This window comes from Thalassophryne amazonica, chromosome 5 (assembly GCF_902500255.1).
Source record: "Thalassophryne amazonica chromosome 5, fThaAma1.1, whole genome shotgun sequence".
In the NCBI taxonomy this organism is placed as follows: domain Eukaryota; kingdom Metazoa; phylum Chordata; class Actinopteri; order Batrachoidiformes; family Batrachoididae; genus Thalassophryne; species Thalassophryne amazonica.
The window spans coordinates 82,363,765-82,491,116 of NC_047107.1; the positions used below are offsets into that span (position 1 = coordinate 82,363,765).

At 41.4% G+C, this 127,352-nt stretch overlaps 3 protein-coding genes and 3 long non-coding RNA genes across 8 annotated transcripts in view; 4 read left to right on the forward strand and 2 right to left on the reverse strand.

Annotated features, from left to right (window-relative positions):
• Window positions 1-3,038: 3,038 nt before the first annotated feature.
• Window positions 3,039-17,158, forward strand: LOC117510813. The gene is made up of 3 exons (XR_004560820.1): window positions 3,039-3,738; window positions 14,463-14,466; window positions 17,146-17,158. It is a non-coding gene; the product is annotated as an uncharacterized LOC117510813 (long non-coding RNA).
• Window positions 17,159-27,983: 10,825 nt separating this feature from the next.
• Window positions 27,984-37,105, forward strand: LOC117510814. Its single transcript, XR_004560821.1, has 3 exons — window positions 27,984-28,081; window positions 31,081-31,086; window positions 37,095-37,105. It is a non-coding gene; the product is annotated as an uncharacterized LOC117510814 (long non-coding RNA).
• LOC117510810 lies at window positions 33,798-51,013 on the reverse strand. The gene is made up of 2 exons (XM_034170684.1): window positions 50,926-51,013; window positions 33,798-35,261 (listed from the first exon to the last, which is right to left on the reverse strand). The coding sequence occupies exon 2, from the start codon at window positions 35,252-35,254 to the stop codon at window positions 34,028-34,030; it is 1,227 nt and encodes a 408-aa protein (XP_034026575.1). The 5' UTR covers window positions 35,255-35,261; window positions 50,926-51,013; the 3' UTR covers window positions 33,798-34,027.
• Window positions 51,014-55,072: 4,059 nt separating this feature from the next.
• letm2 (leucine zipper-EF-hand containing transmembrane protein 2) lies at window positions 55,073-93,358 on the reverse strand. Of its 3 annotated transcripts, none has more exons than XM_034170689.1 (11): window positions 93,122-93,358; window positions 92,568-92,636; window positions 69,711-70,239; window positions 67,551-67,694; window positions 66,576-66,713; window positions 66,184-66,387; window positions 65,937-66,056; window positions 65,492-65,611; window positions 65,176-65,272; window positions 62,003-62,071; window positions 55,073-56,969 (listed from the first exon to the last, which is right to left on the reverse strand). In XM_034170689.1, the coding sequence occupies exons 2-10, from the start codon at window positions 92,612-92,614 to the stop codon at window positions 62,052-62,054; spliced, it is 1,419 nt and encodes a 472-aa protein (XP_034026580.1). In that variant the 5' UTR covers window positions 92,615-92,636; window positions 93,122-93,358; the 3' UTR covers window positions 55,073-56,969; window positions 62,003-62,051. The 3 variants fall into 3 exon arrangements, with proteins under 3 accessions (XP_034026580.1, XP_034026578.1, XP_034026579.1); XM_034170687.1 differs by having other exon boundaries at window positions 65,180-65,272; window positions 93,122-93,356; XM_034170688.1 differs by having other exon boundaries at window positions 65,180-65,272; window positions 93,067-93,356.
• LOC117510816 lies at window positions 73,936-79,202 on the forward strand. Its single transcript, XR_004560822.1, has 3 exons — window positions 73,936-74,056; window positions 75,498-75,500; window positions 79,166-79,202. It is a non-coding gene; the product is annotated as an uncharacterized LOC117510816 (long non-coding RNA).
• Window positions 93,359-111,459: 18,101 nt separating the features above from the next.
• The window catches only part of nsd3 (nuclear receptor binding SET domain protein 3), an 80,138-nt gene continuing 64,245 nt past the window's right edge, over window positions 111,460-127,352 (forward strand). Inside the window, 2 exon segments of the mRNA XM_034170691.1 lie at window positions 111,460-111,776; window positions 112,713-113,578. Coding sequence (XP_034026582.1) covers window positions 112,757-113,578 — 822 coding nt within the window. The 5' untranslated portion in view covers window positions 111,460-111,776; window positions 112,713-112,756.

A 127,352-nucleotide genomic window follows, 5' to 3' on the forward strand; every position in this document is an offset into this window, starting at 1 on the left:
TTTTGGATTATTTTTAGAAAATACAAATGACAGCAGCAGACAATTCTTTAAGTACTTAAAGTGGACTCATACGCTTTTAGTAAATGAAATTCTTCACTTCGTGTCGTTTGTTGGAGCTGTAATCTGAGAATCACTGGATTATTCTAAGACTGACTAAATCGTCAGATCAGAGTGAGTACAGATTGTTGTGGACTGACCCAATGACATCACACTTGGCAGTTGGTCATCTATCTATTAAAAATAATTCCAACAGCAATGTAAAAGTCAGTTTGATGGCAGGTTTGATTTAACTGAATTTTCTGTGATAGCAACTGTGTATGATATTTTCCTCATTATTACCGTACTTTCAGATGCTTAAACCTCTTAAAGATTATTACAAGGCCAGATATAGTGTTCATTCAGGTTGTCCCACACAAATTCACTAAAAGTTTCATCTGAGAGATTTTGAAGTGATTAGAAATCTTGCCCAATATTCTGAGGGTTTTGGAGGAGTGTTTAAAAAGAAACTCCTATAATTAGGGAATTGGATGCTCATCTGGATCCAGTAGTTTTATTACATGTACCTAAAGAGGGAGATGGTGCAGATCAATAGTAAACTGAAGGATACAAAACCACAAACTGTACCTCCAGTGACTACAGTTTATCCAATGACTGACTGCAAAAAATGGACACATGGATTGTTCCACTTAAGGTGCTGAACCACGGCTTGTTTAAAGGTTGTCTTAACAGGAATGCATTCTAATGGAATACCACTGAACACCTACACCAGGGAATATTCCAAGTTTAAAAAAATGAAATGAATAAGAATGCAATGCAATCGAATGTCAGTAGTGGTGTCATGTTCCTGAAGCGCTAAATGTGCTTGTGTAAGATATTTGTCAAAGATTAAGAGCTATGACCTCTGCTGCGTTTAATTTGGGAATGAGGTAAATACCACAAGAGGACTAAAGACACAATGAGGACATCAGTGTGAACTGAGCACTGTGTGCTTCTTACGAATGAAACTTCTCCAATCAGATTGAGTATTTAAAGGTGTCATGTACACATACACCCTCCAAATAAGAAAAAGAGATCATCTCAGCATACATTACATATAGATCAAAGCTATATCTCAATTAGTATAATTTACTATTTATAATTTCTCGTGGGACCCAGTGCAAGTCTGGTGAGAGCGGGCTGTCAGAACTTCGCTGCAGCAGGAGTGGGTGGTTAAAAACGACTGCGGGAATGGAAGCGACAGGATTACTCCAACAAAGGAGAACAGTGTAAAGTATGTGGTAGCCACACGCTACTTTCATCTTAAATAATTTACAGGAGCAGAAGATATTACAGGCGCGAACAGAAGAGACACAGACAGACAGAGCGCAGGGAGTCTGTCTCTCTCTGTGTCACACCGCTTCAGTTACTGCATGCCCATAAATTTATGTAAAGCACATTAAGAGGTATAAGCAAAAGGATTTTACTGCAGGATTTTAATAGTGTCTAGTGCGTCCTCACCTGGTTCATTTTTGGAATCATGTTTTCTGGAATTAGGCTACAGAGAGCTGAATGATCCTTTGTTTACAGCCACGGCTCTGTAACCCTTAATGCTTTAAATTCCATGTGTGATTAAATTCTCACTTATGCTCACTGATGTAAAATAGCCCTTAACTGCCATCTAATTGAACATTTTATTTCAATATAATGATTTAGATCCTGCTAAATGTTTGAATTCTATATGCCACGTTTAATACTGCAATTGATTTTGTTCATTATTACTCTGGTTATTTTAGAATTAATTCAGTGTGTAAAATGTAAAAAATTTGCGAAAACTTACATTGACTTTATGATGTTTTGTCCATTAAATGGTCCAAAAATATAAAGAGAATTGAATTGACAATTATCTAAATGGGCAAAAAGCATTTCTTGTCATGTTTGGTGCCATTGCTAAGGCAAAATTATTTATTTGCAGCCGTTTTCAAAACATTAATAAATTCTTATTAAAACAATAACTCAATATTAATTTAATATTGAGTATTGAGAAGTTATTTTGGAAATTAAGACAACCGATGTTAAACATTTCTGGTGCCAGGGCTCTTGTAGCTGATTCTCCAGTAAATTTGAACCATCAAGTCTTGGTGAGCTCGCAAAGGCTGTGAACAGCTGGGGGTGGGGAAAGTTCCAGGATTTTGCGTCATTGGAGCTGAGTTCCTCCAGGCAGGTGGAGATGCTGTTCTCCTGACAATGCAAACAATTTTTTTTTTCAGTCTGGTAGACAGCCTCATAACTATAGATTGGAAGAAAAGACTGGAAAGGGTGATCAGCTGCAACAACTACAGGAGTATCGCACTGCTCTCTGTGCCAGGGAAGGTGTTTGCTTGGATTATTCTTAACAGGATTCCAACTAATTGCTGCTCAGCAACTGGAACAGTCTGGCTTCACGCCCAAGAAGTCAACTATCGGCTACATTTTACTGTACTCAGAGAACACAAGTGTGAGTATTGGCAATGCTTCTTGACAGCCAAAGCTGATTTTCACAAAGCCTTTTATTCAGGGGCTGTGTTTCTCCAGGTAAAACTGGAGTTGTCAGGAAGGGCATCTGGCGTAAAACTTGCGCCAAATACCTATGCAGATCTGGCTGTATCAATGCAGCGATCCCAAACACATGGGAGCAGCCGACAGGACAACAACATTCAGAATACACAAAAGTGACTGATTTGAATTTGTATTTCTGAAAATGCTTTCATTTCTGTACTCAAAATTCAGGAGTGCCAATAGTTATGACTGTGTGCGGGTCTGATGGGCTCAGTGAGCGTCTTACAAAGCAGCAAATATGTTCAGACATGGATTTTCCTCACGTGTGATACTATAAATCAACCTGTAGGCCTAACTTTTACTGCCGCACAGGAAATTCTACATCCACGCAGAACTGTCGGATAGGAAAATGTTTAACGTAAAACTCCATCTACTGTAAACAAGTTTCACAATGACTCCCTTTAAAAATCAAACCAAATGCTGAGTGACTGAGCACCTCCTCTATGTTGCTTTCTTACAGGTGACATAATGTCCAGGCTGCTGCACAAACTCCTCCTCACAGTGGTCCTCTGCCTGCTGCTCCTCATCACACTCCTTCCCAGCTCTGAGGTCGTCGTGGAATGGGGTCGTGGAGGCGGTCGTGGAATGGGTCGTGGAGGCGGCAGTGGCTACAACCGAGGTTGGGGGGGCCAGAGCTATAGGACCAGCCCCTGTCCAGAGCAGCGGCCCCCAGTGCAGGGAAAGTACTGGTGCAGCGGCTGCAGGTGCCATCGGAGGAGCCAATGCTCGGCTCTGCCCTGAGTCGCCCTGGGTATGGGTACGGAGGAGGCTATGGGGGATATGGAGGGTATGAGGGATACGGAGGTGGATATGGATACCCACACTTCGGTGGAGGCAATGGCGGTGGCTACGGTTCGAGGCCTGCCTACGAGTCAGAAGGGTCTGGGGATATGGAGTACTACGCTGCAGCATCCAGTGGACCTGTCTACAACAGCATCATCGTTATCATCGCCTCCATGATGTCCCTCCTGATGGACCACTGGATGGCGATCATGTAACTGATGGCAGCACAAACACAACCCTGTACAAGAATAACCCTCACCTGACAAGAAACAAATATCACCTAAACATGTTCCTTGGATGAACAAATGCTGTGACAGAAAAAATTAACTTTATTTTGACAGCGTGACGCCAGTCTTCAGTGTGAGGAAACATTATCTTTAGGTATTTATTTAGGTACTGAACAGGGACTAGAATGAGAGAGCATATCTCACCAATATTGGCCTCTCTCATTGGCTTCCTGTTAATTCTAGAATAGAATTTAAAATTCTTCCTTCTTACTTATAAGGTCTTGATAATCAGGTCCCATCTTATCTTAGGGACCTCATAGTTACCATATCCACCCCAGTAAAAGCGCTTTGCTCTCAGACTGCAGGCATTACTTGTAGTTCCTAGGGTTTGTAAGAGTAGAATGGGAGGCAGGAGCCTTCAGTTTTCAGGCTCCTCTCCTCTGAACCAGCTCCCAATTCGGATCAGGGAGACAGACACCCTCTCTACTTTTAAGATTAGGCTTAAAACTTCCTTTTTGCTAAAGCTTATAGTTAGGGCTGGATCAGGTGACCCTGAACCATCCCTTAGTTATGCTATTATAGACTTAGACTGCTGGGGGGTTCCCATGATGCACTGAGTGTTTCTTTCTCTTTTGCTCTGTATGCACCACTCTGCATTTAATCATTAGTGATTGATCTCTGCTCCCCTCCACAGCATGTCTTTTTCCTGGTTCTCTCCCTCAGCCCCAACCAGTCCCAGCAGAAGACTGCCCCTCCCTGAGCCTCGTTCTGCTGGAGGTTTCTTCCTGTTAAAAGGGAGTTTTTCCTTCCCACTGTCGCCAAGTGCTTGCTCACAGGGGGTCGTTTTGACCGTTGGGGTTTTTTCCGTAATTATTGTATGGTTTTGCCTTACAATATAAAGCGCCTTGGGGCAACTGTTTGTTGTGATTTGGCGCTATATAAATAAAATTGATTTGATTTATTTGTGTGTCATGTCAGTGAAGATCAAACTTTTTCCACAGTCCCACCTTTTCTGGAAGTCTTAAAATGTAAAGTATCTCAATTACCACACACTAAACAATTTAAAGTTTAACATTGTGGAAGCTATTAACAGGAAAAGACCATTTGAATGTATCACCAATTACATAACATTCTAATTTTAGATTATTTTTGGTTGTTTGATGAGCACCACCTTTTTTTGTTTTCCCCCCTTCCTTCTGCATTAGATGTCATTTTTCTTAATCTTCATTTATAACTTTTCATCATCCAAGTATTGTATTACGCGAGGCCAACATATGGTCACTCGGGTATTGCAAAGACCTGGCGTCCATCCATCTGTCTATCCATCTGTCTGTGCTCAGCAATAAGTCCAGTTCGAGTATTGCCACAGTCTTTACATTCACAAGGAACATTCTTGGGACACAGACTTTGGACAAATTCAAAGATGGCTAACCTTGACATATTTTAAGAGGTTAAAAGGTCACATTCTGTTTGAATCTGTTCTGCTTTGTTTTTGAGTGGCGGGGATGACAGCCAATCAGAGTAGAGCTGCACTGTGATAGTGGCTGGTCTCTTCAAAACCACTTTGCTTTGTGTTTATATGCATGTCTCTCATTTATTATGTAAAAGCTAGCGAGAAATAAACACTTCTAAAACTGAAAACATTATTTTTGGACCCTAATAACACCTCTGAACTTATTTTGTAGATGTTAGCATGGTGGCGTCACAGGCTGGTAGCTAGCTGCAAAACTGTTTCATTTGTGTGTAAATATATTCTCTTTGTCATATATTATGTAAAAGCTAGCGAGAAATAAACACTTCTAAATCCGAAAACGCCGTTTTTGGAACCTAATAACACATCTGAACTTATTTTGCGGACATTAGCATGTTGATGTCACAGGCTGGTAGCTAGCTGAAAAAGTCTTTCGTTTGTGTGTAACTATATCCCCTTTGTCATATATTATGTAAAAGATAGCAATAAATAAGCACTTCTAAAACTGAAAACGCTCTTTTTGTAACCTGATAACACATTTTGCAGCGTTAGCATGCACGCTAATTTCCGCAAACTCAAAGCTAACTTCCTATGGAGTTAAATTTGTTTCATTAATACCAGCAAGTATTCCTTGATTTGCATAACTTCCGCTTCTGTCAAAAGTTTATGTAAACGCACACGCAAAGCCTCCTGCAGGCACTGTTAAAGGGGAACAGAAATGCCCACGGATTATTTATAGCATGAATAAACACACAAAAATTAATTCTTTTGATGGGTCAAGAAACACTAAAGACCATAAAACATCTACAGATAATCTTGTTTTAGTCGTGGTCTGAGAGGCTTTGACATCGACCGGCTGCCGCCATTTATGCAGATCAGGTGGGTGACGTCACTGATGGAGGGGGAAGATGAGCCTCGTTCTGAGATTCCCTGCCAGAGGCACCAACAAAGAGGTTATATATGACTACTAGAGTCTGCACTCCCAATGCTGCCCACTAAACGCGAACATCCCTTCATGGACAGCGACATGACACCTCCTAAAAATATTGACAAGTTCCCGGATATTTTCAATGGGGATTCACAACTGAACACACTCAGATAAACGATCGCAAAATATGTGTTCTGACCTGTATATCGAGCCAGTAAAATTAATTAACATTAAATCATGTCAGGAAAGTATTAAACTTTGACACACACACATTCCGAAATATTAGTGTTGAAAGTTACACAGATCTGCACTGTTAAGCTGTGCTGCTGTGCTGAACCCAGCTGCTGCTGTTTTCACCACAGAGTGGCTCCTAAAACCATTACAATACATACATACATATATATATATATACACACACAGTAGTGTTCAGAATAATAGTAGTGCTATGTGACTAAAAAGATTAATCCAGGTTTTGAGTATATTTCTTATTGTTACATGGGAAACAATGTACCAGTAGATTCAGTACATTCTCACAAATCCAACAAGACCAAGCATTCATGATATGCACACTCTTAAGGCTATGAAATTGGGCTATTAGTAAAAAAAAGTAGAAAAGGGGGTGTTCACAATAATAATAGTGTGGCATTCGGTCAGTGGGTTCGTCAATTTTGTGGAACAAACAGGTGTGAATCAGGTGTGCCCTATTTAAGGATGAAGCCAGCACCTGTTGAACATACTTTTCTCTTTGAAAGCCTGAGGAAAATGGATGTTCAAGACATTGTTCAGAAGAACAGCATAGTTTGATTAAAAAGCTGATTGGAGAGGGGAAAACTTATACGCAGGTGCAAAAAATTATAGGCTGTTCATCTACAATGATCTCCAATGCTTTAAAATGGACAAAAAAAACAGAGAAAACAGAAAACAGAAAACAACCATCAAAATGGATAGAAGAATAACCAGAATGGCAAAGGCTCGCCCATTGATCAGCTCCAGGATGATCAAAGACAATCTGGAGTTACCTGTAAGTGCTGTGACAGTTAGAAGACACCTGTGTGAAGCTAATTTATTTGCAAGAATCCCCCACAAAGTCCCTCTGCTAAATAAAAGACATGTGCAGAAGAGGATACAATTTGACAAAGAACACATCAACTGACCTAAAGAGAAATGGAGGAATATTTTGTGGACTGATGAGAGTAAAATTGCTCTTTTTTGGTCCAAGGGCTGCAGACAGTTTGTGAGACGACCCCCAAACTCTGAATTCAAGCCACAGTTCACAGTGAAGACAGTGAAGCATGGTGGTACAAGCATCATGATATGGGCATGTTTCTCCTACTATGGTGTTGGGCCTATATATCACATACCAGGTATCATGGATCAGTTTGGATATGTTAAAATACTTGAAGACATCATGTTGCCTTATGCTGAAGAGGACATGCCCTTGAAATGGGTGTTTCAACAAGACAATGGCCCCAAGCACACTAGTAAACCAGCAAAATCTTGGTTCCAAACCAACAAAATTAATGCCTCGCAGATGTGAAGAAATCATGAAAAACTCTGGTTACACAACTAAATATTAGTTTAGTGATTCACAGGATTGCTAAAAAAGCAGTTTGAACATAACAGTTTTGAGTTTGTAGCCTCAACAGCAGATGCTACTATTATTGTGAACACCCCCTTTTCTATATATATATATATATATATATATATATATATATATATATATAATTTTATTTTATTTTTTTTACACTATTATCCTTTATTGACCGAGTTTCATTCATGAAGTCAGTGGTGTGTGTGCACGTCTGTGTGTGAGTGGTGTGTGTAAGTGTCGTCCATGTCATCGGACGACACAGGCACTGGCAGGAAACATATACCTGTTTATCAACCAAATGTCACGGACAAAGTGAGAAGAATAACCAAAACCACTTACTTATGGAAGGAAATATTGTCTCCCTTGTTCCTCTGTTTGTGACTTTGCCAACATGCACAGCTTTCTGGCATAGTCCACCTGTTTGTTGACGAGAACAGAACTTCAATGAGCGAACTCAGTAAACTGCACTCGTCCCCAGCAGAGGAGACCCCAACCAGTGACGTCAACCGGACGTGCCCTCCACTGACTTCACCCAATGGCGATTTACATGTCAATTTAGCGGCGAATTTGATTCAAATAATATTATCTACACTGCACTCAAACATTCTGCAACTGTACTTAATTTTTACCAAGGAATACACAAACAAATTCTCAAAAAAGCATTTCTGTTCCCCTTTAAAATTTAAATATTGTTTTTGATTGAGTGATTAATAGAGGGGCTCCAATGAACATGTACAAATTGTATGTAAGAAAACAGGATCTTAATAATTAATTAGACAACTGCAAATTATAAAGAACACAAGGCTCATACGGCCGAGGGTATTTTAGCATTGCATTATACAACCCCTGGCAAAAATTATGGAATCACCGGCCTCGGAGGATGTTCATTCAGTTGTTTAATTTTGTAGAAAAAAAGCAGATCACAGACATGACACAAAACTAAAGTCATTTCAAATGGCAACTTTGTGGCTTTAACAAACACTATAAGAAATCAGGAAAAAAAATTGTGGCAGTCAGTAACTGTTACTTTTTTAGACCAAGCAGAGGGGAAAAAATATGGAATCACTCAATTCTGAGGAAAAAATTATGGAATCATGAAAAACAAAAGAACGCTCCAACACATCACTAGTATTTTGTTGCACCACCTCTGGCTTTTATAACAGCTTGCAGTCTCTGAGGCATGGACTTAATGAGTGACAAACAGTACTCTTCATCAATCTGGCTCCAACTTTCTCTGATTGCTGTTACCAGATCAGCTTTGCAGGTTGGAGCCTTGTCATGGACCATTTTCTTCAACGTCCACCAAAGATTTTCAATTGGATTAAGATCCGGACTATTTGCAGGCCATGACATTGACCCTGTGTAAGACACACAGGGTCAATGTCACAGTTTTTGCTCTATAGCAAGATGCATTATCATCTTGAAAAATGATTTCATCATCCCCAAACATCCTTTCAATTGATGGGATAAGAAAAGTGTCCAAAATATCAACGTAAACTTGTGCATTTATTGATGATGTAATGACAGCCATCTCCCCAGTGCCTTTACCCGACATGCAGCCCCATATCATCAATGACTGTGGAAATTTACATGTTCTCTTCAGGCAGTCATCTTTATAAATCTCATTGGAACGGCACCAAACAAAACTTCCAGCATCATCACCTTGCCCAATGCAGATTCGAGATTCATCACTGAATATGACTTTCATCCAGTCATCCACAGTCCACGAATGCGTTTTCTTAGCCCATTGTAACCTTGTTTTTTTCTGTTTAGGTGTTAATGATGGCTTTCGTTTAGCTTTTCTGTATGTAAATCCCATTTCCTTCGGTCTTTGGTTTCCTTCGGTCACAGACGTTTCCTCCAGTTTCCTCCCATTCGTTCCTCATTTGTTTTGCTGTGCATTTTTGATTTTGAGACATATTGCTTTACGTTTCTGTCTTGACGCTTTGATGTCTTCCTTGGTCTACCAGTATGTTTGCCTTTAACAACCTTCTCATGTTGTTTGTATTTGGTCCAGAGTTTAGACACAGCTGACTGTGAACAACCAACATCTTTTTCAACATTGCGTGATGATTTACCCTCTTTTAAGAGTTTGATAATCCTCTCCTTTGTTTCAATTGACATCTTGCGTGTTGGAGCCATGATTCATGTCAGTCCACTTGGTGCAGCAGCTCTCCAAGGTGTGATCACTCCTTTTTAGATGCAGACTAACGAGCAGATCTGATTTGATGCAGGTGTTAGTTTTCGGGATGAAAATTTACAGGGTGATTCCATAATTTATTCCTCAGAATTGAGTGAGTCCATATTTTTTTCCCTCTGCTTGGTCTAAAAAAGTAACCGTTACTGATTGCCACAATTATTTTTCCTGATTTCTTATAGTGTTTCTTAAAGCCAGAAAGTTGCCATTTGAAATAACTGATCTGCTTTTTTTCTACAAAATTAAACAACTGAATGAACATCTTCCGAGGCCGGTGATTCCATAATTATTGTCAGGGGTTGTATTTATTCTTACATAAACCACCTCCCAGCAGGGTCAGAGTTCACAAATAATATAATTCTTGTTTCTGTCTTGCATGCATTCACTTTTTGACACGTGGTTTTTGCAGTGGAGATGTTTCATGATGATGTATTCAAAAGATTTCTATTTGCTTTAGCTGTGATGGTAGTGTGTGTGTGTGTGTGTGTGTGTGTGTGTGTGTGTGTGTGTGTGTGTGTGTGTGTGTGTTGTGTGTGTGTGTGTGTGTGTGTGTGGTGTGTGTGGTGTGTGTGTGTGGTGTGTGTGTGTATACAGTGAGGAAATAAGTATTTGAACACCCTGCGATTTTGCAAGTTCTCCCACTTAGAAATCATGGAGGGGTCTGAAATTTTCATCTTAGGTGCATGTCCACTGTGAGAGACATAATCTAAAAAAAAAAAAAAAAACAATCCAGAAATCACAATGTATGATTTTTTAATAATGTATTTGTATGCTACTGCTGCAAATAAGTATTTGAACACCTACCAACCAGCAAGAATTCTGGCTCACACAGACCTGTTAATTTTTCTTTAAGAAGCCCTCTTATTCTGCACTCTTTACCTGTATTAATTGCACCTGTTTGAACTGGTTACCTGTATAAAAGACACCTGTTCACACACTCAATCACACACTCCAACCTGTCCACCATAGCCAAGACTAAAGAGCTGTCTAAGGATACCAGGGACAAAACTGTGGACCTGCACAAGGCTGGGATGGACTACAGGACAACAGGCAAGCAGCTTGGTACAAGACAACTGTTATGATTATTTATTAGAAAGTGGAAGAAACACAAAATGACTGTCAATCTCCCTCGGTCTGGGATTCCATGCAAGATCTCACTTTGTGGGGTAAGGATGATTCTGAGAAAGCTCAGAACTACACAGGAGGACCTGGTCAATGACCTGAAGAGAGCTGGGACCACAGTCACAAAGATTACATTAGTGATGCTATCATGGTTTAAAATCCTGCAGGGCAGCCATGTCCCCCTGCTCAAGCCAAACATCATACTCTGGGGGTGCGCTTCTGCAAAGGGGACAGGACGACTGCACCATATTGAAGGGAGGATGGATGGGGTCATGTATTGCGAGATTTTGGCAAACAACCTCCTTCCCTCAGTAAGAGCATTGAAGATGGGTCATGGCTTCCAGCATGACAATGACCCCAAACACACAGCCAGGACAACTAAGGAGGGGTTCCGTAAGAAGCACTTCAAGGTCCTGTAGTGGCCTGGCCAGTCTCCAGATCTGAACTCAATAGAAAATCTTTGGAGGGAGCTGAAACTCCAAACCTGAAAGATCTAGAGAAGATCTGTATGGAGGAGTGGACCAGAATCCCTGCTGCAGTGTGCAAACCTGGTGAAAAACTACAGGAAACGTTTGACCTCTGTAATTGCAAACAAAGGCTACTGCACCAAATATTAACATTGATTTTCACAAGTGTTCAAATACTTATTTGCAGCAGTAACACAGACATAAATTATTTAAAAAATCATACATTATGATTTCAGGATTTTTTTTTTTCAGATTATGTCTCTCACAGTGGACTTGCACCTAAGATGAAATTTCAGACCCCTCCATGATTTCTAAGTGGGAGAACTTGCAAAATTGCAGGGTGTTCAAATACTTATTTTCCTCACTGTATATATATATATATATATATATATATATATATATATATATATATATATATATATATGATTCTTTAACTACGGGCACTATTGGCCTTGTAAATATAATTTCCACCACACCATTGCCTTACAATATAAAGCGCCTTGGGGCAACTGTTTGTTGTGATTTGGCGCTATATACATGTGCTCTGATGTCACTGTTTATCTCCATAGAAACTACCCAAACAATCTTTCATACAAACTGTTTAAAGGGACATTACAGTGTTGTGGTAGAAATTACGGCAATAGTGTGGGACAACTACATTTTGTTTAAAAAAAAATCACAACAGTTGTATGACATTGAATACCCCAATTATGTTTTGATTATTTTACTGATATTTTATCAGAGATATTTTAAAACATTAGAAAAAATGTTTCTTTACCATTCATTTTTATCATTGAAGATCAAAAGTCTGGGTGTGGGACAAGCACAAAACGGCAATATTTGCATATAATGATGCTGAAAAAAGGTGAAAAGTCATCATAGACTACTAGAACAAATTTCTTAACACACTTTTATTGTAAAGATAACTATAAAAGTGTGAAATTTCCCCTTTTTTTGTTTTCCATACAATATTATCAAAGGACATAATAAGTGCTCGTAGTCTAAGAATCACCCATTTATGAGTTCAATGGTACGAATATTTCATGAGGTGAAAGCTGGAACAAACCATTCAAGGAGGCGAAAGAATGCAAAAACATTCATTATTTATTTTATATAACGGCTAAAACAGATCCTTGTCATTTGATATTTTATTAATTTATAAACAATAGAAAAGGGACTTACATTTTGGTATTCCACTGTAACGTGTGGACTATATGTGATGCTGTGCACTGACTTCAGACTTCCATAAAAAAAAAAGACTTTGTGTAATTCCTCAGTCCAGTCAAAAATCACATCAGCTATTCATTTGAACAGCTCTTCATGCATCCAGACGGCTTACAGTGGCATGGATTTTGTGTGTGTGTGTGCGCGCGTGTGTGTGTTACAAGAATTAGCAGCGTCAGTTAGCTCAATCAAATTATCATCTTGGTAGAGTCGTTGTCCCCCACACGTGCGCATGCACACACACACACACGCAACCGGGACGGCGCTTGTGCGCGTGTGTAAAAAAGATGGTGTGCATCCTCAGTGCAGCGAAAAAAAATTACATCAGAAATTAGTCCAGCTTTTCATTCTTTCTTCCTGCTAACAGCCTCCAGACAGCGCACTTGATTTGTTTAGTGTGTGTGCGCACGTGTGCAGAGTGCAATGGTATCAAAAGTATGGAACCAAATTTGCATTCTCAATGGAACCAAGCCACACTCTAAATGCAACACAAATGGGATGAATTAATCCATGTCATGTGACATACAAAGCACCTCCAGTGCTGTGCATAATATTTAGGTATGTGTAATTTGATGAGCAGCATCACTAATTACTTTTTCATCCATTCAAACTAATTAAAAGATGCAAAATATGCAAATTCAAATTGGGTTGAAAATCAAATTCTTTACTTTGACTTTTGCCAAAATGAATTCTCTAAGTGGCAGCACAGCGGGGTAGTGGTTAGCTATGTTGCCTCACAGCAAGAAAGTCCTGGGTTCAATTCCAACCTGGTCCTTTCTGTGTGGAGTTTGTGTGGGTTTCCTCTGGGTGCTCTGGCTTCCTCTCATTTCCAAAGAAATACAGGTTGATGAATTGGAAACTTTAAATTGCCCATAGGTTTGAGTGAGTGTTTGTCAGTGTTTTGGCTCTGCGGGTATAGAAAACTATTGAATGACTTCTTTAAGGGAAATTTTTGGGTCAACCTTCATTGACCGAGGCAGCGGCGGAGGGACGAGGTTGGCCTGTGAGCTAACCAAGACAGCGGCGGAGGAGCGAGGTTGGCCCGTGAGCTAACCGAGGCAGCGGCGGAGGAGCGAGGTTGGCCCGTGAGCTAACCGAGGCAGCGGCGGAGGGACGAGGTTGGCCCGCGAGCTATCCGAGGCAGCGGCGGAGGAGCGAGGTTGGCCCGCGGGCTAACCGAGGTAGCAGTGGACGGCGGAGGAGAGAGGCTGAGGTACAGAGAGAGTGGTTGGTGGGGAAAACTGCCTGAGTGGCTGGTCCGGAGAGAGCTGTCCGGCGGGGAAACGTGGTTGACCGGTGAGGCAACTAAAAGTAGTCGGCTATAAGCAGGTGCGTGCTGGCAGCTAGCAGCTTAGCATAAGTAACAGGACCGAGCTTATTAATCATTATGGGGCCAAAAAAGAGCGGCACAGAGCCATCAGAGTCAAACATAAGATCAGTCCCTTTAAGCATAAGTCCAACCATTGAAAAGGAGCTAGAGGACATTAAGAAGTCTCTGAACTTTATAACACTGGACATGCAAAACATATCGAACCAACAAAAAACAATTATAGACTTAATGGCCCAAGTGAATGAACTGCAACAGCAAAATATGGAGAAAGACGTGAAGATTAAAACTCTTGAAAATAGAGTATCAGAGCTTGAACAATATTCCAGGATAAACGATCTTATGGTTACAGGCCTTGACATCAAACCAAGAACTTATGCAAGAGCAGTAACCAACGAAGAGCAGCCTACTGACAAAGACCTGGAATCAATGGAGCAGCAGGTGGTCACCTTCTTTGCTACCAAAGGAATTACAATGAACACGCAGGATATAGAGGCATGTCATCTGTTGCCCCGAAAAGACAAGCAACAAAAATCAGCAATAATAGTAAGGTTTGTTAATAGGAAACATAAGTTAACCATATTAAAGCAGGGAAAGAAACTTAAAGGGACCAAGGTATACATAAACGATCATCTGACCAAAAAAAATGCAGATATAGCTAGAAAAGCCCATCTACTAAAGAAACAAAACAAAATCCAAGGAACATGGATCTTTAACTGCAGAGTTTACATAAAACTATTAGGTACACCAGAAGAAGCTAAGCAAAGAAGAACATGAACTGAACAAATACAATTGAAAAATGAAATATAAATAAAAAATCTAGATAGTTTTACCTTCAATTCAAAATGACAAATTAAACATTAACAATTCCCTGCCTATAGAGGACAATGAAAGTACAAAACCAAGAAATGCAATTTAAAACTTTTGAATGTAGTGAATCTAAAATGCAACATGTTATAGATGAAGTCGACCCGGATATAAACTTTTATAATGACATAAATGATGACTGCATGTATTATTAAGACCAGCAAATACCAACTCAGAATAAACCTAATGAGATGTTGTCAATTGTCCACTTCAATAGTCGCAGTCTTCATGCAAATTTTGAAAAGATAAAAGATTACTTGAACCAATTGGGTACTTTGTTTAATGTATTAGCAATTTCAGAAACTTGGATAAAAAATGATGAAACAAACAACTGTTAGAAGATGTTAGAAGATTATGAGATGTTTGCACAGAGCAGAAACAAAAAAAATGGAGGTGGTGTGGCATTATATGTGGATAAAAACTTACATGCAAAACAGATTGACAACATGACATTGGCTATTGATGATATTATGGAGTGTATAACAATTGAATTGATAATGGAAAACAGAAAAAATATATTGATTACGTGTGTTTACAGATCTCCTGGATCAAGCATTGAAATGTTTACGGAACTAATGCATAACTTGTATACGAAAATGGAACATAAAGATGTTTTTATATGTGGGGATTTTAACATAGATTTATTAAAAATGAGTACACATAAGCCTACGGAAAATTTTATAGATACTATGTATATTCCACTGTTAAAGGAGATTTTTTTAATGAAAGATGTGCGGACGGGTCCGCGCGTCGGGACGCAGCCGGCGCGGTGCGGTGGCACAGGAAAAACACCTCCGTGTTGATAACCATTTGTAAAATCCAGGCGGCTTTTGATGGCTTTCAGTGGAGTGAGTATATGAAAAATTGTTTAACAGCTGGACATGTTCCAACTTGTCCTTAAGGCTTCCAACGGAGGTGTTTTTCCTGTGGCGGAGCGTCACAGCGGCTGCGAGCCGACGCTGCAATCCGTCCGCACGTCTTGCATTAAAAAAATCTCCTTTAACAGTGGAATATCCGGATAAAATGCTGAAACTGACTTCTTCTGAAACTTCTCTGTTCTCTCACGACGTCCTGGATCAATAGAGCCTGAAATGTGGAGGTTTTCAGCTTGAAACAGGCTGACGACGGCGCCTGAGAGCGCTGCGCGACGTCTCGCACCGTGGGAAGTCCTTAAAGCGACAGTATCACCTCAAAATCTCTCATCAGCTGTTAAAATTTTCACCGAAAACCAGCTTAATTTTTCGAACCGTGTCCACTTCGATGTGTCTCACAGGTTTAGAAAAAATTTTGATCAAACAAAGCGCCAGTCTCTCAGCAACTTCTCAGACAAAGGAATTCCGACAAGGGGCTGGACGACTCCTCCCACAAGGAGTGCTCAAAGGCGAATGACATCACCGACAGGCGTGGAAAAACTCACACATGCGCACGAGGGTTCAAGCATGTCTGACGTAAAAACATATGAATGAAATCCATATAGTTTTTGAAAAAAATAAAAAGGACCTATACTTTATTGACAGACCTCATATGTACAAATAGGAGAATATAAGTCTTTGTTTAAACAGATACATTGTGGAGTTCCACAAGGGTCCGTTTTAGGACCTAAACTTTTTTTAATTTATATTAATGACTTGCAATTCATCTCTGAAAAACCGAAATTTATCCTCTTTGCTGATGACACGATAGTATGTTCTGGGACAAACCTGGAACAACTTGTGATCGAAATGCAAATAGAAATTATTAAATTAAAAAATTGGTTTGATAGTAATAAATTGTCACTTAATATTTCAAAGACAAATTAATGCTCTTTGGAAACCGAGAAATGAAAACAAAAGTAAATCTTAAAATGACATGGTTCCTATTGAAAGGGTAACCAACATAGATTTTTAGGAATAATAATCGATCACAGGATGTGCTGGAAACCCCACATTGCTAGCATACAATCCAAAATGGCCAGAAGTATTTCCATAATGGGGAAAGCCAAACATTTCTTAGATCAGGAGTCCTTATATATTATTTATTGCACATTAATATTACCATATATTAGCTATGGCATTGAGGTATGGGGTAATACATATAAAAGTAATGTAGACACACTTTTTAAGTTACAGAAAAGGGCAATAAGAATCATCCATAATGTAGGCTTCAGAGATCATATGAGTACATTGTTTTTACAATCCAAAATACTAAAATTTAGAGATCTTGCAGAATTTAAAACTTTACAAATTATTTTTAAAGTGTAACAAAACCTACTATCAGATAACCTCCAAAAATTGTTTAGTGAAAGAGAGGGAGATTACAATCTAAGAAGGAAATATAATTTAAAAAACAGTGTGCTCGTACAACAATGAAATAAATGTGCCTTACGAGACATGTGTTGTGTGGGCCGCTGAAGAGGAGGTACTGCTGGCCCACCACCACAAGATGGCGCTCGGAGCGACCGGGAGTGACAGCTGTCACTCATCGTCCGTACCAACTGTCACTCATCCACTACACATCACCACCACCATAAAGGTCGGACTGCAACTTTTTGGCTTATCCATTGTCCGTTCATTAACGCCCCCTGTTGTGGGTCCGTGTCACAACACTTTTACAACAACATGGGGTGGATTTATGGAATAACCTGAGGACATCAAAGTATGTACTACAGTACATCAATTCAAAAGAAATTTAAAACTCAAAATATTAAAAAAAATATGAAACTGAATAACATAGTTCTTAGTATACATACAGGTGTGCATGTTTGTGGATCTAAACTGTTATATTATTTGGGCATGACGAACGTATGGGAAATATGAATGCACACAAGTTGCCCATGATACATGTGTGTGGGGGAAAAAAAAATTAATATATCATCAAGTTTAATCGAATATAGGTAAATGTGCGTGCGTGCATGCATGCATGGGCTGGGTGCCCATGGGTGCATGTATGTGGGTTAAAAGTGTTATACTGTCAAATCTCATTGAATCTAGTGTGTGTATTGGTGTATGCAAGGGTATTTGTGTATAGAGGTAGTGTATTTATGTAAATACGTTGATATATATAATGCAAGGTGTGTGTTTATATAGGTATATATGATCTCAAAATTTTTTTATTTATTCTTGTCTGCGTAGTCAAAAATAAAATGTGAAAGGGGGTAGAAAATATAAGTTTTACTTCATTCTACTCCCTTTGAGTAATGTACGGATTTTCAAAGATGAATGTGCGCAATGTAGAAATTTTTTTAACTTGCTCAATAAAATATTCATCATCATCATGTAATATTTACAATATCAATAAGTAAAGTATGACCACTGTTCATCTTCAATGTGTTTGTATTTGTGTTGTCATGTACCATGCAGTAATTATTATTATTATTTTGTAAATGTAAGAAATAAATCTTTGTGGCTTAATGGTTACTTACTATAATGAAAAACTTAATAGGAATGTTTTGACATTTCAACTTGATTTTCTGCCATCTCATTGAAGGTGAAGGGTGCATTGGGGTGTCTAATATGTTTGCACCTCAGTGTATATCAAAGCCACACTGAGCAAAGTGTACGTTGTATCATGATGCAATTTATCTTCATATTTAATGGCAAGCAGTGAACTTAATTAGTAAATTTTGGATCCACAGGCTCGCTGTAAATTCTAGATTTTACACTTTGTTCATGTCTGAATTATTCAAATAAAACACAGTGTGCTTATTGTTATCCAAGTAAAACTTTAAACACGTTGGATTCTATTTAAATTTTACCACCTAATAGGTGCACACAGGAGATGTAAATACATTATGGATATGGATCCACAATGTATTTACATTATTAATGAATACTTTTTACTCTATAAATGACTGTAATAAATGATGACTCAATAAGTGCTGTGAGCTGAACAAGATTCTGAAATGAAATTAAAAAGGCAGAGCACAAGCAAAAGGCCACACAGAGGATGAAAAGTCTCATTTCATTTCTACCAAGTCTTCGGTTGGAAACGTGCTATAGAAGTGCATTCTTTGTAATATTATAGTACGGTTTTGACACCCCTGATTTTTAAGTACAGAAATTAAATACATTCAGAAATAAATGCAAATGAACCAACTGAACAATATTGAATAAAATGTTCAAAGTTAAACAATAAAATACTTTCATGCAGTTAAGCAAATCATATATATACATCCTGAGGCCCGTTGGTGTTGGTGCTTATCTCCGGATTATGTAGCTGAAAGCAGATGAGAGTCTACGATTCCCCTGGAAGGGACTGCAGTCCAACACAGGCTACTTCCAAGCTAACACTCAAAAAAATATTTTCTTGGATTTAACATAAAAAGTTATGTCAGTTAAGCAGTTCCATGAAACTGTGTTACATAGCTTCTTAGATACTGTATCATTTAATATTGATTCAATGAAATAAGATAAATCAAATAAGAGTAAACTGAGTATATTCAAAATAACTTTGTTAGTTCCTTTTTATTTAGTATTCTTATGTTGAATCAACTAATGCTGTGTGTTCACCCTAATGAACAATGATGTCTTCAATCAAAGACAAGAAGCACACTACCAATTTAGTTCACGTTCAAGTAACACAGTTGTGTGGAACAACACTTGACATAACGTTCTTGTGTAAGTTCCCACTAAGCACAGCATGTTTACGTAAATCCAACTAAATAAACTGCTAAAAGAAACGTACGCCATTTTCAAAACAAATTTAGCAGTATTTGAACCATTCTCAGTCCCATCCTAAACCATCACAGAGGTAACAGTTCAGGGACAAGCAAGTCACATAAATCACAATCAACTTGACAGAACATAAGCCTTTTTTAGCAGGTGTGTTCTTTTGCTTTATTTACAACTGTCTACACATATTACACAAATTATACCAACATGGTGTTTCATTGCTGTACATACGATTGCACGAGTCGTTAAAAGAAGGGCTCCAGAGTATATTTTACAGTTTCCCGCTGATGAAGAGCAGTGCGAAAAGTGACAGTTTTAAAGTTCTCTGTCCCGTCTTTATGCAGTTTTTCTGGATTATGCTTATTCTGGATTAATTTATCCCTCAACAACGTCTTCAAACCTCCAAACCTAAGGTAAAGTGTATAATTTACTCCATGAACTGCAGGTCATTTGAGCATCTGTAGTTTTTTGACCCTGTGTGAAGTTGGTCATATTTGTGGATTTTTGTGCCAGATCCATGATTTAAGAGCTGAAATCTGTAACTTTCAAATGGGTGTGATACATATATCATGTTTCAGTAGGCCACTGAAGTTTTTTTTAGGGAAAGATGTATTGTCTAAACAGACAAAAATTACATTTTTTATCCAAAAATCCCTTCGGGGGGGGGGGGGGGGGGGAATTGCGGCCCTTTTTAGGGTAGGGGTTAAAGGGGCCAAAACAGTGGCATAGTCAAAATGTGGATTTTGACCTTTGAATATCTTTGTGCGCCCTCAGTAAGTCTCATTGATCTTATGGTATATAAATGTATGGATGGAGTTCTCCCATTTAGCATTATATTTTTCAAGGCTAACTGAGGGTGCCGCTTGTAGGTGGTGCTTCAATCACAACTTTCGGCATTTTGGACTACATTTGGGACACTCCCAGGGCCTGCGCCCTGAATAAGCCTTGCTCATTTCTGCATATTTGGACACACTGGGACAAGTTCTTTATAAATTTGCATAAATGGCGGTGGCTTAGTTAGGGCGCTTTTGCATAGGTGGCGCTCTTATGTTAAGAACGCTCCCTATGAATTTCAGTGAAACGTGTTTTATTATGTTCCTTTATATCTCTGCTATTCAGGATAAAGATATCAGGAAGGCTTTTTGCCTTCTGATGAAATTCAAAAGTGTACAGTGTATCTGGGAAGTATTTTAGCACTTCACGTTTTCCACATTTTATGTTGCAGCCTTATTCCAAAATGGATGAAATTCTTTTTTTTTCTCCTTAAGCAGCCTTATTCCAAAATTGATTAAATTATTTTTTTCCCCTTAAAATTCTACACATAATACCCATAATGACAATGTGAAAAATATTTTTGAGATTCCAGGATCCCTCCCGGAGAATTCGCTTGACGACGGAGACAACGCGATCAACGGCGTTTGACACTTTTTAATCGCCGTTTCATCCTGCCCGTCCCTGTAGTGCTGCAGTTTACACCACCGTAATTGGTGGCCGGCGTTGTATCCCTAATCAACGGCGTGTAAAATGGCGACAGAGCCCACATCGGCGTCCTCAAAGGCATTTTAACCGGCGACAGAGGAAGATAAAACGGCGGCGCTAGTGGACATTACGCCGTTCTAAACGCCACCTCCCGGTCAACGGTGTTTCAAACGCCCGATAGGCGGCGGTCAGTATAAAAACGCTAGTGCGCTGCGTGCAGGCCTCTCACTCACGGCCAGCTCCAGATATTTTTGCAGAGAAGCTCCAGTATGCCTCCTAAAAGAAAACTGGCAGCGGCAAGGACTTACCAAGAGGACTGGTTCAGAAGCAGAGGGTAGCCCTGTGGTGGAGGGGGAAAGAAAGGAGAAGAAATGGCTGAGAGATGAGCTCCCTCCCCCTGAAGTGACAGAGGCTTCAGCCTATTATACTCTGGGGGTGGTGCCTATATGTAAAAGTTCCTGGAGTAACGCAGGATTTGCCTGGATAAATCCAGCGGTACACAGGGCATTATTGGCGGCAGCAGAACACCGCCGTTCTCACGCGCATCTTAACCTGCGATTGTAAAGGATAGAACTGGGTATTAACCCCCGTTGCCTGACGTGTGCCGGATGCTACGGCGTCAAAACGCCGCTTTATTCAGCGGATTTAGCGTTTTATCTGCGTATTTGTGGCTAGTACGGCGCTCAAAACGCTGGTGAAATGCTCCGCCCCTTTCCACCACGAAAACAGCCGGAACTACCGCGAACTTCGGTCTACGTATTACCCGCCGACAAAACTGTCTATGTGTAACCTGGGCTTTAGTATTCACAGCCTTTGCCATAAAGCTCAAAATTGAGCTCGACTGCATTCTGTTTCCACTGATCATCCTTGAGATGTTTCTACAGCTGAATTGGAGTCACCCTCAGGTAAAATCAGTTGATTGGACATGATTTGGAAAGACACACACCTGTCTCCATATAAGGTCCTACAGTTGACAGTACATGTCAAAGCACAAAGTCAAAGGAATTGTTGTGTGGGCCGCTGAAGAGGAGGTACTGCTGGCCCACCACCACCAGAGGGCACCCTGCCTGGAGTGCGGGCTCCAGGCACCAGAGGGCGCTGCCGCCTCACAGGAGCAGCCGGGGTGACAGCTGACACTCATCACCTGTGACAGCTGTCACCACTCATCTGATCTGCATCAGTATATCAGCAAGACGTCATCTCCACCTCTTTGCCGAGATATCGTTCTACCTGAAAGGTAATATCCTCAGCCTGACTGCTTAATAGAAAGCCTTTTTTTGTGATTTTTGTGAGTGATAACAGACTTTTTCTCCAACGAGAGGTGGAGGTAGCTTTCCTACCGTTCGGATTCCTGGGTGCAAACGCGCCCTCCTTTAATTGTTCTTTGTTCCTCGCCAGCAGTACCAGGTCCGACACGCGGAGGCAGTGGCCACCTGGGAGTTCGGGACTTGGCGGCTCCAGTATTCCCGGGGTCTGGTGGCGGAGGAAACCGTGTGGTTCCGGTTCTACTTTGGAGAGGCGTCTCCTATCTTCGAGCCTGCCCACACGACACCTTTGTGAATTGACTTTTGTCCATTATTGTAATCTGTTGTATTTGTTGTGCACATTCACAACAGTAAAGTGTTGTTATTTGACCTTTTCCATTGTTCGTTCATTTGCGCCCCCTGTTGTGGGTCCGTGTACTTACACTTTCCCAACAGGATATCTCGGCCAACGTCATGGATCCCGAGGGGCGTCAACCGGCTGTTGAACGGCCAATGGAAGAACAGGGCGCACAGGCGCCCGCAGGAGGAATGATCGGTGAGTTGCAGCGGATCCTCACCGTTTTCACGGCTCGGTTGGATTTAATGACTGAGCAGAACGTCCTCCTTAACCGCAGGGTGGAGGCTCTCGCCGCGCAGGTGGAGGCGCGCCCTCAGGGCGCTGCTGCGGCTCTCCCTCCTGTCGACCCTGTGCGTAACAGTGACGTTCCACTGGTCGTTCAACGACCCCTCCCACCTTCCCCGGAAGCATACATAAGCCCTCCAGAGCCGTACGGAGGTTGTGTGGAGACGTGCGCGGACTTCCTTATGCAGTGTTCGCTCGTCTTCGCACAACGTCCCGTCATGTACGCGACTGATTCTAGCAAGATAGCTTATGTAATTAATCTGCTTCGCGGCAAGGCACGCGCTTGGGCTACAGCGCTTTGGGAGCAAAATTCACGGCTCCTTCTGACATATGATGGGTTTGTGAGGGAGTTCAGAACAGTGTTCGATCACCCAAATAGAGGAGAGACCGCTTCAGCCGTGCTGCTGTCAATGAGACAGGGGCGCCGGAGCGCAGCTGCTTATGCAGTCGACTTCCGCATCGCGGCTGCGAGGTCCGGCTGGAATAACACTGCCCTCCGCGCCGCCTTCGTAAACGGACTGTCGTTGGTCCTGAAGGAGCTCCTGGTGGCTAAGGACGAACCGCGGGATTTAGACGGGCTTATTGATCTCGTTATACGATTAGACAATCGGTTAGAGGAACGCCGTCGGGAGCGAGGCGAAGGACGTGACCGGATACGCGCCGCCCCTCTCCCTTCCGGGTTCGAAAAGGAGCCGCCCTCCCCACGCTCCACAGCCGCAGCGCTTTGTGGGGCAACAGCTCCCCCTGTTGACGTTGTTAGGGAGACGCACAGGGCCAAAATGGGGAGGCTGATCCGTGGAGAGTGTTTTCTCTGCAGCTCAACAGAGCACACACAGAGAGACTGCCCCAAACGGCCAAAACGTCAACACTCGCCCTTAGAGACTGGGCTAAGGGGGGGTCAAGACATTCAAGTGAGACACACACAAATTGCCACACGACTCCCAGTCACAATCCTGAGCGGGGATTTAACCCTTCAAGCCCGAGCACTGGTGGACACGGGGTCAGAAGGGAATCTGCTAGACAGCAGATGGGCAAAGGAGGTAGGGCTCCCTCTGGTGGCGCCATTGCAGGTGCGGGCACTAGATGGCACCCTCCTCCCTTTACTCACACACAAGACACCACCAGTAACTCTGGTGGTGTCTGGAAACCACCGGGAGGAGATTGAGTTTTTTGTAACTCCTGCCACCTCCCGCGTGATTTTGGGCATCCCATGGATGTTAAAGCACAATCCCCGGATCGATTGGCCGTCTGGGGTGGTGGTTCAGTGGAGCGAAACCTGCCATCGGGTGTGTTTAGGATCCTCGGTTCCTCCCGGTTCCCAGGCTAAGGAGGAGGTCAAAGTCCCACCCAATCTGACGGCAGTGCCGGTTGAGTACCACGATCTTGCTGACGTCTTCAGCAAGGATCTGGCACTCACCCTTCCCCCGCACCGTCCGTACGATTGTGCCATTGATTTGGTTCCAGGCGCTGAGTTCCCGTCCAGCAGGCTGTACAACCTCTCACGACCTGAGCGCGAATCAATGGAGACCTACATCCGGGACTCATTAGCTGCCGGGCTGATCCGGAACTCCACCTCCACGATGGGGGCAGGTTTCTTTTTTGTGGGCAAGAAAGATGGCGGACTTCGTCCATGTATTGATTACAGGGGGCTGAATGAGATTACGGTTCGCAACCGATACCCGTTGCCATTATTAGATTCCGTGTTCACCCCCCTGCATGGAGCCAAAATCTTTACTAAACTGGATCTTAGAAATGCGTATCACCTGGTTCGGATCCGGAAGGGAGACGAATGGAAGACGGCATTCAACACCCCATTAGGTCACTTTGAGTACCTGGTCATGCCGTTCGGCCTCACCAACGCCCCCGCGACGTTCCAAGCATTAGTTAATGATGTCTTGCGGGATTTCCTGCACCGATTCGTCTTCGTATATCTAGACGATATACTCATCTTTTCTCCGGATCCTGAGACTCATGTCCGGCATGTACGTCAGGTCCTGCAGCGATTGTTGGAGAACCGGCTGTTTGTGAAGGGCGAGAAGTGTGAGTTCCACCGCACCTCTTTGTCCTTCCTGGGGTTTATCATCTCCCCCAACTCCGTCGCTCCTGATCCAGCCAAGGTTGCGGCGGTGAGAGACTGGCCCCAACCCACTAGCCGTAGGAAGCTGCAACAGTTCCTCGGCTTTGCTAATTTCTACAGGAGGTTCATTAAGGGCTACAGTCAGGTAGTTAGCCCCCTGACAGCCCTGACCTCACCAAAAGTTCCCTTCACCTGGTCGGATCGTTGCGATGCCGCGTTCAAGGAGTTGAAACGGCGCTTCTCGTCTGCACCCGTTCTGGTGCAGCCCGATCCTAGTCGCCAGTTAGTGGTTGAAGTGGACGCCTCGGACTCAGGGATAGGAGCTGTGCTTTCCCAGAGCGGGAAGACCGATAAGGTCCTTCACCCGTGTGCCTATTTTTCCCGCAGGTTGACCCCGGCCGAACGGAACTATGACGTCGGCAATCGAGAACTCCTTGCGGTGAAAGAGGCTCTTGAAGAGTGGAGACATCTGTTGGAGGGAACGTCCGTGCCATTCACGGTTTTCACTGACCACCGGAACCTGGAGTATATCAGGACCGCCAAGCGGCTGAATCCCAGGCAAGCCCGCTGGTCACTGTTCTTCGGCCGTTTTGACTTCCGGATCACCTACCGTCCCGGGACCAAGAACCAGAGATCGGACGCCTTGTCCCGGGTACATGAAGATGAAGTCAAAACGGAGTTGTCGGATCCACCGGAACCCATCATCCCGGAGTCCACTATCGTGGCCACCCTCACCTGGGACGTAGAGAGAACCGTCCGGGAGGCCCTGGCACGAAGCCCGGACCCCGGAACTGGGCCGAAGAACAGACTTTACGTCCCACCAGAAGCTAGGGCTGCAGTCTTGGACTTCTGTCACGGCTCTAAGCTCTCCTGTCATCCAGGGGTGCGAAGAACCGTGGCAGTTGTCCGGCAGCGCTTCTGGTGGGCGTCCCTAGAGGCCGACGTCCGGGATTATATCCAGGCCTGCACCACCTGCGCCAGGGGCAAGGCTGACCATCGTAGGGCTTCGGGTCTGCTCCAGCCGCTGCCCGTGCCCCATCGCCCCTGGTCTCACATCGGCCTGGATTTTGTCACGGGTCTCCCGCCGTCCCAGGGCAACACCACCATCTTCACGATAGTGGACCGATTCTCCAAGGCGGCCCACTTCGTGGCCCTCCCGAAGCTCCCGACGGCCCAGGAGACAGCGGACCTCCTGGTTCACCACGTCGTCCGGCTGCATGGGATCCCAACAGACATTGTCTCAGATCGCGGTCCCCAGTTCTCCTCGCACGTCTGGAGGAGCTTCTGCCGGGAACTGGGGGCCACGGTGAGTCTCTCATCCGGGTACCATCCCCAGACCAACGGGCAAGCAGAACGGGCCAATCAGGAGATGGAGCAGGCCCTGCGTTGCGTGACAGCCGCGCACCCGGCGGCCTGGAGTACCCATCTGGCCTGGATCGAGTATGCCCATAACAGCCAGGTGTCGTCAGCCACCGGCCTCTCCCCTTTCGAGGTATGTCTGGGGTACCAACCGCCTTTGTTTCCAGTGGTTGAGGGAGAGGTCGGTGTGCCCTCGGTCCAGGCCCACCTACGGAAGTGCCGTCGGGTGTGGCGTGCCGCCCGTTCTGCCTTGCTGAGGGCCCGGATGAGGTCAAAGGCCCATGCAGACCGTCGGCGGACCCCGGCCCCTGCGTATCAGCCAGGGCAGGAGGTGTGGTTGTCGACAAAGGACATCCCCCTCAAAGTGGACTCCCCCAAGTTACAGGACCGTTACATCGGTCCCTTCAAAATCCAGAAGGTCATCAGTCCAGCCGCAGTGAGGCTTCAGCTGCCGGCCTCACTGCGGATCCATCCTGTATTTCACGTGTCCCGAATCAAACCACATCACACCTCACCCCTCTGTACTCCGGGTCCGGCACCGCCTCCTGCCCGGATCATGGATGGCGAGCCGGCTTGGACTGTGCGCCGGCTTTTGGATGTCCGTAGGATGGGCCGGGGCTTCCAGTATTTGGTGGACTGGGAGGGGTACGGACCTGAAGAACGCTCCTGGGTGAAGAGGAGCTTCATTCTGGACCCGGCCCTCCTGGCCGATTTCTACCGCCGCCACCCGGACAAGCCTGGTCGGGCGCCAGGAGGCGCCCGTTGAGGGGGGGGTCCTGTTGTGTGGGCCGCTGAAGAGGAGGTACTGCTGGCCCACCACCACCAGAGGGCACCCTGCCTGGAGTGCGGGCTCCAGGCACCAGAGTGCGCTGCCGCCTCACAGGAGCAGCCGGGCTGACAGCTGACACTCATCACCTGTGACAGCTGTCACCACTCATCTGATCTGCATCGGTATATCAGCAAGACGTCATCTCCACCTCTTTGCCGAGATATCGTTCTACCTGAAAGGTAATATCCTCAGCCTGACTGCTTAATAGAAAGCCTTTTTTGTGATTTTTGTGAGTGATAACAGACTTTTTCTCCAACGAGAGGTGGAGGTAGCTTCCCTGCCGTGCAGATTGCTGGGTGCAGACGCACCCACGTTTAATTGTGTTTTTGTTCCTCGCCAGCAGTACCAGGTCCGACACGCGGAGGCAGTGGCCACCTGGGAGTTCGGGACTTGGCGGCTCCAGTATTCCCGGGGTCTGGTGGCGGAGGAAATCGTGTGGTTCCGGTTCTGCTTTGGACAGGCGTCTCCTATCTTCGAGCCTGCCCACACGACACCTTGTAATTTGACCTTTGATCTATTGTGTAATCTGTTGTGTTTGTTGTGCACGTTCGCAACAGTAAAGTGTTGTTATTTGACCTATTCCATTGTCCGTTCATTTGCGCCCCTTGTTGTGGGTCCGTGTACTTACACTTTCCCAACAGGAATTGTCTGTAGACCTCTGAGACAAGATTGCCTCAAGGCACAAATCTGGGGAAGGAAACAGAAACATTTCTGCTGCTTTAAAGATCCCAATGAGCACAGTGACCTCCATCATCTGTTAAACTGAAGACGTTTAGCTCCACCAGGACTCTTCCTAGAGCTGGCTGCTTGTCTAAACTGAGTGATCAGGAGAAGGGCCTTAGTCAGGGAGGTGATCAAGAACCTGATGGTCACTCTGTCAGAGCTCCAGCATTCCTCTGTGGAGAGAGGAGAACCTTCCAGAAGGACAACCATCTCTGCAGCAATCCACCAATCAGGCCTGTATAGTAGAGTGGCCAGACGGAATCCATTCTTTAGTAAAAGGTCCATAGCAGCCCATCTGGAGTTTGCAGCCAAGACATCAAAGGAGCGGCTTCAGGACAACTCTGTGAATGAACTTGAGTGGCCCACCCAGAGTCCAGACCTGAATCTGATTGAACATCTCTAGAGAGAAAATAGCTGTGCACCGACGCTCCCCGGCCAACCTGATGAAGCTTGAGAGATGCTGTAAAGAGAAATGGGCACAACTGCCCAAAGATAGATGCGCCAAGCTTGTGGTTATATTCAAGAAAACTTGAGACTGTAATTGCTGCCAAAGGTGCATCAACAAAAGTACGGAGCAAAGGGTGTGAATATTTATGTCCATGTGATTTCTTATTTTTTTATTTTTAATAAATTTGCAAAAAATTCAAAAAGCTTTTTTCATGTTGTCATTATGGGGTAAAAATGAATTTACTCCATTTTGTAATATGGCTGTAACATAGCAAAATTTGGAAAAAGTGAAGCATCATGAGTAACGTAGGCTATTGATATCCCAATGGGACTTGCTGTGTCATCCACCAGCTGCACCAGAACATCATCAAATTAGCCATTTCCTGTGGCGCATTCAAAGGTGAAGTCATCCTACTCCCTCAAATACCAATGATTCCATTAGATCTACTCTTATCAGTTCAGAAGGCTTCAGTTTGATGTCAAGCTGTGCTTTGCCATGATCATCAACAGGGCTCAAAGAACAGACTCTCAAAACCATTGGCATGGATCTCTGAGCCTTCTTTTTCACATGGCATGTTCTAAGTAGTAGCCTCATGAACTGGAACCCCTGAGACATCTTCTTCTTCACATTAAATGGATGGATAAGGTGGTGTACCATGAGGTGCTGTAAATGAGCCATCTCTTCAGTTTTAGTCACACCCTAACAGTTCTCTGGAATCCAGGATAGGTGGTAGGTGATAGCTTTGTTGGTGAAGATGAAGTTTTCATTTCAGTCTCAGTCTTTATATCGCACCCCTTGGGCACATATTGCGGCGCTTTGGGATTACCTTTCACTGCTATGCTGATGATACTCAGTTATACATGCCGATAAGTGCTGGTAATCTCATTCACATAAAATCATTAGAAGATTGCCTTGCATCAGTGAGAAGGTGGATGTCTAGAAACTTCCTGCTTTTAAAATCTGATAAGACTGAAATGATGGTTCTTGGTCCAGTGAGCCATCGGCATCAATTTGACCAGTTAACGCTCAGCCTAGGCTCGTGTGTCATACATCACACTGACAAAGTGAGGAACCTTGAGGTAATTTTTGATCCTACATTGTCCTTTGACCTCCACATTAGAAATATTGCGAGGACTGCTTTCTTCCACCTGCGAAATATAGCGATTCGTCCCATCCTGTCTATGGCTGATGTTGAGATCCTGATTCATGTGTTTATCTCTTCTAGATTGGACAACTGCAATGTTCTATTTTCTGGTTTACCACAGTCCAGCATTAGGGCTCTCCAATTGGTTCAAAATGCTGCAACCAGACTTTTGACATGAAGCAGAAAGTTTGGCCACATTACACACATTTTGGCATCTCTTCACTTGCTTCCTGTCCCAGTGAGATCAGATTTTAAGGTTCTGCTACTAATCTATAACATTGTTCAGGGACTGGCACCTCCCTACCTAGCTGACCTAATTAAACCTTACGTCCCGGCCCGGGCTTTGCGTTCTCAGGGTGCAAGACTACTTTGTGTCCCTAGGGTGAATAAGAAGTCTGTGGGTCACAGAGTTTTCTCTTATCGTGCCCCTGTTCTGTGGAATGATCTCCCCGCATCAATAAAACAGTCAGATTCTGTGGAGACTTTCAAGTCCAGACTTAAGATGCACTTATTTTCTCTTTCGTATGGCTAGCATACTGGCATAGTGTAGCACTACGCTTTTTATTCTTTTAATTCATTTTATTAGGAAATGGAGTGTGCCACGGCCTCAACTTTACCTAAATTCTGGGTCTTTTAGTGAAGCTTAGAGCTAGTGGCTGGTGATCACCTTAGTATTTCCTGTTTTTCTTGTTGTTTAATGCTGGCAAATTATACTGTATTTCTTGTCTTTCTGATGCTTGATTCTGTTTTTTCCTCTCTGTTTAAGGTGCAGCTCCATCCAGAGATTGATATGGTATTTGTACTGGAGACCCTCCTGTCCTGTGCACCCACAGCATTTCCTGTATATTCGTTTTTGTGATTTGTTCTGTAATTTATGTCTGTAGCATGGCCCAAGCCGTGTCCAAGAGTCTGATCTGCTTGAGGTTTCTTCCTCAGAGGGAGTTTTTCCTTACCACTGCTGCTCTGGGGGTTAGTAAGGTTAGACCTTACTTGTGTGAAGCGCCTTGAGGCAACTCTTTTGTGATTTGGCGCTATATAAATGAAAATAAATTGAAACTGAGTCTCTGAATCAAATCTGGCCTGAGGCAAGTAATAGGCAAGCCATCTCTAAGACAAATTCAGTCACTGTGAGCCAATAAATGTCACGCATACAATTTAGGTCTTTAACCCTATGAAAACATTTTATTGATCGATAGCATTTTAATAAATATTTTGGTTATACAAAATTGTCTCATTTGCATTCATTTCTGAATGTTTTCCATTCTGTCTTTTTAATTCAGGGGTGCCAATAATTATGACTTGGACGGCACCATCAAGTAAGTCCTCTGTGGCCATTTTTGTTCAGTAAAGAATAAATCAATATATGTAAGAGGAAGAAGGATGAATAACTTACCTCTTAGGAGGCATTTAGTCTGCACCCTAGATGCATCTCTCTGCTTCATCAGATTACAACCAATGATGCAATCGATCACACCCCAGCAAGCACAAGCCTCACAACCATTTTTCTTTTTTTTTATTTCCTGAAGTCATGTTTGCCTCAAAATATAATTATCTATTCCCAACCGAATCACTTCTCTTTTTTCTGAGATATGGACAACAGTTTTGGGTTTTTGTTGTGGATTTATTTTTGCTCAAGGTAATCACAACACCATATGAACCATAAGCCTTCTGATTTGGAAATAAATAAACTGAACACATGGCCACCAGGTGTTGGTATTTACATATGCAGAAAGGCAACTGCATGAAGCTGAGGAATTTGTTATAGAAAAGCAAAACATGCACACCTGACCCTCTGTATTCAGTAAGTCCAAATAAAAACATTAATATTGATAGAAACTGTATGAGAACACAACACTGTAAACATATTACTGCGTACATGTTAAATGCTCCAGTCTGTGACCACCAGGGGAGGTGTGGAGCAGCTGTTTGATGAAGTACAAACCAGCAGAAATAATATTCAACTACCCTCAACATTTTTAAATATTGGTGAGGTGCTTACTCTCTGGACATTTTTTTAATAGAAATGAAGCAGTTACTTGGTGTAGCAACCCAAAATTTTCATATGGCTAGGTGTAACGGCAAATTGTTATATGCATTTTGACTGAAATGTATAATTTTGAAAATTAATAAATGACATTTTCCCGAGAAAATCTCTACCCGATATACGCATGAATGTATGTAAACTAAATGCGTTCCAAATGTATCAACACACACACACACACACACACACACTTCTGTGAGGCAGGAAATGTATTCAAAATGTTTTGTCATGTAAACTGTTTTAGTAGTTTTAACTGATTAAAAAAAAACACTTGATGCAACAGTTTTACAATGACTTTCTTTACTAAAGTGTTTTGCGTGTTACAGTTTGTATAATTACTGTACAAACTTTATGTACATGCACTGATATCTGAAATTCAGCTGACAATGAAAAAAAGTGACTGGAGATTCAGTTCAGATTTGAATCACTACAGAAGCCACTTTAAGAGCACTTAAGAGAACAATCTGCAATCAAGGAGCAACCACATAGCAAAAGGAAGCAACCGCAAACAGTGCAAATCAAGGACAGTACTTGCACATATTAAAAATATTCAGGCATGTTATCCCACATAAATATAGAAAAAGAATATAAATGTATTTGAGATTGAAACACTATTTTGAAATTGGACTTTGTTATATGTACCCCTTCCAAAAATAACTAAAGGAGTCTCACACCAGCAAGAGGAAGAGCAAGGAGCAATATTTGGGAAAAGTCTCAAAACTGACTGAAACATTGCCTGTACCATATAAAATGCAGTGAATGAATAAATAGATAAATGGGTCTATGACCTCCAGTTTAACGCACCAATTCAAAAGCAATACACGCTATCATCTTGTACATCTCGAAATTAAAGGACCAAATGACAAACTGAAAATCTACTGAATGTGATGCACCACATCAACCTAAAGTATAACTATATTTAGCTTATTTTATATATATTTATTCATTTATTATAAATAAAATACACACACACCTGCTGGACTGATGGGCTTTGCCTCTGCTGCATGGAATAATCTTACTGCATGCATGATGGAAATTAGGAGCAGGTGCAGTTGATGTTTAAAATAAACAATGCTCATTAATGTTTCAATAAGTATGTATAGACAGTTATAGATTAAAAGCTTGTGAGTGAAAGCATCTTTGACATTGGTATCAGACTCAGATTGCAGTCACTGTCTCAGTTTACTTAACATAATTTTCATTCAGTGTTCAGTTTTTGCACCCGAATGACTGTGTTTTGTTTAGAATCTACAATAAATCAAGACTGAAATTTTACACAGCCTCTCATATCTTCTTTAATGATTACACTGCAGCTAATACAGATTTTCATTTGACCAAAGCAGTTTATTTACACATATCAGGTGCAGGATCATCCTTTCAGCTTCATTTTCTTGAGGCAAATATAAAGAAAAGCATACAAAGACCTAAAAAAAAAAACCAAAAAAAAAATGGAAACCTAATCAGTATACTGCTAATCAAACTTTGCTATGGTGGCTTTCTGTGTACTTTGATTATACAGAGTGAGCCTCGTATAAATAGACCCAGAAAATAATGCCACTCATTTATATTTGATGCAGCAGTTTCTCCAGTGGCACCATGATCAAAATGTTAGAATGCATTTTTCTTCTTCCAGGAACAGAAATCAGCAGTGCAAGCTATCACAAATTTCACATTCTCTTCCCTTGAAAAGCATACAGACGGGTGGCATATTAAAGGAAAAAACAGTATGCTTGAACCCTACAGAGAACAATCTGGTGGCTCTGTTATGCTGTAGGTGGTATTTTACAGATATGGTTTTGAGTCCACTTATTCCCTTTGAGGGAACGGTCTTCTAATCAATATACTGATATAACAGACCGGAGGTATTGTGTTCCATCCCTCCAGTAGATTCCAAAACCTTGCAGAATCAATGGCAAGGAGCACTGAAGCTGTTTTGTGTTCATATTATGGAAGCCTAACACTTTATGATGACTCTCTATGATGGTTTTTCCTTTATAGATGGATCACCAATCCTGCTCCTGGAGATCATCTTCTGCTCCTTTTCTATTACAATGAGCATCACATGGCCATGTCTTGTAGTTCAGTTGATTTATAATCCAATGTAACTCGAAGCAGAAGTCCGACATAGCTGTGGGTCCACACCAATTATCTCAGCTTTTGGCTCTTGCGTTAGCATTTTGTGTGGGAGCATTACAGCACCACATACAGCCCTGGTATACAGCATTTTCAGTCATTTTCAATGGTTTTGTGTGTCCGCAGATATTTCTTGAAGTACTGCCTTGTTTACGGAACACTTTTTGAAAATGACAAAGAAAAAGACTGTATAGGCAAAGTCCAATTTCTGTGTGGACAAGGCCTATGAAGGGGGTGGGTCTCTCGCTCTCTCCCTCTCTCTGTCTCTTTGGTGCTCCCCCCTTGGACCCTAGCTGGGAACCAGTGAGCTACATTGTACAAGTCAAAGATATGCACGTGTAAATAAACCCTGCACATATAAAGAAAGCTTGAAGCACACAAGGGAAGAATTTCACACACAGCAAGGAAAATCCTAAAACAGCGAGATGACACATGATGGTTCGCCCCTCATTTTTAGCCATTCATCCAACACTAACCACTTCAGTGTAGGAACATTACCACATTGCTATTGAGCAGCATCAGTAAGGTGCCAGTGACCACAAGTAAAAGCTCTTGAAAGCCCATGCCCAACCTCTGCACACCTCCTGTGGGTTCTTTCAGTTTCAAGTGCTTTTCAGCATAAACCATATACAGCTCCACACACCTCCTGGCCTTCAGCTGTTCAATGAGCGCCGGGTAGCCAATTTCAACAATGCTGACTGTATCATCATCATCATCAGTGATGGTGATATCCTGTGAAGCTGGAGCCACCGGGTTGGCTTCAGGAGCTATTGGAGACAAAGACGTTTGTGCTTCAGTGGTGTTCCTCTCTGGCGTGTTGTTACTGTTATCAGTGTCTGATACTGAGGTGACAACAGTAGTTGTGGTGGTTGTTGAAATGGTAGTGGGTTTGATGTTTACCTGGCGATTCTTCACAGGCAACAGGTCTTTTCTCTTCATGCAAGAGTCCATGTGTCTTTCATAACTAAGAGGTGTTGGACTGAAGGCATAATCTCTGCTGTAGTCATTTGTATCAGTAGATTTGGTACCATACTTCCTGTACATGTAATTGTTGTAGTAGTACTCCTCCGTAGGGCTGTGGAAATGGAAGTGGGGACGAGGAAACCTTCCTAGTCCATAGCCCAATGCCATACCTGCAACAGCTCCTCCTGCTGCTGCCATTACTGCACTGCGCCCAAAGCCTCTAGATTTATCAGAGGGACCAATGCCCATTGCTTGAACTGACTGGGAAAATGGAGACCCTCCGCCATATCCATAGCCTCCATATCCATAGCTGCCCCCATACTGGGGGCTTAGGATCCGATTGTTTGGGTTGTGGTTAATGTAGCCACCTGGGTATCCTCCATATCCGCCATAACCACCCCCTGCTGCTACACCTCCACCATATGGGTAGCCCCTTTGTTGGTAACCTGGATACTGGTTATAGTAGCCTCCTCCTCCTGGCTGCTGGGGGTAACCACCTGGTCTGCCTGGTTGTTCAGGGTAGCCTGCTTGATTGGGTTGTCCAGGCTGTTTGGGATATCCTCCCTGAGGGTTCGTGCCTTGATTTGTTTTGCGACCTGTGTTGCTGCCTCGACTGGATATCGGGGTTTTCTTAAAGCCAAAGCCTTTCCCAAATCCACCCCCACCTCCTCTTTTGGCCAGGGACAAATTGGTGTGAAGAAAAACAAGGTGTAAACACAGCACAACTACTGCAGCCAACTTCATTTTTGCACTGCAGATAGAGGACAAGAAATGAAAAACAAGGAAGGGAGACAGAAGGGAAAACATGATGCAAACAATAATTAGAGACCGATACAAAAACATACAAGAGAGAAATGTATGAAAAGAAACGACGTAGCCACTAACAGTCATACAGCTGGAGAGATAGAGAAACAGACAGGCAAGTACACAAACTGCTGACCAGTTTTGACAGAAGAATGCACGATAACAGCAGACAATGATTCAAAAGGAAAAGATTTATATTCTGACATATTTCAGAATGGTCATTGTTTCTTCCAACAGAATTATTAAATCAGCCAAATGGTACTTTAAAACTTAATAAATTAAAAAAAAAAAAATGAAAATTTACAAAATGATTCCAACATAGGACCTATTCCATGTTTTAGTAGAAGGTCCTCGGATGTCCTCCAGGGGTTCTAGGTTATGGGCACCCTTGGGAAAATCTTTGTAAAATGTGTCTTAAGTTACCCCTGATATCAAAATGTAGTTCTGTTCAGGATATGCAAAATTTACTATACCATAACTTTTCAATCACTGTACATAAAAGGCTCACAATATGCTAAACTGTTATGAAAGTGTAACACAAAGGTCAATTTTTCAAGTTACATGTTTTTATTGCAAACTAGTTTGAAATTGTAGTACACATATATTTCTTTCATAAACCACAAAGCTCAAGATAACTCATTAACTATTAACTTTAAAAATTTCACTTTTCCATTATGGAAAAGTTAAATTAATAAGAGTATGGACCCTTGCGTATGTTATTTTTGAAGGACAATTCTCAGGTTGTTTTCAACTTATTATAATTTCTTAATACACGTATCTTTTATACAAATTGACGATGTATACTGGAGAATACATATTTCAAAGTAGAATACCCATCTAAGTGTAAATGTTAGCTATAGTTTATGCGACTTTTAACCATCTATATCTCCCACTTGGTTTTGACAGACGGCGTAACATCCGCAAGGGTCATTTTTAATTTAATTTTTTTGTACTTAAAATTGACTCAAGGGCCTTTTATTTACTTTTAATTTTTCATTTCATGGGTTTTCTATTGACTAACGCACAATGCAATTGCCTTGAGGTTGGTTTGAAAAAAATATGACCTGGTTGAAAAAGTGAGGTCCAATCATGTTATAATATGTGATGAAAAAAAGTGGATTTTCCAAACTTCTTTTCAATTTTTCTTTATTTTATGAGCAACGAAATACACTCAAATTATGCATACTATATATACATTAGTTACATTAGTGTTAACAATAAACATTTCTATTCAACAATCCATATTTAATAAACACATTCATGAAGTACCTCAGGTGTAATATAACGGTTTAGCATATTGTGAGCCAAAAAAGATGAGTCTGGTATTGAAACATGTTTTTAACTACCATATCTCATGACAGGTCGTTATTCAGCATCACAAAATATACATTAATCTACTGGTTTGTGATATTGTCACGAAAAGTGCAAAATTTTCATAACGGGAGCACGAATACATTCCGTGACAGGTACACTAAATTAAAAGTCGTGTGTGTGTGTGTGTGTGGGGGGGGGGGGGGGGGGGGGGGGGGTCTGGTTAGGGAAAGGGTTAGGTTATGGTTAGGGGGAGGGTTAGTAAAAGTAAGATTAAAAAAAAAAAAAAACCCCGTCACGAAAATTTGACTCACCTGTGACGGGAGCACAAAAAAAACAAAAAAAACAAAAAAAAACTTGTGAGACTGGGTTGGTAACCACGTTCTGTTAATTTATGCCTAAACTGCTAAACTGGCTCCTTCTTTGTGAAAAACTCACTTGCAATGTAAAATTTTATGTAACTAATAAGCAACTAGACACAAGCAGTTAATTTTATTCAATTAATTAAATACAATGCATTACACATTAGTAGCAATGGAACATATTTTCTTTTGCTTTTTAGTATTACTACTGTTAATAATATGCCCTTTGGATCCTTTCTTAAAAAACAAATTCAATAATATTAGTCATTTTAGTCAACTGTGTTGGTAGCATAGCCCAAGCAGAGGGTCACCCCTTTGAGTCTGGTCTGCTTGAGATTTCTTCCTCAAATCATCAGAGGGAGTTTTTCCTTACCACTGTCGTCTGTGTGCTTGTTCTAGGAGTTGAAAAGGTTAGACCTTACTTGTGTGAAGTGCCTTCAAGCAACTTTGTTGTGATTTTGGTGCTATATAAATGAAATAAATTAAATTAAAATCCTAGTATTAGAGTGATATGGATCAAACATCAATATCAACTTTTTTGACCACGATACATGAACACATTTTGGTGTTTAAACATATGAATTCAATCCCATGCTGCACACTTAAAATAAATTTCTTTCTCCATGTCCGTCTGCAGTTTTTGTTCCCAGTTGGGAAAACTGGATGGGATGGTAATGTTTCAGGTGCATTTTCAGGTTGGTTGTATTTCCAGTTTTTGTTGCCACTGTTTTCAAGCAAAGCCTATGGAGAATTTTTACTTTAAAAAGACATTTAAAAAACGTCTATGCCCACTGTTGACAAGACGTTCAAAAATGGTTCAAAAGTCAAAGTTTTTTCAATGTCTATTTGTAGACGTTTAATCAACATTCGGGTTTAGACCGTTTTTAACCGTGATTTTGAACAGTGGTGGGCACAGCTAACCAAAGAGTTAGCTTTGATAACCGTTAATCCACTAACTGAAAAGTTAACTTTTATAAAGCTGAACCAATAAAAAAATTTAGTGGAAGTTACAGCTAAAAGCTAAAGCGATACCTTTCAGTATTGACTCCAATACACTGGCAACTACTCACACAACAACAAATCAGCGCTTCTGTCTCAGATCAGCCTTCTCTCAGCAAAAGAGACATAGTGTCAGAGAAAAGAAAAAAAAAATTATTTTCACACCATACAGACTTGCAGGCATATCACACGGGTCATGCACAGGCAGACAGCTTTGATTTATGGTTAAAATTTTAAATAAACTAATTCCAGACAAGTTATTGAAAGTAACATCACGTCTGTCATTTTACAAAGTGAAAATATTAGCTATATGTTTTAGTTTTGAAGTAATGCACTAATTTTTAAAGTTTTAGTGGTTACAGAGTAGACATACATGCTGCAGTGCATTATGGGAAAACTGTCATCCAGTAGATGGCAGTGTTCATAGCAGTGTGAAGAGCAATTGTCACACATTCACTAAAAGTGCTGAATCACTTAAACAGAATTTTCAGTTTTCAAATTGCCTTTTTTTAAATAAAAAATGACATATTTACAAATAGGGATTTATTTGTAAAACCCACCACACGTTACAGTTACTTGTGTGTTATATAATGACCAACCGCTGTTGTCAGGAGACTAATTTTCCCGTAATGCATTGCAGCATGTGTGTCTTTAAATGCTAAAACCTTCAAAATTAGTGCATTAATTTAAAACTTAAACATATAGTTGATATTTTCACTTTGTTAAATGACAAAGGTGACGTTAATTTCAATAACTTGTCTGGAACTAGTTTGATTAAAATTTTAACCATAAGACAAAACTATCTGCCCATGCATGACTCGTGTGATACGCCTGCAAGTCTGTATAGTGTGAAAAAAATGACCCCCCACCCTCCTCTCTGGTAGTTAGTGCTCCTCTGCTGGTAGGGGTTTGAGTGTTACCACTTATAGCTGTGTGTCTGCTACAAAACACGTAACAGGTAGGCACTAAAATCTATAACTTCAAACTTTTAAAATGTTTTTAACTGTTAAGCTTTATTCACTATGCATGCAAAAATATGTTAGTGGTGGTTAGTGGTTAGTGTCTAAAAGTTATCGGACCTAAATTTATCAGAAGCTAAATGGTCTGCTAATGGTTTTCAAAATTATCTGAAAAGCTAATCTGCTAATGAAAACATTAGCTTCGATAGTTAGCGGATTAGCGTAGCTGTGCCCAGCACTGATTTTGAATATTGGTGTTTTTCAACCTGTACAAAGACTAAATTATAATTTTGAACCCTAGCTAGCAAGGCACATCTACATTTATCATTTAAAAGCTGGCCATGAGAACCATGTTGAAAACTGGTCTAAATGCAAACGTTTATTCAAAGTCTATAAAGAGATGTTGAATAAAATTTCACTTTTAAAATCAGTTTTCAGCGTATTTTCACCATAACCATTTTTAAAATGTCTATTAAATGTTAAAATCTTCCCTTTTGGAAGTCTTAATTAATGACCATAACATTATTTTGTTAAAACTATAACACTTTGAAATATCATTTTGGCTGTTGAGAGACAATTACAACACCATCAAATATCACATACATGATCATAACAGCTTACAAAAGGACCAAAAAGTATAAACACCATACAGGATATAATAAATCTGTTTAAGCAACAATTTAAAAATAACATGAATGATGTGTTTGAATTGCAAAATTACTAAGAAATAAAATCAACAACAGTTGCAAAATATAGCTGCTATTATATATATATGTATATATGTGTATATATATATATATATACACACACACACACACACACACACACACACACACACACACACACACACACACACACACACACACACACACACACACACACACACACACACACACACACAGTGAGGAAAATAAGTATTTGAACACCCTGTGGTTTTGCAAGTAATCCCACTTAGAAATCATGGAGGGGTCTGAAATTTTCATCTTAGGTGCATGTCCACTGTGAGAGACGTAAAAAAAAAAAAAAAATCCGGAATTCACAATGTATGATTTTTTTTTTAATCATTTATTTGTATGTTACTGCTGCAAATAAGTATTTTAACCCCTACCAACCAGCAAGAATTCTGGCTAACACATTCTGGCTTAATTTTTCTTTAAGAAGCCCTCTTATTCTGCACTCTTTACCTGTATTAATTGCACCTGTTTGAACTTGTTACCTGTATAAAAGACACCTGTTCACACACTCAATCAATCACACTCCAACCTGTTCACCATAGCCAAGACCAAAGAGCTGTCTAAGGACACCAGGGACAAAACTGTAGACTGGCACAAGGCTGGGATGGACTACAGGACAACAGGCAAGCAGCTTGGTACAAGACAACAACTGTTATGATTATTTATTAGAAAGTGGAAGAAACACAAGATGACTGTCAATCTCCCTCGGTCTGGGATTCCATGCAAGATCTCACTTTGTGGGGTAAGGATGATTCTGAGAAAGCTCAGAACTACACAGGAGGACCTGGTCAATGACCTGAAGAGAGCTGGGACCACAGTCACAAAGATTACATTAGTACCACATGATGCTGTCATGGTTTAAAATCCTGCAGGGCAGCAAGGTACCCCTGCTCAAGCCAGCACATGTCCAGGCCCGTTTGAAGTTCACCAGTGACCATCTGGATGATCCAGAGGAGGCATGAGAGAAGGTCATGTGGTCAGATGAGACCAGAATAGAGCTTTTTGGAATCAACTCCACTTACCATGTTTAGAGGATGAGAACAACCCCAAGAACACTATCCCAACCGTGAAGCATGGGGGTGGAAACATCATACTCTGGGGGTGCTCTTCTGCAAAGAGGACAGGACAACTGCACCGTATTAAAGGGAGGATGGATGGGGTCATGTATTGTGAGATTTTGGCAAACAACCGCCTTCCCTCGGTAAAAGCATTGAAGATGGGCAGTGGTGGGCACAGATAAGCAAAAAATTGGAGCCCGACAGTTCTGGACCCAGAAATTCCCGCCGGCACCCCCCAGGTGGTTAATGAATCGGACAGCGCCTGTTAAGGATGAGAGGCGAGATAAGTCAACACTGTTCACACAAATACTGTTTAGGGTTCACACCATCAGCAAACACATTCAGGTTCTAATTCAGACTCAAATTACAGAAACAGCTCTCACAGCCCGTGGAGGACCATCAATCCGCACACCACGGCTGTGAAGAGCGAATTTACACAATTATCAGAGTAGCTCAAATATAGCTGCGTACAAAACGCCAAATTACTATTGTTAATTACTCAAAGTCATTCACAGCTTTAGTTACCTCTGAAGTGTGCTGATGGAGCATGTCCCTCACCCATCTCCTTAACAGGCACGGTGCGTCAAACCTGGAGCGATCCTCAGCGTCACAATGTTAGACAAACAATCGTCACACAGCAGCAACAAGGTTGAGTCCCCAGCACCTTACACAGAGCAGTCATGGCTTAAATGTAGTACATCATTAGGATATCTACTTCAGCTGGAAGTCCTTTGGAACTGCACGTGAACTGCTGATCAGGATATCCACTTCAGCTGGTAGTCCTTTAACTCTGCACGTGAACTGCTCATCAGGTGCATCCACTTCAGCTGGTAGTCCTTTAGCTCTACACGTGAACTGCTCATCAGGTGCATCCTCTTCAGCTGGTAGTCCTCTAGATCTGCACATGAACTGCTCATCATGTGCATGGGGTTGGCATGATGACAGTGGAGGGTGAGAGATGCTTCATCCATCATCACAGCCTCAGACACGCCCCCCACAAACCACCCGAAGTATACACAAAACACACAAACAATATCTTGGCCAGCCAAACCCCCCCCCCCCCCCCCCCCCCAAACACACAACAGTACGTTAGGGTAGTGCAGGACATGTACAAGAATAGTGTGACAGTGGTGAGATGCGCAGTCGGAATGACAGACTCATTCAAGGTGGAGGTGGGATTACACCAAGGATCAGCTCTGAGTCCTTTCTTGTTTGCAGTGGTGATGGACAGGTTGACAGATGAGATCAGACAGGAGTCCCCATGGACTATGATGTTTGCAGATGACATTGTGATCTGTAGTGAGAGTAGAGAGCAAGTTGAGTCTAGTCTGGAGAAGTGGAGATATGCTTTGGAGAGAAGGGGAATGAAAGTCAGTAGAAGCAAGACTGAGTACATGTGTGTGAATGAGAGGGAGCCCAGTGGAATAGTGCAGTTACAAGGAGTAGAAGTGGTGAAAGTAGATGAGTTTAAATATTTGGGGTCAAATGTTCAAAGTAATGGAGAGTGTGGCAGAGAGGTGAAGAAGAGAGTGCAGGCAGGGTGGAGTGGGTGGAGAAAGGTGGCAGGAGTGATTTGTGACCGAAGAATAACAGCAAGAGTGAAGGGGAAAGTTTACAAAACAGTAGTGAGACCAGCTATGTTGTATGGTTTAGAGACAGTGGCACTAACAAAAAGACAGGAGGCAGAGCTGGAGGTGGCAGAGCTGAAGATGTTGAGATTCTCTTTGGGAGTGACAAGAATGGACAAGATTAGGAATGAACATATCAGAGGGACAGCTCAGGTGGGACGGTTTGGAGACAAAGTCAAAGAGGCGAGATTGAGATGGTTTGGACATGTGCAGAGGAGGGACCCAGGGTATATAGGGAGAAGGATGCTGAGGATGGAGCCACCAGGCAGGAGGAGAAGAGGGAGACCAAAGAGGAGTTTCATGGATGTGCTGAGAGAGGACATGCAGGTGGTTGGTGTGACAGAGGAAGATACAGAGGACAGGGTGAGATGGAAATGATTGATCTGCTGTGGCGACCCCTAACGGGAACAGCCGAAAGACAAAGAAGAAGGGTGTGAATGTCGGGCCTCTGAAAATGCATACCGCCCTCCAAAAGCATGTTATTGTATAATTTTGCTTGCATAGACTGATTTTGGAGATCAAGCAATAATTGCAGATGGGCTTTCTGAGGTCCCAGATAGCTTTTCTGATTTCCTTTTCTAACTTTCAGAATTTAGTAAATTAGCATATGGTCCATTGATACTTATGTGTAGACACTAGTCCCTAGAGGCAACTATTTTTGGTTTCAAATCTGGGCAAATGCAGTCCCAGAAAATTCCGAATGTGCTTTTCACACTCTTTATTAATGATATGCCAAGTGAAACTGTGTGCCCAATTAAGCTGTTTGCAGATGACACAAAAATATATCATAGAGTTGAGAATATGGAAGACTGTGACAAAATCCAAGAAGATCTGGAGAAACTACAAGACTGGGCAAACCGGTGGTAGTTGCGCTTCCATCCCAACAAATGTACCATCTTACAAGTGGGTGCTAATCATCCAGATTACAGGTATTACATGATGGATGGGAACATAAACGTGGAGTTATCCAAGTCAGAGCATGAGAAGGACCTAGGTGTATATGTAGATACTTCCCTTAAGTTTGATTACCATATCAGCATCACTGTCAAAAAGGCAAACCAAATGACAGGACTATTGTGGAGGTCATTCAACTATATGGACAAAGCCATGTTCAAGATACTGTATAAGACAATGATAAGATCTCACTTGGAGTATGCAGCACCTGCTTGGTCACCGCATACATGGAAGCTAGCTTAGGAAATAGAGAAGGTGCAGAGAAGAGCAACTAAGAGGGTGCCAGGACTCAGGGATCTCTCTTATGAGCAGAGGTTAAGAAAGCTCAAGCTTCCTACTCTTATATACAGGAGACTGAGGGGAGACCTGATTAATACATACAAGTACCTCACAGGCGAATATGATGTGGTCTCATGTTTACCACCATTGGAGGATGACAGAAGAACTAGAGGCCATGATAAGAAGCTGAGGAAGATGTACAGCCGAACAGATAAGAGACTGTACTTCTTCATTCAACAAGTAGGTGCCTGGTGGAATAGTCTTCCTCAAGAAGTGATAGATGCACCCACGACAAATTCATTTAAAAGCCGACTGGATGATTATTTCAAGGCTCACCCTATGGTCTACAACTACAGGGCGCTCGACTGTCCAGTCAACCCACATACGACGGTGGACCAGGTCTAAGAAGAGCGGCTTTCCAATAGGAATCCTTGTGGATTCCTTCAAGCCGAAGAGGATATGTATATGTATGTATGTAAACAAGAAACAGGTGTTGTAAACAAGTCAATGCTGCTAAAAATACAAACTTGCAGAAACAAAGATACTATTCTGACATGGTTTTGCACATAAGACTGACATGGTTTGCACATAAGACTGGCATAGCATGTTTCAAGTACACACATATATGTCAGAAGGTGGGGAGGACATACCATATTCTGTCCCCCCTAGTTGAAAAGGTGGGGGGGACATGTCCCCCCTATCCCCCACCAAATTGCGCCCATGCACTGAGTGGTTGATTAATTCTATGTAAACCAACACGTTAATGTGAGGTGTGTCGTGTGTTGGTGTTTACAGATAAATGTGCTTTTGTAAAATATGACATTTTTTATTTGTAAAAAAAACCCAGCCATTTTCAAAAGAAAAAAAAAAAGACAAGTTGTAATTATTAGATAACCGTCTGATATAACCGGTGTCAAATAGAACACTGCCAACTACTGGTGCCAGTGCGAGTTTTGGCCCTTTTTCAGCTGATTTTTCATTCGTGTGAGAATTTTTTGGATCGCACCGAGTTTCAGTTTAATCACGCGTGCTGCATCGTTTAGTATACATGGAGTAACGAGCTGCGTTTAACATCTCACGACCACCTCCTGATCGCCGATCGTATGGTCAGATGAAAATCAAACCTGTTTGATATTCTTGTGCCTGTGCAAACACCGCAGAGCTGTCTTGTAATGTTTTTTTTTTACTTTGATGTCCCCCATCGAGAGTTTTTGTAAATTAAGTTTGAAAAAAAAAAGCATCTGTTTACGTTTTGCTTCTGGAAACACGAGTCTGACATCTGTTTTTTGAACGTACAATGTGTGTGAGAACATAAATCAGGCACTCTGAACTCTTACACCATATGGTTCTGTGGTACAGTGTCTGCCCAGTTTCAGTCTGAGCACTGCCTTGAGCACTACTGGCCAGTAAATGGCATTAGAGACCTTGAAAACTTGCCAAAACAAAATTCCAGATAATCTGTGTCTGCTACTCTGCTATGTTTAAGATGTGTGGAATTTAATAAAAGCAAACAAAAACAATGTCTATAAACCCAGAGAATATATTCACAAAAGTTTTAGGCACTAGAGTTTAATGCTGTTGTCCTGATCAGAGTGTCTCAAATGCATTCTCTTGTCATGAACGTCCTGAGATTACTGTACTGAGATTACCCTATCCTACCCATAATGCACTGCTGGGCACAGCATGTCCACACTAAAACCTTAAAAATTAGCACATTATTTTAAAACATATATCTGATATTTTCACTTTATAAAACTTCAGAAGTGACGTTAATTTAAATAACTTGTCCGAAATAAGTTTGGTTAAAATTTGAACCATAAGTTAAAAATGTATGCCTCTAGATGACTTGAGTGATATTGGCCACATATCAGTATGGGGTTAAAAGAAATGTTTTTTTTGTGACCAGTTCTCCTTTGACTGCAGAGAATACAGCAGTTCCTTCTAGAACCAGCTCTCATGTTTGTAGAGGGTAGAACTATACATCTGTTCACCTTTGTTTACCATGTTAACGGTCTAAAAGTTATCGGACAAAAATTTATCGGAAGATAATTAATCCGATAATGGTTTTCAAAGTTATCTGAAAAGATAATCAGATAATGAAAACTTTATCTTCCATAATTAGCGGTTATCAGATTATCGGAAGTGTGCCCACCACTGAAGATGGGTCATGGCTGGGTCTTCCAGCATTACAATGACCCCAAACACACAGCCAGGGCAGCTAAGGTGGGGCTCTGTAAGAAGCATTTCAAGGTCCTGGAGTGGCCTGGCCAGTCTCCAGACCTGAACTCAATAGAAACTCTTTGGAGGGAGCTGAAACTCCAAACCTGAAAGATCTAGAGAAGATCTGTATGGAGGAATGGACCAAAATCCCTGCTGCAGTGTGTGAAAATGTGGTCAAGAACTACAGGAAACATCTGACCTCTGTAATTGCAAACAAAGGCTACTGAACCAAATATTAACACTGATTTTCACGGGTGTTCAAATACTTATTTGCAGCAATAACATACAAATAAATTATTTAAAAAATCATAAATTGTGATTTCCAGATTTTATTTTTTAGATTATGTCTCTCATATGGCAGGGGTGGTGGTCATTTGGTTAATGCGCTTGGTTTCAGTGCAGAAGGTTCCAGGTTCAAATCCCACCCCTGCCACATTTCTCCATGTAATGTGAAGTTGCGTCAGGAAGGGCATCCGCCGTAAAACCTGTGCCAATTCAACATGCAGATCCACCTTGGATTTGCTGTGGCGACCCCAAGTGCAAACAAGGGAGCAGCCGAAGGGACTTACTTTACTAGATTATGTCTCTCACAGTGGACATGCACCTAATCTGAAAATTTCAGACCCCTACATGATTTCTAAGTGGGAGAACTTGCAAAATTGCAGGGTGTTCCAATACTTATTTTCCTCACTGTATATATATATATATATATATATATATATATATATATATATATATATATGTTTTCGGTCGCGTTTGTTTGTTTGTCTGTCTGTCAGCAGGATAGCTCAAAACGTTTTGAAGGGATTTTGATGACATTTTGTGGAGTGGTTGGAAATGACAAGAGGAACAAGTGATTAAATTTTATTGGTGATCCGGATCACAATCCGGATCCCGATGCTAACTCCTCCTCTCCTGTGGAACCAGCTCCCAATTCAGATCAGGGAGACAGACACCCTCTCTACTTTTAAGATTAGGCTTAAAACTTTCCTTTTTGCTAAAGCTTATAGTTAGGGCTGGATCAGGTGACCCTGAACCATCCCTTAGTTATGCTGCTATAGACGTAGACTGCTGGGGGGTTCCCATGATGCACTGTTTCTTTCTCTTTTTGCTCTGTATGCACCACTCTGCATTTAATCATTAGTGATCGATCTCTGCTCCCCTCCACAGCATGTCTTTTTCCTGGTTCTCTCCCTCAGCCGCAACCAGTCCCAGCAGAAGACTGCCCCTCCCTGAGCCTGGTTCTGCTGGAGGTTTCTTCCTGTTAAAAGGGAGTTTTTCCTTCCCACTGTAGCCAAGTGCTTGCTCACAGGGGGTCGTTTTGACCGTTGGGGTTTTACATAATTATTGTATGGCCTTGCCTTACAATATAAAGCGCCTTGGGGCAACTGTTTGTTGTGATTTGGCGCTATATAAAAAAATTGATTGATTGATTGATTTGTGTTCAGTATCCATGTCAGATGGAGTTCCAGTGAATGCACCACACACACATCTCACGCACAGTGAAGTCTCCTCTAGACAGAGCTAAAGTGGTGGGCACAGCTAACCAAAAACTTAGCTTTGATAACCACTAACTGAAAAGTTTACTTTTATAATGCTAAAAAGATAAACTCCTAAAAAAAAATTTGCAGAAGTTACAGCTAACCTTTCATAATACCTTTCAGTATTGACTTGGCACACTGTCAGCAACTGTTAGCGCTGCAGAGGCTTCTGAGTAAATTCAATGCAACACTTGTGTTTTTAAACACCCTGTCGGCTGCTGCAAAGACATCTCACTTACCTTTCACAGTGAGTGTCGATCAAACGCAGGGCACTGGGGTATATGTCTATTAAAATGCACAGGAATGCACCAAATGGCACCATTTTTCTAGACAAATGGTGCAATTTGGTCCCCCAGACCCCCCAACTCAATACTGCTCCCCAAACTTTAAAAAGGGCTCTGACTCCCAGGTGTGATCTAAGGTATACATGGTTTAGACAGGGTTTGACACTGAATTAGAAATTTAGTGTTTCCATTAATAAAAAAGAACATGGGGGGGGGGGGGGGGGGCTTCAACATGGCTAGTACCTATGGCCCAGAATTTGGTGCTACGCCCCTGATAGCCAAGAACAACAAAATTCCCCCACTTCCCGAGAAAACAGATCTTCGGTGAAACTACTCTAGGGAGCCACTTTACATTTGTTCCATAAATAAAAAAAAGGACCAGAAATTCTTGCTTTGACCTCTGAAAATTGTTCTATTAGAGAAATAAAGTTAGAATTTAATTAATCACAATTGGTTCTTGGGTGAGGCTGTAGCCCCCTCCACCACCCAGGTTTCTTTGCAGCCACTGACTTCAGCAGGTGATTTCACTGATTAATGTCACTTTGACCAGATGTGATGAGTTCATCAGTGAAATCACCTGCTGGAGTCAGTGGCTGCCAAGAGAACCTGCACCCTCTTGGCTCTTTCTGGAATACTTTGTAGGCTTGAGACCAGAGGATGCTCGGTTCACAACCCCTGTCTGGCTAGAACATCACTAAGAGCCCTTAGTCCCCAAGTTGCTCCTGGTGTGTAGTGAGCACCTTACATGGTAGCACCCTGACATTGGTATTATTTTGGAATAAGGTGTTATGCACTGATGAAACTAAAATTTAGTTATTTGGACATAACAAGGGGTGGTATGCATGGCTGAAAAAGAACAACATTCCAAGAAAAACGTTACCTACAGTGAAATTTGGAGGTGGTTCCATCATGATGTGGGGCTGTGTGGTCAGTGCAGGTACTGGGAATCTTGTTAAAATTGAGGGTCACATGGATTCCAGTCAATATCAGCAGATTCTTGAGAACAATGTTCAGGAATTAGTGACAAAGTTGAAGTTGCGCCGGGGCTGGATCTTTCAACAAGACAACGACCCTAAACACTGCTCAAAATCTACTAAGGCATTCATGCAGAGGAACAAGTACAACATTCTGGAATGGCCATCTCAGTCCCCAGACCTGAATATTACTGAAAATCTGTGGTGTGATTTTAAGCAGGCTGTCCATGCTCGGAAACCAACAAACATGACTGGAGATGTTTTGTAAAGAAGAATGGTCCAAAATACCTTCAACCAGAATCCAGACTCTCATTAAAAGCTATAAGAAGCATTTAGAGGCTGTTATTTCTGCAAAAAGAGGATGTACTAAATATTGATGTATTTTTTCTGATGGGGTGCCCAAACTTATGCACCTGCCTAATTTTGTTTAAAGAATTATTGCACACTTTCTGTAAATCCTATAAACTTCATTTCATTTCTCAAATATCACTGTTTGTTTGCTATATGAAATACTTAACTGAAATTGCTGATCCAAACAACCAAAGATTTATAAAGGAAAATCATGAAAATTATCAGGGGTGCCAAACTTTTGGATACAACTGTATGTCTGCTATGCGGGTGGCACGGCGGCTTAGTGGTTAGCACTGTTGCCTCACAGCAAGATGGTAACGGGATCGCTTACCACCTGGTCCTTTCTGTATGGAGTTTGCATGTTCTCTCTGTGTTCACGTGGGTACTCATCGGGTGCTCTGGCTTCTTTCTGCTTCCAAAAATAAGTAAGTTAAGTGAACTGATGATTCTGAATTGACGTAGGTGTGAATGTGTTTGTAGTATGTTTGGCTCTGCAACAGACTGGTGCCCTGTCTAGGATGAACCCCGCCTCACACCCCGTGACTGCTGGGCATAGGCTCCAGCCCCCTATGACCCTTGATTGGAGTAACTGGGCATAGAGAATGAATGAATGTCTGTTCTGTTATTCTACCATGATTTAAAAATAATTATTTTCTGTAAATTTATATTTTTAGAATATCTATTATTATTAATATCATAATAATACTAATAGCAGTTACATATGAACCATACGTAACTGCTATTAGCAAGTAAGTCCCTTCAGCCGCACCCTTGGTTTCACTTGGGGTTGCCACAGCAGATCCAAGACGGACCTACATGTTGATTTGGCACAACTTTTACACATTACTCTCTTTTTGTTGTCATGTACACTGACACAATAAAATAAAACAATAAAAATGAAATTTAAAATGAGGTGTATCTTCATCATTAACTGGTTTATTTAATGGAGAAAAGGTATCACATTTGGTTTCATTAGCATGGTAATGATACTAACATTTCAGTTTAGAGTTTCTTTTGACCCACAGATGAAGACCAAAAATTAGAGAGAAAAAAATAAAGGCAAACACTACATTATCAAATTTCTGTCATACCTAAAACTTTTGCAGATTAGTTAATTAGTTAAGTACTTACACATTTAGCCTAATATTTACAAACATCAAGCTAATATTTAGCTAAATGTTGACCCAAATATGCACTTTAATAAAAGACCTAATTGTTCCTCCCCGAAAGACAGATTAATATAATATCTAATGACAGGCATTGAGCATGTAAGGGCATGTTTATTCAAATTTACAATTCATAGATGTTTTGTTTAAGTTATATTGTAGCCTGCAGTCTTTTGATGTCAATTTCAATTGCAATTTTAGGGGCATTTCTAACATATTAAAAATAATAAAATAATTTTCAAAAAAATGGCTGTTTGTGCAAAATTTGTGGGGGGGTTTTTTGGGGAGGGGGGGCTTTCAGAGGTGGTCTCACCCCCTGGGATTAATTCAGTGTAGAACCGCCGCTGTATACAACTAGCACTACTGATCACCGTCTGTCTACGTTTTAATGTAGCACACAGCGACAGCAGATTCTTGAAACTTTCTTTAAAATACACATTTCCTATAAATTATGTTTATGTTAACCCCACCATGACATATTCCCAGAGCAAAACGGGGTGAGGTAAGGGAAGGCGGGTGTAAAGCAGCACCTGCTGTATTTTATTGTAATTTTATCTATTTGGAGATATCTGTTCAGAAATTTGACACTATTCGTAGTCAGGTTTTTATTTGAATTTTTTTAAGCCAACACGCATAAACAAACAGCTTCACGGCGCATTTCAATCGCGGGGCTCATAGTTCTATTTTCAGACATCAGCTGTGCCGAAAACGTCGAGAGGTTCATTCGAGAGAGAGAAAATAAAACCCTCTTTAAAATAAAAAATAAACATTTCCAAATGCTATATACTGACCTTGTGCTGTCGGTGCCGCACCGCCGCTGTTCAGTCCGTTAACTAGTTAACTGGTTAACATCACCAGAGCCCCGACATGAAAGATGGCGCTGCCGCTGACGTCACCCTCAAAGCGCTTTGAGATCACTGGATTTACGATGATAAAACAAGAACGCTTCGCCTGCTATCGTGAGAGTAATTTTGTGCGTAGTCCAGTAAATGTGTGTGTGTGTGTGTGTGTGTGTGGGGGGGGGGGTATCGAGAAAATTTGTGTAGAATTTAACGAACAGGCGCAGAGTGTGATTTTAGTTAACGCGTTTCTCAGCATCATCTACCCTCCGTGGACAGTCTGCAGGCCAGCTGCAGCGCCATCAGAAAACTCAGGTGAAATCTGACAAAAAACAGTTATTAACGACTGCAGGTGCATTTTAGTTGACAGTTTTATACAATTTGGGTTTTTTTTTTCAACCCAGTGGCAGCTCCAGAGAGTTTTTCTTGGTGGGGCTGGTTGGTGGTGTGATTATTTTAGTGGGCGTTTGACAAGGAAACAAATCATTTTATGTTACCATAGCAAAGTCCAATGTTTAATGGTGGTGTTGGGGAAGGGGGACACTTTTCTCCCTTTATGTGGAAGAAGAAGAGGTTTATTGTTTAATGTGAGAAGCCAACAAAAGCACTTTAATAGCAACTTATTTCCAGAAGGACCCACGGCACATCTCTCATTCCTCCCCGTCCCCAGCACAGCACATCTGTTTAAGGTCCCAGTTGGGAGCTTGGCTGCAATCAGGAAGCGAACCCGGATCGGTGGCATCCCAGTCCAATGTGCAAACCATTTGAATGGCATGAACTTGAGCAATTATGTACAATGCATAAAGAAAATATCCTGTGATCTGTTGAGATTGGTGTTGATGAATGACAGATGGGTGTGGTGAGGTTAGTTCAGCTCTGGTGGTAATGAAGGCTACAGCTCCGTAAAATGTCTAGGTGCAGATGGGTACTGCAACCCCCCCCACACACACACACAAAAAAACCCTCACGAGGGAAATGGGAAGTGTTTGTACTTTGAACCAAAAACAAAGTTTTAAAATTCTGTTGAAGCAAGTTAGCCTGCAAGCAACAGCTACTCCCAACTTCCCCTTGCCAAATATATATCGTGAATTTGTATGTGTTTCTTTAATTAGTTGTTGTTGTTCATTTGGCTGCTCCCAGTTTTGTTACAGCCAGATCTTCACTGGTATTTGGCACAAGTTTTATGCCGGATGCCCTCTTCCAGACGCAACTCCAGTTTTACCTGGAGAAACACACACAGCTGCTGTTGTTCCAAAGAGGTCTCCCATCCAAGTAGTAACCAGATCCTGCTCTGCTTAGCTTCTGAGATCTGATTGGGCTGACACAGAGCAGACCGGCTTGCTTGCATAGAAACAGTGAAACTTTAATTTGATAACGACAACAAAACACAAGATATTATGGGGGGTTTGAGATTATGCATGTATGCATGCTACCATGACCCAGACCTGGATAAGCAGGAGAAAGTAAATGGATACTTTGGGCAACATATGCCATGTTTATGTACAGTGTGCATAAATGTACAAGTGGCACCATATGTAGCATAGCCCAGTGTACCAGAAATGCATTACCTGCCATACCTTTAACAAAACAGAGTATTTGACTCCTTAAAGAATGTGCTTGTGTTTTAATGTTTGCTCATTCATGTCCTATTCATTGATTTAATCGTGTGCAGCAGTGCATTTATGCGATAAAAGTATCATACAAGATTATTTTTAAAGTAGGTTTAGGTGTAAACCTATGTAGCACTACAGATATTCACAATATTGATCTATGAAGGCAGTATTTCTTAAATTACATAAAATTATACACCAAAGAGATTTTTTGTTGTTAAAACACAACTAGTGGCTTAATAATATGAAAAATAAAGGGGGGGGGGGGGGGGTACTTTTAGCAACTCTTTATAATTACTTTGCCAATCAGTAAACCCTGAGCCCTGAGCACAGCAAGCTACAGCTAAATGCACGCCAAACATCGCCACCTGCTGGTCATGCTGTGAACACAGCCAGCTGTCTTAATAAAAATTATATAAACAGTCATGACATTAACAAATCATTAGTCATTAGGCAGCATATGTTACAGCAGCTGTTGTAGCATTTGGCAGAACACAAACTGCTCTGAGCCATGTGGATTTCTTTTACTTTAAACAACATATTGCTTTATTATAGTCACAAAGTGATGACATCACTGTTTTCACTGAATAGTTAAATTGCTTTGGATTTTGCTTTTGTATTTGTTGTAAACAGAAAAGATATGACAACACTGAAGGCTTAATGCATTTAATCATATGATTTGTAATCTTTCATCACCCAAACACTCATGTGCACAAAGGTGATGCACATCTACAACCCCTGGCAAAAATTATGGACTCACTGGCCTCGGAGGATGTTCATTCAGTTCACAGACATGACACAAAACTAAAGTCATTTCAAATGGCAACTTTCTGGCTTTAAGAAACACTATAAGAAATCAGGAAAAAAAATTGGGGCAGTCAGTAACGGTTACTTTTTTAGATCCCTTTCAATGGGATAAAAAAGTGTCCAAAATATCAACGTAAACTTGTTCATTTATTGATGATGTAATGACAGCCATCTCCCCAGTGCCTTTACCTGACATGCAGCCCCATATCATCAATGACTGTGGAAATTTACATGTTCTCTTCAGGCAGTCATCTTTATAAATCTCATTGGAACGGCACCAAACAAAAGTTCCAGCATCATCACCTTGCCCAATGGAAATTCGAGATTCATCACTGAATATGACTTTCATCCAGTCATCCACAGTCCACGATTGCTTTTCCTTAGCCCATTGTAACCTTGTTTTTTTCTGTTTAGGTATTAATGATGGCTTTCGTTTAGCTTTTCTGTATGTAAATCCCATTTCCTTTAGGCGTTTTCTTACAGTTCAGTCACAGACGTTGACTCCAGCTTCCTCCCATTCGTTCATTTGTTTTGTTGTGCATTTTCGATTTTTGAAACATATTGCTTTAAGTTTTCTGTCTTGATGCTTTGATGTCTTCCTTGGTCTACCAGTATGTTTTCCTTTAACAACCTACCCATGTTTGTATTTGGTCCAGAGTTTAGACACAGCTGACTGTGAACAACCAACATCTTTTGCAACAATGCGTGATGATTTGCCCTCTTTTAAGAGTTTGATAATCCTCTCCTTTGTTTCAATTGACATCTCTCGTGTTGGAGCCATGATTCATGTCAGTCCACTTGGTGCAACAGCTCTCCAAGATGTGATCACTCCTTTTTAGATGCAGACTAACAAGCAGATCTGATTTGGTGCAGGTGTTAGTTTTGGGGATGAAAATTTACAGGGTGATTCCATCATTTATTCCTCAGAATTGAGTGAGTCCATATTTTTTTCCCTCTGCTTGGTCTAAAAAAGTAACCGTTACTGACTGCCACAATTTTTTTTCCTGATTTCTTATAGTGTTTCTTAAAGCCAGAAAGTTGCCATTTGAAATGACTTTAGTTTTGTGTCATGTCTGTGATCTGCTTTTTTTTCTACAAAATTAAACAACTGAATGAACATCCTCCGAGGCCGGTGATTCCATAATTTTTGCCAGGGGTTGTAACCACACAGGGATAAACTGAATAAAAACGTCTGCAGACGCTGTGACACTGATGTACCAAAGGATGTGATGGCAATATTTGTAGGTTTCACTCAGCAATGCCGAGTAGGACGACAAATCCGAATGAACTGTGGATTAAATACATCATACAGGATGTTCAGAAAAGTCAACCAGAAGTAACAATTCAAATGCTCAGTATAACCAGGGAAGACGCTGTTAAACTGGTAAAAGCAAACCTGCAAAATAAGACGTTTTGTTTACAAAGAGAACTGCTATGGATATAAAACAACTTCAATCAGAATGTCAGGTGAAATCTTGAAAAATAACTTAAAAAGGAGTCATACTGCACAAATTAATTTTTTTAATCCATCCTTAAAGGTAATTAAGGTTTCCCATTAAATAGATGTATATGAAGTCCAGTAATAAATAGTTCTGTATCTGGACTCCAGCTCCGTGAGACATCCCAGAAGCAGGTCTACAATCTGTGCAACATCAAGAACAAAGACACTTCTTTCCCAAAAGCAGGTAACACAAGCAGCTGCTCATTGTATTTAAAGGAGTAACACTGTGCACACTTTCAGCAAGTGTCTTAAAAATTCATATTCAAGTTTGGACCCAAAAATGCTCCACAGACACGAAGGTTTGACAATTACCCTTGCAGTCTATGTGGAAGAAACTTTAATATTAGTTTCTAAAGACATAAGAACAACTATTCCAATTGTTTAATTTTGTTTTTTAAGTTTGCGTTAAATTAGCATCCATCAAACAAGAATGAATTCAATCTGATTTTGACTGATGGGAAGGAGAAAACATGACAAAGAGAAGGTGCAAAGGATAGTATACATATTGAAAAGCAGGCCAACACAATATGAAATGCATTTTCATAACACACACAAAAGGTATTGCCTTAGTCACCCATTAACCTTAAGTACAAAATGTAAATTAAAAATATAAACTTTCCTTAACAATATTTTGCTACAAAAATATCCTTTCAATTATGGTGCAGACATCTTACAACTACTTATGGATAATTGGCAATAACCACAATTTCCATCCAGAGGGAAAGCAACCACTGAAATCAGGAGGGCAGTGTGAAAATCTTCAGACCTAATGCAGAATGCTGATGTCAAAGGTCAAATCACAGTCACACAACCCACACTGCTTACACAGTACACAACACAGCAAACCTCTCATGTTACGGCCTTCAGGAAATTTTATACAAATACTGTACACATGAAAGTATACTATACACAAACACAAGCCAGACAAGACCATCAGTCACAATACTACAGATTTTCTTCTTTTGTGGCTTAAATACTCAAAAGTTGTTGCTAACATCTCTCTATGGACATGTCAAGTATTTCTTTCAGATATTAGAATCGTAGTTTTAATGTTTACACTCTTCATTCAAATGGTCTGCAAACTTTACAGCTCACGCATTCAGTGGCTTACCACTAGAGGCAGAGTGACACAGTTCACCTGCCTCCCAAATAACTTTTGACAACAGCAGCAATATGGCGTCCTATTAACTCTCAAGATCTGTTTAAATATGCTAGCCTAATTAACTGTAAAAATTATATTTTGCTGTGTTGGCTGCAGCACCTCATTGCAGGAGTGGCATCCAGCTTATTGAGGAAAAGATAAAGGGAAGACATATTGAACTAAAGTCCAATAAAGCAATTTTAAAACTGACAACATACAGACTGAACAGGCCATTAATTTAAAGGGGTAAAAGGCAGAGAACAAAAATGAAACATGTTAAGAGATGAGCCAGCTGTATATCAAACAATACAAAACTGTTGTGTGTTGAAATTATTTCACATATTTACAAATTTACAGGAGCACAACAAAGTCTTGAGTTAAGGATGAACCATTAAGCAGACTGTAAACCTGGATGTGCCGTGGGATGCTCGGGTGTCACCTTCTAGATGTTAGAACTCAATCTGCCTGCAATCTCTCTATCTGGTGAAATGTCAGGCTGGTTTGTGAAGGTCAACTGAAGACATCCACAGAATGAAGCGCAAACATTTTAAAGCAGTAGTTTCAGTTTCAGGGAACAGAAGCATCCTCAGGTTTTAATGCGGCAACACATGAATTCTCGGTGTGCGGGCAGGAGCAGGCGGCAACCATGACTCCTGGATGGGTTGAAACCAAGATGAGCTCTGCAGCCAGCAAAATGACAGCAGCCAATAACAATGAACGCAGCCAGTGGCCTCCCCTTTTGGGAGTTGTACAGACAGGTGGAGGGAAGACTTTACTTTAGCTGGTGGCTACAATGGTACATCATCTGACCACTGCTTGTTGGTCATCCCTGCTCCCTGAGATCACACTGTGGTGTCATGGTATACGTTTGATTCCTGCTCCCTCTTTATGCACCATTGGCACTCATCTTCTGGGACACCTCAGTTGTAGGTTTAACCTGTAACAGAATTAAAGCAAAGTTGAGCAACATCATCCAGTATTTCCCATGAAATTCATTCTGTATGGCTAGAAAGATATGCATGTGATCTCATATACAACCCCTGGCAATAATTATGGAATCACCGGCCTCGGAGGATGTTCATTCAGTTTAATTTTGTAGAAAAAAGCAGATCACAGACATGACACAAAACTAAAGTCATTTCAAATGGCAACTTTCTGGCTTTAAGAAACACTATAAGAAATCAGGAAAAAAAATTGTGGCAGTCAGTAACGGTTACTTTTTTAGACCAAGCAGGGGGAAAAAAAAATATGGACTCACTCAATTCTGAGGAATAAATTATGGAATCACCCTGTAAATTTTCAATCAATCAATCAATCAATTTTTTTATATAGCGCCAAATCACAACAAACAGTTGCCCAAGGCGCTTTATATTGTAAGGCAAGGCCATACAATAATTATGTAAAACCCCAACGGTCAAAACGACCCCCTGTGAGCAAGCACTTGGCTACAGTGGGAAGGAAAAACTCCCTTTTAACAGGAAGAAACCTCCAGCAGAACCAGGCTCAGGAAGGGGCAGCCTTCTGCTGGGACTGGTTGGGGCTGAGGGAGAGAACCAGGAAAAAGACATGCTGTGGAGGGGAGCAGAGATCGATCACTAATGATTAAATGCAGAGTGGTGCATACAGAGCAAAAAGAGAAAGAAACAGTGCATCATGGGAACCCCCCAGCAGTCTACGTCTATAGCAGCATAACTAAGGGATGGTTCAGGGTCACCTGATCCAGCCCTAACTATAAGCTTTAGCAAAAAGGAAAGGAAAGTTTTAAGCCTAATCTTAAAAGTAGAGAGGGTGTCTGTCTCCCTGATCTGAATTGGGAGCTGGTTCCACAGGAGAGGAGAGGAGCCTGAAAGCTGAAGGCTCTGCCTCCCATTCTACTCTTACAAACCCTAGGAACTACAAGTAAGCCTGCAGTCTGAGAGCAAAGCACTCTATTGGGGTGATATGGTACTATGAGGTCCCTAAGATAAGATGGGACCTGATTATTCAAAACCTTATAAGTAAGAAGAAAAATTTTAAATTCTATTCTAGAATTAACAGGAAGCCAATGAAGAGAGGCCAATATGGGTGAGATATGCTCTCTCCTTCTAGTCCCCGTCAGTACTCTAGCTGCAGCATTTTGAATTAACTGAAGGCTTTTTAGGGAACTTTTAGGACAACCTGATAATAATGAATTACAATAGTCCAGCCTAGAGGAAATAAATGCATGAATTAGTTTTTCAGCATCACTCTGAGACAAGACCTTTCTGATTTTAGAGATATTGCGTAAATGCAAAAAAGCAGTCCTACATATTTGTTTAATATGCGCTTTGAATGACATATCCTGATCAAAAATGACTCCAAGATTTCTCACAGTATTACTAGAGGTCAGGGTAATGCCATCCAGAGTAAGGATCTGGTTAGACACCATGTTTCTAGGATTTGGGGGGCTAAGTACAATAACCTCAGTTTTATCTGAGTTTAAAAGCAGGAAATTAGAGGTCATCCATGTCTTTATGTCTGTAAGACAATCCTGCAGTTTAGCTAATTGGTGTGTGTCCTCTGGCTTCATGGATAGATAAAGCTGGGTATCATCTGCGTAACAATGAAAATTTAAGCAATACCGTCTAATAATACTACCTAAGGGAAGCATGTATAAAGTGACTAAAATTGATCCTAGCACAGAACCTTGTGGAACTCCATAATTAACTTTAGTCTGTGAAGAAGAGTCCCCATTTACATGAACAAATTGTAATCTACACTCAACAAAATATAAACGCAACAGTTTTGGTTTTGCTCCCATTTTGTATGAGATGAACTCAAAGATCTAAAACTTTTTCCACATACACAATATCACCATTCCCTCAAATATTGTTCACAAACCAGTCTAAATCTGTGATAGTGAGCACTTCTCCTTTGCTGAGATAATCTATCCCACCTCACAGGTGTGCCATATCAAGATGCTGATTAGACACCATGATTAGTGCACAGATGTGCCTTAGACTGCCCACAATAAAAGGCCACTCTGAAAGGTGCAGTTTTATCACACAGCACAATGCCACAGATGTCGCAAGATTTGAGGGAGCGTGCAATTGGCATGCTGACAGCAGGAATGTCAACCAGAGCTGTTGCTCGTGTATTGAATGTTCATTTCTCTACCATAAGCCGTCTCCAAAGGCGTTTCAGAGAATTTGGCAGTACATCCAACCAGCCTCACAACCGCAGACCACGTGTAACCACACCAGCCCAGGACCTCCACATCCAGCATGTTCACCTCCAAGATCATCTGAGACCAGCCACTCGGACAGCTGCTGAAACAATCGGTTTGCATAACCAAAGAATTTCTGCACAAACTGTCAGAAACCGTCTCAGGGAAGCTCATCTGCATGCTCTTCGTCCTCATCGGGGTCTTGACCTGACTCCAGTTCGTCATCGCAACTTCGCACAGCCATTGAAGAGGAGTGGACCAACATTCCACAGGCCACAATTGACAACCTGATCAACTCTATGTGAAGGAGATGTGTTGCACTGCATGAGGCAAATGGTGGTCACACCAGATACTGACTGGTATCCCCCCCCAATAAAACAAAACTGCACCTTTCAGAGTGGCCTTTTATTGTGGACAGTCTAAGGCACACCTGTGCACTAATCATGGTGTCTAATCAGCATCTTGATATGGCACACCTGTGAGGTGGGATGGATTATCTCAGCAAAGGAGAAGTGCTCACTATCACAGATTTAGACTGGTTTGTGAACAATATTTGAGGGAAATGGTGATATTGTGTATGTGGAAAAAGTTTTAGATCTTTGAGTTCATCTCATACAAAATGGGAGCAAAACCAAAAGTGTTGCGTTTATATTTTTGTTGAGAATATTAGACAAATATGATTCAAACCACCGCAGCGCAGTGCCTTTAATACCTATGGCATGCTCTAATCTCTGTAATAAAATTTTATGGTCAACAGTATCAAAAGCAGCACTGAGGTCTAACAGAACAAGCACAGAGATGAGTCCACTGTCCGAGGCCATAAGAAGATCATTTGTAACCTTCACTAATGCTGTTTCTGTACTATGATGAATTCTAAAACCTGACTGAAACTCTTCAAATAGACCATTCCTCTGCAGATGATCAGTTAGCTGTTTTACAACTACCCTTTCAAGAATTTTTGAGAGAAAAGGAAGGTTGGAGATTGGCCTATAATTAGCTAAGATAGCTGGGTCAAGTGATGGCTTTTTAAGTAATGGTTTAATTACTGCCACCTTAAAAGCCTGTGGTACATAGCCAACTAACAAAGATAGATTGATCATATTTAAGATCGAAGCATTAAATAATGGTAGGGCTTCCTTGAGCAGCCTGGTAGGAATGGGGTCTAATAAACGTTGATGGTTTGGATGAAGTAACTAATGAAAATAACTCAAGACAGAACAATCGGAGAGAAAGAGTCTAACCAAATACCAGCATCACTGAAAGCAGCCAAAGATAACGATACGTCTTTGGGATGGTTATGAGTAATTTTTTCTCTAATAGTTAAAATTTTGTTAGCAAAGAAAGTCATGAAGTCATTACTAGTTAAAGTTAATGGAATACTCAGCTCAATAGAGCTCTGACTCTTTGTCAGCCTGGCTATAGTGCTGAAAAGAAACCTGGGGTTGTTCTTATTTTCTTCAATTAGTGATGAGTAGAAAGATGTCCTAGCTTTACGGAGGGCTTTTTTATACAGCAACAGACTCTTTTTCCAGACTAAGTGAAGATCTTCTAAATTAGTGAGACGCCATTTCCTCTCCAACTTACGGGTTATCTGCTTTAAGCTACGAGTTTGTGAGTTATACCACGGAGTCAGGCACTTCTGATTTAAACTTCTGATGATTCCATAATTTTTTCCTCAGAATTGAGTGATTCCATATTTTTTCCCCTCTGCTTGGTCTAAAAAAGTAACCGTTACTGACTGCCACAATTTTTTTTCCTGATTTCTTATAGTGTTTCTTAAAGCCAGAAAGTTGCCATTTGAAATGACTTTAGTTTTGTTTCATGTCTGTGATCCGCTTTTTTTCTACAAAATTAAACAACTGAATGAACATCCTCCGAGGCCGGTGATTCCATAATTTTTGCCAGGGGATGTACATACTAAAACCAGTCTCCAATTACTGATCTCTGGCACCTGATTAATTACAATAGTTACTTAAAAAACAGATAGCCATTCTGGGTATGCCATAGTGTGTTGTAGAACCTTGTGACCAATTGCAAAAAGTTTGGACATGTTCAAAATCATTATGCTGTGACTCATTGTGATCCACCTAAGAATATAATTGGACTGCAATTTGTACAGACAGGGGGTGAGACATGTCTTTTTACATACTACTTTGGTTACTTTGGTTTTTATTGTGTTACTGCATCTTGAATAAATGGTTTTAACTGAATGTGGATTTCGCTGTGCGGCCACTGATGCAAAGTTAAAATTACAGGCTGAAATTAACATATAATTCAGTTTGTTTTCTGTTTTATTTTACTGACCCAAGTGGGCAACGATTGTGCGGTGCGCAGGTGGAGATTAGCATGGCTCGACAAGACGCACAGCTGTTGGGCGTGAGGTGGATTGACAAGCATGGTGCAGTGCCCAGGCACACAGCTCCGCTTACTGCTTTAGCGAAAGCATCACGGAGGTTTGCACATATGCCCTTGTTGCATCCCATTATCAGACTGCACAGACCATGTCTTTTGTTTGCTTTGTTTTTTTGTAGAGATTTTCAGGCTGCTTGTTCATGCTGTGTTAGATTACTGTGTTACAGACAAATGTAAAGTGAATACAGTAACATGTTACTTTGTAACTCGTTGCACCAAACACTGGGTTAAAATAAATAGCTGGGTGGAAAACAGAGGGAGAAAATTTGCAACAGTGATTGGTCTATATCTATGTAGCAGCTATTTTTAGTTATACTGATGTCATACTAGTTGTATGTGGATACAGCAGATACAGGAAACAAAAAAATGCCAACCTGAAGGACTTCAACAGGAGACAGAGGTTTGTCTGACAGCAAAGGAGCCTCATCTCTCACTTCTTCTACCTACATCAGTTTAAAATGGAAAATTTAGGACACTTGAGCAGAATGGGATGTCACATATTGTGAGCTACTGACTCTGTGGAGATGTTTTGTTCCAGTATGTGATAATACAGGAATGTTAATTCATTGTGCTGGGATATGAAATATGTGTATTTCCCACAATACAAAAACATCCAGTGTGACTAAACATTAGCCATCCCCCAATTCAAATCCAGCCTTAATACGTCTCTATATTTTTTACTATCTCTACAGATTATTACCTCCGCCAAGGAGGTTATGTTTTCGGTCGCATTTGTTTGTTTGTCTGTCAGCAGGATAACTCAAAACGTTTTGAACGGATTTTGATGAAATTTTGTGGAGTGGTTGGAAATGACAAGAGGAACAAGTGATTAAATTTTAGTGGTGATCCGGATCACGATCCGGATCCAGGAATTTTTTAAAGGATTCTTCACCACTGCGGGATAGGGGGAATTTTGACATTCTAGTTTCTAACTCCACAAAAACAAGGCAGAAAGGCTTGAAAAAAATTAGGGTGTAACATAGTCAAATGTTCTATCAAACAAAAAAGTTTGGTGATGATCGGATCCGGATTCCGGATCTGGTGATCCAGAATATGCAAAAATATAGGGAAAACAGAAAATGTGTCGGTGTGAGGTGACAATTGAAGCTAGAGATGCACAACTAACACCAAATTGTAGCTGAATCTGTACTGATTCAGTAAGGTGTCATCAGATTGATGTAGCTTCAAATGCTTTGGAGCTAGATCTGATAGAAACTGTTACTGAAGCATTCACTTACATTTGTAATCTGTCTGTCAACAGGAACTTTCCCAGACGAAATGAAAATTGCCAAGGTAGTCCCATTATATAAAAATTGAGACAAACATAATTTTTCAAATTATAGGCCAGTGTCATTGCTTCCACAGTTTCCTAAAATTATGGAAAAAGTTTTTGTGACAAGGCTGGACAAATTCATTGAGAAACATATTTTAAATAATGCTCAGTATGGATTCAGAAGAAAACATTTGACAGCTATGGCAATTATGGAATTAACAGAGAAAATATCAACAAAAATAGATAAGGATTATTTTGTAAGTATTTTTATCGACCTGAAAAAGCTTTTGATGTTATCGACCATTCAAGATTGCTTCACAAGTTACAACAATATGGAATTAGAGGTATTGCACATCAGTGGGTAAAAAGCTACTTAGAAAATAGAAAACAGTTTGTTCAGATAAATAATACTAAATCGGAATTGCGTAACATTATTTATGAAGTACCACAAGGGTCGGTACTTGGACCCAAACTGTTTATTTTGTATATCAATGACTTTGTGAATGTATCTAAAGTACTTGGCAGCATATTATTTGCTGATGATACATTATTTTACTCTGGATCAGATATACAGGAAGTAGTACAAGTGATAAATACAGAGTTGGAAAAAGTTAAACATTGGTTTGATATAAACAGATTGTCACTAAATCTTAATAAGACAAATTTCATATTAATGACAGAGTGGAAAAAAATGATGTGTCATTAAAAATAGATGGAATGGACATACAAAGGGTAAAAAACGAAATTTCTAGGAGTCATGATTGATGAAGATCTTACATGGAAGTCACACATAAATTACACAAAAGGAAAAATAGCGAAAGCCATTGCTATTTTGCATAAAGTAAAATTTTCGTTGAATAGTTATGGTTTATTAACATTGTACAATTCATTGATTGTCCCATATTTAATTTATTGTGTAGAAATCTGGGGATCAACATGTAAAACGTATACACAACCATTATTTATTCTGCAGAAAAGAGCTTTAAAAATGATTAGCAATAGTCGTTTTAGAGATCCATCTAATCCATTATTCATTAAGTATAGGGTACTTAAATTTCATGATTTAGTTGATTTGAAAATATTACAAACAATGCACCAAGCTAATAAAATACCTTACCAATAAACATTCAAAATATGTTTGAAAAAAGAGTAAGTTAAAATTAAGTTATAATTTGAAAAGAGTAGAAGTCTTTAAAAAACCAAGATTCAGAACCAAAGTAAAGGAACGGAGTATTGCAGTGAATGGTGTAAGATTATGGAACCTCAACAAAGAAATCAAAGAATCAAGGTCGCTTAAATTATTTAAAAAACGTATTAAACTAGATGTATTAAGTATGAAACTAGGAAATAAGTCAGTGGGCTGTGACAAAGTCTAAAATGTAATCTGTTAATAATGTCTAAAATGTAACCTGTTAAAAAATGTAAGCTTTTAAATAATGGCTAAAATTATGAAATAAGTCAGTGGTATGTGACAAAGTCAAAAAATGTAATCTGTTAAATAATGCTTAAAATTGAAAGATTGTATTGTAAAAGGGGCAGAAAATATAAGACTTGTTCTTCCCTCTGCTCCTTTTCATTCAATGTCTTGTAATATATTCATTTCTGCTTTTCTGTTTTTTCTTTTAAATGAATGAAATAAATATTAAAAGATCCAGAAGAAGACTGCCATTACCGAAAAATCGTTTTTATACAATAACTTTTCAACTAATAAAGACATAAAAGTGATTCCAAGTTCTAGTGGTATGTTTTCATGGTCAAGGATGTCAAATATAAAGGAAAGAAAAGTGTATGTATCATAGTTTTGGTTGTAACACTGAATTGTTAAATAGATCAATGTGCCAAGGAGGGAATCTCTTTAGGGTCAGTGACCCTATGGCCTTGTTTAGAGAAGTGTTTCATAAATGTTAAAAAATTCATATATTTGCAGTTTAGTTGAATAATAAATTGAATTTTGTCTCTTATTTGTTTTTGTCTATAAGCACATATCAATTATCAGTGCTCAGATGACAGTAGCTTCTGGGAAAGGTGCAAGTTGCAATAAACTGTGATGCCAAGCGCTAAGGATACATGCTATCCAGTCACAGCAGATTAAACTTTTTTTTTTTCTTTTTTTTTTACTACTGAGCAAACATCATTGTTAGACTTTTTTAGGTTCAATGATTCCACGGCGTGTAGATGTTATGGCGTCAGTGACCCCATGGCCTTGGCGGAGGTTTGCACTCTCTGAGTGCTTCTAGTTATCTTATGATACTGGGTGCTTGGTGTAGGACATACTAACAGGTCTGTCTTTGACAGTTACAGCAGGGTCTGACATATCAGCAGAGACTGAAGTTGTGTTTGTTCCAGACGTCTGTGTTGAAGTAAAAGATTTCTGCAAAAATAATGTTATAGTTATTTTTTTTTTTTTAAAGCCCCTGTATGCATGCGCACACACACACAATCTTAACTCCATGTCCAGTTGTTTTAAATCAATTTTTTTTTTTTTTACACAACTAGAGAGAAAGGAAAAAAATATTTTCATTGACTGAGCATTATATTCTTATGTCAACACATTGTCTTAGAAGATTTATTTAGACTTATCAAGTCCCACCTCTATTTTAGGAACAGCAGGGATCACTGGCTGTTTTGGTTTGAGGTCAGTCAGGTACATGGCTCTGGAGAGCAACATCAAAGAAGGAGGAACATTCTCCTTTAGATGTAGATCCAGCCACTAATTAAGGAGCACAAGTATAAAGACATCACAAATTAGGTTATTTTATTAGACACATTTCGGATTGCATCTACTAAAATGGTAAAGGGGGGGGGTGGCCCAAAGAGCTATTACAAAATGTGATATGCATGGCCGAGTGAGCATATCAGCCACTGTAAGTGTCATCTGTCATTTATCTTTGGAACAAGTACTTCTTAACAACTAACAGGCTACATCATCATCCTCAGTTGATCATACTCCAATCAAGGACACATTTATGACTCTAGGAATGGGTTTCTATTAGCTAATCAGTACTTCAGTCTCTGAGCGCAATGCAGCAGTTCACCTGTTGCAGCTGCTGTTGTAGCTGTTCAGAGGTGAGTCCCAGAGACCTCATTCCTCGACTGTGACATGCTGCCTGTATTTCTGACACACTCATAGCTCCCACGCCTTCTGCTGCTATCATCTGCACAAAAAAATGGGGATGTGTTAAAACTGTTATAGTACACAAACATCAGAAGACGAAAAACATTTAATTTGTGCCAAGCAGAGCACGTCATGTGGACAGATAAGGTATCTTAGTTACATTTCACCTCATCATCTGCCTTGATGGTCCTGAGTTTCATCATCAACTGAAAACGCAGCAAATTGTTTGTGCCGATAGGTTGCAGCTCCAGCAGCTTACACAGGGCCACCAGCTGGGGGCGCTCCAAGTGCTCCAGCGTCAGCTCATCCTCAAACAGCTTAGAAAACCTGACAATGTCCTTCGTGGTGGGCTGTTCACCTGAGCCGCGAACCTAACAAGGACAGACAGCACCATTATCAGGAAGAACCTAAAACAAGAATCAGTGCCAGAAGGTTCACAACTATAGTTCATCCTTCTGGGGAGTTAAAACAAAACAAAAAATAATGCAATGATGGTACAACTGTGTCACTGGTTTTGAAATACGTACATTCATTAAGATTTGAAATGTTACTCATTTACCTTCTGAACATATGTGGAGAAATGCTGTGTCTCATCCTCAGCTTTACTCTTATTTCTATGAGCCATTTCCACAATAGTCTCTTGGAGAAACTTGGCCAGTTCTAGCTTAGCAGCCAGACCCTTCTTCTGCTTCTCCTCCTGTACAAAAAATGAGAAGAGACTAACAACTATTTTCACTGTTCAGAGCAAATGGCAGACAGTGTGTGTGGCGTCGTGTGGGTGAGCGGTTTGCTGATGTCAACGTTGTGGATACTGACTGGTTTTCTGACCCCCCCCCCCCCACCCCAATAAAGCAAAACTGCACATTCCAGAGTGGCCTTTTATTGTGGCCAGTCTAAGGCACACCCGTGCAATACTCATGCTGTTCAATCAGGACCTTGACATGCCATACCTGTGAGGTGGAATGGATTATCTCACTAACACAGATTAAGACAGATGTGTGAACAATATTTGAGAGAAACAGGTCTTTTGTGTATATAGAAATTGCTTTAGATCTTTGAGATCAGCTCATAAAAAATGGCAGCAAAAACAAAAGTGTTGCATTTATATTTTTGTTCAGTGTATGTTACATTCTCAGAAGCCAGACATTCTTATCCAGAAAACACAAGAACTGTGAATCATTCAACCTTGATCTTGAGTGGCTAGGAAACACTAGAACTGACAGATGTCTGTATTCAGTGAATAAACCTGCACATTTTTCTCTGACGGAGTTCTAAAATTAGAAAATAGAATTTTGTACCATTGGTGTACTCTGATCCCTGACACAGATCCATCAATAAAACAGACTTGATAAAAAAACTGTGCAGTTGTCTTGATATTTTTCAAACATGGTATGTAAATTAGGCAAAGTCAGCTACCTGCATCACATCAGTCCTGACGTTTTAGTGCAGTTGTAAGTCAGATCTATAGAGTTACATAATCAGGAGAATAAACCCTGTCATGGGGTCAGTCTGGTGTTTGTATGCACACGCGTGCCTTTTTGGATTCCGTCTCAAAGGTGGAGGGTAACATTTCTGGAAAGAGCTTGAGGAAGACAGGTAGAAGAAACTCCATGAAAGGCACGATGATGAACAACGAGAAGGGCACAAGACGGAACAAGTCTGCACAGGTTCTCATCAGCTGAAAACAAAGAAAGTCACAAAATCAGACTGGTAATATCCATGATCCATAGCAGCATTTGGGCAAACCTCAGAACATTCAGCCATTGAGCTAAATGTTGCAAGATTAGAGCATGAATACTGTACTATATGTAATCAACGCAGCATCTAACTTGCAACTCTAGAAAATTATATGATTTTACATGGAATAATCCACATTGTGATACATCTCATACAGTGCTGGAGATACTGATGGGTCACTTATTTATACAACACATCTTTGCACAAATTCATTAATAAGTAGGAAAATTTGGGTATGGGAAGGTGCAATTACACCAACTTAGAACTCATTACTATCCAATTACATTTTCATGTAACACACCAATTACATGGACACAGTACCTGTAACTCCCTGAACATTTTAGTGGTTATATGATGGCCATTTAACAATGATATACACAACACTGAGTCAGTAAACAGACTTTTTTGTGTGTTTGTTTTGATTTTTAAAGAAGCATGTTAGCATGTAGCTGTGTGCTCAGCAACCAGCACTTGAATAGACTGTTTTGTGTGTATGCCAATGAAAGTGGTCAAGTGGTTAGTATGCTTGGTTTCTGTGTGGGATCTACATTCAAACCTCAAACCAGTTAACCAGTTTTCTTTTTGTTTTGTTTTTTTTAACTGGTGTGTTTGCTCAAATAACATCATGTTTGCAGTCACAATCCACACAGGTCACAATCTACACTGCATTTTGAAGACGTCTGTGCCATTTTGACAGACGTGCAAAAGTCTGCTTGCCTTTACAGTTCACCACTGGAGTCAGTGCCACATGGAGTATGAGAAAGTGCACTGGAGAAGCAGCAGTCAACAATTTTAATCCTGTTATATCATCTTATTTATGTGCTGAAATTCATCTCTTTTTTTCGGAGTCTGTTTTCATATGCGAACATCAAACTCCTCAATTTTTTTTTCCAATATTCTGTTGTGATTTGAGGTCATCGTGTAGCCGAGATGGCACACTTTTGAGAATTGGCTGTGTTGCACTGACTCATTAACACAGTCCATTTCTCAAGACATCTCAATTGTACCTCTGTTCTTTATTCCATTATCCTGTCACTGTGAAAACTGGACTATGTTGTTTAGCTGCAACATTTTTGCCAATCTTGTGCTTTTTCTTTTGTCAAGCTACAACAGACATAGCAGATGGTCACCCCACTGAGTCTTGTCTGCTTAATATCTTTTCCTTACAACAGTTGCAAATGTCTAGCTTACGGGGTGGACAAGCGCTAGACCTTACTTGTGTATAGCACTTGCAGGCAACATGATTTGGAGCTGTATAAATAAATTTGATGTTAGCATGTCAAAAAAATAAAAACAAATACCTTGCTTGATTACGCACAATTCTCTTCTTTGTATCCATCAGAAGCAAAGCTGACATGCAGCAGCGCATGACTAAACAAGTTTAGTGATAATGGCCCAGAGGAAAATCATGCAAAAGGAGAGAAACATGAATGACGCTTCTTACAGCAAAGTCTATTAGAATGAAAATAAAGACACCAGATGTCTGTAAGAAACCAGATGGGCAAGTTGCCTGGATTAGAAGGCAATGTGGAAAGGCAAAAAGCAGCATAAATCAAACAAAGAACAAATCACAGATCCAGATCACTGTGGAACAATTTCTAAACATGCCATAGATCAGGGGTGGGCAACTTTTTCCAGAAAGGGCCAAGAGGGTGCAGGTTTTCTTTGCAGTCACTGACTCCACCAGGTGATTTCACTGATTAACTTATTCCATCTGCTCAAAGTGATATTAATTAGTGAAATCACCTGGTGGAGTCAGTGGCTGCAAAGAAAACCTGCACCCTCTTGGCCCTTTCTAGAACAAGCTGCCCACCCCTGCCCTAGACTGTCATGGCATTGCAGGTTTCACAGGTGGATAACAACAAAAAAAAAAAAAAAAATCAAAATAGAACACAAAATAAAAATAAAAGAAAAATACTGTACTTCCACACCATAATCAACATCCAATTTTTCCTACCCTCCTTCTTTCCCTCCGAGTGAGAAGTTGTCCATGCAGTAGCCGCCATACCATCCTGCCTGAGATCTTAATGTCTATTCCAAGTAACCGGAAGCCATTGTAGTAATGTTTCAACTCATCCACAATCCTCTGGTATATCGACTTTTTAACAACTGCCCTTTCTTGGACTGGAGGGGGGTTAGGTGTTGTGATGATAGTGGATGCTGGACTGGGAACAGATGGAGGTTTGGACTGGAGTGCAGGGCCTGCAGTGTCCTTTTTTGCCTCTGACAAAGCCTGGGCTGAGGCTACAGAAGATTTTGTGCCATCCTGTTTAATATCTTGAAGCCAAACTCCTGAGCTGTGCAGTGACCGCGGAAGCAGGGTGGAGCTTTGGCCAAGAGCAGGTGCACAGCAACACGGGGGGTGAGCATAGCGGGAAAGTCTGAGTGGGACTAATGACAAGCAGTGCCTGGGAGGGTCTATGTGGATACAACGTTTGGAAGATAACAAGGAGCTGTTGTGCCTCTTGGATAACAAGTATGATCCTCTGTTGACATAAAGCAGAAAAGCAAATCACCTTTTAATGAATGCAAAGTTTTTACACACATAGAAAAGCATCATGCTAATGCTGACATATTTGATTAATTATTTCATCAACACTGTGGTAATCAGACAGAGCTCCAACATCATAATTTAATAAAGGTGCATGTTTATATATCTTCCACACATCCTCTATTTGTCATGAAATCTTGAAAACTGATGACATTTAGAAGAATTGACCAGTATGAATGAGCAGCAATTTTCTATTCTTGAATGACAAATTCTTCAGAGATCCTAACAAAATAAACATTTAAAAAAGGCATGGAAAATATGAGTCAAAGAACAGACTTTGTGAAGAGAACTTACTTACAGATAAGCTATGGTGATTTGTTTTTCCAAGACTGTAAAATACAGATATGTCTATGTTTACTATAAGCTGTCAAATTGAACATGCTAAACAACAATAATTATTCATTCTTTCTTTGAATTTATGCATACATCATCATTCTAATATTAAGGTTCTGTTTCTAGCATGTTGGCATTTAAAATGTATATATGAAGATTGCTGTGTGACATCTATCATTCACACACTTCTTTGCAGCTTTACACCTGCAGGTACAGTAGTGTTCAGAATAATAGTAGTGCTATGTGACTAAAAGGATTAATCCAGGTTTTGAGTATATTTCTTATTGTTACATGGGAAACAAGGTACCAGTAGATTCAGTAGTTTCTCACAAATCCAACAAGACCAAGCATTAATGTTATGCACTCTTAAGGCTATGAAATTGGGCTATTAGAAGAAGAAAAAAAAAAAAAAAGTAGAAAAGGGGGTGTTCACAATAATAGTAGTGTGGCATTCAGTCAGTGAGTTTGTCAATTCTGTGGAACAAACAGGTGTGAATCAGGTGTCCCCTATGTAAGGATGAAGCCAGCACCTGTTGAACATGCTTTTTTCTTTGAAAGCCTGAGGAAAATGGGACGTTCAAGACATTGTTCAGAAGAACAGCGTAGTTTGAGTAAAAAGTTGATTGGAGACGGGAAAACATATACGCAGGTGCAAAAAAGTATAGGCTGTTCAACTACAATGATCTCCAATGCTTTAAAATGGACAAAAAAAAACGGAGACGCGTGGAAGAAAATGGAAAACAACCATCAAAATGGATAGAAGAATAACCAGAATGGCAAAGGCTCACCCATTGATCAGCACCAGGATGATCAAAGACAGTCTGGAGTTACCTGTAAGTGCTGTGACAGTTAGAAGACGCCTGTGTGAAGCTAATTTAGTTGCAAGAATCCCCCGCAAAGTCCCTCTGTTAAATAAAAGACGTGCAGAAGAGGTTACAATTTGCCAAAGAACACATTAACTGGCCTAAAGAGAAATGGAGGAATATTTTATAGACTGATGAGAGTAAAATTGTTCTTTTTGGGTCCAAGGGCCGCAGACAGTTTGTGAGACAACCCCCAAACTCTGAATTCAAGCCACAGTTCACAACAAGACAATGACCCCAAGCACACTAGTAAACGAGCAAAATCTTGGTTCCAAACCAACAAAATTAATGCCTCGCATTGTGAAGATCGCAGATGTGAAGAAATCATGAAAAACTGTGGTTATACAACTAAATACTAGTTTAGTGATTCACAGGATTGCTAAAAAAGCAGTTTGAACATAACAGTTTTAAGTTTGTAGCATCAACAGCAGATGCTACTATTATTGTGAACACCCCCTTTTCTACTTTTTTTTTTTTTTTTTTTTTACTAATAGCCCAATTTCATAGCCTTAAGAGTGTGCATATCATGAATGCTTGGTCTTGTTGGATTTATGAGAATCTACTGGTACCTTGTTTCCCACACTACTGTACCACATCTCTCCGTCCAACCAGACACGTAACCTCAACACACCTGTAGTGGGTATAAGAGTTTCAAACCCAGAATAAAAGTGTTTTCCTGAGAGGCCTACTGGTACTCATGCTCCCCAGAATAGTGAGGTGTGTTGCGCAGAAACTTTTAGGTACTCAGAGATTAAAAAGCTAAAGTTAAGCCATGTGCTCATTATTTATTTAACACTCCCACAGTCCTGCATTGACGGTTTAAAAAAAAGAACTTTTCAGAAAACAATAGAAGTATTTTTCATATTAATGAATACCAAAAGACTAGGATCGTTCAGTTGTAGCTTCACTAACCACACCACGAACTGGGTGAGCGCAAACAGCATATTTGGGAAAACACAACACTTAAAGTGCATACGAGGTCTGTTAGAAAAGTAACAGACCTTTTTATTTTTTGCAAAAACTATATGGATTTGAATCATGTGTGATTGCATCAGCCAAGCTTGAACCTTCGTGCGCAAGCGTGAGTTTTTTCATGCCTGTCGGTTGCGTCATTTTCCTGTGAGCACGCCTTGTGGGAGGAGTGGTCCAGATTTTCATCGTCAGGAAATTGGCTGATCGACTGCCGCTTTGCTTCATCAAAATTTTTTCAGAAAGTGTGAGAGACAGCCAAGTGGAAACCATTTGGAAAATTCAGATGGCTTTCGGTGAAGATCTTATGGGGATCACACAGATTAAGGACAATTACAACTGGATTAAAGACGGCCCACAGCAGCGGATAGCGCGCCACGCACCGAGCGGCGATCGACAGGCTCAAACGACCAGATCATTTCGAAAGTGAATGCTTTGTTGATCCGGGATGTCGTCTGACTACCAGAGAAATGGCAAGACAGCTGGACACAGCACTTTTTCGGCACATTCCACTGTTACAGGAGTTTTTGTAATGGAAAGAGGAGTGGAGAAATTCGCCACGGAGCCGCTCATGGCGCGGGACAAAAGCACCTCCGTGTTGGTCTCACAGGACAAGCCCTAACATGCCCAGCTTTTGCACCATTCGGAAAATTCTGACGGCTTTCGGTGGCTTTTCAGTTGTGTGACTATCCGAGAAATTGATGACGGGCTGCACACGCCACAACATGTCCTGTGAGGCTTCATCACGGCGTTGCTTTTTGTTGTGTGCCCTGCGCCTCCGTCCCGACGCGCGAATCCCTCCGCACATCTTTTCATGCCGAAAAAGTGCTGATGTTAAACTCTTCTGCCATTTCTGTGGTAGTCAGATGACGTCCCGGATCAACAAAGCGTTTACTTTGGAACGGCACATTCCACTGTTACAGGAGTTTTTGTCATGAAAAGACGTGCGGAGGGATTCGCGCGTCGGGACGGAGGCACAGAGCATAGCACGCATGCGCACGAAGGTTCAAGCTTGGCTGATGCAATCACACATGATTCAAATCCATATAGTTTTTGCAAAAAATAAAAAGGTCCGTTACTTTTCTAACAAACCTCGTATTTACTGTTACAATCAATCTGCTCTGTGTAAAGCCCCTTTCACACGGGGCCTGCTTCAAGTTGCTTCATGGAACGTCATGACGACACCACGTTGATGCAACCTAGTGCAGAGTTGATGCAGCTCAATGCCACCACACTGTGAGGGATGGAAAGGGTGACGCAAAACTGACGCCAAAAATTAAACGTTTAAGAGCCAATTTTTTTTAAGGTTCAGGCAGGCTGTGACTCAAGCCTACTCGGATTTCAACGAAACATGGCTCAGAGATGGAACCTACCAAGAAACTAGTTTTCCCAAATTTTTTGACCAAAAACCAAATGGTGACCTTGCCAGGGGCCATCAAAGTTCAAGGCAAAAATACACAAAAACTGATATTTCATTACATTCCCATCTTTCAAGTGGTGTAACGTTCAGCACCATCAAGTCCACAAGCCAGTTTAACTAACAAATGACTTATGGAGGCAAACTCTTTCATCTTACATACATATTAGGTTGGGGTATCGATGGAGCTGAATATAGGGGGCACACAAAGTCTGGTCGTTTTACAAAATTGGCTGTATTTAAAGACCCATAAAGGCCTTTAAATACGTCTCGATGGTGCTAGCCTTTAAAGGCCAGCGCCATCAAGACCCCAACTAGATTTCAATGTTATCAATAAATATAGGCCCTACTCTATCAAATGCAATTGAAAAAAAACATTGGGGTCTTGATGTGCTGGCCACCAAGGGGCGCTAAAGTACTCGACTAGCCCAATTTTGAGGAAGTTAACACCACCTGGTGGTCCGCATCAGCCTTTAAGCAAAATTTTCAGGAGTGGATCAACTAACATCTCTACTTTATGCTGTGTTTATACATAACGACAACAAGTCACGAATGCCACAAAGTATACATTCTTGGCCGCTGACCACAAATGTGATGATTCGGGGCAGAGGCATCAGGAGTCCTCAGGAACTGTTGCAACCTGTTACCACGTGTTACGATTAATGGCATGTGTTGCTGGAGAATTATCAGGAACCATCACACACAGTCAAGAATAATGTTCCGCGCTGTTGCACGTAACAGCGCATCGTTAAGTTCTGTCATGTTGTGAACGAGGTGAGTTGTCTCCACACACACCCATATTCATCCAACCGTTGGTAACAATTCAGATCGCTGCAGTTTTTCCAATCCAATATGGCGGCGCGCGTAGTCACAGCGGCTTTGTGTTCTTTTGCTCAGAGTTTTGTTTTTCCATCCTGCCCGGTTAAAAACATCTATAACCGGCTGGATGTTTTATCTATCGGACAACGGATTAAAGCAAGCGTGTCGTACGAGTTTCTCCGTGTCCACAACATTCCGGATGACATTGCACGGACACCAGGCTCTCCGTGGATTATGATCCCAGCATCGAGGAGCCGGCGGCGGCGTAGTGAACGCAAACAGAAGAGGGGATGCCGGGGTGGTGTGCTACTGAGGCTACGGAAGCGGCCACACAGACCATCGCTCCCAAGCATTTTTCTCTCAAATGTATGGTCTCTTACAAACAAATTGGACGAGTGGAAGCTGCGGATTGCAACTGATAAGGCTATCCGGGACTGCTGCACTCTGCTGCTCACGGAGACGTGGTTAAATCCACTTATACCGGATACGGCTATCGAGCTAGCAGGTTATACAGTACACTGGCGAGACAGGTCAGAAAGCTCCGGAAAGAAAAGAGGAGGGGGGCTGTGCATTTATGTTAATAACAGTTGGTGCACGAATTCCACAGTAGTCGCTAGACATTGCTCTCCAGACGTGGAGTTCATGACGATTAAATGCAGACCTTTCTATCTCCCGCGGGAATTAAATGCCGTGCTGCTTACTGCCGTGTATGTAGCACCCAATGCTAATGCTAACTCGGCCCTGGGGCATTTGCACGACAGCATTAGCGACAAACAGAACAGATACCCTGAGGCTGTTCATATCATTTCTGGGGACTTTAATCATGCAGATCTTAAAGTAGTTCTCCCCAAATTCCATCAGCACATTAAGTGTAAAACCAGAGGAGAAAATATATTGGACAAACTGTATACAAACATCAGACAGTCTTACAGGGCTAAATCATTAGCCCATCTTGGGCAATGTGATCATGCATCCCTGCTACTTATCCCTGCATACACACCCCTATGGAAACAAGCTCTGCCCACGACCCGGACTGTTACAACTTGGCCTGAGGATGCCTCCTACCAGCTGCAAGATTGCGTTCAGTGAACTGACTGGGAGGTTTTCGACCACCAGGACCTGGAGATCCACACTACAGTGGTTCTGGACTACATCAGGTTCTGCACAGACAGCGTCACTAGTGACAGACGTATAAGGATTTATCCCAACAGAAAGCCCTGGATGAAGGAGGAGGTGCAGAGCCTGTTGACAGCCAGGAACACAGCCTTTAGGTCTGGGGACGTGGCACTCTACAGCACCGCCAGAGCTAATCTGAAAAAAGGTATCTGCAAGGCCAAGGCAGCATACAGAAGTAAGATGGAGGACTATATCAGGAGCAACGATACCAGACAGGTGTGGCGGGGTGTCCAGCACATCACCAGCTACAAACCTAGCAACTCCATGGCCGCCGAGGGTGAATCTTCTCTGGCAGAGGAGCTTAACATCTTCTTTGCCCGCTTTGAGGTGACACCTACATCAGTTCCATCTCAGCCGCCTGCTCACAGCAGTCACACACTCATGGTAGAAGAGTGTGAGGTGAGGCAGGTGATGAGAAAGGTGAACCCGAGGAAAGCTGCAGGACCTGATGGAGTGGCGGGTCAGGTGCTGAAAGATTGTGCGGACCAACTGGCTGGAATCTTTACCAGGATTTTCAATCAGTCCCTGTCACAGGCCACTGTCCCCTCCTGTTTAAAGTCCTCTATCATTGTCCCATTACCAAAGAAACCTTGCATTACCACCCTGAATGACTACCGCCCAGTGGCACTAACACCAGTTATTATGAAGTGCTTTGAGAAACTGGTGCGGAGTCATATCATCTCCTGCCTGCCAGCTGATTTGGACCCTTTTCAATTTGCTTATAAAGCAAAGAGATCTACGGAGGATGCTGTTTCTACAGCACTTCATGCCGCGCTGAACCACTTGGAACAACGAGGGAGCTACGCAAGAATGCTCTTTGTGGATTTCAGGTCAGCATTTAACACCATCCTTCCACAACATCTGGTGTCCAAGCTGGCAGACCTTGGACTCCCTCCACTCACCTGCAGCTGGATATTGGACTTTCTGACAGACCTCTCCCAGAGGGTCAGGCTGGGTTCCAACATCTCCACTGCTCTTAGTCTTAGCACCGGCTCACCACAGGGCTGTGTGCTTAGCCCGCTCCTCTACACTCTTTACACCTATGACTGTGTCCCTACCCACCCTAGTAATAAAATAATAAAGTTCGCAGATGACACGACAGTAGTCGGACTCATCTCAAACGACATAGGAGAGCTAGCCTACAGGGACGAGGTGGAGCAGCTGGCAGAGTGGTGTTCAGTCAACAACCTGCTCCTTAACACTACAAAAACAAAGGAGCTTGTTGTTGACTTTAGAAGGAACAAGTCTGACATCCAACCACTTTTTATCGGGGGGGTCTGTGTGGAGCGGGTGCCGGTGTTCAGGTTTCTCGGCACTGAGCTGGAGAACAGCCTGACATGGCGCGCCAACACCAAGGAGCTGCTGAAGAAGGCACAGCAGAGACTGTACTTTCTGAGAATCCTCAGGAGGAACAGTCTTCCTCAGAATCTGCTTCTTGCCTTCTATCACTGCTCCATAGAGAGTGTGCTCACATATGGACTGTGTGTTTGGTACGGCAGCTGCACATCCTCAGAGAAGAAGGTGCTACATAGGGTTGTTAGGGCAGCAGAGAAGATCATAGGCTGCCCCCTCCCCACACTGGAAGACATTTATACGTCCAGATGCTGCAAGAAGGCAATAGATAATTCAAAGGACGTCTCACACCCTGGACACTGTCAGTTTCAGCTCATGCCATCAGACAGGAGATACAGAATATTACAAACCAGAACAAACCGTCTAAAAAATAGTTTTTATCCAAAGGCAATCATGGCAATAACTCTTCAAGGTGAAATAGTATGTTCAGTATGCAGTACATCTGGTGGCAGTCTTTTTCACCCAGTGACCGTACCATTCTTGTCCATAAACAGTGCAATTTGTTTTATATTTTATTCCTGTTCATAGTCATTGCAATGTTTTTTTTTTTATGTTTTTAAACTATTTATAACTCTTAACTCACGAGCTGAAGCACTTTCAATTTCATTGTGACTTTGTAAAAAGTAACAATGACAATAAAGACTATCTATCTTTTTCAGAAGAACTTTGTGACTGCATGCGTAGTTGGGCTCTGTGCCATGGAGTAGTGCAGAGAGGAGGAGGAGACGGACAGAACCAGATGTGTGGCGTCATGCGGCTCTCGTGTCGCGCATTTTCCCAAACATCAGGTACATGCAGAAGGTGTAACACCTGCAGGAGCACCCTGAAGAGCACTGAAATGAGACTTTTAGCCGACTTGGTGTCAGCAATCAAACTGAATGCGGTGCAGCAGGGTTTAATTGTGCGCGCGATTGTTCCTCTGCCGGACTGGAGGAGGTGCAGAGATATCTGGCTGCATGCGAGTCTCCTCTTGCTTCTCTGGCTCAGACTCGTTCTCCCGCTCATCGGTTACAAGAGCAGATGGAACACCTGCAGGAGCGTCCTGAGGCCCTTCAGCAGGAACTGTGGAAAGACACTTGGCTGACTTCGCGTCACTGTTCCTCTTCGGCATACTGCATCAAACTGAACACTGTGGAGACGAGTTTAATTGTGCGCACGTGACAGAAAACTGATTCATCGTGGCGTGCAGTGAAATGTGACGCTGCGTTACAAGTCATATCAAAACTTGACCGTTTCCGTGTCACTTCGTAATAACGCGTGACAGTCTGGGCTCCAAGAACCATCACAAGAACCACTACAAACGTTGTCACGTTCTATTAAGGATCACTCATCAAGACGGATCAACATGCTCAGTTGCGACCTCCACGACATGTGGCGAAATGAGGGTGGTGTGTGACATTCGTGGAAGATTTTTTGATAGCCAAAAACTTGCTCCATGAATATCAAGAATAGCACGCACCAACACCCACTATTAAGAAACCTATTCAGATGCATTAAGTCATGTTAAGAATGTCAGGAATGTGTCACGAATGACAGAAAAATGACATTCGTAATGCGTCTTGCAGAAAATTGGTGACTCCTTATACTGGTTTAATACCCCTTTTTAATTAGGTCATTGAACACATGCTCGCTAACCCAACTGCATGAATTACGATATGAATGAATGTATGTTCTTTTGATTCTCCTTCTCTTATGTACAGTCAATACAATACATATGTATTGATATTAGTTGCTATGGCAACAAGCTTGTGAACATGTCCTATTCAATAGAACATAAGAATTTTCCTGGTTATTTTTCTATACCTAAATCCTCAAGTCTGCCAAGGGAAAAGGCAATTTGAGGCATATCCAAGTAAGTCATGCATGAACTCTTGTACTGCAGATGACGCAGATTGAGAGACAAATGTCTGGCAAATGACCTGCTTTTAAAGGGGTATCACATCAATATAAGAGGAGTCCCCAAAATTCTGCCAACTGTTATATAAATCAGAAATGTTTGTTTATCCATGCCGCAGGCCATCAAGTAATGCTAAACTTCCTCAAAATTGGGCGTCGACTACTTTGGCGCCCCTTGGTGGCCAGCACCATCAAGACCCCAATGTTTACTCAGTTGCATTTGATAGAGTAGGGCCTATATTTTTTTATAACATTGAAATCTGGTTGGGGTCCTGATGGCGCAGAGGGTTATGAGCCAATAAATACAGCCAATTTTGCAAAATGACCAGACTTTGAATATTTTTTTTTCCTTAAAATTCTACTTACAACACCCCATAATGACGTGAAAAAGCTTTTGAAATGTTTGCAAGTTTATTAAAAAAATAAAAACTAAGAAATCACATGTAAATAAGTGTTCACACTCTTTGCTCAATACTTTGCTGATGCACCAATTACAGCCTCAAGTCTTCTTGAATATGATGCCACAAGCTTGGTGCACCTATTTTTGGGTAGTTTGCCCATTCCTCTTTGCAGCATCTCTCAAGCTCCATCAGGTTGAATGGGAAGCGTTTTCAGCCATTTTCAGATCTCTCCAGAGATATTCATTCAGATTCAGGTCTGGGCCACTCACGGACATTCACAGCGTTGTTCTGAAGCCACTCCTTTGATATCTTGGCTGTGTGCTTAGGGTCATTGTCCTGCTGAAAGATGAACCATCACCCCAGTCTGAAGTCAAGAGCGCTCTGGAGCAGGTTTTCATCCAGGATGTCTCTGTATATTGCTGAATTCATCTTTCCCTCAAACTTGACTAGTCTCTCCAGTTCATCACACTGAAAAACATCCCCACAGCATAATGCTGGCACCAACATGCTTCACTGGAGGGATGGTGCCTGGTTTCCTCCAAACATGATGCCTGACATTCATGCCAAAGAGTTCAATCTTTGTCTCATCAGACCAGAGAATTTTGTTTCTCATGGTTGGAGTCCTTCAAGTGGCTTTTTGCAGGCTGCCATGTGCCTTTTACTAATGCCCCAGTCACACTGCACTTAACAAAGGGCAATGAAGCACTAACAAAACAAGAAATCTGGACTTTCTCTGACTTTCGTTAGCATTGTTTAACCTTCGCTCAGCTTCGTTCCTGCAGCGGTCCCTGTCAGGATTTTTAAAATGTCAAAAAATTTGAACGAAGGGCAACGAAAACCTCAATTCATCCGTATTTTGTTTTGCTGTTGTTCTTGACGTTTTTAAACGTTTGCTTAGTTTTTGTAACGTTAGCATTTAGCATTCGTTCCACCAGCTGAATGTTTTCACACAGTGCAGAAGCCGGTTTGTGAATGCCTCTGCATTCATGTACCATCGGAAAGTACACGGCAAACTCAGTCTATCTGCTTGGATTTTTTTTTATCTGGGTGGAGGGGTCAGCTTCAATGGGCTCAGGCACCTTATATAGGCCAGAATTAATTTTATTTTGTGTGGATACAATTAATTATTTTGTCACAAGCAACTGCTGAATTTGAAACCAAAAAGTTGTCTAATTTCTGACGGTACTTGAACGCAGCGGCAGCAGCAGCTCCTGCGTATGCTTATTATTTTTTTATTAACTATTAACAATATGAGTGTAGAAATGACAGCCCTTCTGTACATGTGGCAACAGGTAGATAACTCAAATGATTATATAAAGAGCTGTTCTGGAAGGCAGAATTCACGTTGTGGAGCAGCTGCAGCTGGTGGAAATAACTGGGAGTCAATGGGGAGTCAATGTGCGGCATTCACACGGACTGATCAATTTACTGCTCTGATATGTTCAGTCATCTTTATACTTATAGTTATTCCCCCATTTGAGTTTTCTGTTTATAAATCAATATATATGGCTTAGTAACGTAATACAGTGATAGTTACCACAGCACACGAGTTTTTTTTTTCCAAGTTGGAGCAAGACGGAGCGCGCAACGTGTCGACAGACAGTGTGGATATGATCCCTCTTTTGTTCTGGACAAGGAACCAGAGCAGGTGGGTCCACCGTCGTGCACACAGATCTCCACAGCTTCTGTTTGCAGTTTCTCCAGGAATAAGGCACTATGAGCTGCGTCCCAGCGCCGAGTCCTGGAACTCAGAGATCCAGACACACACTGCTCCAGCTGTGGCTCCAGGCGCGTTTCATTTAAAGAGTCGAGATCGTCAACTTCAGCCTTGTTTCATTTCTCTTTCGCCTCTTTTGCACTCCTGATTTGCAGGCTATTCTGTGATAAAGCTCTTTCGTCCACCTTTTCTCAACAAATTGACTTTTTTACTTTTTCCCTTCATTCAGGAATCGTTGTGTGCCATGTAACTGGGCCATAAGAAGTAGCTTCCGTCTGGCCAGTCTATCACTCAGGCCTGATTGGTGGATTGCTGCAGATATGGTTGTCCTTCTGGAAGGTTCTCCTCTCTCCACAGAGACAAAGTGACCATCGGGTTCTTGGTCACCTCCCTGACTAAGGCCCTTCTCCCCCGATGACTCAGTTTAGATGAGTGGCCAACTCTTGGGAAGAGTCCTAGTAGATCTGAACTTCTTCTATTTAAGGATGATGGAGTCCACTGTGCTCACCGGGACCTTCAAAGTAGCAAAAATGTTTCTGTATCCTTCCCCGAATGTGTCTCGGAGGTCTGCAGACAATTCCTTTGACGTAATGCTTGGTTTGTGCTCTGACATGCACTGTAAACTGTGGGAACGTATATGTAGACAGGTGTGTGCCTTTCCAAATCATATCCAATCAACTGAATTTACCCCATGTGGACTCCAATGAAGCTGTAGAAACATTTCAAGGATGATCAGTGGAAACAGAATGCAGCTGAGCTCAATTTTGAGCGTTATGACAAAGACTGTAAATACTTATTTACATGTGAGTTTTTATTTTTTATTTTTAAGAAATTTGCAAAAATCTAAAAAAACTTTCACATTGTCATTATGGGGTATTGTGTGTAGACGTTTGAGGAAAAAAATTAATTTTATACATTTTGGAATAAAATGTGGAAAAGCGAAGTGCCGTGAATACTTTCCAGATGCACTATAAATTAAAAAACAACCACACTGCATGAAATGTGTTTTCAATAGAATAGAAGAAAAGCTCCGATCATGTTGCGAACCTGTCACATTTGAATTACAGTCTTCATGACAAAAAAGGACACCTGTATAATGTTATGAAGTGCACTACACCTGCAGTAAATACACAGCCATCTGCCCAAAATTCTAAAAAAAAGAAAGCCTTTAGAAGCCTCTAAATATTTTCATTTACAGATTATGTATCACTCAGAGAGCATCAACTTCAGACAGTATTTGCATCATGTGCAATGTTTATTTATTGTTTTTAAATGAGTGAAATTATGATTATTTTACACTGTGTATTTCTGGAGTGTTTGTGTGATCTATCCCCCTTGTGTATAGGTGATGATGCCTGTGTTTTTTTTTAATCCATTGACTGTCCAAGATAAATGTCTAAGGGAGACAATAAAGGCTAATCTTATCTTATTGAGGATTCTAAGATGAAAAGCATCACCTTGCAAAAATGGTCAATTGGACTTCTGTAAAATGTCAGCCCTGTTTCTTTGTGTCCCTATTTGTACATGTGTAAGCAATGTATTCTGTGTCCATTGTCCATTTTTTGGTGTTGATCACTAAAACTTATGCGGTGATGTGCAAAAACTATTGATTATGGCAGTCGCAAGTTAGCTGTGTTGACTGCCAGGCTCCTTTAGGAGCAGGATGTTAACAGAAATGGCGCTGCTTCGAATTCTCCTTTGCCAGCGGTCTCATAATAATTATCACTATGGATACTGCTATGTAAATAGCCAGCCTTCTCTTTCACCACAGCATTAGGTACCATAACAGAACTGTCGTTATTAAACTTTAAATGGAGACTGTATTATGTTTTGGGTTTTTTTCAAAACTTTATTTCAACAAATACAACAACAAACAAATGAACAAAACAAAGCCAAAGAGATATAGAAAGGAAAAGAAAAAAGAAGTTCCTTTTTTTTCTAATATTTAACGTAAACTATACATGAACATAAGAATGCCAGGGGGAGGCAAAGGCAATTATATATATATATATATATATATATATATATATATATATATATATATATATATATATATATATATATATATATATTACATACATTTTTTGTGAGATCAAGAAATGTTGAATATATTAAGTGACAAGCAGCTATTATATGTAAGGATTGCTTTTTGATTTGAGCTCTTTGCTATGGAGGACAAATACATTTCAATTTCTTTTATAACAACAGGGAAAAATAAAGTTGTGTTTGAAAATTTACATTTGTGTATGTAAAATTTTGAAAAAACAACAATTAAATTTAAAACAATCTTTTTGTTTCTGAGGAAATTCATGTGAATACCAAAAATTACATGTTCAAATTTTAATAAAAAAGCAGGATCAAACTTCCTGATAAATTGCTGACAATCTTTCCAAAAGATTCTCGTGACTGGACAGCTCCAGAAAAGGTGACTACAACCCCTGGCAAAAATTATGGAATCACCGGCCTTGGAGGATGTTCATTCAGTTGTTTAATTTTGTAGAAAAAAAGCAGATCACAGACATGACACAAAACTAAAGTCATTTCAAATGGCAACTTTCTGGCTTTAAGAAACACTATAAGAAATCAGGAAAAATAATTGTGGCAGTCAGTAACGGTTACTTTTTAGATGAAGCAGAGGGAAAAAAATATGGACTCACTCAATTCTGAGGAATAAATTATGAATGAATGAATGAATGAATGAATGAATGAATGAATGAATGAATGAATGAAAACTGTTTATTTCGAACATTTGATACAACAACAATTACAAGATAGATCAGTAAAGACAACAACAAAAAAGTTCCTACTGTGTACCCAACATGTCCGAAAAGGGGTAGGGTGAAGCATCAGCTTATTTATCCCTACCCCTTCTTCCCCACAACCAGTAATACCCTTTGCCACATATACACATAAATTCCTACACACCTAAACCGATATCAATATATATATATATACATATATATACACATACATATACACATCAACATACATACACATATACATACACATATATACACATATACATATATACACATATATATACACAAACATAAATATACACCTACACATACCTACTTACATACAAAATACTATATATTTACAAGCCGAAGCAAAAAACAAAAACACCCTAACCCTCATTACCCTTCCTCCTCCCTATACCCAGAAAAAACATTTTTGTACCGCTGTTTGAACTGGTTCATGCTTGGACATTGCTTGAGCCCCACTCCCAATCTGTTCCACATCCTCACCCCACAGACAGAAATACAGAAACCTTTTAATGTTGTTCGTGCCCACTGATGCTTTAAATTAAATTTCCCCTCAGACTGTAATCCCCTGATCTGTTAAAAAACATATTTTTAATATTTGCTGGAAGTAAATTGTTTATTGCTTTATACACAATTTGTACTGTTTGAAAATGAACCAAGTCTGTGAATTTTAAGAATTTGGATTGTAAAAATAGTGGATTTGTATGATCTCTATAGCCAGTATTATGAATAATTCTTATAGCTCTTTTCTGCATTACTGATAGTGATTGTGTTGTACCTTTATAAGTATTACCCCATACCTCTGCACAGTACTGTAAATATGGTAAAACCAGTGAGCAGTAAAGAATGCAGAGTGAGTTGTGGTCCAGAATATGTTTCGCTTTGTTTAGAACTGAAATGCTTCTTGACAGTTTACTTTGTATATGTTTTATATGAGTCTTCCAGTTTATCTTATCATCTATTATCACCCCCAGAAACTTATTTTCATGTACCCTTTCAATATCTACCCCCTCGACTTGTAACTGAACCTGTATGTCTGTATTACAATAGCCAAATAACATGTATTTTGTTTTACTTAAATTAATGATAATTTATTTCTGTCAAACCATATTTTCAATTTTCCCATTTCTATACTGATCCTCCTCAGTAACTCCTGCAAATCCCCCCCTGAACAAAAAATGCTTGTGTCATCTGCAAATAATACTAATTTTAATATTTTGGAAACATTGACAATATCATTTATATAAATTAGAAACAGTTTTGGACCCAATACTGACCCCTGTGGGACACCACAAGCATTGTCCAAGCATGATGATGTATATTCCCCCAACTTCACAAACTGTTTTCTGTTACTTAAGTAGCTTCTCACCCAGTGCAACACCAACCCCCTAATCCCATACTGTTCAAGTTTATTGATTAATATGTCATGATTAATTGTATCAAAAGCCTTTTTAAGGTCTATAAATATTCCAACTGAATGTAATTTGTGGTCTATGGCGTTTGTAATCTCCTCAACTGATTCTATTAATGCAAGTGATGTTGAACTATGTGCTCTGAATCCATATTGACTATCAGTAAGTAATTTATGTTTATTTATGAATTTGTCTAATCTATTATTGAATAACTTTTCTAATAATTTGGAAAATTGTGGAAGCAAAGAAACAGGTCTATAATTTGTGAAGTGGTGTCTATCCCCAGTCTTATACAGCGGCACAACCTTAGCTATTTTCATTTGATTGGGAAATTTACCGGTTTGAAATGATAAGTTACAGATGTATGTTAATGGTTCTACAATCCATTCAATGACCTGTTTTACCACCACCATATCAATTTCATTTAAATCGGTAGATGTTTTATATTTACAATTATTCACAATGTCTATAATTTCATTTCCATCCACTGCTGTGAGGAACATTGAACAGGGATTTCTTTCTATGAGATTATTATCCCAATCCTCAGGTTGGGAATCAGGAATTTTTTCTGCCAAGCTTGGTCCAATATTTACAAAAAAATTATTAAAACCGTTGACTACCTCATCCTTATTTTCCTTCTTGACATTATTATCAATGAAATACTGAGGGTAACTCTGTTTTTTATTACCATTTTTGATAATGCTATTTAATATATCCCATATTCCTTTAATATTGTTTTTGTTATTATATAATATGTTACTATAATATTCCTTCCTACATACCCGTATAATATTAGTTAATCTATTTTTGTATTTCTTATATCTATTTTCTGCCTCTTTAGTCTTTAGTTTTATGAATTCTCTATACAGTGTATTTTTCTTATTACATGCATTTCGTAACCCTTTCGTCATCCATGGTCGAGCTTGGATTTTTTGTTTTCTGTAGTCTTGTTTAATTGGACAATTTTTATCATATAATGATGTAAATATTTGTAAAAAAGTTTCATATGCACTATCAACATCACTTTCACTGTATACCTTTTCCCAGTTTTGCTCCTGTAAATCCTTCTTTAGTGTGTTCATGTTTTCCTCTGTCCGCACTCGCCTGTATTTTATTTTCTCCTCTGGCTGATTCCGCCGATGGTTTCTATTATAAACGATGAAAACTGGTAGATGATCACTAATGTCATTGATTAATAATTCACTCACAGTGTTATTCTCAATATCATTGCTGAATATATTATCAATTAAGGTAGCACTATGGGATGTAATTCTGCTTGGCCTGGTGATTTTTGGATATAAACTCATACTGTACATTATACTGATAAATTCATCTGTTATTTTATGCTTATTTGGATTGAGCAGATCAATATTTAAGTCACCACAAATGAACACAGTTTTTTGATTAGTTTTTGAGAACATTTTTCCCATACAGTCAGTGAATGTTTCAATACTAGATCCTGGTGCTCTATATATACAGCTGACTAATACATTTTTGCTTTTTTCTTCACATATTTCAATAGTTATACATTCTAATAAGTTATCAATCACAGTTGTCATATTGTCTACTATTTTATAATCCATGTTCTTATCCACATACACAGCCACTCCTCCTCCACTCTTATTCTTATTCAGAGTACTGACGGGGACTAGAAGGAGAGAGCATATCTCACCCATATTGGCCTCTCTTCATTGGCTTCCTGTTAATTCTAGAATAGAATTTAAAATTCTTCTTCTTACTTATAAGGTTTTGAATAATCAGGTCCCGTCTTATCTTAGGGACCTCGTAGTACCATATCACCCCAATAGAGCGCTTCGCTCTCAGACTGCAGGCTTACTTGTAGTTCCTAGGGTTTGTAAGAGTAGAATGGGAGGCAGAGCCTTCAGCTTTCAGGCTCCTCTCCTGTGGAACCAGCTCCCAATTCAGATCAGGGAGACAGACACCCTCTCTACTTTTAAGATTAGGCTTAAAACTTTCCTTTTTGCTAAAGCTTATAGTTAGGGCTGGATCAGGTGACCCTGAACCATCCCTTAGTTATGCTGCTATAGACGTAGACTGCTGGGGGGTTCCCATGATGCACTGTTTCTTTCTCTTTTTGCTCTGTATGCACCACTCTGCATTTAATCATTAGTGATTGATCTCTGCTCCCCTCCACAGCATGTCTTTTTCTTGGTTCTCTCCCTCAGCCCCAACCAGTCCCAGCAGAAGACTGCCCCTCCCTGAGCCTGGTTCTGCTGGAGGTTTCTTCCTGTTAAAAGGGAGTTTTTCCTTCCCACTGTAGCCAAGTGCTTGCTCACAGGGGGTCGTTTTGACCGTTGGGGTTTTACATAATTATTGTATGGCCTTGCCTTACAATATAAAGCGCCTTGGGGCAACTGTTTGTTGTGATTTGGCGCTATATAAAAAAATTGATTGATTGATTGATTGATTCTTTCTGTTTACACAATTAAATTCATATCCATCCAGTTCAAAATCCATTCCTTTATCTTCATTGATCCATGTTTCTGATATAGCAATTATGTTAAATATTTTTTTAAACTGACTTAAATATTCTTTAATGTTGTTAAAGTTTGCATATAGACTTCTGCTGTTGAAATGGATTATTGATAATTTGTTATCCGTTTTAATGATCCGATTAAACTGTTCATCTGTATAATAGCAACAACTGTCATTGATATTTGAGAAGAAATTATTGTCCGGGTCTATATCGTGCTCCAAGTCCAGTACATTGTGGTCTGTGTATTTAAATGTTCTCAGTTCTACTTTTCCATGATCAGCAATCCTTTGAGTTATATCCTTCTTGTCTCCAGATGTAGATGAATAGGTAGTAGATGAATAGGTTCCTCTGGTCTGTGTCATGGTGTTGTGATGTGTTTGTGTCCTCATACCTTATTGGTCATATCTGTCCAGATCCTCGCTTTAAGAAACACTATTGTTCATATTTGTCCAGCTCCTCGATGTTCCTTATTGCCATGACTTTTGCTTGTTCAGGTGATCCGTTCAGTTTGATGAATATTTTACAGTTTGAAGTCCATGTGTGCTGGATTTTTCCCTGTTTCTTCAAGAAGCGTGCTTTCCTGGCGATGTCGGCATTCCGTTTGGTGAGATGTTCATTGATGAATACGTTTGTCCCTTTCAGTTTTCTTCCTTGTTTTAACAGTGCTGTTTTGTGTTTTCTGTTGATGAATCTCATGATGACGGTTCGTTTATCACCGTCATTTCTCCGGGGCAGAGGGTGGCACGCTTCAATGTTATTTAAATCCATTTCTATACCTTTAGATAGGAGGAAATCAGCAACCTGTTTTTCCACAGAGCTGACCTCCTGTTCACTGGGCTCCCCTCCGCTCTCATCTGTTACCGCCCGTGCGTAGGACCGTGGTTTGATATGAAGACCTGTGATGATGACGTCGTTAATTCTGGTGTACTGCTCCAATTCAGCCACTCTATTTTCCAGCTGCACCAGATGCCGGTCTTTCTCGGCATTCTGGAGCCGTAATGCCTTCACCTCCTCCACCAGATCCATGATTGATTTCTGTTGCTGCTTCACAACAGAAATCTCCTCTGATAAAAGTCCAGAGATTTTTTAATATCGTCACCTTCCTCCGCTGTCAGAACCTTCTTAGGCCCCATGGTCGGCTTATGAGCAGCTTGTCGATCGCCGATGTTAACAGCCTGCGTTGTTTGTCACCGGGATGGATCTGCACTGCGCTGGTGCCGCGCGGCCTCGGTGTTTCCGCGCTGATGGATCCGCGGTGGCTGCACGAGGCCTCGGGGAAGCGGCACTCGTGACGCAGCGCGCGGCCTCAGTGAATTCACCACGTTGGGCCTCGGACGTTGTTGCTGTCCAGTCGCTGGGCTAAGTTGCCGGTTGAGGTGGTATTCCCACTGTCCGGGTTGGCAAACACCGGCGTGGCAGATGGCAACTACAAACGCCACCTCTGAAAACTCAGGTACAAACTTTTTGCAGCTCGCTCTGACGACACGCAGCTCTGACTGACTGTGACTGACGCAGCTCTGACTATGGAATCACCCTGTAAATTTTCATCCCCAAAACTAACACCTGCTCAAATCAGATCTGCTCATTAGTCTGCATCTAAAAAGGAGTGATCACACCTCGGAGAGCTGTTGCACCAAGTGGACTGACATGAATCATGGCTCCAACACGAGAAATGTCAATTGAAACAAAGGAGAGGATTATCAAACTCTTAAAAGAGAGTAAATCATCAAGCAATGTTGCAAAAGATGTTGGTTGTTCACAGTCAGCTGTGTCTAAACTCTGGACCAAATACAAACATGGGTAGGTTGTTAAAGGCAAACATACTGGTAGACCAAGGAAGACATCAAAGCATCAAGACAGAAAACTTAAAGCAATATGTTTCAAAAATCGAAAATGCACAACAAAACAAATGAACGAATGGGAGGAAACTGGAGTCAACGTCTGTGACCGAACTGTAAGAAAACGCCTAAAGGAAATGGGATTTACATACAGAAAAGCTAAATAAAAGCCATCATTAACACCTAAACAGAAAAAAACAAGGTTACAATGGGCTAAGGAAAAGCAATTGTGGACTGTGGATGACTGGATGAAAGTCATATTCAGTGATGAATCTCGAATCTGCATTGGGCAAGGTGATGATGCTGGAACCTTTGTTTGGTGCCATTCCAATGAGATTTATAAAGATGACTGCCTGAAGAGAACATGTAAATTTCCACAATCATTGATGATATGGGGCTGCATGTCAGGTAAAGGCACTGGGGAGATGGCTGTCATTACATCAATAAATGTACAAGTTTACATTGATATTTTGGACACTTTTCTTATCCCATCAATTGAAAGGATGTTTGGGGATGATGAAATCATTTTTCAAGATGATAATGCATCTTGCCATAGAGCAAAAACTGTGAAAACATTCCTTACAAAAAGACACATAGGGTCAATGTCATGGCCTGCAAATAGTCCGGATCTTAATCCAATTGAAAATCTTTGATGGAAGTTGAAGAAAATGGTCCATGACAAGGCTCCAACCTGCAAACCTGATCTGCCAACAGCAATCAGAGAAAGTTGGAGCCAGATTGATGAAGAGTACTGTTTGTCACTCATTAAGTCCATGCCTCAGAGACTGCAAGCTGTTATACGAGGTCTGTCCATAAAGTATAGGTCCTTTTTATTTTTTCAAAAACTATATGATTTCATTCATATGTTTTTACGTCAGACATGCTTGAACCCTCGTGCGCATGCGTGAGTTTTTCCACGCCTGTCGGTGACGTCATTCGCCTGTGAGCACTCTTTGTGGGAGGAGTCGTCCAGCCCCTCATCGGAATTCCTTTGTCTGAGAAGTTGCTGAGAGACTGGCGCTTTGTTTGATCAAAATTTTTTCTAAACCTGTGAGACACATCGAAGTGGACACGGTTCGAAAAATTAAGCTGGTTTTCTGTGAAAATTTTAACGGCTGATGAGAGATTTTGAGGTGATACTGTCGCTTTAAGGACTTCCCACGGTGCGAGACGTCGCGCAGCGGTCCCAGGCACCGTCATCAGCCTGTTTCAAGCTGAAAACCTCCACATTTCAGGCTCTATTGATCCAGGACGTCGTGAGAGAACAGAGAAGTTTCAGAAGAAGTCGGTTTCAGCATTTTATCCGGATATTCCACTGTTAAAGGAGATTTTTTTAATGAAAGACATGCGGGCAGATTGCAGCGTCGGCTCGCAGCCGCTGCGACGCTCCGCCACAGGAAAAACACCTCCGTTGGAAGCCTTAAGGACAAGTTGGAACATGCCCAACTGTTAAACAATTTCTCATATACTCACTCCACTGAAAGCCATCAAAAGCCGCCTGGATTTTACAAATGGTTATCAACACGGAGGTGTTTTTCCTGTGCCGCTGATATTATATCCTGTTGAAATAGGGCACGAATTCTTTTGTTATTTTTACGGGCATTAGGTGCAAAACAAGTTTTCCCCAACAGCAGTGTCAGTTACACATGATACAGACATAGTTCCATTAAAGCAATTCGACTTGAACAGTTCAAAAGTTTCTTTGGAAACTGCATCAAACACAACTGCATATTCCTTCGGTGTTACAGCAAGATTATACCTTTGATTGAATTCACTGTACCTCAATAAGAGTCCATCTTTATCAAAAAGTTGACCCACCAGTTGGATATTCTTGTTAAACCAATGCGGAAAAAATAATGATTTATTCTTATAAAGTATAAATTGATTATTCCAAATAAAAAAATTATGAGGAGAAAAATTATGTTTATATAAAAGTGCCCATGCTAATAGTGATTGTTTGTGAAAAGCAGATAAATTTGCTTTTGATAAACTTGTCAACATTGTAATTACAGAGGAGGAGGAAATTGAGGCCACCAACTGACAAGAATATATGATGAGGAAAAATATTCCAAATGGAAGTTGGGTTTTTGAGATAAGACTTTATCCAGTTTATTTTGAAGGTATTGTTTAGAGTTGTAAAGTCAAGGGCATTTAATCCACTTTTCTCATACTGGTTCATTATAATGGATTTTTTCAAATAATGTATGCGATTTTTCCAAATAAAGTTGAACAGTATCTGGTCTATAGATTTAAGGGTAGGATTGTCTAAATATAGTGATAAGGCAGACTAAGTAAGCCGTGAGATTCCTTCTGCTTTAGTAAGCAAAACACAGACTTAGATCCCTTTGGAGCCACTGGTTGAAACGCTTCTTTGTTTTATCAATTATGGGAGCAAAATTTACAGCACATCTCTCCTTATAATTTTTTACAAATAATAATGCCCAAATATGTTACTCTTTCTTTTACAGGGATGTCGCAAATTGAGTCTAAATCACAATTCTTTATTGGGAGGAGTTCACATTTTTTATATTGAGATTAAGACCTGAGACCTCAGAGAAAGATTGTATTAAATGTAGTGCATATGGGATTTGGGTGTTGTCCTTTTAAAAAAGTCTAGTGTCATCAGCTAATTGACTAATTAAAATTTCTTTACCAAAAACAGATATACCTTTTAACTGCTTAATGGATATATAACTAGCAAGTAGTTGCATGGCTAAAAGGAATAGATAGGGAGACATTGGACAGCCTTGACGGATTCCTTTATTCAGGTTGAATCTGGGAGAGGTTTTATAACTATGTATACTTACCTTGATCTTGTGACTCCAAACACCACCTGGTAACTGAAGACTGCCATTACAAAGGCAGATCAAGCTTCTCTATAAAAGCACACAAATATATATTTATAAAACACATTTTCAAAAGACTAAATATTGTAAAATGATTCAAGATAAAGTAACTTCAGTCCCCTTTCTTTGTGATACAAATGTAACAGTTCAAAGGTTCAACCTGTTTTCTGAAAGCCTCTTTCAGTGATATGAGGAAAAAAAATTAGCTGTGAAAGCTAAACTCTAGCATTAAATGTCAATGGAGCTAACGCTAATGTAGCTACTCCATTATTATAATAATAATAAATATTACACCTTCACAGCAAGTTAATTCCATCATCAACACGAGCATAGAGGTCCGCTGTTTCAAATACTCACACATTATTAAGAATGACTTAATTATTCGCAGTCTGGTAGCTGACAACGTTGCGTAAAACCTAACCTGCTAATAAATGTTAGCTTAGCCTAGCCGGCTAGTCACTTAGCTTGACGTTAGGCTGCTAAAATGGATGAAATGGATGACGGAGCCGACTAACCTCCAGCGTCGATAGGGTGTTGTAAGGTTTCTCTGTGACACACCAACAAAATAACCCATCCAAAATTGGGTGACACAGGTATCCGCCGATATGATGATAAACCCATTTACGATGGGTTTTATAGTTTTAAATCCCGCTGAGATACAGCCCAACTCAGACGCCCTCCGTTGTTGTGCAGCATTCAGCTGCACTGAAAGGTCACAACGCACAGGCGCAAAGACGTCCGCGTAGCAAAAGATCGTCTATGTACAAAGTGATGAAACACTCGTGACCGTTTCCACTTCCCTCCCACTTCATGTTATTAAAATACAAGGCAACACGTGGCCGAGCTGCATCTTTACATTTCACCTACAAGGACTATGTTTACTACCAACTCTGGAAGAAGGAGGTCTGAAGATCATTTTGACACATTCTGAAAGACAAGTGCGGCAAACCAAAGCATCAGGACCTGATTTGGTACATCTGTAGCAGGATGAAGGTCCCGGGTCCTGATTGAAAAGACGTTTCCGCTAGCTTGGCTAATGGGGAATCCCCATTTGGCTGACCTGGTAGAGGAATGGTCTTTAGTGCGAGCCATCCGGGTTCGATCCCACCGCTGTCCCGGCCACAAAGGTGGTGTTTGCAGTCACAAGTTAGCCAAACTAGCAGAAACGTTTTTTTCAATCAGGACCCAGGACCTTCATCCCGCTACACATCCAAAGCTCCTGAAGGAGCTTGTTACATCTCTAAGTGATACTTTATCTCCTGTCTCCACTTCCTTAAACTGTGGGCAACCCCTAAAGATCTGGAAACAGGCAAATATAATTGCAGTATTTGAAAAAGGAGACCAGCTTCTTAGTGACAAGCAGTGTGGGTTCATCTCAGGCAGGTCAGCAGTAGTACATCTATTAAAATCCATTGACATTTTGACTAGGCTACTCACTGAAGGTTATTCATTACATATCAAATTTTATGGAAATGTTTGATAACATACCCCATAGCAGGCTTATCAGAAAAGTAAAAAGCTATGGTATACGAGGGCTGTCAATAAAGTATAGGTCCTTTTTATTTTTTTTCAAAAACTATATGGATTTCATTCATATGTTTTTACGTCAGACATGCTTGAACCCTCGTGCGCATGCGTGTCCACTTCGATGTGCCTCACAGGTTTAGAAAAAATTTTGATCAAACAAAGCGCCAGTCTCTCAGCAACTTCTCAGACAAAGGAATTCCGACGAGGGGCTGGACGACTCCTCCCACAAGGCGTGCTCACAGGTGAATGACGTCACCGACAGGCGTGGAAAAACTCACGCATGCGCACGAGGGTTCAAGCATGTCTGACGTAAAAACATATGAATGAAATCCATATAGTTTTTGAAAAAAATAAAAAGGACCTATACTTTATTGACAGTCCTCGTATATGGAAAAATTAATAAACTGATAGAATCCTTCCTCTCCGAACAAGCTAAAAAAAGATATAATAAATGTCGCCCCATCGGGAAACTATCATGTAACAAGAGGCACACCTCTATCAATGTTAGAGCCATTGCTATTTGTTTCATTCATAAATGCTATTCTTGAAGTTGCATGATCATAAATTTCATTATACGCGGATGACAAAGATGTTTAGAAAAATAACTGAAAAACACATCCCCCAATTTCAACAGGGCATAAGTAGTTTATATGCCTGGTCATCAAATTGACTGCTCAAATTTCACCAAAGTAAAGTTAAAACAAAGAAAATAGAAAAGGCGTAACATGAATATGTTTCTCATTTCCCAAGCTGTTTATCATCAGTGGAAACTGTCAAAACAAAAAGATGTTGGTTTCATTATAGATGAAAAACTAAACATTAGAGAGCATATTGCATCCAACCTCACATAAGCAAATCAAATGGTGGGTATTATTTGGCATACTTTTCTTGATAAAGAAAAGCTCTTTCTTTCATTCAAAACTATGGTGAAATCAATACTGGAGCATACTTCATCAGTGTGCAGCCCCTTTTATTAAAAAGGAGCTCAAGATAATAGATGTGCAGAGGAGGCTGCTAAGCTTGTTAATAATTTCACAAATCAATAGCCAAGTGGCCTTTGTGTGTGTGTATGCATGCATGTGTGTGTATGGCTTCATCATTATGCACACCTTGGCCTTTTTAATACCTACAGAACAGAGGACATCTAATCACCCGTGGCGACACTTTGGTATGTGCTTCGCACATCTGGGCATGTTACTACATGCCAAACAGGAAACACACTTGGTATGGTGAATTATGTCCATTATGTTTGAATGTCCCCCACATATGCCCCTCGCCTCCCAGAATTCACCATAAAGAAAGGAATAATGGCATGTCATCAACGAAACAGCCTCCAGCCACCAGGCTATCCACTATTGTAAGGAGGTGTGTGTGAAACCCAGCAAGAGGGTAGGTGGCCACAAGTTCCACATCAACATGATCAAACCTCCACTCAGGTACTGGGAAGTGAGCCAGAGGAGCTTTGGAGTGGCAGTGGATCTTGGAGCGCTGACATTGCATCAAAAACACGCTGCTTCCATGCAGTGGAGATGACGGGCTGTGGCTGTCCTGTGGAGATGTCGCAGAGCAGCGTGGTGCCGCCCTCACCAAAAGCAATGTCTGTCAACTGTACCCCAGTGGCCACAGACCTGAGTGACTGCACCTCTGGATCAGTGGTCTGATCAGCCACCATGCGAGCAGACCAGAGTTCAAACACTTTATCCATAGCAACAGGTCAGCGGTTTGTGGTTAACAAAAGCTGTTAACTGCTGGCCCTTCAGCAGTGTGCAGAAGTGTCAGATGTTGAGGTGAAGGGTAAGCAGCTCCCGGTCAAAAGTGCTACACTTGCTCGCTCTGGAGCTTAACTGCCGATGTAAGAAAGTGAGCAGCTACCAGGCACCGTTCACTCACTGCTCGTGTACTTCACCCACAGCGTGGTCCGATGCATCCATGGTGATGGCTATGGGGGCGTCTGGCAATGGGTAAGACAGGATTGTTGCAGCTGCTAAGGCAGCTTTGGCATCCGCGAATGCTATGTCTAAGGTGACCAGATGTCCCACTTTGTGCGAGAGATCCCTGCATTTCCATTACCTTTCACAAATTCTGATGGAGTCTGGCATTGTTATTGACAGTCAGGCTTGAGGTTTGACATGCGTGTTTTCTAATCTGACATATGGACCATTTGTCAGATCATTAAACACGCATGTCAAAGTGGGACATCTGATCAGCCTAGCTGTGTCTGTCTCAGTGGACCAGTCCACCATGTGCTTGGGCACTTTACCCTTCAGGACCTCATACAGGGGGCGCATAACAGCGCCGGCCTTGGGAATGAATCGGTGGTAAAAATTCACCATTCCCAAAAAAAGGGCCCGTACCGTGACCAGCTGTGGAAAGGTTAGGACCGTGACCACCTTAGATGGGAGTGGCGCACCCCCCCGTCCTTGGTGACAAGATTCAAGATTAAAACAACTTTATTGGTCCCTAAAAGGGCAATTCATATCACACCAAATGACCTCAGACAAAAAATACAGCAATTAATCCACAATTCTTACTAGTTGAACGTAATAATGGCACACATCAGAATTCAAACACCACACATATACATTTGATTGATTATTTACGCTAAACTTTAAGACAGTCCGTTATCTGAATTGAGGCAATGTGAGTGTGGGGTGGCTGCAACAGTCTCCCATGCAGCCGCAAGCTTGGGGGAGAGGTGAAGGCCACTGTAGCTCAGAGCCGCATGGCCTTCAGAGGGGGAGGAGTGGCAGGGCGGAGGCAAGGGGGTGGTAGGGTTTGGGTGGAGGGGGCGTGCGTCATGTAAGCAGATGAGATGAGTTCGTAGCAGTCAGATGAGTTTGTTTCAGTGTGTGCATAATGTCTGGAGTTGCCTTGACAACATCAGAATGTAGGGGAGGACAGAAGATAAGAAGGGCAGCTGAATGGTTCACCAAGACTGTAGAAATTCTTCTGGAGGAAAACAGCGTACGTTTTGACCTTTGGAGGTTGATAAGCCTTCTGTTGGGAAAGTGTAAGTACACGGACCCACAACAGGGGGCGCAAATGAACGGACAATGAAGAAAGTCAAATAACAAAGCTTTACTGTTGTGAACACGCACAACAAACACAACAAATTACAATTTCGGTCACAAGTCGAATTCCAACGGTGTCGTGTGGGCAGGCTCGACGATAGGAGACGTCTGTCCAAGTCGAACCGGAACCACCCGATTTCCTCCGCCACCGAACCCCGGGAATACTGGAGCCGCCAAGTCCCGAACTCCCAGGTGGTCACTGCCTCCGCTCGTCGGATCCGGTACTGCTGGCGAGGAACAGAAACAGTCAGATGTGGGTGCGGCTGCACCCAACAACACGTGGGGTGGAAAACACCACCTCCACCTCTAATCAGACACAACACTGTAATGTAGGAATAAGAGTACTTATCCAAATACGTCCTTCTCAGTCTTCAGTTGTTTTACACACAAGCAACAAGGTATTAATCCGTATGGCTGGCTGAGTTCGTTACCTCCTTGGTAGAGCGATATCTCGGCAATGAGGTGGAGATGCCGTCCAGCTGATATACCCCTCCGCTGATGGATGTCAGCTGTCTCAGTTGATAGGTGACGGCTGTCACCTTGGCTGCTCCTGTGAGGCGGCAGCGCCCTCTGGTGCCTGGAGCCCGCACTCCAGGCAGGGCGCCCTCTGGTGGTGGTGGGCCAGCAGTACCTCCTCTTCAGCGGCCCACACAACACCTTCCATGTTTTGGGTTGAACAAAGAAACACATTTGCAGCTCCTCTAACCGACCAAATCCAATTTATGAGTATTCCCTGGTCACAGACGTCTTCCTTTGCAAGGTGTGCATTTGCTCCAAGATGTTCAGTGTTGCCACAGTTACTTTGAAAAAGTAATCCAATTACTGATTACTGATTACTCCTTGAAAAAGTAACTTAGTTACTTTACTGATTACTCAAATGTAAAAGTAACTAAGTTAGATTACTAGTAACTTTTTAGTTACTTTCCCCAGCTGCCGATAACATGACAATGATACCTAGTAAGTCCCTTCGGCTGCTCCCTTGTTTGCACTCGGGGTCACCACAGCAAATCCAAGGTGGATCTGCATGTTGAATTGGCACAAGTTTTACGCCGGATGCCCTTCCTGACGCAACTCCATATTACATGGAGAAATGTGGCAGGGGTGGGATTTGAACCCAGAACCTTCTGCACTGAAACCAAGCGCATTAACCACTTGGCCACCACCTGTTTTGCCAAAACTCACTTTATTGTCACCCTTTCTTGACTTCAATGAAAATAAATACTTGTTTTATAAAGAATAAAATAAAGACCTCTTTCTTGACCTCATATTTAACTGTTGACAGCACTGTAACAGTAAAACTTGCAATTTCTAACCTACATTGTTTATAAATGTAACTATTAAATTCTTTCTAACATTTTTCTAACATTTAAATTCTGTCTAACCATTTTACTTGTTGAAATTATTATTATTATGAGTAGTATTAGTAGTTGTAGTAAAAAAAAAGGCTTCAAAACTGGACCTTTAATCTAGGGGTGTTGTGGGGGGAGCACATCCCTGCCCCACGCCCCCATTCCATCTGGATTCACCCCTGCTTTGGCGTTTGAGCACAAAGAATGGATAACATTTATTTATGCAGAAAACATACAGAAACAAACAGACAAACAAACAGATTTACAGGTAAGAAAGGTTTTCATGTTTTCACACCACGAAAGAGAGTTTAGGTGCATTTGAGTGGAAAATAGTGTTAATTGTTGACGCGTTGCGGAAGATCAGCTGTTTTTAACGAGCAGATATGGAGCGGCTCAGCTCAGAATTCTAAATAAAGGAGGAAAAAGCATTGAAATGTCTTTGTAAAGCTCAGTGCATGTGTGCTGTTGTCACCGCACTTTAAGAGGTGACGAGTCGTAGCTGCTGCAGAAAACTGCAGATGAAAAGCTCACAGTTCACTTAAAGTGGGCAGTGCAGTCGAACCCCGACCTCCTGCCCACGGACCAAGTTTAATGCTGCTATCAACCCACAACGCAAAAATAATAGTAAGGCGCAGTGACTTGGAGAAGTAACTTTAATCTGATTACTGATTTGGAAAGATTAACTCGTTACTTAGTAACGCGTTACTATAATCTGACCACTTTCTTTAGTAACGAGTAATCTAACGCGTTAATCTTTCCAAATCAGTAATCAGATTAAAGTTACTTCTCCAAGTCACTGCGCGTTACTAAGTAACGTGTTACCGGCATCACTGGAGATCTTATCCAACTTTGTCTGTGTTCAAGGGTTAACGCAGTCTGAGACTGTATCGCCTTGCCCATCTCATTAATCATGACAGACAGGTGAGTGGTCATGGTTCTAGTAGCAGCCGTCTTGCCAATTCTCCAGTAGGTCAGGGCAGCACATAAACCAATAAGCACCAGCCCTCCCACAATAAAACCAAATATAAATGAGTCTTCGACGTCCTCCACAGAGATTGCTACCAAGCACGCAATGCACCACTTCTCCCAGATGTTGAGAACATAGCCTACAGGGTAGATTCCATCTGGGCACGCAGGGTCCCCCAGCCCTGATTTCCTTGTTGAAAAAATGGTGTCAGTAGCATTCAGAGACCAGCTGATCAATTCCATGGTTAATCCAAATGTAGTTTGAAGAATTCACAGTCTAGTGAAGTTGGAACTTTTGAAGGTTGGAGCAGAGATAGAAAAGCACAGAGGGGGTGGAGAGAGGAGGAGATGTGACCGCCCTTGCCGGAATCCCAAGCTTTGACTCTATGTCCCACAGACAGTGGTGGTCAAATCAAACTGGCACTTAACTGGGTTGAAGATCGGCCCATATAGGCTGAGACATTCACACAGTATCCGCAGGTGGGACAAGTGTTCCATTTCGGAGGAACTGGCCACAAGATGTCATCCAGGTATAGCTATAAACAGGAAGAGCAGATCACATAGCACAGAGTCTATGAGGCACTGGAACGTCTGGGTGGCGTTTCTAAGGCCAAATGGCATCCTCAGGAACTCAAACAGTCCAAAACAGGTGATCACTGCTGTTTTGAGGATGTCCAGTGGGTGGACCAGCACTTGGAAGTATCCATGGACAAGATCTACCTATGAGAAAATGATCATACCCGCTAGGTGCGCTGAAAAATCCTGGATATGGGGTACTGGGTAGCAGTCTGGTGTCATGGCATTGCTAAGTTGGCAGTCCGCCACTGGACTTGGGAATCATGTCAAGGGGCGACGCCCATAGGCTGTTGGAGCAACGAATAATGTAGAAGTGTTCCATGTTGTCAAATTCGGCTTTGGCAATGCCAAGCTTGGCCAGGTCAAGACGCCTTGCCTGGGAATACACAGGCAGGCCTGTGGTGGTGATATGGTGCTCTTCTCCATGCTTGGTGGTGGAGGATGAAAAGATCGGCTGCATGAGTGCAGGGGATTCCCTGAGCAGGCGGTGAAACATGTCAGCCTGTGACAGCATGCTGGACAGTCTGATGGAGTCCATGCTACTGAGGGTATGGCCATATGAACAAAAGGTGGTGGCATCAATCAAGTGCCAAGCATTTTTGACATCCAAGGAAGGGCATATCTATAACTGCTCAGAAAATCTGCACCCAGGAGAGGGACAGCGACCCAGCTAAATCTCTGGCCCCCAAAACACAAGCCCACATATCGAGTGCCATAAGTGTGCACAGGGCTGCCGTTGGTGGCTGCAAGGGGGTGCAAAACCCATCTTCCAGGATGTCCAGTGTAGAATCGGGCAGAATGCTCCTCTGTGCACCACTGTCACACAGGAAATGACAGCCAGAGATGGTGTCTTGGATGAACAGTAGCCTGCTGGTAAGGCCGACGCTCACGGCCACGACTGAGTGCCAGCACTGATGTTTCCCTTTCCTCTGAAAGCAAAGGGTGGGTGGCACCGCTTGGCTCTGGTTCTAAGTATAGTATTTTAGAAACTCAAGCTGGGTTCAGGATGCTGCCGAGGTGAAACAAGTGCCATTGCTGCATCACCCGTGAGCGGTGCAGGCATAGCATAGGTGTGGGCTGGGGCATTCGTGGTGGTGTGGGCAGGAATGGGTGCTGCAGCAGCCATGCCGTGGTGTTGACCAGCCAGGAAAAACTTGTCCCCTTTGTTGGCCAGTACACAGCAGTCCATGATGGTGGTGTTGGCCAAAGCCACATGCACCTTGCTGCAAGAAGAGGTGGACGAAAATTAAATCAGGCCTGTGTTCCCCCAGGAGCTTGTAACATTCTGTCCAGAAGCTCAGAGGGTTTGCTGTCCATTACAGAGGAGCACCGAAAAGGGGAGAATAAGGAGAAGGATTCTAGGGCCCCATGATTGACAGGGGCCCAGAGAAGCCCCTAATACAATTAGTACTGACAAAATAATATGACACTCAGAAATAAACTTACAATCATACATATGTTTTATTTACAATGTATCAGTAACACTAAGTGTGTTTGTTTTGGAAACATTTCTCAATGCTCACCCCCACCCCCCCACCCCATATTTACATAAAATGGTTCAGTCCATCAGACAGCTACTGAAACTTTTCACAGCTGGTGAGTGGAGGAGCAGACGGCAATATGCCTCAGAGGTTAGGAAGCAAAAAGAAAGAAAAGAAAAAAAAAAAAGCTCAGACAGAAGAAAGAAGTGAAGGGTTGACAATATATCACCCAGTTGTTCATAGGCAAGGTGGGTCTGTGATGGAAAGTTCTGGCATGTTAGCCTGTTGTCTTTTCCTAACATTGGCCATAGTTTATAAGATAGCTCACTTTTCTCCCCATGTTAGCTCATATTTCTGAAGAAAACTCTGGATTTGTACATTTCACTGTTGTTTTAATTAAATAATCAATGCAGGCAAATGTTTAGCAAGCTGCTCTGCTCAAAAAAAATGATTCATGTTCTGAACAGACATGTCAGGGGCAGCAGCATGTCTGTCAGCCTCCGTCCCACCTGAACAAGCCCAAGTGCCCCCTAAGGAATGAGGTGAGCAGCTGTCTGTGTTGAATTAAATGATTATTATGGAGAAAAAAATCATTATGAAAGAAAAAAAAAAAGCCTAAAGTCTGTATTTATTTCAAAACCATTTTAATGGTTTAAAAAGCATCAGATATCACTGAAATGTAATGTTTGGTCAGTAGTTTAGGACTATTATCCTCGTGCTTTGCAGAAGAAACAGAGAACAGTTGTAGTGCATGCAGAGTGAGTGACTGCTCTCAGTCCAATCAGAGAAATGTTTAATTGTCTGGAAATCAGAAGATGAAATAGCAAACAGCATATAGCCTCATATATGCATTTTCAGTATCAGTGTTGCAACAAATAATTGAATCTAAATGAATTTCATGGGTCCAGTATTTTCTTAGGGCCCAAAATCTCTGGTGGCGCCCTTGTCCCCAAGCCGTGCAGAGAAAAAAGCTTGCTGGCCCTCTCAGCATCAGAAAGTTCAAATGTCTTTAGGTGAGCCTTGAGAGCTGCGTATTTATTCCTTGTAGGGGGATTTTGCAGGAGCCTAACCAGCCTTGTCACTATGGAGTTGCTGAGGGCTGACATGACATAGCACTTTGTGTCAAAGACACAGCATTCGCCATCATGATTGTGTTGGAATGTCCTTCAAAAACGTTCAGAAGACAGATGTTGGGATCAGCAGTATTGAAATTGCGACAGCTGAAAGAAGGAGCAACAATTTCTCATTATGACAATGCATGGGCGTGCCACTTTATTTCGCTCTTTTCACAGAATTCACCGACCATATATAACAGCTTGACACCACCATTTAACCTCACAGGAGTTCTGACAGGAAAAGCACCACAGGGGGCCAAGACAGCTTGTCATATGCACAGCAGGAATACACATTGCCAATGACCCACGCAGGGGCCAAGACAGGAAACTTCAGTATCAGAGGCAGCTTGTTATATGCATAGCAGGAATACACATTGCCAACTACCCATGCAGGGGCAGAGACAAGAAACATCAATATGCACACCTTGGTGTTTTAACACGTGCAAAACAGGGGACACACTCTAACCACCAGGGTGGCACTTTGGTATGTGCTTTGCACATCTGGGCGTGTTACCATATACCAAATAGGAAACATGCTCAGTATGGTGAATTATGTCCACTACGTGTTGAATGTATGCCATACTCTGTACATAGATTTATAGCTCTTACACATACTTACACACATAAACACACCTACACGTGACCTCATGTAACTCAAAAAACAAAAAGGAGAGAAACTGGATCAGAGAGCAGATGCATACTCTCTTCACTCTACACACTGATACATAAGTCTGCTATGAAAGCTAAAAATCAAATGAAGTTGTGACAATACTTAAAATGAAAAAATAAATACCCTGCAGTCACCGTTACAATTCCTCTGTCTTCTATTTCATGTACACAGCATGAAACCAAGATATTTCATGTATTGTTAGGCCAACTTCATTTTATTTGTTAATATACATCCATTCCTGCATGTAAGGCCAGCAACACATTCCAAAAAAAGTTGGGATTGGAGTAATTTTGGGCTCTGAATGACTTTAATGCTGTCCATTCGGCTGCTCCCATTTCATGTTTGGGGTCACCACAGCGGATACAGCCAGATCCGCATTGGTAGTTGGCACAAGTTTTATGCTGGATGCCCTTCCTGACGCAACTCCAGTTTTACCTGGAGAAACACACACAGCTGCTGGTGTTCCAAAGAGGTCTCCCATCCAAGTACTAACCAGGTCCCGCACTGCTTAGCTTCTGAGATCTGACGGGATCAGGCTGACACAGAGCAGATCGGCAGCCTCAGAATGAGTTTAATAATAATAATATTTCAAACAGGTGATTGTAATCATGATTTTTTTACAAAACCATTATCTGTGAAATGCAGAGGATCACTACTTTGTCAACAAATATGTGAGAAAATTATTGAAATGTTTAAAAAAAATGTTCCTCAAATAAAGACTGGAATGTAATTGCATGTTTCTCCCTCTACAATGCACATAGTTCATTGAATGATTTAAAGAATCTGGAGGAATTTCAGTGTGTTCATGATCTCATATCCCTCAGATAGCAGTGCATGAAAAACAGTCATTCATCAGTACCTGATACAACCACAAGGGCAAGTGATTACTTTTGGGAACCTTTGTCAAGCACTGCAATATAGAGTTACATTAAAAAATGACACTTCAACCTTTACTGTGCAAAAAATGGAGCCTTATGTTAACCTTGTTCAGAAGCAGTGTAGACGTCTTTGGGCTCTGAAACATCTGGTTTGGACCATCATGCATTGGAAACATGTATTGTGGTGAGATGGAACAGTATTGCAGATCTTTTTTCTAAGAAATGGACAACATGTGCTCCAGACTCAAAAACAAAAGGACCATCCAGACTGTTGTCAGCTATAAGACCAAAATCCATGGTCTGTCATGGTATGATGCATTGTTTGTGCCCTTGGCAGTGGTGTGTTACACTTTTGTGAATACAGTATTAATGCAGAAACGTATATCACCATTGTAGAGCAACACATGCTGTCTTCAAGATGACATCTTTTCCAGGGATGTCAATGCATTTTTCAGAAAGACAATGCAAAGCCACATTCTGCACCCTTTCAAAAGCACAGCTGTGGAAGTAGAGGGTATGGATAATGGACTGGCCTGCCTGCAGTCCTAACCTGTCCACAATAGAGAATGTGTAGAGAATTTTGAAACATGACTGGGGGCATGAACAAATACATTCAGGAGAGACTTGTGACTGGAATCATTTGCCCCTCCTCCTCAATAGCCAGAGCCAGATTCTTCTTTGTGGAAAGGAAATGCAAGTCTCTTTATCCTTGCATCGATTTTAGAGGTTTGAATGATATAACTGTTAAGAACAGGTACGCTTTGTGATTGCTATTCAAACTACTTCAAGAAGCTAAGATATTCACAAAGTTGGATTCACAGAACATGTACCATCTGGTGCACAACAAGGATGTTGGAAGATCACCTTTACTGACCTAGTGGGCATGTCTAATGCCCCAGCAGTCCTCCAGAACCTGCAAGGATGTTCTCCATGACATAGTTAATGTGCTTGTGTTTGTGTATCTAGGTGGCATCCTGATCTTTTCTTTAAAAAAAAAAGAACAAAAAAGACTGAACACATACATTTCATCAATCCTCTGTTTCATTTCTAGGTTTTGTGATCTCCACTGGCAAGGTAGGTATGGATTCCTCCAAAGTCAGCCTGGTGGTGGACTGACCTACTTCTGATTCTCACAAACAGCTTCAACAGTTCTATAGGTATGTCAATTTCTATGGACAGTTTATATGTATATGTAACTGTGGTACCATTGTTGCACTTCTCCATCACCTAACATCCACTAATGTTCAATTTATTGGGACAGGATGACAGGCGCAGGCAAAGTAGGCCTTTGGTTTTGATGTAAACAGCAGCACAGTGTCTTAGTGGTTAACACTGTTGTGTCACACTGAGAAGGTCCTGACATTAGCATTGCCAAACAAAGTGTTTGGAGACTTAATATCGGTAACCAAGAGGAAAACGTGATACTACAGGGTGTCCCAAAAAAAGTGCCACAAAAATAAATCCACAGAAAATCTATACACTTTTGGATACTGATATCTACCATATGCATATCTTGGGGATTTTTTATCTCTGGTGTTCATTTCTAATTTCACCTCAGTTTGTCAGAGTTTTGACATTCACAAGATGTGCTCAGTATGTGCACTGCTCCTCTGGTTTGGTCAGATCTCCCTTTGTTAACATTGTGAACAGTTCTATCAGTTTGAAACATCTTTGCAATCCTCCATATAGTCTTTCTGTCTGGAGATTTTTGAACTTTCAAAATGACATTGATATTGTCGTTGGGTTTACACGACCGATGTGGTCTCAAAGTAGAATTCCACCTGTTTCCCTTTTGCTCAATTGTAGCATCCTCATTGGATCAGTCTCAAACTACATCAGAAGAAATTCCTCACATATAGATATCTGAAAAACAACAACAACAACAAAACAATTCAGATTAGCCTTTGCAAAATTAGAGTCAAATGATTTTGTGGCACTTTTTTGGGATACCCTGTACTCAAAGTGTTTTGTAATTTTCATTAGCATAAAACAATAATCATGCTCAAATAAGCCATTATGGAGGCCGCCATTACTCCTCAAGTACATGCTTTGTTCTTGGGATCTTGTGTGTGAGTGTGACAGAGTCCTGGTTGACTGTATTTATTTATTGTTTGTGTAACAAACGCTTATTAATTCTCAATTGTAAAATGCTGAATTGTATGGGTTAGTGATGGAAATCGGAGCTCTCTTTTTCATTGCTCACCAGCGCTCACCAGATTATTCCAGTGACTTATTGAGCTGACTGGAGCAATTAATGCACCTGACAGTGTGGAAATAAATAGCAGCCTGGTGTCATGTTATATCATGGCAGACACAATGTTTGACATTAATAATAAAAGTGATTCTCTAATTAGTCACATTTCTTACATCCAGACCTAGAGTGAATCAATCAATCAATCAACTTTTTTCTTATATAGCGCCAAATCACAACAAACAGTTGCCCCAAGGCGCTCCATATTGTAAGGCAAGGCCATACAATAATTATGAAAAACCCCAACGGTCAAAACGACCCCCTATGAGCAAGCACTTGGCCACAGTGGGAAGGAAAAACTCCCTTTTAACAGGAAGAAACCTCCAGCAGAACCAGGCTCAGGGAGGGGCAGTCTTCTGCTGAGACTGGTTGGGGCTGAGGGAAAGAACCAGGAAAAAGACATGCCGAAAAAGGGGGCAGAGATCGATCACTAATGATTAAATGCAGAGTGATGCATACGGAGCAAAAAGAGAAAGAAACAGTGCATCATGGGAACCCCCCCACAGTCTACGTCTAAAGCAACATAACCAAGGGATGGTCCAGGGTCACCCGATCCAGCCCTAACTATAAGCCTTAGCGAAAAGGAAAGTTTTAAGCCTAATCTTAAAAGTAGAGAGGGTATCTGTCTCCCTGATCTGAATTGGGAGCTGGTTCCACAGGAGAGGAGCCTGAAAGCTGAAGGCTCTGCCTCCCATTCTACTCTTACAAACCCTAGGAACTACAAGTTCCTAGGGTTTGCGAGGCAAGTTTTTCTGTTCTTTTTTTAGGTGCACACATACCGTAAGACAACAGGTGAATGTGGGGCTGCCTGAGTTTCAGCTGTATATATTTACATTTTATTTTATACTGTCTTATCTTCACTGAGTATTTCTTCTGTGAACACATTTAATTTGGGCTTTTTGTGCGTGTCGTGGCTTACGGCTTGCACTACACGCATTTTATTATTTTTTATCTGACTCACCTGCCATCAACTGCACCTTCAAAGTGCATGTCCTGGTGAACATTTTATCTACTACGATAAGCAACAGGTTGGTCATTGTTGTGTCCCAAGGTCCTTGAAATGGAGCAATGCCTCCATCAGGGGGACATTTACCATTAATGGAAGTACAATAGATTTTGGTCAAGAGCTCGAATAATATATACCATTAGTTTTTCCTTTGGTATACTCCAGAGTGGCTGAGCCTGAGAATTTGGTAAAAGACCAGAGCAGAAAAGGGATTTGTGTCCTGACTGTTGTCATGTGACTTTTCCAATCACTGATTGTTTTTATTTATTTTTTAGAATTGTCTTTATATTTACATGTCAGTCATAGAAAGTCTAATAAAAGGTGTTTATTATTTAATGTTGTCAGTATGATACCAAATTTCTACAGATCATTTCTCATTTTGCTGCATGGTTTGAATGAGCCCAGAGCTGCAGACATGTTTTGACAGATGCAGCTGATTTCCAGCCCAAATCTGTTCAAAAACTGCCACAATGCACACAGAACTGCTCCAAATATAATCCCCCCCCCCCCCAAAAAAATTTTTTTTAACTGTCCTGCTTGTTTAAAGTATCATAAAAAGCAATGCAGACAAAGCTAAATAAATTCCACAGCTCTCAATATAGCAACACACACAATTTGTGCATGCTTGGCAGTCATGGCTTTTGGCAAGGAGAGCATTAAACTGTAGAGAGCCAGGCGTCTGTGCTGCATCATATTCTGATAAATCTCATGAAGGAAAAAAGCGAGAAGTCAGCAACAATGGCTGCCACCAGTGTAGTGTTTAGGGTGATTACTAGAGTGAGAATTCCCTTATGGTAAAATGAAGAAAAAGTAATTCCTGAGACCCATTGGTACTCACTTTACTCATCTTCAACCACTTACTCCAATTGAGGGTCACAGGGAACTGGAACCTATCCCAGCAGTGATAGGGCATGAGGCGGGGTCCACCCTGGACAGGACGCCAGCCTGTTGCAGGGCCACATATAGACAAACAAACACACCTATGGACAATTTAAGGTTTCCAATCCACTTAACCTGCATATCTTTGGGTTAGGTGGATTGGAAACTTTAAATTGTCCATAGGTGTGTGTGAATGTGTTTGTTTGTCTATATCTTTTGATGTGGGGGAAAGCCGGAGCACCCGGAGAGAACCCACACAAACACGTGGGGGGAACATGCAAACTCCACACAGCAAGGGAATCGATCCTATAACCTTCTTGCTGTGAGGCAACAGTGCTAACCACTAATCCACTATGTCCCCCCACCTATTGGTACTGTTGGTGCTAAAATATAAATCATTTCAAAAATATCATTAGGTGTATGATCAACTTACTGTTCAGCACTACAGTTGTGGTAAGATGTTTACATACACTCGTCATGCATGAATGTCATGGTTTTGGGCTTTTAATTGTTATGTGTCGGACGCGGTCAGAGCACCGACCCAGCGTTTGAAAGGACCAAGCATAAAATAAGCAGAGCACGGTTCAAAAGGTAACAGAATTTAATCAACATAACAGTGGGTGCGGTGCTAAACAACTAAAAAGTCCGCGGTCTGGTGAGTTGGAAACACGGCGCGCTCTCAACAGCGCAAACGGTCCGGAGCCACAGCAGTTCGGACCCAGGGACCCCGCCGACACCCCCCAGGTGGCCGCGATGAACCGAGTCTGTGAAGAAAGAAAACATGAGGTGAGTCAACTCCACACAGAGAGACACAACTCAAAGGTGCACGCAATCAGCAAACACTTCCTGGCTTAAATATATACATCAGCTTCTCACCCTGCAGGCACGGAACAACTCAGTTCAAATCTCCACTGCAGCAGAAGCTGATTAGACAATTAGCATAACGTGACAGCTTGATACAACAAGGTGTGAGGGACACCAAATCCACTGTCATTACTTCATAAAAGTCACCAAAACCAAATTACCTCAGGAAGTGTGCTGAAGAGCGTGAGACCTCACCCAATCCTCCTTCACAGACTGTGGCGTCAAACCTGGAGCGGTCTCTGCGTCCGTGATGGTGAGATTGTTCTCCTGACGTCGATCTCACACGTCTGCTCACAAGGTCGAGTCTCTGGCAATCACACACTGTGCATTCAAGGTTTAAATGCAACAATCTCTGATTAAGACAAAATACACCACAGCTGTGAGTCTTGATGACCTGCACGTGAAAACAAGCCTCAGGTGTTCAGGGTGAGGTCCTAATGCTCAGCCACTCAGTCCTGAATGCATACCACCTGGTGGGAGAAACAGAAAACAAAAACCAAGCCAGCCAAACACCCCAGCCCACAACATTAATTATGTCTTTGAACTGTTCTTTTGCCAGGTTGGAATGATGGTACAGCATATCACTGTTATTTGCCATTCGTCTTCTCCCATTTGTTCAGGGTCGTTACACCGGATCTCACACAGATCCACATTGGGATTTGGCACAGTTTTTACACCGGATGCCCTTCCTGACACAACTCCAGTTTTACCTGGAGAAATACTTACAGTCCCTGGTCTTCTGAAGAGGTCTTCCATCCAAGTACTAACCAGGACCCTCTCTGCTTATCTTCTGAGAACTGTGTGGATTGGAGAAAATCCAAAATAAATTCAAACTTGTGTACTCAATTTCTATTTTTTTTAAGTCATTAATGATGTATGTATGTAATGGTGTATGTAGGCAGCACGGTGGATTAGTGGTTAGCACTGGTCCCTCGCAGCAAGAAGGTCATGGGATCACTTCCCACCCTTTCTGTGTGGAGTTTACATGTTATCCCCATGTCTGTGTGGATTTCCTCCCACAATCAAAACATGCTTCTTTAGGGTCTGTTCCTTTCTCTGGCCTTCATGGCAGTGTCTCTACATCTGGAGTTGGTTCTTGGGCACCAGACTGTGGCTGCCCACTGCTCCTAGTGGTTGGATTGTGTCTAACTGTAATTAGGATGGGTTAAATGTAGAGGACAAAGTTTCTGTGTAGGCTCTCAGTTGTCCAGGTGGTTTCCATAGTAGAGAAGCTTGAATCTTCGACTGGACTGGGTTGCTTGACGTGAGGACGTTTCGCTTCAAATCACAGAAGCTTCCTCAGCTAAAATTCTTGCTCTGGTAGTCTGACTTCTGTCTTCACTCTTGTAGAGAAGAATAAACCAGAAGCTGGAGTTTTTTAACGTTAAAAAACTCCAGCTTTTGTTGGCTTCTGGTTTATTCTTCTCTACAAGAGTCAAGCCAGAAGTCAGACTACCAGAGCAAGAATTTTAGCTGAGGAAGCTTCTGTGATTTGAAGCGAAACGTCCTCACGTCAAGCAACCCAGTCCAGTCGAAGATTCAAGCTTCTCTACTATGTAGAGGACAAAGGCTCTTCATCGTCTTCTTCTTCTGTACAGTCATTCCACCCTGGCCAAGAACAGTTCAAAGACTTCATTAAAAGCCCAAAATTACCATGCACATGATGCACATGATGAGTGTATGTAAAATTCCGGCCACAGCTATAAATGCTTCTCTTTGAAAATGTCCCTTTAATTGTGGTGAGCTGATAATGAGTTACTACGCTTTGTTGGTAATTCATGATTCTTTGATTCTTGGTGGACCACTGAAAGCCACTGCTGCTTCTACGGCGCCTTATTTTTAATTAATAAATGTAGTTGCCTTAAACTTTTTGCACATGTAGTACTTGCTGCTCCGCACTGACCATTTGTGGTACGAAAGAACTGTTACAGAGTGAGACGTCTGTATTTTTCCTCTCCTTTCACAAATCAAACGAACAGGCGCATCCTGTTTATAAGATTAAAAACATTTTTTAAACGGTTAGTGTTCTTCACACACAACATTTTTCCCAGGCACACTTAAAATGTATATATATATATATATATATATATATATATATGTAGTCGGATCATCTAGGGTCCCTTTTCCACATTAACGCAGTCAAATGAAACATGAGACGTGGATTTCCTCTTTGAACGGAGGCGTGATTATACATGTAGATCTCATACAGTTCCTTATGATGACGATGATGATGATGATGCTGAGACGTTCTTTGGGGGCGCTGAGCGCAGACTGAGCAGCGGGCCTGCAGCTTTTGTTAAAGAGGAACCGAACACATCCTGAAGCCACGGGATTGGGCAGCCACCTCTCAGCGTAACACCCCCTCCTCCGTTAAGATTTGCGTTAAAACGAAACGAAAGGCCCTGCGCTTTATCAAAAACTAGGACTGTACATTTTTTAAATTTTTTATCTTTTGACACTTTTTTCTCCCTCTCCTGAGGATTAAACGAGGAAACGTTGCAGCCTGGTGTATGTGTTTAGAATGGGACACACTGAAGGTAGTGACATTTTAATTTCCCCGCATTAAAACCTCTCCGGTTAGCGATAAGCGTGTTTAGCGCCGTCTCGATGCAGGTTGCCGTACCTGCGCACCTTTTTGGGCGCTAATTATCTTATTTCTCTGGCCACATTTCTGTCCACACAACCAGTAATGGAGGTATAATCACGCCAGACAATTTGATTTAAAGGGGACTAAGGCAGCCATGTTGGCACTGTAACATTAGCCAGGCTAGCATTAGCTTCCCTTTCATCTTGGTCCGTGCGTGGTGCCTGTGGATGCAAAAAAAATAAGGGGGGATAACAACTGGCTGTGTGATCGATGTGTGGGAGAATTCGCTGTTTCATATGCGTTTTTAAGCGAATAAAACGGCGTACATCTCCCACGTCGACACCATTTATGGCAGGTAGCTTCAGCCTAGCGTCGCAGGAGGCTACTACAGGATCACTGAACGAAACATTTTGTGTGCGTAGATAAAACCACACAGCTGGAATCAGGTGTTATTGTCTGAATTTCTGCACATGAGCAAAAAAAGGTTTACGAATAGATGTAGGTAGGTGGCTAACGTCAATGGCTTTTAGTTGGCTCACAGTGGTTGTTTGCATGTGAGGAGCTGCACATAATTCAATCACAATCAGCGGATTAGTTTATTCACTGTCGAACCTAGTTTCTGTCACATGCATTTCAATCTATTACTGATCTGTATTTTGACAGGAGGCTGGTGTCTGCCTTGTCTGTTGTTAAGGATTAGGAAATTTAAAAATACACAAAATGCTTTTGATAAATTAGCAACTTTTGATGTTAAACTTTGATGTTTATATCAAAGTTATGCCACAAATTGTTCTTTTAAAGACTAGGAGTTTAAGTGGAGGCTTTATTTTTGTATTTCTATTTGCCTGCTGGTGTCTTAATCACTTGTCTTTATTTGTTTCAACAGGTCCAGTCAAAGAAAAAGACAGTTAAGGATGCAGGAGCCCAACAATGGATTTCTCCTTCTCTTTCATGCAAGGGATCATGGGAAATACAATTCAGCAACCCCCTCAGCTCATTGACTCGGCCAACATCAGACAGGACGGCACCTGCGACACCGGCAGTGACCCGGGTGAGGATGGTGGACCCTCTTACGATACTGCCCTGGATGCAGAGTTTTCTTACCCATCATCAGCTTCAGAGGAGATGCCACAGGTTTCCAATGGTTACCCGCCAGGTTTGGGCATGTATGAGCCGCAGACCAAGTTCTCCATGTTCTCACAGTTCCCTAATGGCTCGGCTAATGGCTACGGGGCGATACGCAGCTATGGAGAGCATACTCTCTTGGCAGGGGAGGGGACTGTACTGAGAGGCCCAGGTCTCCAAGAGCGATCTGTATCTCCTGTGTCACCACCGCTGCCCTCACATCACCCACATCTTCACCATCATCATCATCATCATCCGCATCAGCAGCACCACCACCACCCAGCACAACATTTCCATTCAAACCCTCCAAATATACAAACTCACCCGCTCCCACAGAGCCCTCCGCCACCACTGCCCTCACAGCACCACCTGCCTCAAACACCTCACATTATGACACACAATCTTCCGCCACCTCCGCCATTGCACCTGCCTTCTTCCAGCCCTCCTCCTTCTCTTGTGGACAGTACTCCATCTTCTCAGCTTCACCATACCCCATCTAACACCCCTGGTGGGGTGCTGAAGAAAACCAGCTCTCCAGAGATTAAGCTGAAGATCATAAAGACGTATCAGAATGGCAAAGAGCTGTTTGAATCTGCTCTGTGTGGGGACTTGCTGCAAGAACTACAGGTATTGATTGCATGTTCAAACTATACGCCTGGTCACACACGTTTTTCAGAATCAGAATCGCCTTTATTGTCAGTGTAATTTGCATTACGAGATTTGAGTGCAACTCCAAAAAGGTGCTTTCCGTGTTGCGAGTAATTTTTGGCCAAATAAAAGATAGCGAAATTTAACGGTAAATTATTTAGAGTATATGTACAACTAATATAAACATAAGGTAAAATGAAATAAAATAAAATGTGGACCAAGCAAAATGTAAAAAGAGAATTATATACAACTGGAATCATATTACCCTGTCTGCGTTAAAACAAAATACAACACGGCTGCAATACACACACTGCACCCATGTATATATGCAGTTTATGACTGTGCCTCACCTATACTGTGTCTACAGCTCTTGCTCTTGAGTTTTGTATTTTATAGGGCTTTGTTGCATTTATGTGGGTTAGGGTTTTCAGAGACATTGTGCATAAAACCCATGAGTGTAGAATCACAAACTGTGTATAAGCTCAGAAATGCACAGATGCATGTGTGTATCATATAACATAATAGATTTAGACACTCCCTCAGATAATCATGAGCATATAAATCCTGTCTGTGTAGCATTCTAAACCTGGACCTGTATCCTCACACAGCTTATGGAGAACAAGACAGCAATGAAACAAACAATAACAACAAAAGTGGTGTGGAAGATTCACAGTTTCACTGAATGTTAAATCATGACAGTTGTGGAAGAGGTGAAGAAAAGGAACTGTTCAATTTGGGGGTCTCAGTTATTAATCAATCAATCAATTTTTTTTTTATATAGCGCCAAATCACAACAAACAGTTGCCCCAAGGCGCTTTATATTGTAAGGCAAGGCCATACAATAATTATGTAAAACCCCAACGGTCAAAACGACCCCCTGTGAGCAAGCACTTGGCTACAGTGGGAAGGAAAAACTCCCTTTTAACAGGAAGAAACCTCCAGCAGAACCAGGCTCAGGGAGGGGCAGTCTTCTGCTGGGACTGGTTGGGGCTGAGGGAGAGAACCAGGAAAAAGACATGCTGTGGAGGGGAGCAGAGATCAATCACTAATGATTAAATGCAGAGTGGTGCATACAGAGCAAAAAGAGAAAGAAACAGTGCATCATGGGAACCCCCCAGCAGTCTACGTCTATAGCAGCATAACTAAGGGATGGTTCAGGGTCACCTGATCCAGCCCTAACTATAAGCTTTAGCAAAAAGGAAAGGAAAGTTTTAAGCCTAATCTTAAAAGTAGAGAGGGTGTCTGTCTCCCTGATCTGAATTGGGAGCTGGTTCCACAGGAGAGGAGCCTGAAAACTGAAGGCTCTGCCTCCCATTCTACTCTTACAAACCCTAGGAACTACAAGTAAGCCTGCAGTCTGAGAGCGAAGCGCTCTATTGGGGTGATATGGTACTACGAGGTCCCTAAGATAAGATGGGACCTGATTATTCAAAACCTTATAAGTAAGAAGAAGAATTTTAAATTCTATTCTAGAATTAACAGAAGCCAATGAAGAGAGGCCAATATGGGTGAGATATGCTCTCTCCTTCTAGTCCCCGCTAGTACTCTAGCTGCAGCATTTTGAATTAACTGAATGCTTTTTAGGGAACTTTTAGGACAACCTGATAATAATGAATTACAATAGTCCAGCCTAGAGGAAATAAATGCATGAATTAGTTTTTCAGCATCACTCTGAGACAAGACCTTTCTAATTTTAGAGATATTGCGTAAATGCAAAAAAGCAGTCCTACATATTTGTTTAATATGCGCTTTGAATGGCATATCGTGATCAAAAATGACTCCAAGATTTCTCACAGTATTACTAGAGGTCAGGGTAATGCCATCCAGAGTAAGGATCTGGTTAGACACCATGTTTCTAAGATTTGTGGGGCCAAGTACAATAATTTCAGTTTTATCTGAGTTTAAAAGCAGGAAATTAGAGGTCATCCATGTCTTTATGTCTGTAAGACAATCCTGCAGTTTAGCTAATTGGTGTGTGTCCTCTGGCTTCATGGATAGATAAAGCTGGGTATCATCTGCGTAACAATGAAAATTTAAGCAATACCGTCTAATAATACTGCCTAAGGGAAGCATGTATAAAGTGAATAAAATTGGTCCTAGCACAGAACCTTGTGGAACTCCATAATTAACTTTAGTCTGTGAACAAGATTCCCCATTTACATGAACAAATTGTAATCTATTAGACAAATATGATTCAAACCACCGCAGCGCAGTGCCTTTAATACCTATGGCATGCTCTAATCTCTGTAATAAAATTTTATGGTCAACAGTATCAAAAGCAGCACTGAGGTCTAACAGAACAAGCACAGAGATGAGTCCACTGTCCGAGGCCATAAGAAGATCATTTGTAACCTTCACTAATGCTGTTTCTGTACTATGATGAATTCTAAAACCTGACTGAAACTCTTCAAATAGACCATTCCTCTGCAGATGATCAGTTAGCTGTTTTACAACTACCCTTTCAAGAATTTTTGAGAGAAAAGGAAGGTTGGAGATTGGCCTATAATTAGCTAAGATAGCTGGGTCAAGTGATGGCTTTTTAAGTAATGGTTTAATTACTGCCACCTTAAAAGCCTGTGGTACATAGCCAACTAACAAAGATAGATTGATCATATTTAAGATCGAAGCATTAAATAATGGTAGTGCTTCCTTGAGCAGCCTGGTAGGAATGGGGTCTAATAAACATGTTGATGGTTTGGATGAAGTAACTAATGAAAATAACTCAGACAGAACAATCTGAGAGAAAGAGTCTAACCAAATACCGGCATCACTGAAAGCAGCCAAAGATAACGATATGTCTTTGGGATGGTTATGATTAATTTTTTCTCTAATAGTTAAAATTTTGTTAGCAAAGAAAGTCATGAAGTCATTACTAGTTAAAGTTAATGGAATACTCAGCTCAATAGAGCTCTGACTCTTTGTCAGCCTGGCTACAGTGCTGAAAAGAAACCTGGGGTTGTTCTTATTTTCTTCAATTAGTGATGAGTAGAAAAATGTCCTAGCTTTACGGAGGGCTTTTTTATAGAGCAACAGACTCTTTTTCCAGGCTAAGTGAAGATCTTCTAAATTAGTGAGATGCCATTTCCTCTCCAACTTACGGGTTATCTGCTTTAAGCTACGAGTTTGTGAGTTATACCACGGAGTCAGGCTCTTCTGATTTAAAGCTCTCTTTTTCAGAGGAGCTACAGCATCCAAAGTTGTCTTCAATGAGGATGTAAAACTATTGACGAGATACTCTATCTCACTTACAGAGTTTAGGTAGCTACTCTGCACTGTGTTGGTATATGGCATTAGAGAACATAAAGAAGGAATCATATCCTTAAACCTAGTTACAGCGCTTTCTGAAACACTTCTAGTGTAATGAAACTTATTCCCCACTGCTGGGTAGTCCATCAGAGTAAATGTAAATGTTATTAAGAAATGATCAGACAGAAGGGAGTTTTCAGGGAATACTGTTAAATCTTCTATTTCCATACCATAAGTCAGAACAAGATCTAAGATATGATTAAAGTGGTGGGTGGACTCATTTACATTTTGAGCAAAGCCAATAGAGTCTAATAATAGATTAAATGCAGTGTTGAGGCTGTCATTCTCAGCATCTGTGTGGATGTTAAAATCGCCCACTATAATTATCTTATCTGAGCTAAGCACTAAGTCAGACAAAAGGTCTGAAAATTCACAGAGAAACTCACAGTAACGACCAGGTGGACGATAGATAATAACAAATAAAACTGGTTTTTGGGACTTCCAATTTGGATGGACAAGACTGAGTCAAGCTTTCAAATGAATTAAAGCTCTGTCTGGGTTTTTGATTAATTAATAAGCTTGAATGGAAGATTGCTGCTAATCCTCCACCTTGGCCCGTGCTACGAGCATTCTGACAGTTAGTGTGACTCGGGGGTGTTGACTCATTTAAACTAACATATTCATCCTGCTGTAACCAGGTTTCTGTAAGGCAGAATAAATCAATATGTTGATCAATTATTATATCATTTACTAACAGGGACTTAGAAGAGAGAGACCTAATGTTTAATAGACCACATTTAACTGTTTTAGTCTGTGGTGCAGTTGAAGGTGCTATATTATTTTTTCTTTTTGAATTTTTATGCTTAAATAGATTTTTGCTGGTTATTGGTGGTCTGGGAGCAAACACCGTCTCTACGGGGATGGGGTAATGAGGGGATGGCAGGGGGAGAGAAGCTGCAGAGAGGTGTGTAAGACTACAACTCTGCTTCCTGGTCCCAACCCTGGATAGTCACGGTTTGGAGGATTTAAGAAAATTGGCCAGATTTCTAGAAATGAGAGCTGCTCCATCCAAAGTGGGATGGATGCCGTCTCTCCTAACAAGACCAGGTTTTCCCCAGAAGCTTTGCCAATTATCTATGAAGCCCACCTCATTTTTTGGACACCACTCAGACAGCCAGCAATTCAAGGAGAACATGCGGCTAAACATGTCACTCCCGGTCCGATTGGGGAGGGGCCCAGAGAAACCTACAGAGTCCGACATTGTTTTTGCAAAGTTACACACCGATTTAATGTTAATTTTAGTGACCTCCGATTGGCGTAACCGGGTGTCATTACTGCCGACGTGAATTACAATCTTACCAAATTTACGCTTAGCCTTAGCCAGCAGTTTCAAATTTCCTTCAATGTCGCCTGCTCTGGCCCCCGGAAGACAATTGACTATGGTTGCTGGTGTCGCTAACTTCACATTTCTCAAAACAGAGTCGCCAATAACCAGAGTTTGATCCTCGGCGGGTGTGTCGCCGAGTGGGGAAAAACGGTTAGAAATGTGAACGGGTTGGCGGTGTACACGGGGCTTCTGTTTAGAACTACGCTTCCTCCTCACAGTCACCCAGTCGGCCTGCTTTCCCGGCTGCTCGGGATCTGCCAGAGGGGAACTAACGGCGGCTAAGCTACCTTGGTCCGCACCGACTACAGGGGCCTGGCTAGCTGTAGAATTTTCCACGGTGCGGAGCCGAGTCTCCACTTCGCCCAGCCTGGCCTCCAAAGCTATGAATAAGCTACAATTATTACAAGTACCGTTACTGCTAAAGGAGGCCAAGGAATAACTAAACATTTCACACCCAGAGCAGAAAAGTGCAGGAGAGACAGGAGAAGCCGCCATGCTAAACCGGCTAAGAGCTAGTAGCTGCGCTAAGCTAGCGGATTCCTAAAAACACGCAAAGTGAATAATGTGTAAATAATTTAGAGGTGATTCAGCAGAAGGAGTGCTTTAGTTAAGGCACGTGAAGATTACACTGGGCAACAAATCGTAATCTAGATAACTAGATCAATCTAACTGCGCAGATTAAACAGCTAACAGATACAGAAAAACACCGCTGTGCTCCGGAACAGGAAGTGATACAATACCGCAGTGAGAGCCAACCACCAGTAGAGGCAAGCAAGAAAAAACACAAAAAGGAAAGCCACCCAATTTGGGGGGGAGGGGGGTAAAGAAGGCAATTGGTTTATGTGCTGGGCATGGCTACAACTGTTTTTAGCAGCCACAATCAACAAAATAAATTAAGTACATAACATTAATGAGAGGGCAGATACACAATTTATTTATACAGTGACAACTCACAACACAAGTTGTTCCATGTTGCGTCACAAGAGTAATGGCTAAATTTTCCAACTCCTGGAGTGGGTACATTGGCGACAGTAGTAAGGAAAAACTCCCTCAGGCATTTTTTTGATCACAGGAAGAAACTTCAAGCAGACCAGACTCAATGAGGGGGTGAATGTGCTTTGGCTGTATGAACAGTAACAAAATAATTAAAACAAAACACATCAAATAATTGTTTCACATCCAAAGACAGATCTGTTGCACCTAAGCAACCTGAAGCCCCTCTCACACAGAAGGTGTGTGTGGGGAGTTTAGAGGCACGTGCAGCACTCGCCACCCAACTTACAACTAGCTGCCGCAAACGCATCACACAATGTCATGCAGTTGTCGGCATTTGTCAGGATGTGGTGAGTCTTTCAGTCATGTTCAGAACACTCGCCACAACCAGACTTGCCACTAACTCTGCATGCATATGCCGTCACTGTGTGACAGGTTGGAAAGCACAAGGTTGTTCAGAAACAACAAAACTGTAATAAAATGTATGAAAACTGAGACAAAGTTGATAAAACTTTTCAAATTCAAGATGAGGTGATTTTCAAGCTTTAGTTTAAAATAACTTATTTTAAAAGCTGATAGTCCTTTCTGCAATTATTTTATTAGCATTACAGCACTCCATTTATTCACAACCAGCATTTACCACAGCCATCCGTCATCTCTTCAGCATTCTGCTTGCAACGAACACAAATCCCATTAATGAGCTACCAAGACAACAACAGCAAAAAAAAAAAAAGCTGTTACATTACACTGTTTTTCATTAATTATGAGCAGCTGACATTACAGAGACAGGGCTATGACATCTTCCGTTCAGAAACACACAGAGATGCGAATCTAGCATTTTCAGATGTATCCACTCTGGGACCTGTTTTTAAAAAGTATGGTTTTCGACCACACAGAACAAGACAAGTTGTGGCCTGCTTCTTTTTTCCCCCAAGCTGAGAATGTGATTGATGCTTGTAGCTCAGCAATGGAGACAGTGCATGTCACTCAGTTGCATTACCAGGATCCTTTATTTGAGTAAATGCAATGTCTTCGACATCGTTTGTTGGTTAAGCAGATTTCTACCATATCACTTGGTAATGTGCATTCTTGAATTAATTATACCACATCATAAGTCCTGCGATGTAACAATTGCACATGCACATTGTGATTGACATGCTCAAGCAATACATTGTGCAGCCTTACTGATAGCTCAAAAGACATCCAAATGGTGAAGAGCGGAGTCTCAGGAAATAGAATGTATCTTCAACGGAAACTTGACCTCAGACAGAGATCAAAGCAGAAATCAATCAGCCGTAATGAACAGTTCACAGTAATACCATCTTGCAACAGTGAAATAAGAGACAAAGTGCTAGCATGTTTGCTGTTAGCATAGTCCTATGCTTCACAAACATATCCCAAAATTTGGATATGATGAGACTCTGAGTCTTTCTTCCCCATTAATGGCAATAATTGAAGTTGAGAGAATGATTCAATACAACTTTGGTTATGATGAGACTGATGAGTCTTTCTTCCCCATTAATGGCAATAATTGAAGTTGAGAGAAAGAATGATTCAATACAACTAACTGTCAATTATAAGACGGAGAGACCAGATGAGCCTATTCTATTTCTCAGGAAAGGTGTATGAGAAGAAAAAGCTCTGTGACCTGTTGACATATTCCTGAACTTTGGGATACACAGTATTCCTACATTCTGAGAATGCAGAGCACATGACGTTTAATTAGATTTATGAGACGAGGGGCTAGTCTATGTAGGATTTTGTATGTTAATAAGGAAAACTTAAAATCAAAGATGAAGTTAAATTTAATATGACAACTGCTGTTTGTGAATGGAAAATTGTATAGATGTATGTGCATGAACAGAAATAATGTAATAATAAATCCAGAGTGCTTTTATTCTGGTATTTTCTCACACAGACAGTCTTTTATGGAATACATTTTTTTTTTATTTTTATAGTGATTTGGCAGTGCAGTAATTCTTTTTTTTTTTTTTTTTTTTTTTTTATCTTGGATCTTTCAGTAAAAGGTGTCAGAATCTGACATCTACACTACAGAGTTTGGCTAGTAATCGACTGGGAGTTGAAGGGGGGAGGAGGAGAGAAGCTGGGCATTACTCTCAGGTATTTTCACGCAATCTGGCTGGAGGACTTGTAGACATGGACACAACTAGTGATTTAAATGTATTGTGGATAGTTGCCAGTGTCCATGGAGGATGTGTTTCATATCTGAGGGCATTCTAAATATCATCTAGAGGAACTGTAGTGCATGGCTTGACAGAAATTTTAGGCTAAGAAGGCTAAGAAAGCGGCTGTGATGGCCCTGAGAATGGACAAGGAGGCATTTGTTGGAGGAATCTGTGATCAGGTGACACACCATCTGTGGTCTAGTGAAACTTGACCTGCTGACAGGTAGGGCTGCCACGATTAGTTGAGTAGTCACAGTTACGTCGACTATCAGTCTTTTTTTCTTTTTTTTTTAAGGCTTGGTTTTTCTCTCAAAACTGCCGCTGTACCTTCTCCTGCCTTTCTGTCCTTGACGCACATGCGCAGTAGTGGTAATCGGGGTCAGCCGTGATGTCACTGGAAAAGTTATGCCCAAACATCATGGTTAGCCAGCAACGGAACTCAAAGGTTTGGGAGCATTTTAACCAAAATAATGAGAAAAACATGCAGTGCAAAATCTGCAAGGTAGAACTTGCCATCCACAGCAGTACAATGGCGATGCAGAAGCATCTGAGATGGAAGCACATTCTGGCTAATGCTGACCAGGGACAGTTGTCTCTGTAAGCTAACTGGCTAGTTAGCCACTAACATTAACGTCTATAGTGACCTACTTGCTTATAAAACTTATATAAAAAAAGATTGAATTTCTGTTTAATACACTTTCTGTAATTGTGTATTTAACTAACCATTGTTTACTTTCTGTACTCTCTCTGGCAAAATAATTTCATTCGGTATAAATAAAGTTGATCTTTATATTGATAGCTGTAAACTTTAATATTAATGATGATTTCATTAGCCTTAGCACGCATATGTTACATATTTGCTGTAACGTTATAACAGCGATGTCATGTTTGAATAGGAAATGTGATAACACTAATGTTTTATAACCCTATGTTACAGTGCTAAAAAATATGTTCTTCAGTGGACGACTTTGTTTGTCAAGCCAACAGCATGCACACCTCGGCAAGCAAATATCTTGATTGAAGCAATCTTGAACATGTTGGTGACTGCCATGAGACCCCTGTCCAGGGTTGGCGATCAGGGTTTCAATTGTCTTAATATAATATGTCTTAATAGTCAACTAATCACAAAAATAATATCGTCAGGCTGCGATGATGAATCCAACTGAAATGATCAAAATAATAGTTTGTGGCAGCCTTGCTTACAGAGGAGTCAAAGGAGTTTGTTCCTTCAATCCTACACCTTGTCCCACTGCAGTTATGGCAGAAGATGGTTCAGTCATGACTCCTGACCAATGCCTCTGCTGTACTGTCTCACTCGTCCGGCTAGTTTAAACAGTTGTGTAAGGCTTATCCTCTTGCTGGGAGGTTAGATGTTTCCAGTGCCAGGGTTCTTGTGGCTGATTCTAAAGTCAGCTGTGAACCACCAAATGTTGGTGAAATTGCAAAGGTTGTGACACTGCTGAGGGCGGGAAAGCTCCAGGGAGCTGTGGCATGAAAACTGAGGTTTTTCAGTCTAGGAGACCGGTACGAGGTCTGTCCAAAAAGTATCATACCTTTTTTATTTTTTGCAAAAACCATATGGATTTGAATCACGTGTGAGGCCTCTACTGGTGGTTGGCTCTCACTGCGGTATTGTATCACTTCCTGTTCCGGAGAACAGCGGTGTTTTGCTGTATCTGTTAACTGTTTAATCTGCGCAGTTAGATTGATCTAGTTAACTAGATAACGATTTGTTTCACAGTGTAATCTTCACGTGCCTTAACTAAAGCACTCCCTCTGCTGAATCACCTCTAAATTATTTACACATTATTCACTTTGTGTGTTTTTAGGAATCCGCTAGCTTAGCGCAGCTACTAGCTCTTAGCTGGTTTAGCATGGCGGCTTCTCCTGTCTCTCCTGCACTTTTCTGCTCTGGGTGTGAAATGTTTAGTTATTCCTCGGCCTCCTTTAGCAGTAATGGTACTTGTAATAAGTGTAGCTTATTCGTAGCTTTGGAGGCCAGGCTGGGCGAATTGGAGACTCGGCTCCGCACCATGGAAAATTCTACAGCTAGCCAGGCCCCTGTAGTCGGTGCGGACCAAGGTAGCTTAGCCACCGTTAGTTTCCGTCTGGCAGATCCCGAGCAGCCGGGAAAGCAGGCCGACTGGGTGAGTGTGAGGAGGAAGCGTAGTTCTAAACAGAAGCCCCGTGTACACCGCCAACCCGTTCACATCTCTAACCGTTTTTCCCCACTCGACGACACACCCGCCGAGGATCAAACTCTGGTTATTGGCGACTCTGTTTTGAGAAATGTGAAGTTAGCGACACCAGCAACCATAGTCAGTTGTCTTCCGGGGGCCAGAGCAGGCGACATTGAAGGAAATTTGAAACTGTTGGCTAAGGCTAAGCGTAAATTTGGTAAGATTGTAATTCACGTCGGCAGTAATGACACCCGGTTACGCCAATCGGAGGTCACTAAAATTAACATTGAATCGGTGTGTAACTTTGCAAAAACCTCTCTGCAGCTTCTCTCCCCCTGCCATCCCCTCATTACCCCATCCCCGTAGAGACGGTGCCTGCTCCCAGACCACCAATAACCAGCAAAAATCTATTTAAGCATAAAAATTCAAAAAGAAAAAATAATATAGCACCTTCAACTGCACCACAGACTAAAACAGTTAAATGTGGTCTATTAAACATTAGGTCTCTCTCTTCTAAGTCCCTGTTAGTAAATGATATAATAATTGATCAACATATTGATTTATTCTGCCTTACAGAAACCTGGTTACAGCAGGATGAATATGTTAGTTTAAATGAGTCAACACCCCTGAGTCACACTAACTGCCAGAATGCTCGTAGCACGGGCCGAGGCAGAGGATTAGCAGCAATCTTCCATTCCAGCTTATTATTTAATCAAAAACCCAGACAGAGCTTTAATTCATTTGAAAGCTTGACTCTTAGTCTTGTCCATCCAAATTGGAAGTCCCAAAAACCAGTTTTATTTATTATCTATCGTCCACCTGGTCGTTACTGTGAGTTTCTCCACCTGAAAGCCGTCCTGTGAGACCAACACGGAGGTGGTTTTGTCCCGCGCCATGAGCGGCATGGTGGCGCAATCCTCGGCTTCTCTTTCCATGAAAAAAAAAACTCCTGTAACAGTAGAATGTGCCGAAAAAGTGCTGATGTCCACGCCTTCTGCCTTTTTTGTGAAAGTTAGATGACGTCCCGGATCAACAAAGCCTTCACGTTGGAAATGATCTCGTCGTTTGAGCGGGGTTTGAGCTTGTCGATCGGCGCTCGGAGCGCGCCGCGCTCTCAGATGCTGTAGGCGGTCTTTAAACCGGCTGGAGCACTCCTTAATCTGTGTAATCCCCATAAAATCGTCGCTGAAAGCCATCTAAATTTTCCAAATGGTGTCCAGCTGGAGGTCTCTCACAGTTTCTGGAAAAATTTGATGCAGCAAACCTCCAAATCGTTCAGACATTTATTCGCAATAAAAATCCGACGAGAGGGGTGGACCACTGCTCACACAAAGCCTGCTCACAGGCGAATGACGCAACCGACAGGCGTGAAAAAACTCATGCATGCGCACGAAGGTTCAAGCTTGGTAAATGGTAACATGGACTGCATTTATATAGCGCTTTTCCATCTGAATCAGATGCTCAAAGCGCTTTACAATTATGTCTCACATTCACCCCGATGTCAGGGTGCTGCCATAGAAGGCGCTCACTACACACCGGGAGCAATAGGGGATTAAAGGCCTTGCCCAAGGGCCCTTAGTGATTTTCCAGTCAGGTGGGGATTTGAACCCATGATATTCTGGACTCGAGCCCAACACCTTAGCCACTAGACCATCACCTCCCCCAACCTGGCTGATGCAATCACACGTGATTCAAATCCATATGGTTTTTGCAAAAAATAAAAAGGTACGATACTTTTTGGACAGACCTCGTATAATCCCTACACAGTAGGGATGGGTATTGATAAGATTTTATAGGTATCGATGCCATTATTGATTTCGTTATCGATCTGATTCCTTATCGATTCCCTTATAGATACCTCTTGTGAATTTTCTGTGTACTAAAAGTAGGCTTTACAGTTTTTCTATGTCAACAACATTTTAAATTGGTCACTGGATCCTTGATCTCTGGACATAAATATAATCTGTAGGACATCTCGTTTTGGGAGGAAAAATGTTTTAATCGTTTGCGGTTTGTTTTACAACATTTGGAAAGAGTGTCATTTGATTTAAACGGCGTTTTGCTTTGAAGTTATTATTTCAGACTGGACTCTGTTGTTCTAACTTGACTCGGCTGAGAGCTGTGCAGCGTTTGGAGCTGTGTGAACAGAACGGAGGACGATTCTCATTTCTTTCTCGCAACAAGACAGGAGTCCCAGTTAGTGACTTTAATCTGCACAAAAGTGACTCACGATTTACATATTCAGGGATGAAAGTGATGAAAAAAAAAAAAAAAAACTGAAACCCAAAATCGCCCCCCCCCAACATCACCCATACAAAAATGTTTGAATTCTCGAAGCTCTGAAATCTAATCTGGGACTATTCCAGACAATAAACTGCAGTGAGTGCAGCATCCATTTTGATGAGAAAAAACTCAACTTGTTCAAATTAATTCCAGTAGTATTCTGCTCTTACTAGGATGCAGCAGTTTTCTAGCTTGGCAGATAGTTCTGGAGGAAATCACTGAAGAAATTAACATATTGAAAATATGGTTTGATCGAAACAAATTGTCATTAAACTTAAATAAAACAGGGATGAAGTGGAGGTGTAAGAGTCACTAGGTGTCCACAGCAAACAGTTATTTATTTCTATATGTATTTATTTTCATTTTTAGTTTTTATCAGGTTCTTTTTGTCTCTTTCTCTAAAATTGTATTGTAGCATTATTAGTTATGAGTTATTACTACTATTGTTGTTGTTGTTGCTATTATTATTACAACCCCTGGCAAAAATTGCGTCAGTGAAATGAGTCCAGCTTGTCTTTCTCTCTTCCTGCTAACAGCCTCCAGACAGCACAGTGGATTTGTTTTGTGTGTGTGTGTGTGTGTATATATATATGTATGTGTGTGTGTATATATGTATGTGTGTGTGTATATATGTATGTGTGTGTGTGTATATATGTATGTGTGTGTGTGTATATGTGTGTGTATATGTGTGTGTATATGTATGTGTGTGTGTGTATATGTATGTATGTATGTGTGTGTATATGTATATCGGCCTCTACTGGTGGTTGGCTCTCACTGCGGTATTGTATCACTTCCTGTTCCGGAGCACAGCGGTGTTTTTCTGTATCTGTTAGCTGTTTAATCTGCGCAGTTAGATTGATCTAGTTATCTAGATTACGATTTGTTTCCCAGTGTAATCTTTACGTGCCTTAACTAAAGCAGTCCTTCTGCTGAATCACCTCTAAATTATTTACACATTATTCACTTTGCGTGTTTTTAGGAATCCGCTAGCTTAGCGTAGCTACTAGCTCTTAGCCGATTTAGCATGGCGGCTTCTCCTGTCTCTCCCGCACTTTTCTGCTCTGGGTGTGAAATGTTTAGTTATTCCTCGGCCTCCTTTAGCAGTAATGGTACTTGTAATAAGTGTAGCTTATTCGTAGCTTTGGAGGCCAGGCTGGGCGAATTGGAGACTCGGCTCCGCACCGTGGAAAATTCTACAGCTAGCCAGGCCCCTGTAGTCGGTGCGGACCAAGGTAGCTTAGCCGCCGTTAGTTACCCCCTGGCAGATCCCGAGCAGCCGGGAAAGCAGGCCGACTGGGTGACTGTGAGGAGGAAGCGTAGCCCTAAACAGAAGCCCCGTGTACACCGCCAACCCGTTCACATCTCTAACCGTTTTTCCCCACTCGACGACACACCCGCCGAGGATCAAACTGTGGTTATTGGCGACTCTGTTTTGAGAAATGTGAAGTTAGCGACACCAGCAACCATAGTCAATTGTC

Coding starts and splice junctions, on each gene's coding strand:
- LOC117510810 (XM_034170684.1), bottom strand. CDS start 35,254: ATGAAGTTGGCTGCAGTAGTTGTGCTGTGTTTACACCTTGTTTTTCTT.
- letm2 (XM_034170687.1), bottom strand. CDS start 92,614: ATGGCAGTCTTCAGTTACCAGGTGGTGTTTGGAGTCACAAGATCAAG. Junction 65,612..65,936: donor TACAACAGCAGCTGCAACAG/GTGAACTGCTGC, acceptor CTCCTTAATTAG/TGGCTGGATCTACATCTAAA. Junction 56,970..62,002: donor CTCCTGTTGAAGTCCTTCAG/GTTGGCATTTTT, acceptor ATTCTGTTACAG/GTTAAACCTACAACTGAGGT.